The 116,191-nt window shown below is 40.1% G+C and overlaps 7 protein-coding genes across 16 annotated transcripts; all 7 read left to right on the forward strand.

Moving 5' to 3' along the window:
* Positions 1 to 50,358: 50,358 nt before the first annotated feature.
* frmpd3 (FERM and PDZ domain containing 3) lies at positions 50,359 to 64,447 on the forward strand. The gene is made up of 15 exons (XM_026330640.1): positions 50,359 to 50,414; positions 50,546 to 50,697; positions 50,851 to 50,953; positions 51,247 to 51,292; positions 51,958 to 52,062; positions 54,022 to 54,129; positions 56,325 to 56,456; positions 56,818 to 56,937; positions 57,330 to 57,466; positions 58,022 to 58,148; positions 58,559 to 58,648; positions 58,808 to 58,987; positions 59,224 to 59,359; positions 59,984 to 60,874; positions 61,635 to 64,447. Exons 1-15 carry the CDS (start codon positions 50,374 to 50,376, stop codon positions 64,445 to 64,447), a joined length of 5,181 nt encoding a protein of 1,726 aa, XP_026186425.1. The 5' UTR covers positions 50,359 to 50,373.
* Positions 64,448 to 68,595: 4,148 nt separating this feature from the next.
* Positions 68,596 to 73,060, forward strand: prps1b (phosphoribosyl pyrophosphate synthetase 1B). Of its 2 annotated transcripts, none has more exons than XM_026330029.1 (7): positions 68,596 to 68,916; positions 69,347 to 69,536; positions 70,156 to 70,254; positions 70,487 to 70,611; positions 70,818 to 70,991; positions 71,792 to 71,951; positions 72,354 to 73,060. In XM_026330029.1, exons 1-7 carry the CDS (start codon positions 68,795 to 68,797, stop codon positions 72,444 to 72,446), a joined length of 963 nt encoding a protein of 320 aa, XP_026185814.1. In that variant the 5' UTR covers positions 68,596 to 68,794; the 3' UTR covers positions 72,447 to 73,060. The 2 variants fall into 2 exon arrangements, with proteins under 2 accessions (XP_026185814.1, XP_026185815.1); XM_026330030.1 differs by having other exon boundaries at positions 69,347 to 69,530.
* Positions 73,061 to 75,227: 2,167 nt separating this feature from the next.
* Positions 75,228 to 78,268, forward strand: LOC113144187 (solute carrier family 25 member 53-like). Of its 3 annotated transcripts, none has more exons than XM_026330031.1 (2): positions 75,228 to 75,290; positions 76,070 to 78,268. In XM_026330031.1, exon 2 carries the CDS (start codon positions 76,388 to 76,390, stop codon positions 77,285 to 77,287), a length of 900 nt encoding a protein of 299 aa, XP_026185816.1. In that variant the 5' UTR covers positions 75,228 to 75,290; positions 76,070 to 76,387; the 3' UTR covers positions 77,288 to 78,268. The 3 variants fall into 3 exon arrangements, with proteins under 3 accessions (XP_026185816.1, XP_026185817.1, XP_026185818.1); XM_026330032.1 differs by having other exon boundaries at positions 75,237 to 75,290; positions 76,317 to 78,268; XM_026330033.1 differs by having other exon boundaries at positions 75,255 to 75,329; positions 76,317 to 78,268.
* Positions 78,269 to 78,607: 339 nt separating this feature from the next.
* tmsb1 (thymosin beta 1) lies at positions 78,608 to 81,014 on the forward strand. Its single transcript, XM_026330035.1, has 3 exons — positions 78,608 to 78,765; positions 79,732 to 79,846; positions 80,549 to 81,014. The coding sequence occupies exons 2-3, from the start codon at positions 79,744 to 79,746 to the stop codon at positions 80,587 to 80,589; spliced, it is 144 nt and encodes a 47-aa protein (XP_026185820.1). The 5' UTR covers positions 78,608 to 78,765; positions 79,732 to 79,743; the 3' UTR covers positions 80,590 to 81,014.
* A 2,689-nt stretch (positions 81,015 to 83,703) lies between these two features.
* LOC113144519 (SLAIN motif-containing protein-like) lies at positions 83,704 to 94,236 on the forward strand. Of its 5 annotated transcripts, none has more exons than XM_026330634.2 (9): positions 83,704 to 83,993; positions 84,473 to 85,158; positions 87,954 to 88,090; positions 88,973 to 89,104; positions 90,633 to 90,773; positions 91,027 to 91,356; positions 91,469 to 91,612; positions 92,838 to 93,137; positions 93,280 to 94,236. In XM_026330634.2, exons 2-9 carry the CDS (start codon positions 84,482 to 84,484, stop codon positions 93,291 to 93,293), a joined length of 1,875 nt encoding a protein of 624 aa, XP_026186419.1. In that variant the 5' UTR covers positions 83,704 to 83,993; positions 84,473 to 84,481; the 3' UTR covers positions 93,294 to 94,236. The 5 variants fall into 5 exon arrangements, with proteins under 5 accessions (XP_026186419.1, XP_026186418.1, XP_026186420.1 ...); XM_026330633.2 differs by having other exon boundaries at positions 91,027 to 91,350; positions 92,838 to 93,123; XM_026330631.2 differs by having other exon boundaries at positions 83,705 to 83,993; positions 84,470 to 85,158; positions 92,838 to 93,123.
* Positions 94,237 to 94,669: 433 nt separating this feature from the next.
* Positions 94,670 to 101,511, forward strand: znf711 (zinc finger protein 711). 3 transcript variants are annotated; one of them, XM_026330320.2, is made up of 8 exons: positions 94,670 to 94,892; positions 95,902 to 95,983; positions 96,118 to 96,203; positions 96,759 to 97,619; positions 97,733 to 97,879; positions 97,977 to 98,159; positions 98,466 to 98,600; positions 98,693 to 101,511. In XM_026330320.2, the coding sequence occupies exons 3-8, from the start codon at positions 96,125 to 96,127 to the stop codon at positions 99,871 to 99,873; spliced, it is 2,586 nt and encodes an 861-aa protein (XP_026186105.1). In that variant the 5' UTR covers positions 94,670 to 94,892; positions 95,902 to 95,983; positions 96,118 to 96,124; the 3' UTR covers positions 99,874 to 101,511. The 3 variants fall into 3 exon arrangements, with proteins under 3 accessions (XP_026186105.1, XP_026186103.1, XP_033181296.1); XM_026330318.2 differs by having other exon boundaries at positions 94,671 to 94,892; positions 96,101 to 96,203; XM_033325405.1 differs by having other exon boundaries at positions 94,671 to 94,892; positions 95,904 to 95,983; positions 96,123 to 96,203.
* Positions 101,512 to 105,492: 3,981 nt separating this feature from the next.
* kctd12b (potassium channel tetramerisation domain containing 12b) lies at positions 105,493 to 108,795 on the forward strand. The gene has a single exon (XM_026331272.1). It carries the CDS (start codon positions 106,187 to 106,189, stop codon positions 107,036 to 107,038), a length of 852 nt encoding a protein of 283 aa, XP_026187057.1. The 5' UTR covers positions 105,493 to 106,186; the 3' UTR covers positions 107,039 to 108,795.
* The last annotated feature ends 7,396 nt before the right edge of the window (positions 108,796 to 116,191 follow it).

Below are 116,191 nucleotides of genomic sequence, written 5' to 3' on the forward strand. Positions count from 1 at the left end.
CAATAACAGGGGTAGCAGCAACCCCAAAGTGCTTTTCAGAGATTGGCCCAGGGTGGATGTGCTTATTCGGAGGTGCCTGTGGCTGAAAGATGAGCTGTCCAGTGCTGTTGCATGGGGCATACATCATTCAATGCAGCGCTGTTGACCCAGGAGGAATCTAGAGAAAGAAAGCCATTACTTAGATGACCAAGCTCCTCTGATCTCATCATATGGCTGGGCAAGTTATAGAAACAGTGAACAGAGGCACATGGAGAGAAAAAGACAGTCAGAAGAGGAGAGAGCACCATTAATACCATGATTAATTCTGGAGATGGTACATTCAGCATATGCCAAAAAAAATCTATATTTTCCATTATAATTTGTGTTTCAGAGAGGATAGTGGGTGATTCAGCCGATGAAGCCATATTGCAACATCTTTCTATATGCCACTCAGTCAGACACTGGTTAGGCTGCTGTTTGATGGTGTGGATGTCTGATGTTGATGGGTGTTCTTTTGCAGAAAAAGCATTTGTAGATTGATTGTGGTTACACTGGTTTCTTTCTTCTAGAAGTCACATTATCAGATGACTTGTATTGGAAATGATGCTGAATATTGACATTCTAGGTTCTTCTAAAAACATAAAATCTAATCAAAAGCACATTACAGCCTTGTAGCCATTTCAGTGATCTTGCTGTACATTGTACTTTCACTTGCAGCTGCTATTTTATCTTCTGTGTCAACTTCTGCTTAGTCATTAGAGAGCAGAACAGCCCCAAGGTTGTAAGGTAGAACAAATGAGTACAACCTGTGGTACAGCCACAAGTTCTTATAATATACCTTTTTGAGACATCCTGAATAATGGAAGTCCAGCAGACAAATATCAAGCCTGGACATGTGTTGAAACTCCAATCAGCATCAAAGTGGCAAGGTCTGATGCACATGTAAGGAGCGACAGGGCTTGCAGCTTTGCAAAGGAACATAAAACTACATTATGAAAAGAGACTTGGCACTCAATAAAACCTACAGATTATGCCAATTACAGTAGAGGCATTTAAATGAGGGGAAACAATGTGCATTATTTCAGTCTCACAAACATTTTACTGTGGTAGTTAACTACAAGCAGATAGCTCTGAATGATCTCAGTGAAACACATAAATGTATGTACACATTCACAGCACTGTTTTTAAATCTAAATGCCGATTTTGATCTTTGGTCTTTTTAGGCTAAATGACTTTTGTCCGGCTGTTTAATCTCCACAACATCTAAAACACATGATGTGGAGTGGTGTTAAGGAATGAGGCTTTTTATTTTATATTGAATATGTAGGTTTTATTATTACCGACAAATTTGATAAAAAGACCAAAACCATCAGTGAGTGTATTGTACAAACAAGTGCTGAAACTGAAACACAGTTTGACATAGCTTATGTCCTCATACCAATGAACAGTGTTGCATCTGGGTGAATCACGTTTACTGTCATCAGTGTAAAATGGAACCATGTCATGGTGCAGGCTAAATGATGCCTGCAAAGCACAGAGCTGTGCTCCTGAGTTAAAAAATGCAGGTGGTTTATGTTGATGTTAATGAAAAGACCATATATCACCACAGTTATTTGTCACAAATGTTTAAACGTAATCATAAGTTTGCTTTATGGTGGATCCGTTGTATTGGTTTGCATTAAATTGTGTAGCTGTACCAAATAAATTGAACACTTTCAAATGAGGTTCAGATCCATGCATCAATACAGGATACAGAATAGCAACTTGGCACAGATTTTAGCAAACACCTTGATGAAATGTGGAGGATAGATAGATAGATAGATAGATAGATAGATAGATAGATAGATAGATAGATAGATAGATAGATAGATAGATAGATAGATAGATAGACAGATAGACAGATAGATAGATAGATAGATAGATAGATAGATGCATACATACATAGGTCCCTTCTACAGTTTAGCACAACAACACACCATGAGCCAAAGAGTAGCCACTCAGAAATCTGTACAATGCCTCTTGTGGTGTCCCCTGACAACCAGCTGTTTCTGCTGTTCCATCTGAGGCCAATCTGGCCAACCTGGAGGCCAGACCATAGACACACACAAGAAAAAGAAACAAAACAAAAAACAAACAAAAAAACAACAGCAGTAATAAACTGCAGCTGTTACTGGGGCGATAAATATCTGAGTAACAACATGTAGATTAATTGGTCTTTTGTGCCAGCATATTTTTGAGAATCATGCTACTGCTTGGCAGAAGAGCAGTGCAGTGTGAAGTCGTTACTTGGCGGGGATCCCAAACTATCAATTGGGGAAAAAAATTGCTTGCAGTAAATGCAAAAATAAAACTACGCTTTATAAACTGCATTTTAAGATACTGTATGTGCGTGCTATGTCCAATTTCTCTCCCTCAGTGCTTTGAGCATCTTTTCCAGATGTGGGTGTACACTGTGTGGGTCTATGGATGGCAACATTGGTTGGTAAGTCGATTGGCCCAACAGCTAATGGACCTCAGCTGCACTTTGAATTTAGTGCTAATTTGCTAGTGTTAACAGTGAGAACACACTAAGACGCTGTATGTTGTAAACATTATCTCAGGAAACATGGTAGCACCGTGTTGTATACAGAGCAAAACAAGGAGCTGGTGGGGGAATGTTGCTTAAGACCCTTGTGAAATTTGAAATATGATCCACAAAGCCCAGTCCAGCATGGATGTCCAGCAAGGATGTACTATGAGAGCTGGATACTCATCTGTTCACCCAATGTTCCCTAGTGGCCAGATCTGGTATTACAACAAAAAATCCTCCTGTGGACAAAGAAAGATTTTCCTCAATGACTACACTGATAAAAACAGAAGAAAAAACTGTTGTCAGGACACATCAAACAACAAACAATGTTGTTTTTAATCCCTTCTATCATGAATTTTTAAGCAACGAATGTTAAAAAAGTGTGAACGTGAATGTAAATTGATGCCTTTGAATGTCTTTGTACCTTCCCCTGATGTTGTTATCATTTTGGAGCTCTGTATACTGTAGCGCTCCACTTAAACTCTTAACATGTGGAGAGGGAAATCACTGAACAAATTAACATAAAAACTCATGGAACAAAATACCACTCAAGCTTCAAAAGTCCTTAGGCCAAAAATGGAGGCTTTACAGCCACAGTACAGTAACAGCCATAGCTGAAAACACTTGGGGTCATAAATCATTTGGGAGATGCGTGTGGTCTTCAGAGAGAATATCTGTCAGACACACACACACACACAGCGAATTTGCATACACAAATACACAAGTAAAAAGCACAATCATTACTGCTAAGATCATGTTGATGACTTTTTTTGTTGTTTCCAGGGTACAAACATAGCTGAGGGCCATAAAGCTAATTATATTAACTGTGGTTCTGTGTTCCCTTCTCTGTCACAGTGGCACTCCAAAGGCTGCTCCAACATATCCACAGCATTTCATGGTTGGGCATCACAAAAAGCCCATCCAGTCCACCTGCACATATGTGTGTGTTTCCGCAGCCATGCAGAAAACAGATGACTGCAGTGTTTTCTGCAGGTTTTTCTGCAGGTTTCTGCAGGTGTTGTTCTGAGGATATTGTCTTGTTAGGTTTGCTTTTCAACGCTTTACATTAGTTAACAGCAGAAAAAACAAGGATTTTTAATGTGCTATATGTTTGTGTGCTGTAAAGGAAAAACTTAATTTTGCAGGTAAGGGCAGGTCTAAAAGAATAGATGGGGGATAAGTGTGCACACAGGTGGAAGTGATAGGCAGAGACGGTGCTGTAGCAGGAGAGATGAGAAGATCAGTGAGGTAAACTAACATGGAGAGCCATCAGGAGTTTCTCTCACAGTCCACGCTCCATGTCCTCGTGTGGAAATTCAGAATGAACTAAATCTTTCAGCACTTCTTTCTTTGAAAAAGTGGGAGATTTGAAAACAGATAGATATATTTGCTTAATATTTCAAAAGGATTTAATGGATTTTTCTTATGCTCACTCTCTTTTGCTCTCCTTATATCCGATCCCTCCCCTCTCTACTTTTCTAGTACTGTTGTGCTGTTTCTTCTTCTTTGACATCTCTTTGAAATCTGGATGGCATGACATATATGCAAGCTGACATATCTCACAGTAAAACAATATTTATTTTACCATCCTTGACCCATAAAATCCATTAATTACATTTAGAAGTTGTCCTTGGTTTGTGTTTAGTTTATGTGTTGGAGACACAGCTTTTTTTTTTTGTCCAAAATCACAGCATAACCAAGATCTCGTCTGTGACTTATGATTAACTAAGAAAACTGTCAACTTCTTCATTATCAAACGTCCATTAATTTTCCAGTACAATTTGGCTGGCTTTGGAAGCAAGCAATTTGTTTTCTGATAATATGCACAAAATGAAAAAGAGACCAATCAAGAAAAAAAAGAAGCAATATATTCCATGAGCAAATTGGAGAAACAGATGGAGACGAGAAAAGTAATGCACATAAGGATGTGGAGTTGAAGATGATTGATGAATTTTATTTTCAGTCCTGCAGAGGATAAAGCAGTCTGCTAGCAGCGTTAGAAAAGGACATTTTGACAACGTATTTCAAGCATTTTGAGATGCAGTTTAAAACAATAATTTGAATGTATGAATAGCTTTTTAACTGTCATTCAACACCCACAACAATCCTGCCTCACTTTAGGCATGACTCAGGATTTAAGATGACTCTTATGATAATACTTTAATTGTCTCACAGGTGGCAGCTCTGAGGACAGAAATCTCTACTAATGTGGAGCATTTGCTAACAACCTGTCAGAAACTGAACCGCTTCACTCTTAAACCAGATATTGCTCTGTGAAGTGGAACCGCTGTGTCAGCAGAGACTGCTGCTCTTTCAGATTTTTGGAAGTCACAGCCTTCAGTGGCCCTGTTGCATTACTTTAAAGATTTTTTAAGACATCTGGATTAAAACACAAGTATTTTGTCGGGTTTTGCGCAGGAGTACAAAGCTTTGTGTTGTTCAGAAGATAGAGAGTTGTGTTCACAATGTCAGATACAGTATCTGTTACATAAACAGCAACAAGCAGGAAGATGAGCAGAGGAGTTTTACAGCAGATTGTTCTATTTTTAACAATACAACGCACTGCTTAAAACTGAACCATATATAAAGATGAGGCTCATAAACTGATCAGTCCTATTTCACACAATCCTGTGTTTTCCTAGCATTTCTTTTTTTTTTTTTGCGCAGAACAATTGAGCAAGATAATACACTTTGCTATTCTCCAAACCGCGAACCCTTGCAGTAACAATAACTGAGGTGTCACAAAGTCAATGGTACATTTACTATGTATATTTGTACACCGAGTTATATATTCTGCACAGTGATGCACATTCCCCATCATGACTGCCTTACAATTTTGTGGCAATCAGCATGAGAAAGAAAAAAGAAACAAAACAAACCATTTATACCTCTGTGCTGATGCCAGAGGAAAAAAAAACCCATAATGGAACAAAATCAATTTTCCAAGTAACTTAAAGGAAGTTTATTAGTTGTAGTATATTGCAATATTGCACTTGATTTATGAGAGCCTAGGCTTACTGTGTTTGTGTTTCAAGAATAAGTTTGATTCAACAATACTGCAGCCAGACCTACACGCTTCTTTCTTTAGGATGAATTGTTTTCAATTGTCTATATATTTAGCAGTAATTGTTTTACACTGCATTATAATGAAGACTGTGTTTGACCCCAACAACACCAATGTGCTCCAGACTCTAGACTGGCTTCCTCTACCTGTGACCTGCAGAAGGCTTGTATTTAACAACAGGTGTGTGATGGTGATGAAAAATATTATCATGTTTGTTGTAATGACTTTATTATCTGGGATATTGCTTGTCTCAGTGTCCCCCATTTTGACACAGACACTTTTATAAAATGTCATTAAAATAAAACAAATTGCAACAGCATCTACAATAATTAGTTTCCCTCTAGTATTGCTAGTATAATTGGAAATGAAAATGAAATCATTAAAATTCATTCCGCACCTTGCTCATTGTGTCCTCTCCACATTTTCCAAACTTACAAAACAATTGCACATATTTAAAGAGTACCATACACAATAAAACTAAGAAAATATTCCTTTGAAAGTGTTTTTAGAAGTTTTACAATCCATTATCGACTAAACATAATAGTTAAACTTGAATAAATAGAGAGTAAAACCCAAAGTAATCACAGTAAATGGTGCACAACTCTGAAATATTATTTGTACTAGATGATAGGAAACATTGCCGTCTCAAAAGAAAGCAGCTAACGAGAGGAAAAACCAAGGAACTCTCTCTTGGTACACATGATTTGTTGGAGTAAATAACTCTGAGCGCTCATCTCAATCTTTAGTTATATTGTCTTTCTGTGGAGACATGGGAGTGATCTGATGTTCTTTGATGTGCACGCTGTTCCCGCCCTGTAGCAGTACAAACCAAAGATAAAACTTTCCCTTATAATACAGGGCTTCACTTCAAAGGGGTGAAATTACAGTATGTGTGTGTGGGCACGTCTAACACTTCAGCTCAAACAGCACGTGTAATTGTGTTACAGTTTGTCTTTATCACAATTATCATTAAAATGTTACTTCAAAAAGAAGAAACTATATTAAAGTGCCAAACCTGCCAGGTCTGAAGCTCATTCTTAATGTCTGAGTGAGAGCGATGGCAATTTTTGTAAAGGTTTTACTCTGATTCAATATGCTGATGTTCTAGTTATAAAGTATGTGAGACTTAAAACATTCCAGTATATAAAGTACATTGTACAGATGATCCTCCTTAATGACTAATATTTTATTATTAGTATTTTGAAATTAGTCCTGATCTGAGAAAGAGTATTAATGTGGTGTGAAACACTCAGAGGCACAGGTTGACATTACTGTTATAAAACTCACATTTACATGCGCTTCACATGGACGTTTATGCTAAAAGTTGTTTGTGTGTATATGTATGCTGGACTATAATAAGAAATAATCAGATGCCCACACACACTGGATAAAATGCAGAGGTGTATACTTGCGCACTATGTAACTTGAGTCCCAAACACACTTCATACACCCCTACAACTACAGGTTGCATGTTTTGCTGCATTTCACATAAACTAAAAATATGAATTGGTTTTGTTTCATACACAACATGTTGTTTTATGTTTAAGAGAGGTAAATTAGGAGAAGATGAGAAAGAGACTGAGTGAAACTGCTACAGTCCGTCCTGCTGTATTTACGCATTTGTCAGTGGCAGGTCTTGATAACCTTTTTCTACAGGATTTCAGGAGCTTTTCTTTTATCAGCTTCTTACTATGAGGGAGGGTGACCTACAACAACCTTATTTTTTGCCACTGAACCATTTCACGTGAGAGACTTCTGTAAGGTTTTTTTTACCTCACATGGGAATGACTCACTCAGAAAATGGATGATTTTATGTATTGCTATGCACCAAACATAAATGGGATGGATGGATAAAAATATGTTTGTATATCTAATAACATTTAAACTCAAGCCTTTAGGGGCCTCGAGGCTTAAGCTTGTTTATATATATATATATATATGTATATATATATATATATATATATATATACATAATGTACAGTAAGTTCTTGATTTGGGTTTTAGCAGTGGGACCTTTATTCGAGTCATTCTGTCTCGTCCCTATCAGCTGGTGATTGGAAATAACAATAAAATAATGTATTTAATGTGTTGCTTTGTTTGTTCTGATTTAGTAGGTTTACATTATCACAAAGAGCAGATGAGAAAATAGATTCAATTTCCTAATTTTTAGACAGGCAGACAGTGGACTGCTAACTCCCCTGCAGATTATGATGCTTTCTTGCATAAAGTCCTACTGGATTTGGCTGTGAACACAACATATCTATGTACAAGCATCAGCCATGATTTGAACAAAAAGCTCGGATTTGTAGTTGAATGCAACCATGTCGATTTCTGTTTGAATCACCCTGAGTGCTTGTGTAACTGAATTGTTTTGAAAATAACATAGAGGGTTTATTCATCCGCAGACAGGGGTTGTAGCTTTCAGCCCACAGGTCTGTTAGCATGCACACTACAGCCCATGTGCATGCACTCACGCAAGAGTACACACAGCTAGAAAAACCCAGGAGGAATTACTACTGTAAGAGAGAGAGAGAGAGAGACACACACACACACACATACATGTACTATTTTCTTTATGAGGACTCATTGAGATAATACTTTACATAGCCCCATACCTTAGTCTAAACCCAACTCACACCTGGACATTAAAATAACGTCACATTCCTAAAATGTCCTCAGTCTCAAAGTATTAGATAGAAGGAGGTACACACACACACACACACACACACACACACAGACTTACACACAAAGCTGCAGCACTGACACAGTGATTGTGTTGGGGTACAGTGATTCTCTTCAGAGGAGACTGATTTAAATTTTTAATGTATTCAGATTCTTTGAGAAAAACAGAGAAATGGCTTTACTGAATGCTTGTAACCCCCAGCCCCTCCCTCCTTTAAATTTCTATAACCCTGAGGGAAGGATGCAGCCCGGTATGAACATTTAATGTAATTGGACACACTAAATGTGGTATTATGCAGAACATGTTCTTACGGAAATCTGTGATGCATGAATGAAACCTTAGGTAGTTTTAGTTTACTGCACCGCAATCTATCTATTAACAAGAAGTATTTCTCATTTGATGTCTACATAAGAGACATGCCGGGTTTATGCCATCTAATAATTGTGTGAATTACAAACTTCCTATAGTTCTATTGTAATGGGGTACATTATTGATCACTGTCTGGTACCTCGGGTACTTTATAAAAACAATCTGATACAGTTACATTTCTATAAGCAGATTAAGTACTTCTAATGTATTTGATGGGGCTTAGTGATTATTTAGTTGCAAAGGAGAGTGGGAAAATAAAAAGCAAACAATATGGATCATAACCAGCAGAACAGAGCAAGATAAACAGGTGTTTGTACTGTGTGTAAGGTAACATTAAACTCAGAGCTTTTCCCTGAAGTTTAAACAGCTTTATTGTGCTTAGTGTACAGAAGCTGATTCACGCACTCTGTCGTTCCTACTGTTTGTATACACCATTGATTGCTTCCAATTTCCAACAGTAATCTGAAGTTGAAGCAACAAAATGCATGCTCTGAAAATCAAGCTGGTGGTAGCATGAGACTCAAAGCCCTGCACTCCTCCCACCCCCTCCCTCTCCCTGATCCGTTACACTTCAATCAGCCCCTCACCTGCCATACATCCTCATCATGTTTGCTACCTGCAGTGTGAGAGTAGTAGACCAGAAGGGTCTTTCTGTATTGATTGACAGCAGTGAGCTAACTTTGACCTTATCTCCCCAGAAATTTTAGAAGGGAATATATCTGTACTGCTGCTCAGCTGTTCAATCAGTCTGGGCCACAGAAACCCTTGACAGAACCTTTCCATATAAACTTGTGACTTGGAGCGCATATAAAAAAATGTTATCTATCTTTTAAAATCGTATTTATATCTGCTGCCACTGTTTTTGTTTGCCTTTTCTGGTGCCTGGTTATATAGTGCTACTGTTAGTTTAATACCATTAATGTCATGTTTATTCTTAATAATGAACCCTATGTGTGGAGCTAATGGTAAATCCTACAGTAGTGTTATTTACATTTGAAATCCAAACCCTAAAAAAAGCCCAACCCAAAAAGAACTGAACTGACTAACTTGAAGTAGTTCAATATTCTCACTTTTTTCCCTCTGAGGCTCTGCAACAGCACACACACATACACACAAACACACACACTGGGTGAATCATGAAGGAATTAGGGTCATCGTCTTATGATATCTTCTTCCTCCTGACACTAGCTGATGGTTAGTGCCTAGCTGGGCGTTTTTTTTGGTTGATATATAAAAACATAATCGCCATTGATCTTGTCCAGAAATTTTATAGCCTCAGACAGCAGTTTGCACAACTGAGGGTCACTGCTGAGATGAAGCTCTCCTCTGTTTAATTAATGGTCTGCAGGTAATGTGGGCAGCTTGGTCATCGGCAGTAGTGGCGTACAGTCTCTAGAGAAGGATCGACCCATAATGAAGGGCACTTAGACCACCTGCCATGAGACTACGACTATGATTAAAAGTCACCAAGTTTCCTCTGACTAAAAAGAATTAATCATACTGAAATGCACTGCAGTAAATCCACAGACTGCGATACATCCTTCCACTGCATATTCAAGTGGAGTGCAAACAGAAGAAACAGCACAAATGTTGTAAAGGATGTGTTTGCTATAATCTCTGTTGATGATGAAGTATCTTTTTGTGAAAAGTGCCACAGTGATTCATTTGTTTTTTCTAGCATATTTGCATTCAGCGGCTGTCTCCAAGGTGAAAAGTCTGGATTCAGACAAATCCTTTGCTAATGGCCTGTCATTCCTTCTGGGAATACAGTAAACAGTGGCTCCGCAAATGATATTCCAGAGCGCTTGTCTTTCTGACAAATATGCTGACAACAGCCAGCACAACAAATATAGAACATGAATAATGCACTTACTAATGAAAGGGAAAAGTCACAATAAGACAATATTCATGCAAAAGACTGTTGAAATATGTGCATATCAAGGCTAGATTTGAAGAGTAAAGTGTAATCACTTTTTTGAGTTTACTGCAGCAAAGATACTCCATCTAATTTTGGCTGAAGAACTTTTCATCCAGTGGTGTTGCACATTAATAGCTGCTAATCTCTCTTTTTAATAGCTTTTTTTTTTCTTTTTCTATTTTTGCACAATGATTTGGTCAGGAAATAAAACTAAAGAGTCATCCTAGGTGTCAGTAGCAGTGTGTACCTTATTATATTGTTATAGATCAAATGAGAATTATTCATTAATATATACTCAATCCAAATTAACATTCACCTGGGGGAGAAAAAATACCTTTGGCCTAGTGTTTCTAATTGTAAGCTTCTCTATAATGAACATGCTACCAGTCATTGTTATTATAGTCTGCACTAATAAACATCTGATTATATTGTTTTCATATGTTTATTTCACCCCAGTTATTCAGTCTCTGATGGCAGAAAGTGTTAAAAACTTGACTTTGGCTGAAAACATGACCTTTTCCCACAGATCTGATTTTTTTTTCATTTATTCATTACCATATTGGTTTGTTCCCTTGTGAATATTAACTATAATACTAACAATTAGCACACATGCTCTAATCTGGTGTGGAATATCTGCAGACAGATCAGCTTCATTTATTTCCATAACTATATTATAAATTTACATATCAATGCAATCCTAACAATTTGGCCCCTCCATCTAATAATGAATAAGATTAAAGCTTAAAAACTGCGATGAAATGGACAATGCAGTGATTAGATTTTATTTGACCATAAACAGATCATTGACCATTAGGAAAACTGTGGTCTTTTGGTTTGGAGGATTATATTTCACCCTATTCCAATATTTTTATGGATTAATTTGCATGGATTTTTGCAAAACATTTGGTTTTAATGCATGTTATGTAAATCATTATATTATATTCATGTCCGTATATAATCTGTGTTTGACATGGCTGAATGGCATGGAACGTTAAATTTAAAGGTGAAGATGACGCACTGGTTGGCCCACTGTTTTGGTTTGAAACTGGCTATTGGAAAGATAATTTTCAATTTGAAGCAAACCACCTCAACAATTTGCTGAAAACTTGGTGTAATGGTGTGAGGGCAGCTCTGTGACTGGCAAATATAGCTCCGTCCATCTGGTGTTGTCATATCTGCAACAGTTATTTAAAATGGTGAGACTCTAAACAGGCACATTTTATGTTGCTTGAGAAACAAGCCAAATAGGGTGAGGGGAACTTTTTAATCTCCAGTCCAAAATATGGAATTGGATATTTTGTTAACTGCATACTGTTGGCAGTTTTTGTTTTACTGAATGCCATTTATCATTCTGTTTACAGTGAAACAGCTAGATTTCCAACACCATTTACATGTATTCAGAGGTATGGTTTCAGAACATACCTCTCTATCCATAATTTGTCACAGCAGTCGATGACTTCATTTTTTTTTATTGAAGTAGAGCATGTGGCCTGACTCTCTCTGGCCAAACGTCTCACTCGGCAGAGGTGCCGCACTCAGCTAAAGGCTGTAATTGCTCCCACACCTGGCCAGTGTGACCAAGGCCAATAACTGGCTCCCTCTCAGGCTCATCTGTCTGGTAGACAGTAAATCAGCCCAGGTCCCTGCAGGAGCCCTGGAGCTGGGCTGCACGTCACACACACCACTATATATCTAATACCTTCCTGCAGGCTTGCCCATCTCTCAGAGACTTGCTTGCTTTGTGAACATAAGTGTGGATGAAGACAGTTGGGTATATTCTCAAATACACCAATACCAAAAATACCACTATGCCTGGCAAAAAGTCCAAAACGTAATTTTGATCATTTATGATGCAAGAACAGATAACAAGCATACCTTCCATCCAGTGGGAGCGCTTTCAGATTTTCTGAAAAGGCAGCATGATTACTTTGAATGGAGATTCTCTGATCGGCTCTTGTCAGAGCATCAGGGAGAAGCTGACACACATTCCTTGTGTTTCGGTTGCTGCTGGATTCTGATGCGTATTTGTTATCACTTTGTGCCAGCACTTGTGTGTGTGCATGTGTTAAGTGGATTGCTTTCTGAGCCGGATGCAGGAGCCTGGTATGACAAAAGCTTATGACTTCAGACAGACAGATGTTCCTCTTCAGATAGCGATCTCTGCATAGAACATAGAACACGGCTGTGAGAACAAAGCTGTCTCCTGTGATTATGCTCCCTCTGCAGCCCCAACCTGGGGAATACTTTGTGCACGGTACAGTCGAGACCCAGCTGACTGGAGTCACACAGAGTTAAATGATTAATACATTTTCTGTGCTTCATACAGTTTCTATTTTTACATATACCACAGTGGCTATTGATGAAAAAAAAAAATCTGAGCAGATCCACCAGCTTATTTGCCTTGTTTTTGCTGGGAGTTTCAAAGCTCACTGAGATAAGAGAGTGGGGGAGATGGCAGCTGGCAGAGTGGAAGCTGTTTTTGAAAAAGAGAAACTTCAGAGCAACGTTTAATCTCCACCTTCTTACCTAAATTATCCTCGGCAGCTGGGAGAGGAGGACCTATAGTAGGTGATTACCAAAGGCAGGGGCAAGGATGCATTTGAATAATGGCAAAAAGACAAGGTCTTGTTGTCCTAAAATTTAGCTGAGGTGACACCAATTTCAAAGAGTAAACACAGACATACACACACACACACGCACATACACAAAAGCGCATCGTGCAGCATTCATCATTCACTGACTGACAGCTTCAGGGCTTCTGTGAGTGAGAGCTGCTATTCTGATAACTTGAGGGGAAAAGGGTGAGGGCTTTAACGTCTTTTCAAGCTCGAGCAGACAAGCTGGCTGCCACATGATGATGCATGGAGGAGGTAGACTTAATGTTACTAAGGTTTTGCCTTTCAGAGGAGTCCACAAGGTTATACTGTAATGTAAAATGCTGTGAGAACAGAAAATCTCATTGTGGTAAGGCAACCTATTGATCCAAGAATGTACCTCAAAACTAAAGATATGCACTGCTTGAAACTCCAAACGGCGCTTGATCTTATACAGTAATGACTAGAGATCAGTTTACAAGACAAGGTCTAGATGTGTTAATCTATCATGTTAAGAAGCCAGTAAAATATTGTATTTTCTTTACTGAGAATTAAACCTAAAATTTCATTTAAAAACCAAGGTTGTACTCTTCCAAAGCTAGATATTTCAAATGCTGTCCTTTTTTAGAGCAATTACCAAGTACAAGTACCAAGCACAGTGTGCCCAGCCCCACTCATGTCCATTAGAGTAGGCTACAGTGAGGCTACACTGTTTCAGAAATTTTTAGGAGCACTACAGCAGTTTGTAAGCAGCAGACAAACAGGAGATCTATGCTTTCCTCCACACTGATTTTAAATGAAATGATTTTCCTTTATTCCACATTTTTTGTATATCTATCTTGTTTCCTTTACTTATTTTTAAACTATTCAAAGTCTGGTCTCAAAAAATTACTTATTGTATGAGTACATTTACTCAAGTACTGCACTATAGGACAGTTTTACGGTACTTGTATATTACTTGAGCATTTCCATTTTTATTATAGTATAGTATAGTATAGTATAGCAGTATTTTACTACATTTCAGAGAAGAATATTGTCCTGTCCTTCATATGACAAGGTCAGATTAAGATTTTATATAAAAACATATGATGAGTTTACATCTCATTGTAAAAATTAAAAGCCAAGATTTGAACAAATGAGAAAATTATTGTCAGTTACTGTGCAAATTGTGATATGTCACAAGAAATCAAACAAATGAGAAAATAAATGTAACATAGTATATCATCCATCTTTTTTTTTTTGCAAATTTAGTTGTTTAATACTGGAACTACTGAGTATTTTTAGATTGTCATATTAAAATTTTAATTTCCCTCACCACTGGCTTTGTCTCATAATTTTCATCTATCTAGGTCAAACAAAAAGTTTCCTGCATTAAAAAAATGAACACATGAAAACTGAACTACAGCTCTGAGTGACACAAGACAGACATAATGGGATTTAATGTAATGCAGGGGTCGCCATGTTGACATTTTATTGTGTCTGATTACAGCATTGCAGTTACATATTTCTCATGTTAGCATCTGAAAACATAAAGATCACACAATGAGGAGACTATATTTTATCCAGTGGTGATGTGTTTTTAAGCCAAATACCAGAAAAAAAGGAAGAAAAAAAAAAAACAGAAAACATACGTAGATTTGACAACCAAAAATTTGCAGTCACTGCTGGGAATGTACAGAGGAAAAGGGCAACTTTGACGTATTGATGAAGAGTGGGAGCATGACCTGCCGCAAATCAATGCTCACCTCAACCTTCAACATTTCCAGCAGAGCAGAATTCCATGTGTGTTAATGTAATCTGCTGGCTTTCCTGCCTCGTGTGGACACCACGATACTTGAAATGTGTGACTCTGGGGCTGTATTCAAACAGCATGTGAGCCTTTGTGGTCCAATGCAGGTGTTTTTAATGATCTTGGTTTTATGGTGCTATACGTAAAGGATGATGTTAAGATGCGTGACAAGAAAGCTGAGACGGCAAAAGGATACGGTGTGCAGCTTCGACTGAGCACTTCCTTCTTCCCTAATCAAAGCCCTCATTAACTCCTCCCAGTTCTTCATTGCAAATTTATGGTCTCTGCTGAATGCAAGGATGACCAAGGATGAAATTTTGTCTTACTTGACATTACAAAACCTGATCAAAATATAATTTTATTCATGTTGTTGTGTCTCCTTAGCATTAGCTTGATCAGCAGTTTTCAATGCTGAAACTTTTATCCAGCCCTTAAAGAAAATATTTTCCGGAGTCAGGGGCAAAAAGATGCAGCGTATCACCTGATGGGGAATAACATGTGTGTGGTAACAGCCACTAATTAAACACAAACACAGCCAATCCAAGCTAATTAAACTGCTGTTTCATTGCCTGAGTCTTAACCTACACCACTGCCACAGAAACAGCCACAGCAACACGAGGATTAGAAGTTGTTCAGTAGCTTTAAAGTCGGGCTTCTTTCTTTCACTCATCCCAATGGTTAGGCTCCCTCAGCACAAAACCTTTCATTTCAGATGGAGAGCAGTGCTCTTTGAGTCATTAAGTCCTCTTAGTGCGTCAGCATATGAAGATCTCTTCAGCGAGGATACATCATCTTGTTGACTTGAGAACAGTTTCCTAAAATGGAAAGCAAAGGCTTGTCTTTCTCATTACAGTGTTTGACAGTTTTTTGCATCATACCTTATTTATATAACTCTCTCCATATCTACTTACTTACTGTACTCGAATTCAATTTATTCACTCTAAACATAAAGGTGAGCATGAATTGGTCAATGTTATAGAAAGGAAGTGAGTATGCCATGTTACAGTACCTTTTTATTTTGTGTTGTGTTTTTTGTTTTGTTTACTTAAATTTGACTCTGATTTTAATTCTAATTCTGATATTTTACACTAGATAAACATAATGACAGCTGTTATTACATTATAGGGACTGTGTACAATTACTGGGATGAAAAGAGGGGGGGCCGAATCTCTATTTCACACTTCTGAGCATTTTAAATATATTTGTTGCACTCCTTGACCAGACTACCCCTAATACTCTTAAGATATTAATAGTGATCTGAGTATAAACTTAATTCTGCTGTATTAATTAATGGAAGACATTATTCACAACAGTCTATTATATGTGCATTCAACGTGAAATGAAATGTGACTAAAATGCTGCTGTTATGTATATGACAACTTGCAGCTGTATGACGATGTGGGCACTAAAGGTATTGAAGTCATCAATATGAAGGACAGAGATGTCCTGTTTGTACAAATTCAGAAAAGGTTCCAGTTCAGAACCAGCTCTAGTGCTAGAACAACATTGCTTCTTGATTTACAACACATAACGTGTTGTGACAGAATGTCTGCCTTTCTGTTCGTTTCAGTGTGCTCAACATTTACAAAGGTCCTCACACTTTGTTTCTGTGATGCTCTCAGTGTAATAGCTTTCTCTGTATGACTGGTAGACTACAGTACATGGCCTCGAGCTGTTCGGTGTTATGATGCAATGCTTTTACCACTTTCCCTTGAGACTTGACTTTTAAAGAGTTCACAGCAGTGCCCTTTGAAGTATAAAGTATTGTGTTCTAATTTATGTTACAGAGTTATAATTGGATACTCAAGAAAGCACCATGATGCTGCATGGTGTGTCAGTGGACTCATGGTCCCACTGTGCGATGGGCTATGGGAAGGTTTCTGGATATCAGACATAATTTAAAAATATATTGGAGCAGATTCAATGGGAAGAATGGGCTCAGAAACCATCAAATTACATTTGAACATTAGTTCAGAGAGAAACTGAATAGGCTTTAGCTGATCTATGTCAACAATCAGATGCGGAAAAATAAGACACTTACTGCATATAGAGTAAGCCCATTCAACCTTGGCCTCTTTGCTTTATCAGACTCTGATGTTTGTAAGCAGCTGCCTTATTATGTTGTCAGTGGATTATTATTATTATGAAAAATCTCTACACACATAGCTGGTTATACTCTGGTTGTACATAGTTGGGTTTGTGCAGGTTAAACCTGAAAAGAATTTTTCACTTACACTTTGCAATGAGCATTTTCTAACAGCCAGTCTATTGTGGGTACAAAACTCATTAAACACTGAATATTCAATACGTTTCCCACTCCGCTCTGCATGTATCACATAGATCAGTGACATTATTTCAGAGCAGGTAGTGCTTCAAATTAATTAATTCATTTGTAACTGCCCTCTAGAACAACACATGTTTTCTGATTTTGTAATTAGTCTGTACGGTTGTGTCCAAAAACATTATCAGTCACAATTACAGGTTGAAAAATAAATGTGTTTTATCGTCTGACAGCACTACGGTTAAGGTTTTATTAGGTTTAGGGACATATTGTAATTTGGAGTAAAATAAAAATTGGTAAAGTTGGTAAATGTAAAGGATTTTTGTCTGCATGACTGCAATTAGAACCATTTTGTAAGGTTAAGGAAGATTCATAGTCATGCTTGAAAAATTAAGAAACAGAAAATGAATTGTGATCTTTGTTAAAGTCTGATGTAGAAATATGTTGTTTGGGGCACATATTGAATGACTTTTGCTGTCATTCATGCAGGACAGTCAATGGAGATTTGGGTGAAGTCCATGTAAACATAACTATGGTACAAATGTTTTTAAGCTGTCAGATAATTGATATGTGGACTGTGCACATACTCTGCAGCTCGGTACCAAACTTAACTGAACTTTATTGTTGTCAGAGATAGCAAAAGCAATATTCAATCACTACAAGTTATAATTGCAAATCACCAGCAGCCGGATGTTTCTACCTTCTACACCGCAGTGCTTTGTTCTACACCACAGTAAAGTACTGCATGAATAATAGTCATTTTCTCAGCACAGAGTCTCTAAGTGGTGGTGGTGTGGGGGTGTATTTTGGGCACTGTTTGACATTATAAGAGAAAAGGGGAGAGTGCAGTGAAAGACATGATTAGTCACAGGTATTCGTGGCTGCTGACGTATACTCTTCATGCTCGTCACAGATTATGTTCATGTAACAGATGACGGATTTCAGATCTTAGATGAGTGGGCTGTAAAAGAGACCATGGGCTATGCATTTAGGTAATAATGGATTCAAATTAAAGGGTAGAAAACATTAGCAGGTATGTTTACATTAAAACTGAAAGTGACTTTTCTTTTCTTTGTGTTTATACGTTTCCTCTGTATTTAACTACCGAGATGTTTGGTCTGTATGAAACACCATAGTTTTGTATTGGAACATGATTGACATTGCACTGTTCTTGAAGAAAACTATTGATTTCATTGCTTTTCTAAGTGCAATTACCTGCCATTCATTGTGAACAAGCAGAGACAACACAGCACACAGTACATCAACAGTATAAGTCAGTGTTACTTGAGATGTAACGTTGCAGAAAGGGATTAATTTGTTCACAGTTTGTCAATTATCAAGTTCATTATGTGGTACTTTTTTCAAGTATTTTCCCTGATGAAGGTTAAAGGACTGAAAGCTTTTTCATAAAATAAATGCATGGACATTAGTGCGCAGAGGTTTTCATTCTTCAGATTTAAAAATGTACTCCAACAATTTAATATGCCACTTCCACAAGAAACTATTTAAAAAAAAAAAAATACTGGTCACAACCAAAGCAGCAGAAATAGAAATATTCTGACCTTTGACCCACTGTTTGGATGAACCGCCAAAACCACTGGATTGAACAACAGCCATAAATCAAGTACAGTAGGTATTGTTTCTCATGACACCTTCCCTAAATATCCATGATGGTCTTTTGTAATGCAGACTGAACACTGATGTGTCTTAGCATTTTGTCCTAAGTGTATTGAGGCTTTCAATTATATATGTTTCTCAAATAAATGTGAGTTTTCTATTGAATGTGGCCAGTGTCCATATTAGTAGAAAAATATTATTGTATTATATGTGTGTGTAATATATGTCAATATTTACCAATAATATGTACAACTACTACAAGTACTACAAGTGGAAATGGTCTCCCATTTGTGGTCATGGAATTGTGTATGTGTGTACTATATCGATGTGGAAGAGATATTTGGAGCCTTAAGGTTAGATACCACACGGTAAAAAGATATTTAATTATGAGTGATGATGGTCCAGTCCAAATAGCAGTAGGAAAATCTAATCAGTAGTAGCCAGGAAGTAAAATTTTAATTAATGGTGTAACAAGTAATACTGTATCTGTCAAATGTACTAAAAATACAAAATTTTTATTGTAGTTACATGTAACATATGTTTGAGTAAATGTGGCCTCCTGATTTTTTTCTTAAAGTTCTACAATCTGAATATCCAGAGATGAAAAGCTGTTTTACTGCATTGTGTTTAGACACAAAATAGCAAAAGACAAAAGCCTCAGCCCTACTTATAAATTAATTCATTTGTCGTCAACTAAGCCTTGTTTTCGTTTCTTAAAACCTTGATTTGTAGATTTAAAATCCAAGAGATATTAAAGGATATTGACTGTTTGCTTTTTTGTGTGCAAACAATATCCTGCCAATCAGCCAGTAAAACACTGGCATCATTTATAACACATCATTTGCTTTCCTGACCTCCCAACTACTTTCCCTTTGGGCCATATTACAGTGATGCATTTGTTTAGCTCTCTGTGAACTTGAAATACCAACCATAACTGAGCAGAAATTAAAAGCTTGGTCACAAAGAATAATTACATAATGTTGAGAAGTTAGGTACACTGTTGTTGCAGGCCAATCTGATAATAATCTCAGTAATTTAGGTAATTCCTGAGACAAGCAGGTATCCGGTGTCCCACAAGTACAGCCTACTTCACCTCATCCCTGAGATGTGCAGGGAATTAGAAATTGGTAATCATCCAACAACCTCTCATCAGCACTACTACGTAGTTTATCTCACACCTGCACACAAATGAATAATTATTCCTTATGTTACGTTAATTAGTTGCCCACCTTGCTATTCACTGTTGTCCTTTAGGCGCTTTCCCCCTATGTTTTCATTAGGTAATCATGTACAATTGTCCTGGGGGTGTGAACATCAAGCTGCAAAGTAAATCATCATAATGATGAGGTCTGTGCAACAGCCCCTTAGCTTCTGTAGGTTAGTGCTGTGCATTGTTTAAGTTATTCCTAAGTACTGTGGAGTGTGTTTAAAAGGCTAATGGAGCACAGAGAAATAAGAAATGATGCCCAAGCGGCTGCAATACTCAAAGTGGCTTTTAGAAGAGGTTGCTGTGGGCATCATCTGGTTTGTGCTGTTGCTGCAAAATAAAACTTTGTCATCTGACAGGATGTCTGGCATTTTATTTCCACGAGTAAAAGAGATTTACATTTAGAAAAGAGGGTGACACTTAAAGAGTTTCTGACATTGTTTTGACATTGTTAGAAACTTGCATCCCTGTGGGAGTAATGTTCACTACACAGCTGCAGCAGTGGGTGGGAAAAGGATTCCAAGGATAATACATTTTGATTTTATCATGTTTGTTATTTAGCAGCATATCTAAACAGATCTCACTGACATTTGGTTTTTTGTATTTTATTGTATTTCTAAAAAATAGGTATTTTTCTAAGGATTGCATCAGCAATCTTCCTACAGATTTCACTAAATTAATTTCCTTTATATGAGATTTTTTTTAAAAAAGCAGTTCATTTGCATTTGATGCAACACACTGTTTTACTCACAGCTGCAGGTGGAAAGACAGGCAGCGAGCCAAATGGACCCACGCAGGTGGACAGGCAGGTGCAGTGCAGTTACTTTAATAGGTTTCGAGGTAGTACCCTCAGTAGTGAGAAAACTGAAAAGAAAACTGACAATAGGTGTGTGAGTGGGTATAGGGAAGGAGACTGGGAATGGCAGGAGACAGGCAGAATAATCAGGGCTGAGAGGGGAGTCTGAGACTATTATAGCCACTTGTCAACTACTTGTGGTTGTGGCCTTTTTGACATAAACTACCATAAGGCTTTTTAATAAAAAATGATTGAGTAGTGCTTTACGTTTTCTACAAAAGACTTAAAAATCCCAGGACTTTGGGACAATTTACCAGCCTACATGGTCTATTTTATCTGAAGAGCTGAATCAAACTGCAGAGTAAAACTTTAGAAAGAATATATATATTATTAAATCAACAAATCTAGATGATTGTAAAACTAAGGAATGTGGTCTCTGAATGGTTTCTAATTTGTAAGTAAATGTTCTATACTGTTTACAATAAAAACCTTTGAAGCAGGGCTCTGCAAATCTTCTGCAGGTAAAACAGAAGCATAACACATATGGAAAGTTGTAGAATATACTAGAATATGTTAGAATATACTAACTGTGCTGTAATTTGTCAGATACAGTTAATATGGTGTAATGTTAAAATGACAAATTATATTTCAGTGATTTGAGTTTGTTCTTAATACTTCTGCTCTGCTGAATGCACATGCACTTGCATTTGACTCTTTCCCTCATCCTGTAATTTCCATGGACTCTTGTGATGCTTGCAGATGTGTCAGCCCCTCATTCCTACAGTGAGCAAAAACTGGCTGCAGAGAACAACCCCTGGGGACTAACTATCTTAATTAACAAGTATTCCTTATTCTAACGTGAAGCATGTCGCAGCAGAGGGCACAGTGAGAAAAGGCCAACCTGCAGCTTTCCATTAAAAGTTCAACCCAGTTAGGAGCTAGCAGTAACATCTAACAGTGGGGTGATCAAACCAATGTATACATGTGTAAGCAGGTTTACACAGGCAGACACACATACAGAAAAACTGCTGGACCACTGAGATACCACTAAGTCCAGACACTTCAGCAGGTTTATTAGTTTCTGCTTTTTTTTTTCCATTTACATGCATCAGTTCCATCAGTCACAGCTATGTGTTATCTAGCAAAGAAGAAAAAGCCAAAGCACCTGCTCTTATAACCACAGAGCCTTTGAAGGCATTAGGATGCATATTGACAATACAGAACCCTGGGCAATTACAGGCCTTATCTTCCTGCCTGACAAACAGTCCGCTTCATTATGGGCTTTTAGCTGACACCTTACCTTAGCCTTCCCCATTGAATCATCACTGCTAATGCAGAAAATGAAATGGCTAAGAGGTTTGTTAAATATATCTGAATTGTTTAACCATAATTTTCCTACTTAATAATCCTTTTAAAGCTTCCATTAGTGAGCAGATGCAGTGAATGACAACTGAAGAAAGGACACTGGGGCATGCAGAGGAGGAAGAATAGGTAATGCACTAACTTCTGAAATAATGAAGGATGCTTGGTGGTTTGAAATTCTTTCAAGTGTATGACAAGTACTATAAATGGAGTGGGTTCTACTTCCAGCCTAATTGAATAAAAAATAAATATTGTATATTACAGTTTTGGTTATTTATTTGTATATTTATATTATTTTATATAAATTATTCCTCTGTCTAATAATAATTTAACTGCCTGTCTTAGTAAAAGCCATATATGTTTAGTTTATTGGGAAAGCAGAACTTTTTCAAGAGGGTAAGGATGCTTATTTTTCTCCTCAGTGTGTCCTTTATGGGTGATCATGCTTTCTTCCAATGTATTTACATGGTTTGACTGTGGCATACTCAGCATGCTATGAAATATTTTTATTAGGCAGTTGCAGTTTATGGCTCTGAAACCTCTTCAGGATTTAATTTGCTGAAATGATCAATTTGAGACTGCTGATTAAAAGCCCTGACTGTCATTGGTGTGGATGTGCTAATGTGTATATTCTGACAACAACATTTATGGGTTCGTTTTCATATGTGCCTCTACTGTGTCTTCTGTGTGTAATTACATTCCATGTCTGGACATTCTGGTCTGGTCCTACCAATCAACAGTGGTCATTCAGCAAAGTGCATTTTCTTTATATTACTTTTTTTGGCTAAAATTGAGGATCAGGCCCATGGGTCTAATTACTGATGATAGCTAATTGTACCTGGCATCAAATGATGTTACCATAGTAACACAGCAGGCCCCAGACTTGTGGGTGCAGTGTTACATATACAGTTTAGATAGATGGATGGATGGATGGATGGATGGATGGATGGATGGATAGATAGATAGATAGATAGATAGATAGATAGATAGATAGATAGATAGATAGATAGATAGATAGATAGATAGATAGATAGATAGATAGATAGATAGAAAAAGAGAGAGATGGATGGATGGATGGATGGATGGATGGATGGATGGATGGATTGTTTGTGTTATGTGATATGATCAAACTTCTAAAAAGTAAAATGTTCAAAATGTGCCCCAGACGCAGAAATAACCTTAGTAGAGAAATGCTGAGGAGGAGGCAGATAAGAGGGTGCAGACAGAAACAGCTTGAAAATAGAAACAGTAAATAGTATGGATGTGGTGGACAAAAAGGTCTGGCTCTCTTTACTGAATATACAGTATGAGTCAGATGATAGCTGGAGAGCAGAAAGAGATAAAGGAATTAAAGGAAGATAAGTGAGGAAAAACTGGAAAGAGAAATAAGGATACTTTACTTGAATGGAAGAAACCTGGGGTGAAAGAGGGATGAGATGAAAGCACCGAAGGGTAAAGGTACTGATTAGTTCATGGCACCAGTGGGTGGAAGGGCCTCAATATCTGACTCTAAGATTTTAGTAAAGTAAAGCAACATGTAACCTGTCAAGACATAGTGTACAGTGATCAGTTGGCTGAACCTGAACATAATTACAATTCACTTGACTCGATGCAAATGTATTCACAAAAGACAAAAACACAATCAATTTGTTAGGACAACTGAAGAACTTTACCAAAAAATGACACTGAAACACGCTCTGCAGCTTTGGAGGTTGGAGGGAGTGTACAATCACTAATCAATCAATAATCAATAATCAATATAGAATCACTATAGACAGTGATGTGGAAAGGTCTATAAAATCAGCTAATAGCCTATTATTCCATAATGAACAACTATAACCTCAGCAAATATAGTTTTAGACTTTTTTCTCAGTTCTAGACACCAGTGACATTCGTAATGCAACAGTAGTTACTCATCAGTATGCGACAGAAAGTAAAAGTCAAAATGACAATTCTATAATGGGGTTTGGTGAACTGAAAAAATGCAAATATAAACGAATTTCATTTTTTCTGAAATATAAAATGTCATAATTTTAATATGATGCAATCAATCGTCAGACATTTCAGTGTTTCAGTGATACAACGTTGAAAGGTACAGTTCAGTATTCAGTGTTTTATGTGTCAGAAATTTACTTTCCGGGCTCAGTGGAATGATTCATGAGTTTCAGCTCATCTTTTAGCTGTTTGGGCCACAACTTTACTGTTTTGGTTCACTTTCACGGCTATCAGTGTAGCTGTTTTGGGCCAGTTTTCAGTGACAACGCCCTAAAAAAAGTCACTGTACACTTTCTGCTCAGCACCAAACTGCAGACACACACAATGAGCCAATAGCAAACACAACAGACTACATAGCAGCTAAGGAGCTAGTTGGTAGAGACCAAAAACAGAGCTATAAGAAAGTGAATATTGGGCTTACATTCACCAGCTGCACAGATATATAACTTCAGTTAGCAAAATAAAAAAACAAAACAATTATGCACATCTAAGTTTTCAAAAGTATTCTCTCATCAAGCCCTTCGGCCATTCTCTGCTTACATCAGCTTTTAAGGATTAGTGAGTGTGACTGTGAATTGTTAGCCCCTTTGTTTGAAGCATTTCCACCACATCACTCCACTCTTTTGTCCAGCTCTGTGTTGTATAACTGCTATTTTGACACATGCAGCTAAAAAAAAGCCCCTGTGTCTCTGGACAAACAGATCTTACGTTGTCCAGGGTGGTTAGAGAGACTAATATGGGGCTATAGCATGAGCAGCTGGTCCCTGCTATATGAAAACTAATGAAACATTTGCCCTTACAATTACAAGAACTACCACTGGGCCTTTGTGGTGCTAATTAATATCTCCCTACTTTTATGTCAGATGAGATTCTTATTTTGGATTCTGTATTCAACGTGTAAGAAATCCTCCTGGGTCAGTTGTAGGAAGCAGTGGGAGACTGTTATGTATGAGTTCTCCAGGTTCCAGCGAGTTTCCATCTCTTTCTGCCTCCTGCGATCAAAGCTGCTGGCAGTCTTTGAAACGTGTCATTTGTGTAATTATGAAATGAATGTGGATGTTCTTCAACTGTCTGTTTTTAGAAAGTGTGATGAAATATTACATTTGACCATATTTCCGTGATTGGAGTGTCATTAGTTAGTTCAATATCATATCATCACACCTAGATTTTAAATCAGTTCAGTTTGAGTTTACTTGTATGTCCAAAACAGCACATAATGACTGACAATGAGAAGAATAAAAGAGGTATAAAATAATCTTCAAAAAGGCATCACGAAGAGGGATTCCTCAAACGTGCTGTGACAGTCTGAGATAGGAAGTAGATCCACACAGTGCAGACTAACTCATAAACTAACCTATACATAAACAAGAGACATGCAGCAATAACATCAACGTTTTCAACAGTTTCTTAATTAATTTCATGTAAAACAGAAAACTCAGTGTTTTACTAAATACCATTTACGCTCTACTTTTATTTTGGATTTTAGCAATCATATTAAGAGGGTGTGAAATAAAATGGTATTTCAAATGCCAGTATGAATAAAAGGGAGCACAGTCATTGAACTGTGAATAGGAATTTCAGCAAAACAGCTGAGTAGTGTGGATACTTTTAGTATTACTAATTTCTTTTCCATATTAAGACTACCTCTACATTGCCAGGTGTTCTCTGTGGTGGTGCTGCTCTTATAAATACAGTCATGTTCAGGATATGCTGGATGCTGTACTGGGTCTTCTCACTATTAAATGTCCAGTTCCCATTTCAAATCTGCAGCATCAGAAAGAAGAACATCACACTTGTCACTGCCAGTGATTCATAACACAAACCACTATATGCAGCACACCTTTCACCCCTGTAGTACAGCATTATCAAGATGTTGTTAACAGATTTTCATAAACTTTCATAAACATTATTTGATGAGTTTTTTTTTTTGTTTGTTTTATGGTCATTGACCATCTTGAGCAGTATTTCTACAGGGAAATGGATTTAAAATGCCTCTTAGGAAACAGTGGGGACAGCATCAGAGCATGAACAAGCTAATCTTTGTAGGATTTAACAGTCTCTTGCTGTATTTACATATAAATCTAGTATTCAGATTTGGTCAGTGACAGCTAACACTGAGGCTGAGCATGGTTTGGGCAGGTTATTCAGCATCCTCTGAGTGTGAATATAGATGCATATTTATGGAGTAGTATTTACTGTATTTTGTTGACCTATTAATGAGTAAACATCTTTTGTCTTTTCTATCTCTCAACAGATACACACCAACCAGACACGTGAGTGTTTGTGTGTGTGTGTAAGTGTCTGTGGGAGTTCCCTGCTTAGAAAATAACCTCCTGTCCACCTGTCAGCATTCAGAGATTGTAAGTAACCTTTCTGACTTCCTTCTTTTCCTTATGCTTTTTATGAGCCATCGCTGCACACAGTTCCTGAAGGATCCCTTTGTTAATATCAAGGTGTGATATCGTTTATATTGTACAAGGCTAAATGAACTATTAAAAACATAAATCATTTTAAACGTCTTCCCTACAGTTTGCTCTAACAAAACTATATCAAACCAAATCTTACAAGGATTAAATGCAAAATTCTTTTGTAAGCCAGCTCAGTAGGAGTGATAGGAAAAAGTCATCGACTTTTGCTTAAACGCATAACCTCTTTCTCGCTGACTGATCATTCTACTTTAATAAGCTATTTAAAATGAGTCACACATAATTATTCCCAGTGCATTACCCTCTAACATTTTCAGTCTCCCTGTTATTCTCTTTATAGCTCAACATATATGTACCTATATATATATAATTTATATCCTGTTAGAGGTTATGAACTCAGTCTCTGTCAGAGTGATACACTCTGGTGTCATCATGATATTGCAGTGAAGGTGTAAACACACACATGCACCAGTGGTTTGCGTGTGTGTGTGTGTGTGTGTGTGTGTGTGTGTGTGTGTGTGTGTGTGTGTCCTCTGCAGTTTTTTGCTCGCATCTGCAATACTGCATTGACTCCATGCCAGTGTGCAGAAAGCTAATGCGGAGTGGTGGGTTCTCTGTTAGAGCCAGGTACATCGGCCAGTGGCTATTGCCATAACACAATGAAGGAGCTTAAGCTTAATAATGCTGCAAAGTAAATGACTGCAGCTAATATAAAAATCATATTTGCTGCAGTCATAATCCACTGTGACAGATTGTGCAGCATATACAATGAATTTACTATAGTGATTATAACTGTTGTTGAATTTTGGAATAAAACAATTCATTTTATGATTTAATATAAACTAAAAAAATCTGGTCTTCTTCGCACTATTATAAAAACTGTAATAAACAATGCAATTTTAGAGAAACAAAACCCACAAAATTAAAAGCTTTCCTCAACAAGCATATAAAACACAATGATCACAAACAGAAACATGTTGTTTATCCCCATAGCATTTTAGGATTTAATCAACACACAGGCCCACTTTTTGTCTTGTTAGGACCTCCTTTGTGCTGAATCAGTGCCATGGATGTTTTTTTTTAACAAATTAATATGGGTCAGTATCAGAGAATATCAGAATGAAATGCCTGCCTGTCTTTCATTTCAGCTAAGAGTGAGTATCATTTTAAGCTGATATTCACAACATCTTTGGGAGATTGTAACAGCCCCCAGGACCCATCATAAAACAGTCACATTCCTGGTGCAACGTGGTCGGATTTGTGTGTAAAATTGTAGTTTACAGCCTGTAGTCTACAGCCATGCTAACAGTTCATAGGCACAGAGGTGCTTTGAGCGAAATGTCAGCAGAGAAATAAGCCCATAACGACAATTCCAACATGCTGATGTATGGCAGATGAGGTTTAGCATGTTCACCATCTTAGTTTAGTATGTAGGCATGATAACATTTTATATTTAGCACTAAACACAAAGTACAGCTGAGGTTGATGACAATTAGTTTTGTGGGTATTTACAGTACTAAAACTGAAATGATGATGTTAGATGAAAAGTCAGAGGATCACTTAAGTGTTTAGGATTCGTCAACCAGGCACCACAAATGCACAGTCATCCAGGTGATAGTTGTTGAGATATTTTAGTCTGAGCCACTCGCCACTAGCATGGCCAAAAATCTCAATTCAAATGGGAGGTAAACCACGTTATACTTTTTCCTCTAGTATCACAGCTGCACATTGTCGCATCACACAAACAAGATGCCACTCGTAAATATCTCAGTATTACTGCTGAAGGAGAGAAGCCAGCGTCCTTCACCACTTCACAGAGATTTGAGCAAACTGTGCTGAGCGGAGAGAGCCACAGTGGACCTGGTATGCTGGGGATAGACAACATAGATGCAGAAAAAAAAAACCCTCTGTGATCTGCCAGAGGGGGTATAAACAGCTACTCAGGCATATGGAAGGTTTGCTATCACAGACAAGGAGAGGGGAGTTTGTTTTTCACCTGCATCTCTATGTGTGTGGTATGCATACTGATGTTTTTGCTGGTGAATCTGTACAGATCTGTTGCCCTAACCTTTAATGATTTCCGAGTGCACATCAACGTGAACGTATACTGGTGAAATAGAATACCTCAGGCCCAGAGATCAGGTAGTGATTAGTTGGAGGTACAGATAAGCCATGGTTACACCACCAGAAACACTTCACAGACAGCTAATAGTATAAAAATGTATAAGTTGCAATTCACTGGACCCTTACCTTAGACTTTCTGTGTCTCGTTTCCTCTTAAATGATTCATAGATTGATACAGATTCCTGGATAAATGTGGGATTTATCTGCAAAAATCCCTCTAACATTTTGTAACATCTGAAACTAACAGCAGCTAACCAGGGGACCATAGCGATATTGAACCATCTGAACCACCCAGAGGGAGTTTTGGAGACCACCTCTGAGGCTGTGTCAAATCAAAGGTTTTCATCAAAGATGTACTGTAATACAGAGAAGCCATTTAACACTGAGTCCTGGTCTTAAACAGAAATCCCCTCCAGTTAAGAGGTCTCTTTTTTCCCACTTTTGCTCTGTTAATGATCTGGGAGCTGACCTGATTCATGGGTTGTATTGATCAAATTGGTAAAATATCAGTCTACTATTCCACTTTATACTGTGGGGATCACGCTGCCTGATGAGCAGAGCTCTGCTGCAAAACCTTGATGCATTTCCCCAGTGCACCAACTCCAGACACCTCCTGTTCAAAGTTGTTAGAGCCAACATCAGTCAGACAAACCCATCAAAGGCCAGGCTGAATTTCCTAGTGGGGAGCATTTACCAGGCCAAAAGCAGCAGACTGATCCTCAGCCTCTAGTAGACTCCTCTTATCTAGACACTGTGACCCTACCTCGATTCATCCATGCCCTCTCTCTGCATCTCCTGCACTTGACATTTACTTTTACTCACCTATTCCACCTGTTCACCTATTCCATCTTTACTCCTCCCAGCTCAGTTCCCTGTATACAATGGATCCAACTTTTTTTTTTTCTTGTCCTGCCTCTTATAGATGTCCTGTGATTGTGAGCTTACAGTACAGCAGCCATCAAACGCAGCTGGTTTTTTTATTCCCCCTTCCGCTGGAGCTGAGAGGTTCTGAGGCACCTCAGATGTCTTTTTTTTTTCTCATGTTCACATATAGAGAGTTGCCAGCTTCTTTGGGGTGCTAACACAGCTGAGCATGTGCCAACATGTTGATATCAAGAACGGTGGTAAATATTGTGGCAGAGATTTCTGTTGCTAATAACTGCTGGCAAAACTATAAAATTCCCGTCAGTCGTTCACAGGTAGGTCTGTTGACTGAATCAGGGCCAAGTAGCATTCTGAGATCCCTTTCTTGATCTCAGCGGGATCTTCTCGCTCAGATAAGACGTGATGTGTTGACGTGTGCGACGGTACTGCCTATTTATGTGTGTTTGTCTTACAAGTGTATATCAGAGCAGTGTATGTGATCATCTCCAGACTCATCAACAGGGTACTCGTCTGCTGTCACAACACTGTCTGGCAATGAGTGGCTCTGTCACACTGGGTGACACAGCACTCTAATTAATCACAGACAAGGACCTTTAATGAAGTCATTACGTATTCTGAGAGTTTCATCTTGACATCCACTTTTCGCACTAAAGAAACGACTGATACAGAAATACGCGTAAAAGGCTCAAAGGCATAGTGGTAATTGATTAGTAAAAATTGAGTTTGACAAGTGAAATACAGAGTAACTCTGAGCAGGAGGTGGTTGATGCGATGTATCATCTCTGCATGTTTATGAAATTTCCCTCTTGTTAATTTTGTCATGACCTCTCAATAATATTTCTAATATTTGATTTTTATAGAACCTCTTCTACCCCAGAGAGACTTACATAATAGTTACTGTGATACCGGAATCCAGAGGCTGAACATTCAACACAATCAAAGAATCCAGGCTATCCTGTGAATCTGACACTAGCGTTGTTTGGGTGTAACGCAGCGCATCTACACTATATCTTAATTAGCCATGCTGGACTAAAGTCTTTAATAAGAAATTCTGTTATTTAAACACACGGGGGTACAGGCTGCATCGTACTGATACGTGCTATTGTTGTCTCGTCCCCTCAAACCAATATTATTAACACTGAACTTAAAAAACAAGTTTTGAAAGAGTTGAAAATGTTGTCCCACTAGTAGGATAACAGTAAACAAACTCTTATTACTCTAAAGTTGTTTCTTCAAATCTGGTAGGTTTTGATGTGCCCTTCACAGAAGTCATACCAAAATCCCTCTTTACAAGGTCATTTTGACTGATGAGAAAACATAATTAAGTGGCAGACTTATCAGTAAATTAATTTTCAGCCTGTAATGCTGCCACATATATCAAACTCTCCTGAAATGTGGCACCTCAATAACATGAGCCTGTGATACAATTTAATACAACAGATGCATGTTGGAATAAATAAAACATTTGTGAAACTTGCTGCGTTAAATTTGTTCCATTATATTTTACATTTGATTGTGTTGTACTGTAATAGTTTGTCTGCCCATATAAGGGGAATGCAGGATAAAATGCATGAATTTGTATGAAGTCTTGGTCAACCTGAGTGTATTATATAAATTTTTGTGAGCTCTCACTCTCTCTCTCTCTCTCTCTCTCTCTCTCTCTCTCTCTTTGCTTTTGTCTACCATTAAATTAAAGAAAGAACCCTACTTCAACAATACCTCCCAAAACACCCTTTGAAATATCCATGCAGGTGTCATTTTTGTGGCACAATCTCAAACAAACATAACACAAACATATCAAAAGTTTATGATTACTTTAGAACAAGTGAAGAGACTTTTTGTTTTTATGACCTTTACTTATTATAACTGACTTTATTCACTGATTTAAAGATTGGCCTGGATTTGACAAAGATTGTAACGTAGGTTAAAAAACTCCTGGACACAGAACTCTCTCCTGTGGTAAAGCTCAGAGTTTCTCCTAATATGGAATTTCTGCCTTTACTGTATATCCCCCATTATCAAATTCATTCTGCAGCTTGTGCCATAATAACTACCAGAGGTCACCTACATATAGTATCAGTAATAATGACCTCCTGGCCTCCTGGGAGGTACAGGAGGCCCCTCCTGACCCATATTCATGGCCATGATAACTGATAATGGCCAGTGAATGGTGTGACAACAATTGAATCAGCTGAATATTCAGTGTTCCCAACTGAAGTCATTAAAATGCAATTAAATTTAATCTCTATAAACGATCTCTCTGGTGCAATAATAGGTGTCTGTGTTTTAGCCTGGAATTTATGAGATGAAGAAAAACATCCTCCTTTTGTTTGGTCCAGTTTGATCGTGGTCTTCAGAACTCGCAGTCGGACGTGTGAGGGTGTGATGGAATGAAATATAGCTCTGTTTTTGCAAACTTCTCTAAGACTGTTGATCCAATAATCTCTGAATTTGGCATGCGGTGTGTTTTGAAAATTCAAGACTAAAAGTTTAAAAGACTGTTGGCAGTACTCAGAGTTTAGTTACACAGGCCAATAAAATCAGCTTTAACTTGTGAAAACAAAGTTAAGCCTTCAAAAAACTTGACATGATTGGTCATTTTATAATCCTCCCATATGTCAGCATGCCAATTAAAAAAAAAAGAAAATCCCAGTCTGTTAAGCAAATACCTATAGCTCTTTAATAATTTTCTTATTTTAATATCTTAAAGAAATCTTTTTAAAAGAAAATGCAGCAACATGTAGTTTATATAAAGCACTGTAGTGCTATGTTGATCCACAGGTCCCATGGTTTTCTGATCTGCCAAATACTGTGTCTAGATTTTATTTTACTCCCCCGAAATGAGCAGCTTTACAGCTACACAAACATAATGCACATGCACACAGACACACAGACAGAGACAGAGCGGAGTGATGTGAAGACACAAACAAATAACGAAGCCCAGACAGACGGTTTGCAGCAGAATACAAAGAAGCCAAAGATTAGGAATAAAGCTGTATGCTGACGTGCCAAACTGACTTAAACACGCACACGGACACATGGCTACAGCTTTTGGCATTATGTCTTGAGTGATACTCTGTGACAAGTACTTTGATAAGATGAGGGGAACATTAATAGCCTTGCAAGTGCATCATATCCACTAATGACTGCACCTCAGGAGGGGACCCTCCTGTGGAGCTCCTAAAGCATACAGATGACACCACAGTCATTGGTCAGGACAGTAATAAGTCCACATACAGGCAGGGAGTGGAACAGCTGATCCACTGGTGCTGTCAGAACCATCTGGAGCTGAACCCGCACAAGACTGTGGAGATGATAGTGGATTTCACTAGCAGCAACTGTGTCTACTGTGGAAGAAGGCCCAGCAAAGACTCTACTTCCTGTGGCAGCACGTGAAGTCTAACCTGCCACAGAAGCTGCTGGTCACCTTCTACACCGCCATCATACAGCCTTTCCTCTGCACTTCAATCCCTGTCTGGTTGGATGGTCACCAAACTAGACAGGAACACACTGCAACGGATAATTGTGTCTGAAGAGAGGATCAACGGGGCCGATTTTCCCTCCATCCATGACCTGTACAAGTCCATGGTCAGGAAACAGAAGGAGAAGGAGATCTCTGCAGACCCCTCACACCCTGGACACAAACTGTTCAGACTCCTCCCCTCTGGTATGTGCTACAGAGCACTGTACAACAAAACTGTACAACAAATCTTCCCCCAGGCTGTCACTCTCATGAACTCTAATGTCATAGAGTGGCAAAGATAATAATACGGTATGCATATTTGCACATACGTACTTTCATAGTTAAATCCTTGCAGTCCTACTTCAATAGCTCACACATTGTATATATTATATATTGAGTCAAATTCCTTGTTTTTGTGCACAAGCTTGGCCAATAAAGATGACTGATTCTGATTATATCACTATATCACTCTACCACTATGTGTAGCAGTGCATGCATGTGTTTGTATCTTAAATAAAACCAGATTTATGCAAGCTTTGTACAAATCCTAACTCACTGCATTAAACAGCATTACCAGTGATATGTATAACAGTGTGTTTAATGACATATACTGAACTGACAGGTGTAAGCCGCCAGGTATGTTCAGTTAGGGAGAAAATTATCTTTATTCTGTAAAATTTTTTTTGCAAAATGACTGTGTGCATGAGTGGGAGAGAATGAGAGCTTTTGTTGGATCAGCAAGAGTGCAAGGATAATGTAGCTCTAGCTCTACACATAGATGTAGTAGCAGGGATTTGTATAGCGTATCCACTTACTCATAACCTCCCCTCATTCGCACAGAATAACTGTTTGAAACAATTATGGTTTGTTAAATAAAGGCAGGATAGATCACACAAACTTTCTAACACTCTAATGAAACATCAGTGTGTGACAGCTGTATGTCTGGTAACTTGTGCCATAAGCAAAAAGCTTGTATGTTATTGATAGAGTTCAAAAGATTAATAGATTACAAAGATACAGAAAATGAATTGGCAAGAATATTCATAGTTGATTATTTTATTTATCAAGCAAAAAAAAAAAACAAAAAAAAAAAAACAATGTGGCTCTGATCCCTGATAGTTAAGTGAAACGTTTTGGACCACTGATTGGTGCAGACAAGCAACCTGAAGGTATTTATTTGGACATCCTAAACAAATGTGTTCCAATTATGATCTGATAAAAACTATCTTCCTTTATAATGAAAATAACCGTTACCTGCTAGTGTGCTACCAAAATATTAAGACACTGTAAAGGTTCTGGTTTAGAGTTATTTAACAAACAAGTGTAGACTGCATGAGTGTCTACAAGAGCAATAGTATTGATTAAAACTAATGGAACAATTCATATTTTCAGTGCAACATCCCCAGCATGTCCAAAAGCTTAACACATTTGCACATAGCAATTTTTGTATTTATCACAGAAACACACTTTGTGCTTACATACATTTACTGTACATGCTTAAAGACATTCTGTCTGTGATCTTTATTATTATTCTGTCTGTACATCTCACACACAGACATAGGCACATGCTGACTTTCTGGAGCATGAAATAAGCTTTCCTAGGGAACAGTAAAGAAGAGAGTGGCTGATGTCCCCTACTATTACTTAATTAAGTACAGGCAGCTCTCATCTTCAAATCATAAATGTCACCTCACAGCTTCTGGGGACCGTTCCAGTCCTTCCTTTTGGTTATGGCTCTTAAGTAAAATGCACTCTGGCACACTCTGAGTAATGCAGCACTTGGCCATACTCTTAATAAGATACTGTGAGTGAAGGGCCCTGTAGTTACAGTGGTGGGTCATTCATTATTTTGCAATCCTAAGGATAACCGCAGAAGTGAAATTTTGTTCTTAATGTCAGAGGGAAAAACATATTTCCCCAATAGTTTGGTTTCCAAAAGAGGTAAATAGATTCTCAATTCTTCTCCACTCCCTCTGCTTCCTCTACCTCTAAATTATACCGAAGGATGTGTGATGTTTGCGTGTGAGTGTGTATGAGCGCGTATGAGTGTGCATGTGCGTGATGTGCTATGGACTTTGATGAGCCAAGAAGAGGCAGCTTGACGATAAGAAACGTATCAGTGTTCAGCACCTGCCTGCCTGCCTCCTCAGTGTCTGACTCCATGAGCTGATTGCATGTGGAGTCCCTCTCATTGACAGGGCAAAAAATCCCAAAACTATAATGATGAAACAAAAACAAAAGAAAAAAAAAAATTGAGTGTGTTTGACTTTACAGCAAGGAATGCATTTACTTCCTGCGTGAAAATTAACAACGTCAAACAAACTGAAGTTGTAACTGAATTTTAATCTGCTGTTTAGACTTCAGATGAAACACTTCAGCTTGAAGACGAACCAGCCTTCAGCTTCAAAAATAAACAAACAATTTTGTCTGAGCTTTACAAGCCTGAGTACATTTGTTACTGTAACAAAAAGCAGCAGTGTTACTTTCTGTCAGTACAATTACATCATTCAGCCTGTTTTACTTGTGCTATAACTTTCTCGCCATCTCATACCATTCCGCATATTCCCCGTATAGAGAGATCTTTTTATGTGGACACTGTAAATATCTGTGTCGTTTCTGTTGTACCTAAGCACATAAACTGTCTATCTAACTGCCCTTCTGTCATGGGGCTTTGTTCAAAAGAAGGCTATCGATGTGATACAGAACACAGCATCATAAAGCACAGCTGTTAATTATCTTAATGCAATAAGACATACTGTATGTCTTAAGTTTGGAGAAAAAACCTTGACTATGTGTGTACATGCCTGCAAACATGTCCGGTTACAATGCTACCACTAACACCCGCCACTGTGGCTAATTTTATTCATTGTACTCCATGCATAATCATTTTCTGCCCACAAAACCCACACTCAAGGTCATCTGAGTTGTCCTCACAGTCTTTGACTCCCCTACCCACATCCCAATACATCTAAATAAACACCCAATTGCCCTCAACTCTCAGTGCCCCTGTCACAACACCACCACTTTGCAATGAATTTCATTCTGCTTTCTCACGCTTTGCACACATGGCTGAGCACAAGATTTCAAAATAAACTGATCCTCCATTCACAGAAAGGAATTTTAGGGAGAATGTTAAATGATACATTAACAGTATTTTCTACCATCCCATGAAATCCTTTACACCTAATTATGAAAAGAAAGAAACATTTTAGGATCTATAGTCAATAAGGTAGAATAGGAAAAATAACTACAAAGTGACAAGCTTACACAAAAGAGACTCAAATAAACTCATATTTCTTGATAGCTTGACCATCATGACACAAATGTCCTTAAGTGTTCTGCAGCTGCAGCACTCTTTACGCAATAGAAGGTTTCACTGATTGATCCCTTCAAACAGTCCTGCAAAAAATTCGACATGAGAGAGCACCCAGAGCATCACCTGCAGTCTTGTTGATTATGTGCACGTTCACATCGATTATCACGTGGTCCACTCTCCCCTTATACTCAGCTATCACACTGTGGTTGCTGATACAGAGTTACATAATTGATCACAGTCCATTAACAGGGATAAAAGTGCACTGTTGCAGCCTGATTCATCACAACCCTCGGCAAAGCCATCACTCAGTGGGCCACCTACATGTGCAGCTGGAATAAACATCCTTCTACAGGTTCATTCTACATTGGATTATTTGCACACCAGACTGAAATGCTGCATGCAAAGGTGATGGGGTGTATATCATCCCATGTTTAATTACAAAAAAGCAATGACTGAGTATGTAAAAACTTTGTTGAGTATACCTATTTACTTGAAAATATGGATATGGATATGGATGAATATGGATGTGGATGTAGCTGGGGGTGGGGGACCCAGGGCACAGCACTAATGCTGGTAACTGAACTAGACATGACAGTGACAACCACAACAAGAACTGCATTCAATCAGGGGTTCTGTTCAATCCAATAGTCAAGCTGTTTTAGATATATGCTCCACAGCAGGCTACATATTCCTCTCTCCTCTCCTTTGCCCAGGGTGCATTAAACGGATTAAAGCCCTAAGAGCAGCCAAGCATATATTCATTTCCGGAACACTGAGGGTGAGAGGAGCAGACGGCAGGCGGCATGTTATGGAATATCACAAAATCCCTGGACCTCTTCTCCAAATCAAAGATGGAAGATTAAAATCTTTAGAGTAGATACAATCTTCTTCGTTAAACAGCTTTGTCTGTTTAATGTTCCGTGCTGCAGTGTTTTTCGCCCTATATAAGCAAGTATTACATTTAAATGAGAAACAAAATATGAATATGGCTGTATCACAATATAATGGTTAGGAAATTATACTGAAGTTAGAAAAACTATGGCATTTCACTAAACAGCTTTTGTGATGTTTGTTCCATGACATGGTGTGGCAGCGGTTAGCACAGTCATCGCACAGCAAGAAGGTTGTGGGTTTGGATTTGTGTGATTTCTCCAGATACTCCAGCTTGTCCACACAGTCAAACTCTATACAGATAAGTTAACCTATCAATCTATTATCTACTGCGTGTCCCTCAGGGTTGTGGGAGTTGGGGTCGGGGGGGGCAATCCCAGCTGATGCTGAGCATGAGGCAGGGTACACTGTGGACAGATCGCCAGCCTATCCCAGGGGCAGGTTAGGGTTAATTGGTGAATAATGTGCTCATGTGTGAGCATAAATAGTTGTCTGTCCCTGTGTGTCCTGTAACAGACTGGTGATCTGTCGATGGTGTACCCCCAGCCTCTTGCCCAGTGTCAGCTGGGATTGGTTTCCATCCCACCCACCCTCACCACCTTTGATATAATTAAGCAATATAGATCATGTATGGATTAATGTTTTCATTGGGCTGAATTAAAGTTGAACACAAGATCAGAAGACACTTCTGCTTGACCCATACATGGCAAACAAACAAAACAACAAAGACCCATAAAATAAACCAATAAAGCCAAATAAACAGAAACCCACAAAATACAACTGCGGTCATAATTAGTACAAATGGCAGATAATTTTGACAGACAGGAAGACGTGATGTCAACAATGATGTTGCCAACAAATACAAGAACAGAAACAGCATTATAACAGTGGACTTCGGTCCAAGCTAAAACTTGGGAAGGGTGGGGCCTAGTTGCAGGCAGCGAGAGCATGGCAGCTCAGCAGGCCAGATAATTACACAGCCTGATGGAACAACCACTTGGTATTCTCTGCACACCCACTAAAACATACCAGCACTAGATAAGTCAGTGGTAAGGGAGAGAGAGAGACAGAGAGAAAGAAAGGGAGGGAGAACTGCTACAGAAGATCCCAGACCAGCTAAACCTAGACAGCAGGGAGGTTAGGTTACAAATCAACCCCATGTTGTGGTGTGAACCAGCGGTGTGAAGCCTTTTGACAGACAAAACCTATATGCTATACTGGCACTTCGCTTAAGACAGAGAGAGAGACAGAGGACTTGATATTGGGTGTTGCACAGGTGTGGTCCCACTTTGTCATTATTGCATGTAATTAAAGGTATGTGCATAAGTGTAAGAGCACAGATTACTGATATTCTCTCTTCACCTACTGATGCTGCCGTATGGAAATGAACAAAGTGGGAAAACAGATTCGGGGGGTATAATTTTTTGTGCGGCTAAGCAGAATGCACGATATTACAAAAAGGGGGTGTGTGAAAATGTGTCTGAAAATTTGTTTACACTATGTGAAATGCAAACTGGATATTAGTCAGAGGCACAAATATAGAAAATGGCGAGTGTTAGGGAAATGAACTGCATGCTGCAGACTGCAGGGAGAAGACCACTTTATTGGTAGTCGCAAAAAGGGCGGGGTTGGGAGGTGCGAGTGAGTGATATCTCATGGGTGGCAGCGATAGCAGGGGGAGGATGAGGTGGGGGGGGAGGCAGCCGTGCTGTATTTCGTAGAGAATGAGTGTCACTCTGTGTCGTTCCGCTGTCAGGCGAGCTGCTGAGAGCTGTGTGCTTCACTGAAGGGTGACAGCAAAGAGACAGAGCCGCACTGCTGCTGTCACGGCCACTCTGCTTCTCGGTTTTCAGCTGTGGGCAACTGGCTGCTGTAACTGGCTGCAGGCTGCTGGACCTGAGTGCCTAATCATGTCATTTTCACTATGTATGTGAAAGCTATAGTCAAAGCCAACTGTTAGCTAATGGTCTCATTTACAGCACCTATGCACAAGAAACACAGAGCAGGCGGGAATAGATTTTGTAAAGGTCAGGTGTATTAGCCTTTGGTGGTAGCTTGGCCACACTGCCAACACTTAAAACCTCTGTCTTATTTTTTATATGCCTTGAAAAGTTACACTGGGCAAATAAGAAATAAATCAAGAGTGAAAGTTGAAGTTGGCCCACAGTCTGTACAGTGCACATTCCCGTACATTCCTGACTGGTGAATCAAATGTAGTCAAGTGGAACCAACCCCAACTGAGAACGAAGATCTAAAATAACCAGCCAGGGAAACTGCATCTCCTCACTGTCTAAGGAAGCTTATTGGACTATAACGGCTGATATTTCTTCCAGTGCGGTTATTTCACTTCGTTGCTTATTTCTGTGCTCCGTATTTCATTTCACATGTTTCTGTTTTACTTAATTTAGTTTTTCAACTCATTCGCAATTGCTGGTCTATTTGTCACAACCACCACACAATCATTTAAGAATGTACACACACATAGCACAGATACACATGCTGATTGAGGATTGAGGGATCAGACATTTAAGCTAAATATTTTTAAAAATTCTACCTTTTTTTTTCAATAATTCAGCATTTTTGCCAGATGTTTTTCTTTTCAAATCACTTCAATTCATATACGTTGGACAAACATCTGACTCGGCACATTTCAGGGAGTAATTGGGTAATGGTTCTCCATGTCTGCCTCTCATATGTAATTTACTTTGAGCAAACCAACGAGTGCGCTGTTTTATGGATGAGTTAAGTGAACCTAAATGAAAGGATAAGAAGATTGCCTCTGTGGTATTTTCCAGGCCTCAGTGCTATGGAGATGCAGCTCCACACTTGGCTGCCTCTACCACCTCTCTCAATTTAAAAGCCTATCCTTGCTTCTGAAATTCAGATGGAGCTCATAGTAGACGGGGATTACGGCATTATGTATTGTACCTCAGGCATGCAAAACATTCTGGACTTGATGTTAAATTGGTGAAGTGAATGACCTCTGAAAAATTTAGGAGTAAAAAGTGCAAAGTCTGTAGGGCACAGCATCAGATAACATTATCTGATGATCAAAGGTCAGGTTTCTGTTCTGCATTTAGGGGCTAGAAGGTTATTTCAAGCGTTATATATTTATGCAACGCAGAAGAATAAAAACAAGAAACAAGAATGCCCACATTATTTTGGCTTTCATCAGGCAGTACCATCAACCCTGCCTTAATATTTATGACCTCTACAGGGCCACTGCAGTCTCAGGACAGCATTAAAGTCTGACCCTTGCTCTCTATAAATATTTTCTTTACAGCCAGGGAAGTGAGAAAAAGTCGTAACAAGCCATTACATGGATGAGCTGCATTTCTTAACCTCACCTGCCTTTCATCAACCGAGATCCTACTCAGTGACCTGCAGCAACTGTCAGAGCTGAACATCTGTTTGGCTAAGCTCCTCCACCCATCTCTCCTCCGTGACAGATCGGCTCTTATAACCACCATGCTGATCCATCACCCCTCGCTGTCCCTCCTCTCCATATCAGGTGTGTCAGTGTGCAGAGAGAAGGCCAGACTATTGATCTCAGCTCAATGAAGCAGGCTTAAGGTCTTTACATCAAAGCTATGGTTTAACTGACTCAGGCTAAAGGAGAAACCCACTGTCAGGCACAGTTTTGTCACAGTGTTACAAGGTCCATGCTGAGCTGTGTGGGCCCGACTGTCAGTGTTAATATGGCTGGGTTGTAAAGATGAAATTCACTAGGCTTCATGTTGGATTGATGGTTTATTTTCTGTGCAGAAGCACACACAAATAGAAACCTGCCTATAACTGTCTTCAGGGCCTGTGTCTGTGTTCACAACAAGTGCCTGTGATTAGATGATAATTCAGACCCCAATTAAAACTTATTTTCCTTATTTTTATATCTACCAGGTATTTTCTTGACTAATTAATGTCTCAGTCAGTCTCTCAAATCCAAGAAAATTGATTATTTATTTAAATACTTTTTACAATATGGTGGCCTTTTTATGAGGCTAAACATTATGGAGGTGATAAATAGGTATAGAAAAATCAAAATACAGCACAGTTTCACCTCCTGATTATGAGACATTGGTAGGAATTATGCCTGCAATTATTGATTATTTTGATTAGCAATTTATCTGATAATTGATCTCTTATTTAATCAGTCAATTATTTTGGCTATTAAATTTCAGAAAACAGCAATAATTTAGTCCAAAGTGATGGTTTCAAATTACTTATATATGCTATATACAAATAATCCAAAAGACAGTTCAGGTTACAGTCATATACAGTAGGTTAAAGAAGAAGTTTAAATCTTTACATTATAAAAATAATTGCAGGTTTATTCTCAGTCAATGAACTATTTAATCACCTACTGTGACCAGTGAGAATTGTGTTTTTTGTTTTATAGTGTGTAATCACAACAAAACTATAACAAAATATTCTCATATCCTCAGCAGCCTTCAACAAACAGCACAAAGGACAGAGAGATACAAATCCAGACTGACAGATGAAAAGCAATATAAAATAATCAGAAAAGGGTCTGACATACAAGGCAGGGTGGCAGCACACTAACCTTTGGTCTTGTCAGCATGAACCTCTTGGCTGGCGCCAGCATATCGCTGCTTTTTAGCAGAGAGGTTGTCGGGTTAAGCTGATTTGCAGATTCTGCACCCTGGACGTTGGCATATTAATTTCCACGTTGTGATGAAGGGCATGTGGTGAGATGATCACATTAATAATGTAGGATTGAGTCAGAGAAGCTATATCCAAGACCAACAGGTCAGCCAAGTCTAGTCAAGTGGAGCCAAAAAAAAAAAAAACCAAAAAAAAAAAAAACCCTTCAAACATGTGGTAAGACAGATGTTGCTTTTTTGTTAAAACTTTGACATCAGAATGTGTCAAATGTATTTTTTCTTTTAGCCCTCATGTGACCCCCAGGGAGAGGAACAGAGTGTCAGCTTCAAAGTTTTATCCACTCTCTGCAAGGTCTGGTTATATTTCATATTTTTGGCTTATTCGGTGCATGCAGATCTATCTGAAGCGTACAGAGTAATGTGTGTGAATAAAAAAAAAGAAAAAGACAAGGCACAATCTCCAGTCTTTGGCTCAACAGAGAAATAAAACTTTTATCACACACACTGGTGGGTACATTATGCAATTAATTGCTGATGTGTGACATTTGCAATACAACTGTTTATACTGTTCAGACAACACTACGGGACAAAGCATGATAAAACCTGCCCACTATCATTCATCTTCATTTATCTTGGTCAAGGTGCTAACGAAAACACAGCGATTCAGAGGGGAGGAGAGAGAGATGTAGGGGGAATTAAGTCCAGATAAGAATAAGATGTCAGTGAGAAGACTGTCCACCTCTAAAAAAACAACCCAATAAGTCATTTGTGCAAGCAGCTTATTACAAACAACACTTAGGTTTTATTTTTACGCAAAATCTAGCAATCATGTGAGACAACGTCAGCCTCTTCAGCAAAAGCCCCAAAACAACATGTTTACATTCATGTGACAAAGTTCTCTAGAGGCTGTAATTATGACAGGAGAAAACGTGAAAGCCAAGTGACATTCTTATAAAATAATAAAATCGGAGTAGGGACGTCAGGGTGGTTAAACCAAACACTCCACTAATAGTGTTCATTTATGTTTTCACGCTGACAGTTAATATTGTTTCCTTTACTCATGGCCATGGTTGTTCACTAAAACCTGCACAGTTTATTATTGTAACCTTAAAGTACTTCTTTATCCCAAGCCATGATCCTTACCTAAACCCAAATGTTTATCATGTTATCTATAACGCATGGGGTTGATTATTTTTTCCTGTTAGTCAAATTTCCCCTATGGGTCGCATCAGAGGTTAGAGACAAGCAGCATATATGGTTGCATAGGTTGAAGGACTCGTAACAACACTACAACTCCACTCAAATAACACAAATCTTATTTCTGAAGTGGGACTTGTTTTTTTCCATTTCTTGCTTAATGGAATTCATGAAATTATGTGCTATATTCTCCTCAAGGTTGTGAACTTCATTGTGAAAGTGCATTCAATCCAAAACCCATTCATTTTTGGGGGGATCCTTCTTAACCCTCTACCATCTTTTACAATAACACCTTCTAGAGATATATAATGAACAAAAACATATTTGAGCAAAGCATATAGCATTCTCTTGTGATTGTGTCTTTCCCCCAGATAGATACTCATTTATTTTCACACGGAAGCTTTGTCTCATCGTTATTTTTCTGTTTTTCTGTCTTAGGCTTACTTTTATACTACTATCTAGTACCAGATAACTGCTTCCTTGCTAACTACTGTCAGTCACAGCACGTTGCTTTAAGGTGTTAGAACTTGTTTAGATTCGTGAGAAGCATGTCTTGTGCAAACAACTTATCATAGTTAGAAGTAAATTGGTTATTGTGACAATAAATATTCTATTATACTAAATATAATGAGATCCCTCCTACACCAATCCTTCTAATCCTTTTTATTTATTCATTTACTGTATCTCCAAACACAAATATTTGAACATGCTCCAGTTTTCCCACATAAACTCAGAGACAGGCACAGATGTAGAACATCTGCTCGGAGAAATCCATAACTGCTGAACTATACACACATAAGCACAGATCCTAAGGAGGTGTATCCATGTGTTCACAGCCACAAGGCTAAACTTTTTGTGCAACTAAAACACAACATATGCACATCTTTTATAATGGCCTTTCTTAACTAAGTCATGACTTAATTAAACTTCCTAAACTTTTCATTCACTAGGTCCAATACTGATCAGTTCAAATGAAAACACTGTATACTATTTGGCAAGACAAAAAAGTTGAACAAATCAACAACTCAATCGACTGCCTGTAAATGGTCAGTAGACATTTTCCTCACAAATTACAGCCTGAAGAGCCTGTTTCTCCATCACCACACAATCACCACTCAAGTCGTTGCTCTGGCCCACAGCTACAGTCCATTGTGAAATACGCAGTCAGCTTTGGGTGTTAGAGGAGAGACTGGGTGGGGAGCGACAGACGGAGAGGCAGACACTTACGGGGTTGGGGGATTAACAAGAAAAAAAATTGAGAAACAGCATAGGTGGGCAGCTTTCAAAAAGTGAGAAACCTGTCAGCAGGACTCACTAAAGGGATGCCATCTGGCCCTACCAGGGAGGCCATTTGTGTAAAGAGAGGCAGAAAAGCAGCCATGTTGGTAGGCAGGCCAGCAGGTGAACACAGTCAGAGGCAGACAGATGGATGGATGGCTCTGGCAACTGCACAAATCTTTTTGTCTGTATCCTTATTTGACAGGAATGAGAATGGCGTGGATGTGCAGCCAGTGTGTCAAGTGAGGTTTACAGTGGAGGAGTTCTTATTGTTTACCTGACAGGACGAAAAAGACAGACAGGCTTGGGGAATCAACCTGTAAGAGGGGAAAACAAGGGAAAGCACATTAGATGTAAGACACAAGAGGAAAAACATAAAGGTATTGTAAGCAACTCCTTTGAAAAGCATTATTTTGCATGTCTCTTTTCATCGCAATAAAAACAAAAAAATTAAATGCACTGACAGCATAAAGAAAAAAATAATCCATCATCTTTGGCAGCAGCAGAGCTCAAAAAAGTCTGACCAAACATTTTACTTGGTCCAAACAAAACCACTGGACAGCTGCCCTGCCTACTTTCATGAGGCCAGAGTCTCCTGCTCTGTGTTTATAACTATCTCTAGCAAACTATGACAGAGAAGGTTCCCACTGCAGCTTTTGTTCATAAACAGAAGACTGCATTCGAGAAAGATCCAACTAAAAAGACATTGGAGGCTTCAAGATCTAAAACCAGAATTATTAACAGCCAGGTAGTGTGTGTTCATGTGTTGTGGAGAAGTGGCGTTGGAGCGTCCCAGTAAATGTAATTAAAAAAGGATGTCTGTGTTTATTCATGGGTGGTACAAGCTGCACTGCATAGGTACATGACTGAGAGTGGCTGAATGAAGAGAAGGAGTGAAGTTGTTTGCGGAGGAAAAGGAATTTGAGTTGCTTCAGGCATGAGTCGAGGAAGAGAGTTTTTAAATGATCCAATCCTGCAGATAAAAATTTATCAGTAAGAAAGTGTCCGGGACTGACTTTCACATATCTGCCTTCACTTTGCCCACAGAATGAAATGGTTGTGTTGTCCTGGGGGGTTTCTACAGGACTGGCCAGGGCAGCCAGCAGTGACACAAAGGATTAGGCCTAGTGCCGATGGCTTCATTTGATTGGCTCTCTCAGTGCAAAGGCCTGTCTAGCACCACAAGTGACAAACCTCAAATCCTATTCGAAAAAACATTATAAATATTTAGCAGAGGATTTATCACAGCTAGCAACTGAAAACAGATTGACAGTGGCTACCATGCCGCCAGTATGACATTAATGTTCGTGGCTTCTAAGAGGCCAGAAATGTGACAGGCAGAGTATCTTTTGTCCAGAAAGGCTCATTTCACACTACACTGGGGAGCTTATAGTCGCCACTTTCATAATCCTAACAGGATTTGGCAGGATTTGCTATATTTAATATAAAATGTTGTAACTATGCGCTCTAGACTGAAAAGTGATTTCATATGAGGATGCAACATGACTTAAAACACATACATAGGTCAAATTAGATATATTAGCAAATGATTAGCATCTAGTATGTTTACACTACATTACTGTTATGGTGTTTTAGATTAGATAAATTACAGCACAGCATCTAAAAAGTTTCTTTTATTTAAGTTTTAAAGTTTCCTCTGGAAGAAAATGAATCTATTGTGGACAGATGTCTAATAAATGTGTGTTTTAAATGAGAAGGATATGATGTGTCACTCTCTGTCATCACTAATATACAGTGAGAGTAATTTTAGGCCCAGATAGTTTGTCTCTTGAACCACAGCTTAAGAAAAAATTCTCCTGTGAGGAGGCATGCTCACCTTAGGATCACGTTCTAAGATGAGTTATTCATATGGCAGAATTGTGAAATGTGTATTAGGTTTATTATTTTACTTACACTGTAGGCTACACGACACCCACCACTTATACTGTCCTTTTTTACTGTCTGGCTACATTCCAGTACAACATAAAGATATTGCTCTGCTTCATTTCAGTTCAAAATTATACTTTTAATACTTTGATGTAGTGAACTTTCGGGTGATTTTTAGGTACAAATTAAATTGACGAACACAAATAAGTTGGTGCCACTGTTAAACAACAATCAAAATCATTTATATAAAGCTGATTTTATTTACACCAGTGCTAGGACCTTTGACTTTGACACTGACTTATATTATCCCTGCGGCCATCATACATAACCAAAATTAAGCTCACTGAGACCAGTTTTCTAATATGGTACCTGAGCAGCAAATAGAGCAGTACACAACTATGTAGTGAAACTTCTCATAAGAGAAAACAAATCACTCTGCACTGATATCTGTCATTCTTAGGTCCATGAATTATTTAGTTAGTTATGAAATTGCCTGTTCATATGTCTGTCAGCCATAATTGCTGCAGTAGTAGTCACCTGTTTGTCTGGTTTCTCAAGGCAATGAGTCAGTAACATAGAGACACTCATGACCAATGTCCAATTAGCGCTGCACAAATCCCATGTTTCTGCAGTTGATTCTACGTCTGATCCAAATCATAATTTATAATTCTGGCATTTACCAGATGCCGTTAATAAGAGAACTTAACAATTAGTGCGACAGTAAAATAAGTGGAAATTCTTTAGCATCAACACAGTAAGAAGCCAGATAATTCAGAGTGCCATGCGCAAGTGCCATGCTAATTGTCACCAGAATGAACTCTGTAATTCCTATTAAATCATAATTAACAATCTACATTTGAGACACAACATCCAAAAGGCTAAGCTGAAACGCTTCTGTGTGGGAATAGCCTAAAATAATTAACATTGAATAATGTTGCATGAGCAGAAATAATGTTGCATTATTTACTCTAAATGCATAAGTCAGTGTTGTCAAGCTGAATATCCTCTATATTAGTATGTCTCATGACATGTTAGCTATTATGTTAGATAGGCTTAGAAATAGGCTGTGATATAAGCCACCATGCTTCACATTCTTCTTATTTCTGCTTAATCTACCTAATTTGAGCGTTTAGCTTCAAGGACAGAGAATGATTTTTAAGAGGGTTTTTTTTTTTTATTTATATCACTTTGCGAAGATATTATTCTCTGTGGTTGATATAGTTTTAAGATAAATGTACAATGACGTAAGGCTGCTCATTTGCATCTGCATCATTTTCTATAAACCAAGGATAATACAAACTATTTTAACAAGACAATTTCCAAAGAAAATGGCTAATGCAATCCAGATGACGAATCGAACTGAAAATTAAGCTTAACTAACAGAATAAATGCATATGAGGAATTGCTGTTTGTCTGTTACAGTTTCAGACCAGTAAAGAAAACAGAAGGTTTAGTTGCATTCTTTTTATGAAAGAAAGAAGCAATTCAACTTGGTGTTTGTTTAGTTTTAATAATCTTATATGATTCAATTATTACTTAATGTAGTTGCCCAGTGAAAACCAATAAATAAGCAAACAATCTTTATGAAATGTTATTGTCTTATTTAATTCTTCCTATGTATTGATTATTAATGTTAATAAACCCCAAACAACATTGTGCTATACAGTTCAACATAAGCAAAGACCACAGCCTTCACCATCAGCACCGCTCTGATGACACATTAACCCCAACTGAGATTTTATTGGATTGTATGCAATGTAGGCGAACCCAATAAACAGGTAGCTGCTTATAATAATGTAATAATTTGATTAATTATTCGACTGATTGATTGACTGGTTCGTTTGTTGGTTAGTTGAGCCATTCAACACATAGTGAACCAAACTGAAGCTGCTGCTGTTTGAAGCTAATGATATATGTATTACAACGCAGGGCTGGGGTGGGCCATATGTAAAAGGTCATTGTTCTCAGCCCCTGAGGCCTGGTGAGCTGCTGCAGAGCAGGTATCTGCTGTCCTGACCTCCAGTGCCAGAGGAAACGTTGGCAACTATCCACAGCGGCCGCCACGTTATCAAAGAGCATCTGGCTCGTCCTCTCTCCCTCTTCGTGGCTACATCGCTATTCTCATCCACCCACTATCCCTCCGTCCACCCGAGCATCGGCAAGCTACCAAGAGCTGTAGTCATAGCAACGGGCAGACCTGCCGATGCCCTTGGGGATCATTTCTTGACAGAATTCCTCTGTGTCCTCTCTCAGTAAAAGGTCGAAGCCTCTGCTGAATGGCTGTTTATCTTTGCAGACGGGTAAACTTCAATGTCCCCCAGCTACCTTTCTTGCTCTCCCTTCTGTTAAATTCTTCCTCACCACTTATTTTAAATACAAAAACTCATCTATAAACGAAGTGAGAAATTTAAAACTCTAAACTCTATGAGGTGTCCACAAACACAGAGGACATGTTTCCCTTTCTGATTCAGCAACAGTTGTCTAATGATGTATGGCAATTTCAGCTATATTTCTTTTCTTTTTTATTTCACGTTGATATGCACAAAGTTTTTCATGTACAGCGTTCATCAGGCTACACTAGCCCTGTGAGCAAGGTATGAGTGCAGGCTATTTATATTTACCATGATTACTTGCTGAGGTCACAAATCCTGGCTCCTCCGCAGTGGAGCAGAGGTGCTGAGGAGTTACTGACATTCATAATGGCACAGAGTAATCACACACACCTGATGAAGAGCCAGTCACTGTCACCTCCCAGCTAATCCAACTGAATGGGAGTGCTTCTAGCAACTAGAGAGAGGGGACAGATGGTGGGAAGAGGAAAAAATCTAAGGGACAGGAAGGACAATAAATGGGGGGAGAAGTGCACTGTCAGAATCCACTTTGTCAGAATCAAGGGAAAAAATAACTCTCCATCAAAAATATTTAATCCTTTTTAGAACCAGAAGCAGGTGGTATGGCATCATTTGTCACCCCACCCCCCAGAGAAAAATGATCAAATGATCATCAAATATTTTTAAACAATAGTACACATGTAATTTAATAGATATTTAGTTTGACTGAGGTATCCACAATACATCAACCCTCACATGATATTATGACACAGGGTAGAGATAATGCATTACTGGAATTGTAAATGAGCCATGGTGCCCTATAAGCCACTGTTGTCAGAAACAACAAGTGACAAGAATATGAATCTGAAGTATTTACTAATGTGAGTCAGCCTCTTGCTACTGATAGTTCTCTGACTGTGGCACTCAGAAAGGTATTTGTTCTCAACAGTGTATGCCATCATAATAAGCCCAAGCACTGCTGTTGTGCTCTTTATCGGTTTCTTTCTGTTTTAGCCCATCTGTGCCATTAACATCACAATCAGTGTCTCATCTTTGGTCAGCAATCAGCAGAGTCCTAGATGACTGATACGAGCATAAATATCTGGCTCTCTTTTCTTTACACAGTCATTTCCATCCATTTTTTTTCATCCATCAATTCTCTGCCACAAACAGAAACCCACGTGCCACATACACACTCACACACAGTCTTTCAGTAATCTTGCTTTCACTGCCTCCCACACAATAAAAATCTGTAAAAGAGCATGTGTGGTTCACAGCAGTAGCTTGGTAGAAACGGGCAGATTCAGAGACCTGTCTGTATGCATTACTTTAGGTCCTTAATGCAATTTTTCTAAAGGCAGACTTCAAATATCAGGTGCTTTTAACAAAAATGTCTATATATTTTTCTTTCCATCCGGTGCAATCTTTCATTACAATGCAGAACAGAAAAATGCAACTTCTATGAAGTGGAAGACTTTGAATGTTTTCAACAATTTTCAGCTTCACTTTTAACATTTTTTTAGTAGTGTCCCAAGCTGTGTGTAGACAAATCTTTTACAGACAAAGTAATTGCCAGGACAACTACAAACCAGTATTTTTCTGTGGAGTGAACAATCTCTTTCCTGTCTTTGTTTGAATCCCCCTGTCGCCTCTGGGCAGGTGAATGATTGCGAAACAGAGAGCAGCCTTTGCAGTGCAACCCTGTCCCATGCTGCTCCCTCCTGTCAGGGGATGGCCAAGGTCCAGGATGGACACACGAACTCATATGACAGGTACAGGGTGCTACTCAGTCATTTGTTTTCCCTGCACAAGCACCACAATCGTTTTGGGGGGTTTTAACAATGAATGTGAACATTTATTAATCCATGTAAACACAAACATTGTGTCTGTGTGTACTCTGCAGCTCTGCAATGTTAGAGAGCCAAGATGGTATGGACAGTGGTACCCTAAGTCCTGCCTCAGCTCGACAGGTCATCATCCAGCGCCACCCAACTCAAGGCTTCGGCTTCATTGCAGGCAGCCAGAGGCCTGTCATTGTACGCTCCGTCTCAGCTGGTGAGTTTGTTTCTGTGTATGTGTCAGGAAAAGGTATAGAATAAACCGAAAATAAAGATTGATGCTACTTTAAACAGTATCAGGCTTCGATGTAACTTTCCTTTTAAATGTATGTATTTGACTGCATGCTACCTGTGTCTCCCACCTCACCAGACGGCCCCTCCTTTGGCAAGCTTCTCCCTGGAGACCAGATTTTGGCCATTAACGAGGAGACGGTGAGCGACGCGCCCCGAGAGAGAGTCATAGACCTTGTAAGGTAACATCCTTTACTGTCCCAGGAGGGAGGGAGGAGGTGTGGGAGGGTATGGGCCAGGGGACCAGCAGGAGGGAGTAAGCATAACGCAGGTAAAGAGGGTGCATCAAAAGGGTGGAAACAAAATGTTTCTTATATCTGGTGATGCCTTATCAACACAAACCTGTGGATGAGTCAGTCCTTGTGCAGCTGAAGGACAGTGAGGAAATGGCAGATATAAACTGGAGAAGCTCTCTAAGTACCATGCTGCTCGTGGCATTATCTAACCCACTCCACTCTCTTCTGTCTCTCCACAGACGCTGCAAAGACACTATACTTCTCACTGTGCTGCAGCCCCATCAGGTAGTATAATGGGACACTCATTCTCTTTCATGTTCCCCTCCCTCAGGATTTCTCTTACTCTTCATCAGCCCTAACACTTTTCCTTTCACTCTGAATCATACAGAAACACTGCACTGTATTCTCTTCCAACAATGCGCTCTAATGCTGTGCAGACATATATTGGTATTCATGGCCATGCCTACACATTAGAGTAATTTCTTTTCCTGGTAACCCCTTTCAGAACAGCTCTATGTGGGCATATCAACACCTACACAAGACCTTATTAACTAAACCTAAATAGATAAAAAGATTATACCTCTGTCATTTTTTTAAATATATTTTTAGAGGAAAACACTGATATGAAAAATCATTTTTTTCTTTGTTTTTTTTTTTGAAACCCAAGTATGCACGTATTCTGCAGGGAATTGTCTCTGTGTTAAAGTAACGTCTTCAATGTGCTCAAACCAACAAGCACAACAATTTCAACATACTTAAATGATTTGCAGTTGGGTTTCATGTTTTAGGCAAGTTTGCAGTTGTCGCATTGCAGCAGCATTAGCTTCCTCTCCTACACACGTCTCTTTAGTGCTGGCAATCACAGGGGCTTTTCTCTCATTTACGTCTCTTCTTTCAAGCTGATTCAAGAGTTCCTCTCTCTCTTTCTCTCTCTCTCTTCTTATCCTCAGTCACCTAAGTCTGCCTTTATAAGTGCAGCCAAAAAGGCCCGCCTGCGAACTAACCCGCCTAAAGTGCGCTTTTCAGAGGAAGTGTCCATCAGCGACCCAGACTCAGTGAGTTCTACTTTACATGTCTTCCTGTCACATGTGCAAGCAGACACATGCTGCTGCCATTTCTTTTGTTTGATCAACAAAAGCTTCAAGCATTTTTCCAATTTATTTCAGTGTGAGCTTCTCTACTGTGTATGTATATGTGAGCCTCTGGTCCAGCAGTTTAACCTTGCATACATTGTTTTCCTTACTGATTTGAATTCTCAGAGGAGCAACTCAAACGTCTTTTCAGGTGCATTCAAACACACTGGAAACAGTCAAAATATCACTAGAAATGGGGTTTAGCCATTAGTGCCCAATCTTGCTTCACTGTTGCACATTGCAGAGTTCATCATTTTCCCCACTTTTATTTTTTGTACAAGCTACATATAGCAATAGTAGTTGCTATATGTAGTAGTAGCAACATCATGTGAACACCAGAGTGTTTTCCTTCTAGATCTAAATGAAGCCAGAAAAAGCCAAAAGGCTGAATTTCCTGTCTTTCTCAGTCTTCCTCACTGTTTTTTCTCTTACAAATGTAAAGCTGATTGATCAGGTCTTAAAATACAGAACCCAAGGCACTGTTGATGAGCGCGGGATGAATGGTAATCAGCACATGTTTCAGCCAGCAACCCCAACCCATGGCAAGACATTTTTTAATCACTGTCTCTAATGATCAGGAGCCACAGGCGGCTATTGAATATTAGAAGGCTTATCAGTATTGGCACACCTAATCTGGTGATTATTGAAAGAAAGAGAGAAAGGGAAGGCAATGAGGGCACAGTGTTGAGCTGCGATCTGACTCTCATTTCACTTTCTCTGCATGTGACAAATCAGCTCCATCTCACCCTCACTAACAATAACAAAACTAGTAGCTAGCTGTGGGAAGTGATAGACTTGTTTGTGGCATCTCTTAACTCGTGCACCCTCGCTTTAATGCCGCAGTATGAAGAAAGAGCAATTCACTCATAACTTCGGTTTTAGTTGCTTCCAATCTGCACAGGAGAACAGCTTGTTGAGCCTTCTGACTACTTAAGTTCTCCAGAAACAGACTGCTGGGCATCTGTTGTGGACAAAGCTTTCCATTTCAGCTAAACTCACTTTCTGAGATATTTTGTTGCAATAAATACCCATCCCTTTAGTGTCATGAGTAATGTCTGCCTACTTACAGACTACATACAAATCTCAGTATCAGATAAAGAAGGAAGAAATACAGGAAAAGATAAGGATTGACTTGTTTTAAATCATGTGGGATTTGATTTGGACTGCAAGTCTGTTTTTCCTCCTTGCCACAGGCAAGTCCTTTTGCACATGTCAAATTAAACCCTTTGGTTTATTACATTAAGGTAAGTTTTCCTCTGATCACAACTGTGGTTCTGTGCAACTATATAATGAGAACAGTCATTTTCTTAGAAAACCTGACCAAAATTTTAAAAAAAGGACACAACAACAGACAAGGGAGTGTCCGTCATGTCACATCCTAGCAAGAATTAACTGAATATCATTACTTTTCTTCCAAAGTGCACTTTGAGTAAAAGCAGTAACCTTGAATTGGGGTTCTCTTCTTATGCCTCCACTCACGCAACTCTGTGGTGAATGCTTTGAATTCCACCATCCAATTTTTTTTTTTTTTTACATGGCATACATATTGAGTGGATAAACTGGAGAAATTGAATAAGCCCTTCTTTGATCCTGATACAATGCATGTGGTGGGCATCCTGAGGCAGAGTTTTGTTCCTTCACAGACTGTCCAGAGTTCAGTTAAAGTATTTCTGTATTGTTCACAAAAAAAAAAACATGTTTCTTAACTCTCCTCACTATTTTCTATTACTTTGCACTCAATAGCAAAGTACAAACCAACTATTACTGCTGCTTGTTTTTGTATCATGCAAATAATTGTTGATTATTGATTAGCACTTTTTCACAAAGAGCATCTTTTTTTTTTTTTTTTAATCAATGTGTTTTCTCCTCACCCTCTTTCAGACCATGCTCAAGGACGACTCCTTGCTGCTCATACCAAATGTGTTGAAGGTGTTCTTGGAGAATGGACAGATTAAGTCTTTCACATTTGATAGCCGTACGACTGTTAGGGTATGTATTTACTGTAACTATGCACAAGGCAACTGAAATTGGACTGGAAATGTTTAGATTTTTATCTTGTTTTGAATTATAGTGGTGATAATATATAATATAACATGTTGGCAGGGGGGTTGAAAATAGTGATAAACCATAGACAGACGGGGAAGTCACTACTTCCTGCCACTACGGTAATGTGAAGTCAGAATATTTTGAACATGTAGACAATCATCTTGTTTTTGTGCTGCATGTTGCAACCAGACTGTGCAGTAGTTACCAGAGAGGAAACCACAGTATCAAAGCCGTCAATCATCCAAAATACATCAACTGTTAAATCATCAAAGAACTGATTAGAAAAATTACCACTTGTACAAACGTCACTGGGATAATATCTACCTAACAGAAATCACCCTTTTGAAAAAAAAAAGATCTGATTTGTACTTTTAACTTTTAGTTTGCCTCATTTGTCCCCGCTCTTCCTGCTAACATGGAGGGGGTGGAGTTTATGACCTATACTGTAATCAGCCACTAGGGGGTATGGGATTCTACCACAGACCCTGCTTACTGTGAGGCAACAGTGCTAACCACTCCTGTAACAAATTGACCTAATCATTAGCATATTCACTTTATGTTGCTTTTTCATGATATAATGTTTGATTTTTAATAATGGATGAAAGAACTTGTCAATATGGAGCTTCATGGATTGACCAAAGATACAATCCAGTCACAATCCTTTCCCATATATGACTTGCTACACATCAACAAGGTCTGCCATGCATAGATGAACAATTTAATACAAAAATGACTTAATTGCCCTCATTATCAAGTTTAGAGCTAATAAGCAATGGTTTTGCTAAAATGAAAGAAAAAGTGCTGTTTTGTGAAACTTCAACCCAACCCTTTTTTTATTTAAAATCTCATTAATGTGATTATGGTTGTAAAGCAACAAATGAATTCAGTCAGACAGAGGTAATTTCTGTCAGCCTCTAAGATGAATCTGACATCTCCAAGCAGACTCATTAGGCAGACTCTATTAGATTTCACAAATCTGGCCTCTGCTTATAGCAGGAGGATGAGGGGAGGAAAGGAGAAACAGAGCAGCACTTTAAAGTAGAGATTGAGGAAGCTCTCTTTAGTCAGCAAAATTAAATGGAATTTCAGCATAAGAAGGCTTGGATCAATAAAACAATGCCACAGATTAAATCAGTGACATAGATTAAATCAATAGGATGCCCAATTGTATATTAATTACACTGTAAGATAAAGAAGCTTTCCTACAGAATTCAAGGCTAAAATAAACAGCATTCTGTCGTCCTTGACTCAAGGCATCCTCAGTGTCATTTAATGCAAAATATACAGGTTGATACTGTTAAAAGTAGGGCAGCATGGTGGATGGGTGGTTAGCACTGTTGCCTCACAGTAAGAAGGTTCCTGGTTTGAAACCCATCAGGGGCCTTTCTGTGTGGAGTTTGCATGTTCTCCCTGTGCTTGTGTGGGTTTTCTCCAGGTACTCTGGTTTCCTCCCACAGTCCAAAAACATGTATGTCAGGTTGATTGGTGACTCTAAATTGCCCATAGGAGTGAGTGTGAGTGTGTGAGGTTGTTTGTCTCTATGTGGCCCTGTGATGGACTGGTCACCTGTCCAGGGTGTACCCCTGCCTTTCACCCAAAGAGAGCTGGGATAGGCTCCAGCAGATCCCCGTGACCCTAAATAGGAATAAGCAGGTTTAGATAATAGTTCGATGGATACTGTTAAAACTGCTCCTCTTTGTTTTTCAAAGACAGCTTGGGTTACACATCGGTGAGTGTCAATTAAAGCAAACCATTAGTGCACAAATGTTAAAGCTCTTAATGAGCTTCCACACTGAGACTTGTATCCAAACTACAGTAACTACATATCACTAGAACTGAATCCCTTTCAGTGCCCATGTCTCTGATATATACAGAGGGCAAAGAAATTTGGAAACCTTATCCTCAGGCATAGCTCATAGTAAGATGTGATAAACTGTGATAAACTGTTAGAAAAAAAGATATGAGAAAAGCTTTACATCATTCATAGATAGTGATCTACACAAGAGCATAGGTTTGCCCTGCACACCCAAACACAAAGATGTTTTTTTTTAAAAAAAAAAAGATTCACTCATTGAAAATAGCCCCCACTGTGGGAATGTATTTAAATCTCTAATCTGTTTCCATCTATCTCTTTCCAGGACGTGATCTCATCCCTGCAGGACCGTCTCTCACTACGCTACATTGAGCACTTTGCCTTGGTGCTGGAGGCAGGCGGCCTGGACCAGAATCAGAAGTTGCAATTGCTGCAGGAGAACCAGCCTCTAACACATGTAAGAAGCCCAGAACAGAGGAATGAGTATTAGTCTGCAAGTCTACAGTAATTAGTCTACTGTGCTTTTGTGTGTATTTCTGAGTTTAATCTTGTGTTTATTGGAAAAATGGGGGGAAATTCTGTGTGGCAAAGCTCTGCTGATTTCCTAAATGTCAGATAAACTGACATCATAGTGTAAACACAACAATGTAAAACCACACACACACATAAATCACTGTGACATTGCTAACATAAAAGGTGCATGCAGAATTAAGTACGCCCTGTTTACTTACAGAAAATGACACTGTGATGTGGCACTGTGATGTGACTAATGCCAAAGATGTAGATGTTATGAAGCTGATTCCATTGTTTTCCCTCAGGTGGTGCATAGAACCTATTTCCAAGGGATGAAGTGTCTATTCCGCATCTGTTTCTTCCCCAAGGACCCTGCAGACCTGTTAAGAAGGGACCCTGCTGCATTTGAGTACCTCTATATACAGGTAAAGCGATTACAGGAGGATTTAAAAGGATGTCATTCAGTCTCATGACATTTCAGTCTCATAAAAGAGCAGGGGTTGCCAAGGAGGAGCTCATGATTAAAAACTCTTTTAGGTTCTCATTTACCGTTTCATTTAGATTATTTTTATAGTTGCCTTTTTTAACTGACTTTAGAAAGAATACAAATTCCAGAGTCAGGCTTTAGAAATAATGACTGTGTTGCAAGCTCTCCAAACACGCTTTCACAGTTTGCAGATATTGAAAATTCTCATGATTTTGGAAGGTGTTCCTGGCAATTAAACAAATGATATGAAGGATTCCAGTCCTCAACAGTATTGTTTGCAATGAGTGTTGCGAGCTGCATACAAAACAGTGTTTCCTCATGTTGTCACAGAGTCGCAATGATGTCATCAAAGAGCGTTTTGGCATGGACTGGAAATCTGACGTCACGTTACGACTGGCTGCGCTCCATATCTACATCACTGTGTCTTCTGCACGGCCCAATCAGAAGATCTCGCTCAAGCATGTGGAGTAAGTCAAAACAAACTGGTTTTTGAATGAACTTATAGAATCAAATTATAGACAAAAACTGATGTCTTTCTTATTTTTACCTCATTAGCTAGTCTGAGTAGTATATCAGTGAGTCCCACAATGAAGTTTGCTCATTCAGTAAAATCTAAATGATTACCATAATAATTAATCCCAATAGCATTAAAAACTCAAATTTCTCAAGGATCATTTTCCCTGGGTCATTATGAGACAAAGAAATCCACTGCTTTGTGAAATCACATCTCTCCCTCAATTTGCTCATTTATTCTTTAAAACCTCAACCTAGCAAGTAATTAGTTTCAGCCGTCACAAGCACAGAAGCAGAACAGATCCACTGTATTTGTAATAGACTTAGCATGGCCATGTCAAACCAGAAGTCACAGAGAATGTAAGCTCTGCTCACTGTCTTCCCATGGAATGAAAAAAAAAACTCTCTTGTCTCATAAGTTGTAACATCTCTGCTGGACTGTGATTAACTACTCTAATGTAGTTTTTTTCCCCTTAATGTATAATCTTTCCCTTTGCTTTCTAACACAGAAAAGAGTGGGGACTAGAGCCTTTCCTTCCTCTCACTCTGCTTCCCACAGTCAAGGAGAAGAATGTGTGTAAGACCCTGTCTCAGTTGCTGAAGACCTACCAGCATCCACCACCATCGGGCAACAAGGTTTCACTGCATAAAACATTTGGTCACTAATGTTTAAGTGCAACCATTTCTGTGATTAAAATATGTGGATAATTCTTTATGGATGATTTTATTTTGGTAGATTATACTGGTATTATAACACATTTATCAAATATAGCAAATATACAAAGCCCTTATGCCAGATAGCCAACATTCAAACCTCAACAGTTTGATGCATCTTTAGAGGAGATTTTAATGTCTTATATTCTATGACCATGTCTGCCTATTAATCGGTCTCTTATCTTAGGACAAGCCCTGAATCTTTATAGATGTAACTGTTGCATAAGTCTTTATAAGCACATATGTGGCTCAACAGTGACCCCAAGAGGATACTGGGAGTTATGGTGGATAAATCCTATTCAAAGATGAGACTTTTATTATTTTATTGACAGGTTCCTCCTCTCCAAGGAAAACTGCAGTACATGCGGGTACTCAATGATCTCCCACCATTTGGAGGAATATTGTTTCACACTGTTGGACTGGTAACGCATTTTTTTTTTCTTTGTGGGGCTTCCGTTTAAACAAATGTATTTACATTTTTAAATGATTTAATTTTGAAATTAAACCATGGGTTTTAAAAGGTAATATGTGAGTTTTTTTTTAAAGACAAATACTTGTAAACGTTCTCTGTTTTTCTACAGGATGAGAAACAATCAGCTACCACACTCCTGGTGGGTCCTCGACATGGTATTAGTCATGTGATTGACCTCAAAAACAACCTCACAACAGTTTTGGCTGAGTTCAGTAGGGTTGCTAAAATCCAGCTCTACAGAGAAAGCCAAGGAGTGGCTCGTGTGGAGGTGACAATTCATGAGGCCAAGGTATTACACACAGTCTCTAAAGATACATGCTATATTAACACCTGATACTATTAAGACACACCATTATGTAACAGTAAAAAAGTAGAAGGGACAAAAGTAAGAGTGAGAAGAGTTTAGTTGACTACTTAACAGTTTTAAAAATTTTATTTCATCTGGTCATTACAAAATGAGCAGGCAATGCTCATTGCCTGTCCCCTAAATAGTCTCCTAATTCCCCTCCCTACCACCCCTTACAGCCCCTGGTCCTACTCATGGAATGGCCTGATGCCAGTAACTTTGCGTGCCTCATCTCTGGCTACTACAAGCTGTTTGTAGACCCAAAACGGACCATCTACTTCCGAAATCCTGGTCAGTCTCAGCTGACCAAGGCAGGTATGTCAGAAGCCTTCTTGACTTGTGGGGGTTTTGAACACAGCTCTGATTAAAGAATGTGCATCAAATGTAAACTAAATTACTGAAAATAAAACTGCAAATTTAAAAAGCTGAAGATGAAATATTGATTTCACACATTTAGAGTTGTCTGCGTGAAAATGTTTTTATTTCACTGTGCCATTAGTTTGGTTTCTTCATTGACTGAAACCATTACCTGTAGTAACCAGTTTATCCTCAAGCTACCATCCCATGGCGCCCTCTGCTGTCTCTCCACTCATCTCCATTTTGACTCACTGGAATGGGATTCTCCATATCTATTTTTCCCAAGATAACAGTGAGTTGTACTTTTTGCTGTAATCATAAACATTTGCTGTTCAACCATGAACAGATCCTCTGCCATCTGCTGTCTCAACCTGTAATCCACGTAAAAAAGAAGGATCATTATGCCATCACATTTCACCAGAATCTAACCCTCCAACCTCAAATAAACTTCCATCTCTGCAATAACAAATAATCCCCATCTGACCACCAGCTGTTTCCTCTGCATTCCCATCTGGATCTTCTCTATCCCAACTAGTTCTTAACACCTCAAACTTTCCACTGCTCTGACAATTCTATCCTCAGATTACAGAAGCTCCCACCATCCCCACCCACGTTCTGGGGGAACAGGTTTGCCAAGTGGAGGTCGGCGAGTGGTCGAGAGGGAAAGCTTGCACAGGGAGTCAGGGCCTTCAAGGGCCCTAGTTCCAGCGGAGCCTCAGCATCTAGGTCTGTGCCATGTCCACCTTCGAGAACAACAGCAATTTCAAGAGCTGCAAACACACACCGAAACTGAACTTGACATCAATGAGAACTTTATCTCCCAGGAGCCACCTGGGCGGCCCCGCACCAAGTCAGACCCCATCCAGCAGAGTACAGAGGAAATAACTGGGGTTTTAGAGAACCCAGCAGTGGAGAATGCAGGATTTAGAATCCGAGCTCAAACAATGAGTCAATCCCAGAAAACCTCACGATACTTCTGTGACTCCTGCAAAGCCAGGCTTAGGGCAGAAGGTCTTACGGCAGCAGGTAACAGCAGCGGGAGCTCTGGGAAACATTGCTCCAGTGCTTGTGCCTCCCGAGATGCAGGGGCTGTGGACCTCATGGCCCTTCCACCCCCCGGGAATGAATTGGAGGATGAGGAGGAGGCAGATGATGGAGGAGAGAAACTGCAACCACCACCACCTGCTATTGCTGCCCCACCACCTGGATTTAGGGACAACAGTTCAGATGAAGATGACCCAAAGAGAGGAAGAAAGGCACGAAGCAGTGCCAGCCCAGGGGTCACCTCTGGAAAGCTGGCCCAAGCCAAGGAAGATGTGCCTGTGACACTGATTGATAACGTGGCCACAAGAACAGTCCGAGATCATGCCCAAGAGCTCGATGATGCTCTGGTGTCCACCTTACAGGCACTAGAGGCTTTGGCAGCTTCTGAGGACTACCCCCATCATCCTCAACAGCCAACACAGACTGCAGGTCAACAACCTCAGTCATGCCATAGTCAACATCTCACTCAAATTATTAAATAGCACAAATAAAATAAAAAGTTACATGTTTTCTAAATTAATCTACATAATGTTACTAAAGTGAATATATCTGAAAATAAAAGAAAAGACTGTAATCACCTAATTTTATGGTACAAATGTCTGTAAAGTAACTTTAAAGATACAGTTTAGGTAAAGAGTTTAAGACTGCCACATATCTATGGGATGCTGAACAACTTAACCAATAACCTAAACTGGACTAATACAAAAACCAAGCTAAAAATATAATGGATGACAGCAACTTTACATAAATAAAAAAGCAAAAACAATATTAAATAAGATTGTGTGCCTAAAACATATAAAAGCAATTTTCTGTTTTTGAAACAACCATTTTTGTAATTAGAACTTCACTAGCTAAATTTTCTTGATTCACAGATGTAGTCAGGGTTGGAAATTTTTGCATTTCTTAAGCAAATGCATGTGTATAGATGTGCTGTAGTGTAGGTTGTGCTGAGGCAAGTCCCCTGATGCATAGATCAATCTGGAAAGAGATTATAAATCATGAAGGTCTGATTTTTAAATTAATCCAAAATTAATTTTTATTGGTTCATGATCTAAATGAATCTACTCAAATGCAAATGTCTGGTTCAATAATGGCAGTAAAACACTGATATATCACTTAATATTTCTGTTATTAATATTTGACTTTTTGTGATTATTTTAACAATTTGCTGTGTTTCCTTCCTCCTCAGGGCTCATTGTCTTAGCTGCCATTACACCTGAGTCATCATTGGACTCAGGCCATGAGACCAACTCTTCTGAATTGACAGATGTTTCTGAGATGGTGTCAGCTATGAAGCAGAACCAGAACCAGGCCTATCTGCTGGCTCACCATATCAACAAGGAACGTATCCTCTGTCGCCGTGACTTTCCACTGGCTATCCCCGGCTGCACTGCAAAGACCATAGGGACTGGGGCATTCTCTGTGGGTCAGATCCGTGCCGGCTGTCCACCCAAGCAAGTAATCCTCAGCAAGACTGTTCCCTTTAAAGTCAGTCCCAGTCAAGACTCTGCAATACTCAGTGTTGTCACAGAGCAGGGGGGCAATCAAGAAACTACTCAGACTGAACTGAAAGCAGAAATGAAAGCAAACTCTAAATCCACCAAAGCAAACATCCCTGACCCTGTTTCTAAGTCGCCTGAAGAACTTAAAATGTCTGATGCTTCACTGACAGCTCAAGTCAGTAAAGACCAGAAGTTGTCAAATTCTACTGGGGAGACACTGTGTCAAAACCTTTCTGAGACTATAAAGGGGAAGACAGCAGCACCTTTAAATACAGACCCTAGCAACAAAGCCTTACCAGTCCTCTTACCTGTGGACAGAATTGCTTCTGCCAAGATTTCCCCCACTAATATGTGCCAAGATGCCGAGACTGCCTCTAGCGAGACCATAAAGCCTTCAAGCTCTACAGAACTTCTGCCAGTTGATGACCTTTTCTGCACATGCCCAGTGCAACAGGAGCCTGGGCCTCAATTAAGACTAAAAGACCCACAGGTTCAGAAGATAGTTGTCTTTCAATCCTCCTCCCCCACAGATGATGAGCGTCTTAGGGCCAAAGGCCTCCAGCTTGCTAGCAGCAAAGAAAACGCAGTTAGAGCAGGAGTAGATCCTAGTTTAGCAAAACCCAGCCCTCAAATACAAACCAAGTACTCTCCTCGTTTGCCTGTAAAGGAAGAGAGAAAAGAAGCAGCTGAAAGCAAAACTGAGAGTGCTCAGGGCAAATCCCACCCTGAGTCACAGAAATGCTCCATAAAATCCTTACCTATTTTAGACGATCCAACAACCCCTAGCCCCTCTGTAGATAAGGTATCCACTCTCCCAAGTAGAGACTCAAAGATGCAAGGAAGTAATAAGGGGAAATCCCCACGCAGTGCCCCTTTCTTGAGCTTCAGAAACCTCCTTTCATCTACCTTCCCAGCAAGAATGCGAAGAGAAACAGATGAGCGAAGAGCACAGTTGCAGAAAGTTCGTCAGTATGAGCTAGAGTTCTTAGAGGAGCTGCTGAAACCCAAGTCATCCCAGGGAGAATTTTTGCCCCAAGGATCATCACCTGTGCCCTCAGGCACTCCTTGTGCCTGCCAGCTCCGAACCAGCCCTGTCCTGAAAGCACCAGGTATTTCCAGGGAACAGCGACGCAGTTGTGACTGTAAGCGGATGTGCAGGGGAATGCGACTACCTGACACACCAGTTGGCTCCACAACAGAGACACAACACAGGGGCAGAGAGAGAACATCCTCCAAGACCCCTACGGTAGTCTCCAAAGCACCTCACAACCAAGGTGCTTCAAGGAGACCTCAAACCTTAGAAATCAAGACCACACGAATTCGCTCTACCAGCCTTGAGTCAAGAGAGCCAAGGGGAGAGCACGGCTCTTGTTTGCCCACCTGTACTTCTCAAACTGATTGCATGGGAGCTCCTCAATATAAGAAGCTTCAGAGGCGATACAGCATTGGAGAACTAGATAACAGTACTAGCACACCTGTGTATGCTGAGGTGAAGCCCAAAGCCAAGAGTCTAGAGAAAGAGATGGAGAGAGTTAGGGCCACAGGCCTAAGGCTCCCCACCCCAGTAGAACCAGTCCATACTCAGTCTCATCAGGCAGAAGGGAAGGGTAAAAAGGGTGTGTTTTTTATTCAAGGAGAAGACCCACTGCATGAAAGTAAAGAAGGGACTGGTGAGATGCTGCTGACACTGCCCAGTGAAGACAGTGATGACAAGGATAAATGCTGCTCATTCTGTTTCTGCTATAGGAAGTGTGAGGCGGCAGATGAAAGTAGTGAGAAAGATGAGCTCTCATACTCAATACCACTTCAGGTTCTTCCAGGCATGGAGCTGGATTCACACACATTTCCTGTAGTAAGCAAAACACTCCAGGTTCTTAATGCAGAGGACTGTAGTGGTGAGGAAGAGGAGATGGAAGAGGAGGAACCACAGACACAGGAGATTGACTTAAGGGCCTGTGGTACACTAGAGGGGAGTCTGGCACGAGTACAGGCTCTACAGGGGAAAACTTTCACCTTGCCCGATGGTTTCCTAAATGCCCAGTTGGATGCTAATGAGTTGCTAGCTATCCTGCGTCAGTGTGCTAACAGCCCACAAGCTGAGGGTGAGACTCGTCTTCAGCCCTCACGGATTGCAGAGTACAAGCAGGAGCTGGCAGTGCGCTTCAAAGAATTCAGAGCATCTTGTCGACAAGTGGCAAGTGTAGAAAAAAGCCCAACTCGGATGCTTGCTGTTGTCTCGGCTAGCTTTCAAGTGCTGTGTGAACTAACTCAGACCTTCATTAAATTAGTCAGAGGGGTTCGTTCAGAAACCCAACGGCTGCAGCTGTTAAGAAAAGTTGAGGAAGTAGCTATCAACTACACTTTGCTTCTGCGTGCAGCAGAAGAATCAATGGGACACTCAAGCAGCTTGCCATCAAAGACCGTGAGCCCTCAAGTTTCCGGCATCAACAATAACATGAACTCACTCACTCGACCCATCAAAACTCTGCCTGCCCAGTAAATATAAATCTGGCAGACATGTCACCAGAACAGTCCAGTGGGTGGCTACTTTATTCAAATTCATTATTTATTTATTGTTTACATTTTTTTTACAAAACATGCAATGAATCATCCTCAGTATAAATTGCAATGCAGCTGTTCCATCCCATGTTTACAGGCCCTAAGGTAGCCTTGTGGATCTTGTTTGAAAAACATAAAGATACACCAAACTAATGCACAATGGAATAAGAACCCTATAACAGACTGGGTGATACAGGGCTAATCACCTGATATAAATATTCACAATAAACATGAATCATTATAGTATAAGATTTTGTATGTACTATATATTTGAGTTGTGTCTACTTAGCAAATAATATAAAGTTTGTGAAGAAAAAAGGTGAAGAATATATTTGAAATGTGCTGACTTAAGAGAAATATAAAAATTATAATAAACAGAAATATATGTATGCTCTGGACAAAAATATTTCAGAGATCTCATCAAGTAGCGACTTCTGTAAATTGCATAGTCCAAAGCGTTGGTTGGTTAGATGGTGATGTATTTGTTTGTTGAAATTTTTAACTGTTTTAAAGCAAAATGGAGATCTGTTGACAATGTCTGATGTGTGTAAGTTCCAGTGTTGGTAAATGAAAACCACTGAAACACAAGTATGACATATTAAACTATATTGATTGACAGAGGCCCATTCTCTTACTATAACAGTGCAGGTATGAAACACACCTGCTCAGGGCAGACGATGTAGCAGAGACCTAAGTCATAGTCTAATCCACTGTACAGCCATGAGTGTTGGCACCTCGCTCAGCTGTAGAGAAACAACACCCGCAATGTAACCATTAAACGCACAAAGTGTATTTTAAACCCTTGCTGATCCATGGCTCAATTACATCTTACTTGTGGTGAATCATAGTTTTAAATATAGCCATCCACTTGCAAGTAAGCTTTTCACTAGGATTTTGCACAACCTCTGAAATTAGCTCTGAAGTTGAAATGTGTCCTTTAATGTATGATTCAGTGTTTTTATTCACTTTGCTGCTGAAACCACTCACTTGAGTCAGCACCATCAGTTTTACATCTTTCATCTCCTGAAAGCTAAGGTTTACCTGTTCCTTTGTTTTTAATCCAGATTTTCAGATACAATATAAACAAATTTGCTTTCTATGTGCTGTTACACATTGTGCAATCTAGCAAGTATATACGAAACACACAAAGTAGTTTTCTATGTATTTTAATAAAACTAACACATTTCCTGTCTGAAATCTCCTTTGTGTCTCATCCTCTTGTTATTCCTGGAAATGCATCACAGAGGGTTGATAGTTATGCTAATCTTACATGTATATTGGACATACTGTTAAAAGAAAATGTTGTGAATAAGAAACGAAATGCAATATTCTCACGGTACTCCAGTGAACCTTGATTTAAGGTATTTAACTAAACTACTTTTAGAATACTAAATGCCACATAGTGCATAAACTGTAGTTTAGAAGAAACTTGCAAATGTTAAATATTTCCCAAACAATTAAGTTATGAATTAATGACGATGCTTATTTAATTGCAGTTAATGCTTTCTATCCAAGTTATGTCTTTTCTGTGTTTAATAAGAAAACTAGTTATTAATGAACAGTAGTGTGATTACACTTTTCTTGGTTTCAAATCAAATCTGTGGGATTTACAAACATTTTCTTTTAACAGTTTTTCCTCCACTGTTGATGTCGCATTTTCCATAACCATATGCATGTTTTCCCTTACGTATTTAGACTTTCAGGGGCAGGTACTTTGATGGTTGAAGGTGATGGTACTGTTTGCACAGATGATTTTCCAGGTTTAAGGTAAAAAACAAAAAAATTTAAAAATCAATAAACAGGCAAAAATGAAAGGCCACTGTGGCAATATGCTAATGTTTTGTAAATGATGGAAATGTACTCTTCTACACTGTTAATGTAAATACCAAGATAAAACATTTGAGAAACACTTTTAAAACATTACTTGTAAAATTAAGGTTTATCCCAACTCTTCACTATTTTGTAAAAAGGAAAAGATAAATCATGTCTGTAAGTTAATTATTTATAGTAGTAATGTAACATAGATAATAGCAAAACATATATTTTAAAGAGTATATTATAAGTATAAAGCATGGGACATGTTTATTTTTATATACAAAAATATTAGACAATGTTCTCTCATCAGCACTTGAACATTTTAACATTATAATAAAAAATTTCTGTGGTTGTCATTGTTTGGTTGCTTTGGTAAAGTGTGGATTTGTCTGTGTTTCATTCACATGATGAGCCCACCATGGCTTAATCCATTGTTTCTTTATGTGCACTTATTTATTTCTGGCTTTATTTACTGTCAATGATCCTGTCGTCACTGTGGTCTTCTGTCTGTGTACAAAATTATCTCATGTTTTAAGAGCAATAAAGTGTATTACATAAACTCTTTCAGAGAATCTGAAGATGACATTGCATGCAGGAAACTTGCAGTAGTGACAGTGTCTATCAGAATGACTTCAAAAAACTGAGTTCATGTGGACGACTAATGAACTGGAATAGTCTCATGCAGCTTCCAGCGGGTTTTTACCGCTGTAGTTGCTTCGTCCATTAGCAGATGAAAGCTGAGGTAACCACCAGTCAGGAGAGCCAAACACATTCCCGTAAGGGTATGGTATATTATTAAACTGGCAACAAGAAACATAATCCAGCAACAGCCATCTGTGGATGTTAGGCATCTACAGTGTACCACTCATAATTTAATACACTCTTTTATCATCAGCATACAGTAATATACCGCTGTCACAGTTAATAGGTTTTATTCACAGTAGGCATTTTGTCATGTTACAGTAGAAAAAGCACAGGTCTTAATATTAACATTAATGATTAATGATTTAGTTACGTCTGTTTCAGGGTCCTGAGATTGTACATTCTGACACGAAAACCTGAATAAAACAGAGCCATTAGTAACAGTAATAGTAACAATGAAGTAATAATTTTATCAATAACACTACATAGTCAAAATACACGAAAAAGAACTTCACTATTAAACTAACTGTGCTCTTACCTTAACGTTATGTCATTCTTACCTTCTCCGTCAGCTGCATTCATGGTGAAGCACACATTATATTCCTTAGGGTTGTCATGCTGGGTCCTGATGGGAGAGCCAGGCACTTGCCAAGTGTCTCTGCCAAAACTTTTTAAACTGATTCAGTATTAATGATGGTACAAAGGGATTTTTTTAGCTTCTGAATCTAGAGTGTCAACAGGCCAAATAAAATTCTGTATCATATCCAACATCAGAAGTCTTAAATAGGCCTAATATAGACATTACTGAAGCCTTCATAAGCACTGGGGTGTCCTCCACATGCCAGGAAAGTAAACAACACTATAACGAATTTTTAAATGTCATCATTATTGGATGCTTATAATATTCTTAATGGTCAATTTTAAAGTTTCGTATCGATTCAGATAGGAAAATCACATATTATTCAAAAGCTATTGAAATACTGTAGCTCTCTTTCAGTAAGCTCAATTCAGAGCAACAAATAACTAAAAATATCAAATCAATTAAAAACTTGGTCTAATTCAAAATATAAAATCATGCTGAGAACATCAGGGACATAAAGGAAAAAAATCTATCAAGCTGTCGAGCCTTTCAGGGGGCCCACCGGCTAAATACGAATGTCCATCGTCCAGATGTATGTCCAAAAACCTCATGTGTTGCATGTCATTTCCTGTGTTTGGTATGTGCAGGTCTACTACATGAAAAGCTCTCATAATTACACCTGACAGCCCAACCACCGTGGGATTAACACCGGCAAGTCTGCGAGTCTGCAAGTCCGGTGAAAGCCTGACATTTGGATTCATCCGCGCTCACTAGTGAAGTTTCCGTGTAAATCAAGGACATTGATTTACATGAAAAATAAACTCACATTTTTTTAATGTGTTATAAAGAATAAAATGAAAAATCCTTATAGATAGCTGAAGCCCGGTTTTCATGCCCTACAATGTTGCATCTGACTTCTGCGCTCAGTTAAACTGCTTTACTTTGCAGATGTAATCGCTGACTGTCGGGAAGACTTTCCATCACCTCGCTCGCTCATGTGAGCCTCTGTATGACGTCATGTCGGCAGTACGTAAGTAAATGCGTGCGCGCCGCCTCGGGGGGAAGAGTCGTACGCGTGATGAGTGGGACATAATGGTGGATAGGTAGGGAGCACACGTTAGCTCGGCAAGAGTCTTATCAACTGTTGATCAATATCCGCTCGTTGCTTTGGCTTCTTCGACCGCTTCTGACTCGACAGCTGCTCGCTGCCGTTGCACGATCGGACTGAACGACGCCCTGGACCGCGGGAAAATGCCGAATATAAAGATATTCAGCGGTAGCTCACATCCGGATCTGTCACAGAAAATAGCAGACCGTCTCGGTCTGGAGCTGGGAAAGGTTGTTACGAAAAAATTTAGCAACCAGGAAACATGGTGAGTTGTTGTGGAGCTGATGGGGCTTGGAATCAAAGCTGGTGTAAATACGCAAATGTTGTAGCCTAGCGACATGTACTTAATTAGAAACGTGGTGTCATGGTAAAATTGCCGCGCAATGTTGTTGGGAATTTGTAGTCCATGCTAACTTACAACGTGCTAAGTCTGAGCAACAAAAAAATAGTGAATAAAAATAATAAATAGTTGGCTCAATAAATTGACATCAAAATGTCATATGATCCTGAGCTTTTTTCTGCTTCTCTATTGTGTGTGTGTGTGTGTGTGTTTTTTTTTTTAAACATTTGTTCAGATCACTTCACACATTACCTTAGACACAAGCCATTGTTTACTCTGTCTCTTCTATCCCCTGCTTGTCATGGTGTGTTAGCTCCAATGTACAAAGTGCTGTTTGTCTTGTCACCTCTGGCAGTGTGGAGATCGGGGAGAGTGTTCGTGGGGAAGATGTCTACATTGTGCAAAGTGGCTGTGGGGAGATCAATGACAATCTGATGGAGCTGCTGATTATGATCAACGCCTGCAAGATTGCCTCGGCCTCCAGGGTCACCGCTGTCATCCCCTGCTTCCCGTATGCCCGGCAAGACAAGAAGGACAAGGTGGGGGTGAGGGATAACTGTCTAATTACTTCTGTCATGCCATTTGCCATTCAGCATCATGACAAGAAGCCTGCAGCCACATCAGTCCTCAGCCTCTCGACAAGGCATATTTGCTTCATTTATTTCTCTATCCCTCATTTTGTATGCTTTGCTCAATATCATTGCTCCTTGTGTAGTTATTTGCCTATTTCCTCTCATCTCAACATTTGAAAATGTGTAGCAATGGTGAAATGCTTTGCAGCTATAATTATTGAATATAAACTTGTATTAATAAAAAGAACTTGGCGATCTTTTGATATTGTAATGCATGTGTTTGTTTATATAGTGTATTTTTCTTGTATTAATAGCCATGTAACAAATGTTAATTTTGTGTGCTATGTCTTTAGCATCCATATATACACCTAGTGGTGATTTTTGCATCTTCCCTACACAAGTATATGTTAAATACTAAGCGAAAGTATGGTTCATCATAAAAAATAAATTAATTTATGTCTGAAGTGTAGAAGATTTCACAGATGTAATTTTACTGAATACTAAGCTCTCAGTCAAGTGTTATTTTTAGAAACAGGCCATGCTTTCCATTGCACTTATTCCATGTGACTAATGGGATCTGTTTTCATTGCAGAGCCGTGCCCCTATCTCTGCCAAGTTGGTGGCCAACATGCTGTCCGTGTCAGGCGCAGATCATATCATCACTATGGACTTGCACGCCTCACAGATACAGGTGACACACAAGAAAACCAGGGCTGAACAAATGTGCATTATCTTCTCTCCTGCCATTATTTATTCTTTATATACTTTTATATATTCTAAATGTATGTGGCAGATTTTGGCAAACATGCCTGTCATAGCTTTATGTTTACACAGAGGTCAGCAAAATTAGACATGATCTATTGGTTGTTCCACAGGTATTATATGTTTTCAGCTTCATATATGCCTGTGTTATCATTTTCTAGGGATTCTTTGATATTCCCGTTGATAACTTGTATGCAGAGCCGGCTGTGCTGAAATGGATCAAGGAGAACATCCTTGAATGGAAAAACTGCATCATTGTCTCACCTGACGCAGGAGGAGCCAAGAGGTATGCTGAGTGCACTTCCCTTAGGTGTTCTGCCTTTGAGCATACCTTAACTTTGCTCTACCTACTGTAGAATTTACTTGAGAATAAACTTTCTTTATTATTGGTTTAACTTATCACTAACTCTAATTTCTTGTGTACGATTACAATTTAATACACTATGATGTGCACCAGCTCCAGCTAATTGACATTGTACTTTGCCTTTACAGGGTCACCTCAATAGCAGACAGGTTGAATGTGGACTTTGCTCTTATCCATAAGGAGAGGAAAAAGGCAAACGAGGTGGACCGCATGGTTCTCGTCGGAGATGTGACTGATCGAGTTGCCATTCTAGTCGATGATATGGCTGACACATGTGGTACAATCTGCCATGCTGCTGACAAGTAAGCCTCCTTACCTACCTTTCTGTTACTGGCATAAATTGACCTTTGACCTCAGACAACAAACACGGTATTTCTAAGCTGATAAAACAAACAGTCATTGTCTTTATTTAACACACCCATTAAACATACAAAGTGAACGTGCAAAAAGTGAAGGGAACAATGTTTTAATAACTGGTCTAACCGCCTTTGACAGCAATAACCTCAAGCAAACACTTCTTTTAGCTGTGGCTAAGACCCGCACAACATTCTGGAGCACTTTTGGACCATTCTTTACAGATTTACTTCAGCTCTTAGGATGTCTGCTGTGAACAGCTCTCTCAAGGACATTTCACAGCATCTCTATTACCTTAAGATTTAGGCTACTCCAGTAGGCAGGTTTTGCACCTCCGAAGCCATTCTGTAGTAGAATTACTTCAATGTTTAGGATCATTGTCCTGCTGCATCACCCAGTTTCTTCTGAACTGCAGTTTGTGGACAGTCACCCTGATATTATCATGTTGGATGTCTTGATAAATTTAGGAATTCATTCAATCAAGCAGTCCAGGTCCAGAGGCAGCAAAGCATCCCCATATTACACTGACTGTTTTTATAGGTTAAGGTAATTCTAAACTACACCTTCATTAGTAACTAAACATTTAGTAACATCAGAAGCCCATTACTTTTTATACCATCACTTTTTATGTTTAATGGCTGTGTTGAATAAAGACATTAATGATCATAACTGTTTGTGTTGTATCAGCTTCATTATGAGCTTCAACATCCGTATATGTGTAATGCATTATACTGTTTCTGTCCCTCAGACTAATTTCTGCTGGTGCCACTAAGGTGTATGCCATCCTAACCCATGGCATCTTCTCTGGCCCAGCTATCTCACGCATCAACAACGCCTGCTTTGAAGCTGTTGTCGTCACCAATACAATCCCTCAGGAAGAGAAGATGAAACATTGTCCCAAAATACAGGTGAGGATACAGCATTTGCTTTGGTTTTATTAAGGTTGCAATTGATTATGATTTTATTTTTTTTCAAAACATGAAAATTTTCAGTAGTGTTGGTATTGAATGTCAAGCAGAAAATGACATCACTATAGCAAACATGAGCAGGCTTATGTTACTGCAGTGTTCCTACTGGCGATGTGATTACAAACAGAAAAAAGGCTCTTAGTTCTCAGGTCAGTTCCTCGGTGGGGTAATTCAGAGAACTAAGTTCTTAGAACTCTTTGGTTCGAAAGCACCTAAATTCTCTGGATGAGAAGCTAGTGTGTTTAAAAACTTGTATTTTTACTTGCAAATGGTCATTAATATTCTGTCAGCAAACAAATCAGTCAGGTTTTCTTCACAACGTCTCATTTTCTCTGCCTCCAGGTTATTGACATCTCCATGATCCTTGCAGAGGCCATCCGTAGAACTCACAACGGCGAGTCTGTGTCATACCTGTTCAGTCATGTCCCCTTGTAACAAATGGTGTCTACCATCATTTGTGTGCCGTTCCACCATATAAGAGGGAATTCCTGAACCCAAACACAGCCATTAGCCAAAATGTTAACTAACTGGGGGGAAAAAAAGAACTGTCATGTCTGTTACTAATACTGACGCCACTCACCAAGTCCCTTCGCTCTTGAGCAGTGTCCTTTCATAGGGCACCAAAGCAATTGCAAGCAACAACTTTAGGCCAGCGTATATATTGTACATGGATAAATAAGTGTTTATCCACTGTGAATTTTGTGTCCAGATCATAACATTTAGATACAGAGTTTCCCCTGACCATTTCTTCACTAATCATTTCAATCCATCATCAAGGAGCTTATATAAATATCTCTGGCAGAATCCGCTGGTCAGGAGAAGCATCTGGCATATAAAGCTGTTACAGTGTTTGTTTTTGTTTTTGTTTTGTTTTTTTTTGTTTAAAATGAATGACTGTAGTTTTTCATGTTGCTCTTATATCCTCTGCTGTTTGAAAGATTATAATTAATGAAGTGAATGTGCATTGAACTAGTTTACAGTGCCACTAAAGCTCCACTCAACCAAGTGTGCCTCAACAGTCTGAAATAAAATTACTTTTTTCTTCAGTCTTATCCCCTCCCCTTCATGTTTTGCTGTTTATTTACTCACTTTATGAAGAGCTTTAACGTGTTTTATCAGGCCACAGAAGATGTTTTAGGATCTTTCAACTCTTGAGGTGCCCTCATTGAGTGGGGTTTGCCTGGTTCCCAGGGGTTTTCTTGTAAGGTTCTGTGTTGAAGATATTTCTATAGAGATGCTGATGGGTTTTTAGCTTGGGGTCTCTGCAGGCTGGAGCTTCCATCAGAAATGTTGACCCGCTTTGTTTTGTTTTTGTATGTCTGGAGGAAGGATTGTCATCAATGTGCATATCCTAAACTTCTATGTTTACTTTTTCAGTAGGGGAATGCACCACTTACCTGAAGATGCATTCTTAAGAAAATTAAATACACATAAAATCTTAAAAATGGCATTTGTTTTTATTGTCTATGCATTACTTGTTCTGTCCTATTCCATGATTAGCAGCAAGTACGTGAATTTTAAGTGAATACACATAGAGTATAAAGAATAAGTTACATACAGTTATCCGTAGTCTCAGATAGTAGAGATGCCATCTTCACCAGGGTGTTGATGTGACAGGTTCTGGAAGGTACTAGGAAACTCCACTCTCTCCACTGGGCTCCTGTTGATTGTGAGTGGCTGGTATTTCCTTTCCTGCTTCATACTGAACTCCACTACCAACTCCTTTGACTTTCTAACATTCAAGAGGAGATTATTGCTCTGGCACCATGTCTCCAGGTTCTTGATCTCCTCTAGGTAGGCCATTTCATTGTCAAAGATCAGGCCACCACAGCAGTGTCATCAGCAAACTTAATGGAGGTGGATCTGTAAGTGGCCATACAGTCATAAGTGTACAAGTGCAGCAGGAGGCTCAGAACACAACCCTGGGGGACTCCAGTGCTAAGGGTGAGGGAGGATAAGATGTGTGTGCCCACTCGTACTGCTTGTGGTCTGTCCATCAGGAAGTTGCGGACCCACTGACAGAGACAAGGTTCTCCAACCAACTGACCAGTCTCTCAACCTGGAATCAATCGGACATCTGATGGTGTTGTGTGATAAGAATCTAAAACATCTAAAGTGCCTAAAACCTCTCCACAGTATTGTATATTTTGGTTAATGTGTTTTCTTACATTTTGTTTGGTGCTAGTAAATTTTGTAATAAAAGTGCTACTACATAAAAAAGTTCATTTCTAGCCCTGTATGGCATTATACATTGGTATTGTATCATACCACACTATATTGTGGTACGTATCGTTTCTTGAATTCCTTAATGATACCCATCCCTACATCAATGTCTTTTATTGTCCAAAGTTGCATGTGCTAGCCAGCATCCTCGGATCCATGATATATTTATCCATGCTTTCTCCTGGAGCCTGATTTCGTGCTAAAGATCGATACCTTTCCACTGTCTCATTCACCATGGAGTTACAGTGTTCATCAAATTTTGCCATCGTGTCTCTTACTGTCTGTGCTCGTTGGTGTTGGTGTCTCTGCCTCGCTCCTCAATGAGGTAGTACAAGAGCTTCACTTCTGCTTTTTCCACCGCGTCCGGCATCACTAATTCAATGTAGAGTAAAAATTCATCCTTCGATGTTTTCCATGACTTGGGAAATTAGTGGAATCCATACACACTGTGGTGGCAGCTTTAATCCTCCAATTGGTGTCGCTGCACAATGTTGACATTTAAGATATCTGTGATGTATTTATGACTAGTCCCAACTGTAATTTAAGATATCTACAATGACATTTTGACTATCCATGATGTGAATTTTTAGCTATCTACAATTACATTTTGATTAGTCAAAAGTTGAATTACAGATATCTTTAATGGACTTTTGACTAGTCATAATTCCAATTAAATATATGTGTAATTTAACCCATGTATGAGATATCTTAAATATATTTTTCATCACTATAAGAGGATGAAAATAGGTAGAAAGACTCAATCTTAACATGAGATACTGATCAACTTCTAAAAACTAAACATTTACTAACAACAAATCTCTAGAAAATTACAAGTGCTTGCAAAAGTCAAACCAAACACAATATTAGGAATACTGTAAAGGACAAAGCTGTAAAGGACAGATCTAACAATGAATACTGAACATGTCTGGCCTCTAAGAATATACCACCCTCTCTTCTGGTCACGTGATGAGCTGACAAGTTCATGTGACCATGCTTGGATCTACTGTGCATAACGCTGAAGCTGCCCGTTTCCTGAGAGACTGATGTGATATATATGTAAGACGTTTGTCTTTAAAGATTATTTTATACTATGTGGTGAGTGAAGATATTTGAATAGGATATTTGTGCATGTATGGAATTGTTTTCAAACAATATTTCACCTGTAGGCCTACATATATTTAGGCAATATTTTCAAATTTTAACCAACCAGGAAGAACACCAGGGCAGCGAATTCCTCTCTTTGTTTTCTTGAAATGTGTCGGGTTTTGTGAAGTGGGGGAGTCAACATAATATTCTATATCGTATAGGCGTATTTGGACTAAATATTTTGGTCAATAATTGAAACATTTTCTTAAAGAAAAGCTTGATCTTTAACCTTCAACCTGACAAATAAATAATGAAGAAGGTTTACGTGACTAGACTGCCCTGACATTAATTATTCAAATAATTAAGTTTGTATTTGGTGTTTTCAGTGACTTATGATCCCAAAATGTCTAAAAACCTGGCAACAATCGTGATGACAATGTAAGTAAAAGGAAAATCACAGGAGAAGGGAAAGTAAAAGGAAAGTTAGCTTGTGAATTACTAAGTATGTATATAAACTGGTGAATTTACTCATTAACCTATGTACCGTTTTTTTTTTTGATTGATGGGAGAAGCAACCAATCACCGAGCACGTAGTGACGTAGCCCGCTTTGACCAATAGTTATTCCAGAAGAGGCGGGCCAATAACGGACACCGGCAGATTAGCGGTTAGCGCTTTGTTGTGTTGCTGCCGATGCACATCCTCCTGACAGCATATGACAGCCGTATGTTTTTATGTCTTATATGAATAGAAACCAGAAGATAACCCGTTGCCATCGTTACTGGACGAAGTATCATAAATTTGCACTCTCCACGTGCTGGACACCTGTGCTGCCTTCAGTTTCAAACAGTGAATGGAGGAAAATTAAATTAGATACTATAGTTTACATTGTCTGTTTTTGCTGCCTTTTGAAACCGTACTGGCTAAGTAAATGTTTGTGTGATTTTTCACCGACTGATCTTTTCTAATTATTTATTTTTTTATTTCTTGATTTCCAGTATCGGGGTAATTGTCCTGGATCAATCCAAGCCAGAAGGGAGTTTTAATTTCATTTTTGCTGAGCTCAGTAATGGCAGGAAGTACTAATGGCAAGCAAGATGAACAGGCTCTTAGGGATCCAGTGGTTCATTTCCGAAGCTACTTGTACGGAGGAACCTCCGGCTTACTGTCCACCATCCCCACCCTTATCGTCTTCCCTGTTTACAAGACTGTTTTTCGTCAACAAATCCACAACACCACAGTTCACCAGGCAGTGGGACAGCTCTACAGAGAGGGATTTGTAAAGCTCTACAGGGGTGTGGCCCCACCGTTACTGATGAGGACACTAAATGGTACACTGCTCTTTGGCATGCAGGACACCCTTCTCTGCCAGCTCTCCCTGTCATCCCAGAATGTCATCCCCATCTCTGCTCTACCTGCCCTGGCTGGGATGGGTGCAGGTGTTGTAGAAGCTCTGGTGTTTACCCCATTTGAACGTGTCCAAAATGTGTTGCAGAATGGTCAGAATGACCGACATCTACCTACCTTGAAAAGTGTTCTCATCAGGCTGAAGTCACAGGGAGCGGTCTCAGGGTACTACAGAGGCTTCCTGCCTATCACAGCCCGCAACACATTAGGCAGCGCCCTCTACTTTGGGTTAAAGGGGCCCATGTGTTCTTTTGTGGCAGGACAGGGACTCTCTCCAGTGGCCTCCTCCTTCGTCTCAGGGACGCTGACCTCCATGGCGATCAGCTTGACTCTCTACCCTCTATCTGTGCTAGTGGCAAACATGCAGACCCAGGTGGGAGGTGAGGTGAAAGGAGTAATGGCCTGTTGGAGAATGCTGTGGAAATCTCGTCAGCAGAGTGTGGCTCTGCTATACAGAGGAGGATCACTGGTTATTCTGAGATCATGTATCACATGGGGAATCACAACTGCTATCTATGACAAGCATGTGAGACCTTCAGAGAAACTGGACAATAAAAAATAGAGACAGAATCCATTCCCACTTTGTGCAGCTGCCTAAACCAATCAACAGCCAGTGAAGCAACTATAAGGACATGATCCATCACCTGGTTCTAACCAATAAATACTGTAAATGTTGTGTGTCAGGATACATAGACAAGAGGCAGTGCCAGGATGTGAACCTCCGTCTCTGAGGTGCTGGGCAGATATTTATTAAGAACCAAACTTGTTTGTGCACTAGTCATAATAATATGGTGCTGGTGAATCACAGGTGCTTCTAATTTTGTAGTCTTCACCTTTTTTATTTATCAAAGTTAATTTGAAAAGTTCTAGGTTTGTAAAAACAGTTGTCTAAAATCTGCTGCAGCTTGGGAGGAGCCATTTCCTCTTTTTTTAATATTTCTGAGCTTGTTTTTGTCTTTAATAACACAATAAAAAGTAGAAATGACTTGATTATCCTGGCAGGGCTGTCTCAACTTTTATGACATAAACCCTGTGTTACACACTGGGGACATAGATTTTGGAAGACCTGGATATTTACCACACATAGAGGATGTAACAAAACATGTAGGGAAATAGGATCCATCATTTTCAGAGTTTGAGCCATATTAGTGACTTAAAGTCAGGATGTTTAAGGTGAATTGTCAACATGTTATTTAATGACAGGTATTTTATCAAATAAAACACTGGAGCAAAGAATTTAATAGTCAGTGACTGAGGGGTTAGCAGCGGTTAGAATCTGCTGGCTACCTGGGACCTTTGTGTGGGAAGATTGCATGTTCTTCCCCTGGCTGCATGGGTATCTGTTGACATGCAGGTTAGCTCAGTTGGAAAATGAAATTGCACTATGAAACTGTGTCAAGAATGAATAAATACATCTATCCTTCACAATGTAGTTGTTTAAGTAAAGTATGAGTTTTAATGTGAATGTAAAATGCCAAATTTCTTGCCTTTAATCCCAACACATACATTGAAATATGATACAGAATAAGGTATTAATAACTATGGTAGAATACAGTCTGCAAACATGTATTAATAAACGTATCTCATCAGACATGCATTGGAGTTGTTTCTGTTATGTATTTGCTCTTCATACGCAGTACTTGTTTTTTTTCTCCTGTCTAACCGTGTCATGTCCACTAGAGGGCGCTGTGTCATACGTGTTCAACATGAAATCAGCCACATCAAGTGTAATGGCAGCTGTTCGTTCGTGCATGCAGGTGCAGGGAGAAATAACGAATTCAGATGATTACAGCATTTTTCATGTATGGGCAACGATGGCCAAGGAGCAGCCTGAAATATTTCAGGGAAATCAGGAACGTCAAGCGTGTCCAATTAAAATTCTTCCTGTGAGCAGTGGGAGCCAATGAGAGTCGGGGCATCGGTGTCCATGTTGACGTGCACAAGGGCGTGTTGTGTCTATTTAAACCGCTGGCTTTGCACGGATTACACAGACGTTTCTTACCTGAGAAGGATATTTTCACTGCGCGCCTCCTGTGTCAGGTAAAGCTCTTTTGAACTGTCTTTGTTTTTCAAAAAGTGCGCAATTCCATTGTAACGCAAACATCGCGATTGATTTTTAAATGTATTTATTTATTTTTTCTATGTAGCAAAAGCTTATTGGTTTGCAACATTTTATACTGTAGGCCATACAGGCGTGCAAACACAGCGCTGATTACTCTGGTGATGTGCACACCGTTCATGGCGGTACTGCATTCCTCCGCAGGCTACCTGTGTAACTGTGGGACATTTTTATTTAACACTGCGTTTGGTAACGTTAGCAGGCCTGTGACGAGCGTTTTCACCTGCCAAGTCCGAGCTGTGATGTTTAATATAAAGTGCAGTCTCTAGAAAGCCGTGCAACCCTTCAACGCAGGTCGTGCAGTCTGTAGGTGTGGACGGCGTTTTCAGGGAACGTGTTTTAGCTTTCGTGTTAAGTTGTAGGCAAAATGGTATGTCACCGTCAAAACCTTACAAAAAAAAAAGAAACCCACGCGGAAGCACTCGACGCTTTTATCTCCCAGGTTTGTTCTTACTTCCTTGCTGTTTGTTTGTTGGACCCAGGTGTCCACTTCAGGTTTTTCCTGAGCTCTGTTAATGACCTCACTCGACTCCAAATGATTGCATCCAACGTGTTTCCTTTTTAACACGGTCTCTATTGTGCAAACAAACACCTCTAAATAACGGTAGAGTTACATGACATTAAAATAGTTTTCTCATTGTGGGAAGGCAAAGGTACATGTTATTTCATGCGACTGGCTTACATAACTCCAGGGTTCAGCCCCGTACTGTCTTTCTTAACTTAGGTGTGGCTGGACCTTGTATGTACCTGTATGGGCATGCACCACAAACAGCTGAAGGATGAAATAATGGAGTTATGTGCTCATGTTTTCTCATGCAGTCTCTTCACATTCTCATTGCTTAATTTTGAAATTTCTTTTTTTTTTTTCCCTCCTGTTTTTCTGAAAGAACACTTCCAAAATGAGTGATAGCAATCCAATCAATCAGGAGGTGGAGCAGTTCAACAAGCAAAAGCTAAAGAAGACCAACACCCAGGAAAAAAATCCTCTTCCAACCAAGCAGGGTAGGTTTTTTTTTTTTTTTTTTTTTTTTTTTAAAATGTCCTTTTTAAAATGTTTTTCATCCACCTTTGATTTAAGGTTCACATTTTCCTTAGCTTCTTGTTCTGCAGTTCAGCTCCTCCCTGATTATGAACATTAACTGCACACTGCATTACTGATTAACTGCAGGTACACACCCAGTTACCTGAGAGGTCATCCTTGTTCTGCCCCACCTCCATCTTTGTGGAACAAATGGAGCTTAATGCTTGTTGAGGAGGAAAATGCAAGTTGTAGTCCTTTAGCTGACTAACTCCTGCTCTTTCTCAATCTGTACACAGGCCTGACTGGTATATCAGTAGGGAGGCACCCTCTGTATTAGCACAGCACATGTCTAACAGCTTTCTCAAGGGGGTGTTGTGACAGAGGCGGTGAACGTTAAGCGCAATGTAGGACCTGAATTCCAAGCACTGAAACTTTTGAAAGACATGGCGCGCGCACATGCCCTTGGTCAATTACACTTAGAGATATTGCTGCATGATTAACAGCGCTGAGTTAACTGACATAAGTCGTCTTTGTGAGCTGCCTCTGACCTGTTTCATCTTTAGCATTATCATGTGAAATCTTATTTTTCAGCTGATTTTAAAAATGTATAATCAAACTTGTCAGGACTATTTATCTTGTATTCCAAATAATCACCTTTCCTTGTCTGTCTTCTGATAATTCAGAAATTGAAGAAGAGAAGAAAGCCATGAAAGAGGGGAAATAACTGAGATGTGCCTGCCATGATCCCCTCCTTTATTCCTGCCCTGTTTGCTGTTCTTCCTCCAATTAAGAATCTTGTCAATCAGCCGCACCTTTTTTTTGGTTCTGCCATGTTTGATTAGAAATGGTGTCTGTGGTGATGCTGTGGGGCAAGATCCATCTGTAATCCCAAGTAAAGCAATGCAGTGGATGCATTTTATTATGCTTCTTTTCCTTGCAGTTTAGAAAAGGTTGATTGGAGCAAGATAAAGATTTCAAATGGGTCTAGGTTTTAAGAACATCGAGGGATTAAAATCATGAATTGTATTAATGGAAATCAAAGATCATGCATTGTTTAACAATACCATAAGTATGCCTGTGAATGGTGCCATTCAGGAAATGTTCTGAAAAATTATTTTTGTTGTAATAAATCAATGTCAAAAAATTTTCTGACTTGTCTCTTCAAACTGTCTTGTCAAACCATGTATAAAGTACAGATATACTTAAACATATCATGGGTGGGGAAACAAATGAATGTTGCATTTAAACTTCTGTCATGGCCAGTTTTTGCATGTTTCCCTTTCTACTATGCAGCTCTCAGGCTAGTTTTAACATTACCCCCAGAAATATAAAATTGCAAAATATGACTTACAGAGAAGAGAATGCTTTCTTAGTTTAATTCAATCTGTAAAATAATTTTTTAAGTGTTTCACTTAACATATTAATAGTATGCCCTTATAAAGGAGGTTGCTTGATGCTTGAAGAAAAAATTTACACAAACAAATGGGTATTAAAGACAGTATAGTAGTAGACCCTTTGTGTAGTTTACTACTGTAAGCGAAGGTGAGATAAAGATGACTAAATATCTAGTCAGAGGATTGAGTCGCATGTTAGAATGCTTACAAATTAGAATGTGATCGAAAAAGGAAATTTATGAGCATGCATAATTATTGCTCATAACATCTGTACATTTGACTTCATTTTTGACAGGCTGATGGAATAATGCTCACTCAATGAAAACTTTTTCTGTCTACACTTACTACAGGTCTAAGCTTGCTGAAGAAAGGGAAGTTTTGTGTTTCACATTCCACACTGCCAACCTGAAATGTGGTTTGTGATGGAACAGTGATATATTTTCAAAATGTACTTGCCAAGGACATGACATTAACAGTTTTTATGTAGATAATGACTTTATGTTCTGGGTCTTTGCGGTATGGATGTGCTTTGGAAAGCCCATAATAAACAAGAAATGCAGCAGTATATCACTGAGAGAGGTTTTTTTTTTCTGCAGGCTATGAGCATAGATTGCTTAAGATAGTGCTGGTTGTGTTTTTCCATAACAAGCTTGTTAAAACATGCTCATACACCAGTATGCAAGCACTTGGGAAGAAAGGTATGTAGCAGCTAAGAATTGGGTGAAATGTACTTACTTATCAAGAATTGTAAAGAATCCTGTCAAAGCATATGAAAAGTAAATGACTTTTGGGATTTTCATTTAACCTCTGTACTTGGGAGTACAGCTTTTATGACTCTGCAAAAAGTATCCACAGTTTTCCACGGATTGTTCATAGCTCAGGTTTGTGCACTGAGACTGCAACGCAAGAAAAAGATTTCACATGTGATTTATACTGTAGCACTGTATTACAGGACTGCTACTACTTCTATCATCTAATATATTCATTCTGTTTGTTAGATAAACATGTGCTGTCTCTTGCGAAACAAATTATACAGGTAGCATCACTACTTCCTTAAATGTACCTGTCCAACAAAAAATAGACTGTGTATCTGCCCACCTCCTATACAGGTTAAGAGCAATAAAGACAACTATTAGAAAACTGCTACTGCATATATTTCTGTCTTCGTGACCTTAGGATGCATTTTTTAAATGCTGGTAAGAAATGTATTTCCTTTTCTTCAAAATTCTCACTATCCTGCATTTTTGTATGCTTCAGATAAAGTGAAGTCCAGCAATGGTAAAAATCTACAGGAGAGGCTTATATTCTAAAAGGCTTGTATTTCTGGGCCCTCAGATCTAAATCATCTGTGAACTCCTGGAATCAACACTACCCTCCAATGCCTGATACAGTTTGAAATTTGAATGACAAAAAACACAGAGAGGATTATTCTTATTATGTTACAATACAGATTAAGAATCCTTTCACTTTTGATATTGTTTGTGGTGTTTAAAGAGTACCTATATTTTCAGTTTGGCAAAGGCTCTGTATTATTTGCTGATGAGGCATTTATCTTTACTCTAGTATAATAGGCTGAATGAAATATCAGTAATAGGACTCAAAGTATGAAAAATGTCCCAACCCCCTCTAATTTCTAGTGAACAATCTGTCACTCTTCACTGTCATCATGGAATTATATCTACAGCATCCAACTGCATTCTGATAGGTTTTGAGATATTAACCTTCAAAAATGTCAAACCTTACATAACAAAAGTAAAATACAAAGAATATTTTGGGGGACCCTAAAGTTACTGTAAATATGCTAAATCAATATGCTGACACACTTTTAAATTGTATGTGTCTTCCCTTCTGGAGACTCCCTAACTCTTAAATGTCATCTCTAGACCTCTTGTTCTAACAAACATTAGAATGAGCTGTGTAATTGAGTTAACAAGCTTTCACACATAAGCTTATGGCTGATGTTAAAAATCAAGTTAAAACATTTTTTAAAAAGAGTTGCAACATGTGGAATTTGTAATGATGCCATTTACAATGGCTATAATAAAAGATGTGAGCTTTCATTAAAACAGATGGTACAATCTTTTTAGCTCCTATGACCTTAGCAGAGTAGTAGAGTCACAAACTGAAGATAAGTAGCGTCATTGGTCCTTCTCTTAACATCCTGATCACTGATTGGAGCGTTGCAGATCATGCCTCACAGGGCAAAGTTAGAGTTTGGAGATACAACCCTTTCATTTTTTAAATTAAAGGCTCTATACAAAATGCTAAAAACGTTTCCATTGCAGATAAAATATTTAGCTCTTGGGACCGTGATTCTTAATTTTCATACAGATGCGCGTTGCAACATTGTGTAAACAGTGACACTAAATGGCTACGAAATGTTTATATTAACAAACAAATGCTGTTGCAGTAGCACATCATCTCCACAGGGGGCGCCAGTTGACAACGAAAGCCCACGGGGGGAGGGGCGAGCGAACAGGTCTGTTCACGGGCTAACTAAAGTCTGCCGACAAGCTAGTTAGCGCGGTGGACGGTGCCATGAGGGGGATGCTGGAGGAGCAAGAGAGCATGGACTAGCTAACTGGGAGTCGTCCCGTCGCCTCGACTATCACTACCAGGCTGTGGACGGTGTCGGCTGGTTGTAATTAGCTGCTTCATTCATGCTGTCGCTGCTGCACAGACGAGGCTGAGCTCTCGGTCAACGGCTCGCTGGGACAACACGGCTCGCTCTCAGGTAACCTACGACTGTTTTGTTGGTAGCATGCTAGCCAGGCTAACATTAACCAGTCTTCAAGTAACGTTATACAAGTGAGACCATACACAGAGCTACTGTACCTTAACAGCCGCAGTCTTAGAGCTCGGGGGTAAATGTAATGGTTCAGAGCATTATGCTCCTTGCAGGGTAATTACAGCAGCAGGGTTCGCGATTAAACCACGGTTGGAAAGTGATCAGCTTTAGCAGTGGTTGTTCGCTGAAACTGGCTAGTTAACGCACCAGTAGAGCGTTGATACCATCAATAAGCTTTGTATGTGCCTGAAGTAGATAAACAATCCTAACATCCGTGTTCACTGTTGAATTGTTGTATCGCTTCTCCACTCAGCAGCCTAGTGTCGCGTGGAACATACACGTAGCCGAATCAGACTCGGTCCAATCCGTTTGTATGAGTATTGTCTTTATTGTCATCGTGCTGAAGTTATTTGTTCTCCCAGCAGAGTAGGAGGATGGTGGTTCCAGACAGTGCCAGCATGGTCCACCAGCCTCACAATGGCAGTCCTCCTGGCCTCACGGACAGCTCTAAGTCCGGGTTCCACCAGGATGAAGAGGAGGGGGGTCAAGACCTGGCAGAGGTGGAGCTGGAGGAGGTCCGAAAGCTGCAGGAGCTTGTTCGTAGGTTGGAAGTCCAGAATGAGACTCTACGCAACAGAGGGAGCAAGACAGTCATCCACAGAGGAGCCAGCACCAACAGCAACCTCACAGCCACTGTCAATATCAATGAGAGGCTGACTTGTGAAGATGTGACTGACTCCCGCCTCCGGTTGGAGCACAGTGACAAGCTGGGCAGCACAGACTTTGAATTCTCTCCCCAACAGGACAGCAGCAGCAGTGAAGATATGTCCCCTCTGCCTGCGGCCAACAGGTTGGAGGAAGAGGATGAAGAAGAGGAGGAGGTAGAGGATGAGGATCGGGGTCCATGTGGAGGCTTTCTCACCTTGACCTGCAGCAACGAAGCGGGAGAGACCCAGGGGCAAAGCCAGACACCAGAGAGCCCTTCTCAGGAAAGTTACGAGTCAGAGACACTTGCAGAGAGCGACTCTGGGGTGGACCAAACTGCACTGGATGAGGTGGATGTCCTAGATTTGGAGGATGAGTGTGGAGTAGCAGAGGAAGAGGACAGCTGGTATGTTTCATCACCTCTGTTGTGCATTACTTTTTATGTTTGTAACACCTAACTTACAATTTATAAGAGATGGTTAGTGCAAATGCTGCATTGAAGCCCATGCAGGTATGAATCATGATTTCCTTTGACAGGACTTTGCAGGGGTGGCGCATAAAGCTTTCGGTTATTCTTTTCCAGTTTATATGTAGAGGAGCCCCTTTAGACACATGAGTCACTTGTGGATTTTCATTTAACCTCTGATTTTAAAGTTTGTTACTCCCCCATGGGCAGTGACTATGTACTCTAGCATTTATTTGGTTTAAAATTAGACTTAATTCTGAGCTGACACAGAAACAAGGTAGCTTTTTTTTTTTCTATACTGTGAAACTCTGCGTAACAATGGATAAACATTTTGGTCAGCATCTCTAAGTATTTACTGTAACTACAAAGAAATATGAAGTAATAAAGAAAAGAGAGAAGAAATTTAAAGAAAAATTTAAAAGAGTCATGAAAATTTCAAAAGCTGTTGATGTGAATACTGGAGTGAGAAACAGTTTCTTCTCTCTTAAACTTGACTGAGATCTGCAGCCTAAGTAAACATCAGGTGCATGACCTGTCTGCTACCTGTTTGACAGGTTATGATGAACAGGAAGGACACACTTTTATATTCATTGCATAAATAAAAATGTACTAGTCATTAAAAGTTATATCAAGATGGAGAGAAGCAGGTTCAGGAAATGGCAATAATGATACTAATTGTTATTGTTGACTTGACCTGACTTAGATCTGTATTCCCTAAGACTTGTTATACAATGTGGCATAAGGCTTACAAAAACCCTGGTGTTTTGAAACAAGATGAACTTTGCACATTTCCTCCTGTTTATTGACTGAGTATAGTTACCTAAGAGGAGCAGTAATAGAATGTTGTTCACTAATAATCCATGTTTAGTTTATCCCAGACATCAGTCTAGACACGTTGATTTATGCTATGCTTGTGGAGTTGTCAAAAACAGGTACTGTATTATGTTCGTCTTGGCTGCTTTAGCAGCTCAGCCATGGGGCTTAACATCCAGACCATTCATGACTAATTTTTCAAATCATTAGCCTTACTCCATGTTGTCTGTGATGTTATCGTGGCACAAACCTTCAGTAATCTTAACAGCGACATAATCTGATCTCCTCTGGGTTGAATGCTGCCACATGGCTAAACTGCTTTGAGTGGGATTCATGTGATCTATGCCCCTCCCCGGGCAGCAAGATGATTTGCCATTTTGTTTTATTTTTTTGTGTGTTTAATCAGTATTATACAAAAGGGATAATTAGGGTAGACTGGAAAAAGCTAACCATATTCTCACATTGGATCCCAGTTTTATTAGACTGGAGAGGCATTTTCATCCTTACTGATTCTATTCAAAATTGCCATGTCCAATTCCACACATGGGCCTGAACTTTAAAGAGCTAATTTTAAACGCCTCACCCTGGCACTGTTGAACATTTTAGTGATCTCATTACATTGTGAATACTAAGTCAACACTGCTCGGATAACCATCAGTAATCTTCACTGTTGACTCCCCGCTGTTAACTTTCAAATTCATCCTCTTATGTGGATTTCAACAATGTCAGGTATACTTTTATGATGTAAAAGTAATACTTTTGAAACTATAGTAAAGTTTTATCTTGCATGAAAAGCAACAACCCAATATTAACCTGTAATGAAAACTCTGGTGTAAATGGATCCAGTGCAAGCAGAGCATGTGTTATTATTCTGTGTCATACACACGGTTTGTGTATTATGAAAGAAACCGCTCCCAGTCCCCCACAAGAAGAAGCTGTTCTTTCTGGCAGGATGCGTGACCCGAATATTACTGTATGTATTGTTGCTTATTCCACTGGGAAATTGGTGCTTTTGTGTTTGCCCAATGGGAAGATGATTTGTAGTTGACTGGTGCAGAACCAGTTGGTCCAGACCTTTTGTGTATCCAACTCAAAAGATTAGCCCATGTGACCGCCACTTGAAAGCCTGTGGGGGAACTAACGACTGTTTGCTCTCACTGGGGCAACACTGGACACTGCAGAGGAAGGATCAAACACACAAAGTCAAGTGTTGGTTTCAGATGATGATATTGTGGCTTTGTAAAAAAAACAAACTGGCTGGCAAATTGGTCCTTTTTTCTTGAAATGGGATGTAATGCACAACAATAGCATTTAAGACATTGCATTTTATTGTACATGTTCGGTTATCTTGCTCCATCCCTAGTAGGCCACATAATTTGGACTAGGACAAATTATGTTTTCCAACAGAAAAAGCATTTTACACAGGCTAGAATGAGGCTGTTATTAGGATCTTTTAAAGATTCTTTACTTAACAAATTTGCTTTCTCATTCCTTGATCTGATTATATCATTAACCTTAAAGAAAACTGCTTGGTTGTTTGTTTCATGTGATATTTGCAGCTGTAGTGTCCTTTTTCCAGGAAAACCATTCAGTGGTTGGGCTTTAATTTCTGCCTTTGCTCAGGCATGCTTTTCTTATACACAGTGAAAAACATTCTCACTCTCAATGGCATGTTCAGTACTATTACATGTGTACCTTGCACTCCAGTGGTTCATACTAATCTGTAGGTTTTTCTTATTCAAATCATCTGCACTGGCAAACATATTTGATAAGCAGGTTTAATAAAAAGTAGGTTAGACTTATTTTTTCAGCCATTTCCCTGCCTCATTTTCCTATCTCTGGATTACTCTCACTACCCTTTACTCCTTGCTGTTGCTCTTATTTCTCAATAATTTTTCTTATTGTCTGCCCCTCCAACTCAGGTTATATGTGTCTCCTAAAAAGCAAGTAGCAGATCCAGGCCCAGAGTCTCCACTGAAATGGTGTCGTCAGGCTCTTGACCACCGCAGCCCAGAAACAGAAATGGCTTGCCGGACCCTAATCAGCCGTTTGGATCAGAGTAAGCATTTAGCAATATGTATGTATGTGTATTTGTGTGAGTGTATATGCAAAATGCAAAATGATGCATTAGTATATAATGCACACACACACACACACACACATATATATATATATATATGTATATATATATGTGTGTGTGTATATGTGTGTGTGTGTGTGTGTGTGTGTGTATATATATACACACACACACACACACATTATAATCTCTCTGAAATGCCTGAGCTGCAGCATATATTTTTCTGCAAACCCTAAGAAGAACAGTCACTCTGTCACGTTACACAATTTGCAAATGAATAAACAAACTTCTGTGCCTGAAGGTCTTTGAGTCTCATGTTGCTGCCTAAATAAGCACAAAGAGACTGTTTCCCTCTTTTCTGAATGTGTTACATTAGTATTTACTGCTCACCTACACTGCGTATATGAATGCATCTGGGTGTTTATAATATCCCAAAGCCAATGAGCACTCAATCCAACAGACCCCATCCATCATTTATCCTGCTTCCAGCTCCTACTTCCAGCGCACAGCAGAACCTGCACAACAAAGCTATTTACACCAGGCATGACTGACTAAATGAAGTATTGGGCTGGCTTATGTTACCTTCGCCTTGGGTCAGCTCTCCGTTTTGAATGGTAGCGCCAGGCCATGAAACTGCCATTTTTTTGGCCAAAGCATAAACATCGTCTTGATTGAACCCTTTTTTTGCCACATACAGTAGGTGAAAAAATGTTCTTGCAACTCTTCTTTACACTCACTGTTACCCCATACATTCAAATCCATTACACTGATCCAAACCACATTTATTGTAGTTTTTCTTTCTCTTTTGAAGAGTGTGTATTATTCTCAGAAAATATTTAATCTCTGCTTTCCTGTCCTCTGCAGCATCTCGATGGAGGAACATGTACAGCAGCCCATCAGCTGAGGCAGGCTCAGCAGGCTCAGCAGCCTCAGGCCTGATCTCTCCTGGGTACCACAAATCAACTAACAAATCCCTACTAACCTGTGGCAGCTCAGGTATGGCATGACATTAACACACTCTGCTCCTCAGTTTCTGCTCAACACGACACTGGGATTGACATCAGTTGTTGTAAAGATGTAGGTCAGTTAATATGTGTGTGCTCTAATGCATCAACAATGTGTCCCCTCAGGGATTTCATTGGTTATATTTAAGGCATTTTGCATGTTTTATTCAGTTTTCTATCACAGACACTGTATATTACTACTAACCATTTTCAAAACATACATATGTTTTCTAGATTGACTTGACCTCTACTGGGCAGCTGTTGTTTACCATTCATTTTATTAGTGTATTATAATCAACAAAGGATTTAAACTTGTTTGGAAAAGCAATTACAAGTACAGATGTCCTGAAAAGAAAAATGTGTTTGGTAGGTACTTGCTTTAAAAATGTGGCTGATTGTCAGCAAACGCTTAAGTGCCAGATGTTGGATTTTTCACCCACCACATCATCTCCTGACAAATAGATCCAACCTTTCAGCTACATCGCTGCACAACAGATTATTTTAAACATATATGATATAACCTAACATGAAATGCTCTCTCAAGCCTGTAACTTCTTTGATTTCATCATCATGTTGTGTTGAAATGAATGGAAACGAGTGTTTGCCTGGCAGATACTTGGTGAGATGGTCAGCAATTGTGTATTTATGGTTTAAACTTTGGGGGATTAAAAACACTGGAATATTAAACCTGTGTGGCAGTGCTAACCTGTGTGGAATATGCTCTATAATCTGGTTTTTCTGGTGGCAGTTGTTAAGAGTGAAATGTGTTTTCTTTACTCCTTGCATTGTCTCACAATACCTGGCTTCACTATGTGAAGTACAGCAAAGCCGACGTTAAAAACTCTAATACCAAATCTTTGCATGTACTTGTAAATGTTTGGCTTGTGGGTGGTGACCTTATCTAATCCCAGACTTTGCATAACCAGATGCCCCTGGATTATGCTGTTCCCCGTTTGTCTGAGCCTGAGCCTGAGTGTCGGACAGACATGCCCAGCAGGGCAACTTTGCATACAGTTTTCCTGAGCATCAGCAGCAGTCAATTGTTTCCAGACTAATGCTACTGGACATAGGGGGAGGGAAGACAGGGTGGAGAAATATGTGCATTTAAATGTGCCTTCTCTTCTTAAATAATTTTAGAAATCTTACAATTCTGTATTCTTGATCAGAGAGCCCCTGTGACTTGCTAAGCAGAGTCTGTTTAATCCTGCTGGCATCTAAACTTTTGTGATCAATTCAGTAACCATATAGGTGATTTGTCATACTCATGATGTGAAGGTTCACGTTAATCAAAAAAGTACTTGAGATTAAGCTTTTTTCATTGACCTTTGTTTGTTTAAATAAACCAGATTACCAGTATTTGAATTGGAAATGTATGTAAATTCTCATTCTTACTAAAGGGGGTTTAAATAAATTATTTCTTACCAACAGATGTGGAAATCAATTGCCGAAAGCTGTTAATGTTGTAGATATTTATGTATTAATATAGGTTTCTTGTAACAGTTCTTCCACTGTGCTTCCAGGTGTCACTAGCATGAACTCAGCCCTGAGCTCACAGTCCTCCATAGACAGCGAACTCAGCACATCAGATGACTCAATTTCCATGGGCTACAAGCTGCAGGACCTCACTGATGTCCAGATTATGGCTCGCCTACAGGAAGAGAGTAAGTAGATGTGTTACATGGTGTGTAGAACCCACCTGTAATTGCGATTCTAAGTTTTTTAAGTTGAGACCTTTGCATCGTGGTTTAACACACTAAAGTAGCACAGTTAATCTTAAGCAAACATTTTCTTGTGCTTGAGGCGATTAGAAATTTTGACTTTTAAGGTTCTGCCCAGTTTTAGCATTTTTATGCGTGTATTTTTGTACATCTGTGGATGCAGTTTCCTTTTTTGACATTTTATTTTTGGTGACAGGTCTGAGGCAGGATTATGCCTCCAGCTCAGCATCTGCATCACGCCGCAGTTCCACAGCCTCTTTGCAATCCCTGCGCCGGGGTGGCACGTACAGCGACCAGGAATTTGACAGTTATAGCCTGGAAGATGAAGAGGACGAGTCCTCCTCAATGCCTCAGCGACGACATCGCTTTACCCCTTCACCATTAGGTTCACCCCGGTGCTTGTCTCCCTCCACCCCCAACCACAGTCAAGAACACATCAGCCGACTTGCAGCTCCACGCACGAGAACACCTCGACGATCCCTCCAGGGCCCCAGTGCAGAGCTGCTCAAATTTGCCAAGAGTGAGGGTGGGTTATAATTAGTACCATCGGAGTATTTGTACCATAGGTTGAGAAGAGTAGAGTGACCATCAGATGTTGTTGTTTGTTTTTGTATACACGTGTGTGTGTGTGGTTCCAGAGGAGTTGAGGCACAGCATGCCTAATCTGGCCCCCCGCACCAGCCTGCGTTCCCTGGAGGCAGTCAGAAACAGCCGCAGCATGGAGGCTAACCTCCAGAGCTCTGGCAACCGCATGTCTCACCTTTCTCACTCCCACTCCACAGGTAACCCTGCCCTCTTCACCCTGTCCACATCACTCCTCTATTATAATGGCATCTCCATGTGTCTTGCACATAGCCCTATGTATATTGTCACTTTTCTACCGCCTTACTTCCTCTTAACCTCTGCATGACCTTACATAGGGTTCAGCAACAATACAGGAAGACTGTCCTTGAATATTTGACCTCTGATATTGCTGTAGAGCAATTTTTTTTTTTTTTTTTTTTTTTTTTTTTTTTTTTACAAGTACCCACCCATTTTACATATATAGTGTGAGTACCCTAGGGTGCACTTGCACACACTTGGGTGACACAATACACAGTCTTGGACATGGTTTCATAGTCTGGACAGCCAGACCCGTTCCTTTCTTAGCGAAAGAATGTGGGTCTGGAACCCCTGCCATAGATGGGCTTTTCCTCCAGCCTCAAATAAGCTGGGCCAATCATACCCATTTATCTGCAATGGGATCAGCTCTATGCTCCAGTCGTCCAGTCAGATTTGAACAAGCCTTCCACATATGCACTAACTCATTTGTATCGTTTCTCAATGCAAGTCCCAAGTCCACAAATCTTTCTACAACTGGCGTCCATTGGCCCGCCCCGTGGAAATCCAAAGAGATTCTAGACTAATTCTTTGTATAGAATAGGAAAAGAGTTAGTCTGGCTGACCAGGCTAATGGTTTCATACTCTTCTACTGATGCCAGTAATGCATCAGGAATCACAAGACTGTACCAGTAATACAGGTTTCAAAATGTTCAGTAAATCGCAAATGTTTTGTGACAAAGGCATGTATTCAGCAGGTTTGGGGTACTTTAATGAGTTTTGATGAGTAACACTGAGTAGTAAACAAACAAGTAAACAAGTTTTGCTTGTTTACAAGGAAAATCCACAGGGTACTTGTTTAACTGAATAACCTTTTGCTGATTTTTTTTTTTTTTTTTTTTTTTTTTTTTTTTTTAAATTAGGACATGGTATGAATAAAGGTAAATATAAGGTGTTAGTAAGACTGTATCTCAACTTCTCCATGATAATTCCACATCATTGCTCCAAACCTATCCTAGGTAAATCCAGTACTGCTCCTTCAGGCTTGCCTACAACTCCTATGTACCACACATGGGCTGTGGGTGTGTCTGTGTGTTTGATTTTCCAGGTTATTTTAAATAATACCTGGGTGAGATTTTTTTTTTTTTTTTTTTTTTTTTTAATGCCACTGCCTTTCCTCCACTCAAGGTATGGCTAGTAGCCGGCTGCGTAGCAATGGCCAGTCTCCTCTCTCACTGCGGACTCCAGTTAAAGCTGTCACTCCAGTAGGCTCCATGGCAGCTGCTCGTCAGCCTTCCAGAGGTCTGCCTGTCATCCAAACATCAGGGGGCCGCAGGGTCCAGTGCCCCAGTTCTGCCAATGGTACAGCCTATATACCCAGTAGAGCCTCAACTGGGGCAGGGAGGCCTGTGGTGGGTCGCGAAGCAGGTGTTCCATCAGCATCGACCAGGAGTAAACTGTCACAGCCCAAGAGGTCAGAGAAAAGCTGTAAGGCTATTGAATGATCTAGAAAAGCAGACATGTCTTTTATGCACTTTTATCATTATAGTTTGATCATTTTAGTACTATTGAGCAATGATTATCTTGGTGACTCTGATCTCTGAATAAAGACTTTCTATTTTATTGACAGGTCTTTGGGCATGACTAAAATCTCTGATGAATCCTGGAAAGATGGCTGTTACTGAATGTCATGAAGGATGTTCACTGCTGCAGCCCTCACCTGACTTCTCCCATTCTCTCTGAGTAAACAAACACACTGTCACTGTGTGCACAAATGTACAGCTGTACAACCTTTTAATCCCCCATTCAGACTGGAGTGCTGGGCTACACTGGATTCATAGTTAAGACTTGTCTCTTTCCTCTTTGCATGAAAAGTTGTCAACCCACACACAGAGGATGTGTAGGCGAGACAAGTAGGCACTGTCCAATTGTTATATGGACCAACTCGGAGCTTCCAGAAGATTCGTTCATGTCAACCTTTACTTATTTTCCTTTGGTAGTCGGGAGAAACTGCTGGAATATTCATGGTTGTAATTACTATTGATGTAGTTGATATGAAGACGTTTTAAATGAAGATATTATTGAACTGTTCATTTTCTGTGAATTCATACTAGATGAAGGTGCCAAGTGTTGCATGCTTGGTTTTGTTTTTCTTTTCCCTACAGCCAGTTTATCATTATGTAACTGCACTATGACAGATATTCCACGTGTCCCGCAGTGATCTGTGTGAATTTATGAATGTTTGGGTGGTTCATAGTGAAATTGTCTTAGATTTGTGTTGTTTTGCTCTTTGCTTCCACCATCAATGCAACCCATGTAAACCACACTGCCCTTACATAAATATTTTAAAAAAGAAAGGTTTGTGCCAAGGTGCATTTCAGCTGCAACACTTTCTAATTCCAGAAATAATCTTGAATCATTAACAGTACTGTTAAGGTACTGTGTTTTCCAGGCATTTTTACTGCATTTCTAGAGGTGCAATTGAGTGGTTTGCTACTGTCAAAAATGTAAAAAAAAAAAAAAGTTTATGCTTGAAGGCTTTGTGCCTTAGACAGCGATGCACCCTCATGCAGAGTCCCTCTGAAAATTAGGAGCTGCAATGCAAATAAATAATAATAAAGTTCACCCTGAACCTCTAATTGTATTGCTGTTTTGTTTTTGTTTGTTTGTTTGTTTTTTAATCGACGCATTCCACGTGTAGGTTTGTGCATCATAGGCTAATTAGTCATACAATGCAGTCCATCCGCAGCTCTACCGTCATCACCTCCCGGATATTTCCTGGGCGCATGACCAAACGCTTTACAAATGAGTGCTCGACGCTCTACGCGCGCCACCCACCCCTTGTGCTAAAATGGCCTACAGGCCTCATCTGCGCACACAAACTGTCTACAAATCACATTAAAACTCTTTTTCGTTGCGTGATAACCTTTCAACGTGATGTTGAGGTGCAGCCGCACAAACATGTCCCCATAGTGTGAATGACTGCGTTAATGTAACTCTGCTCTCTTATGCATGACGCAAATAGCAAAGGATCAGCGGTAAACGAGGCCACGCATCGTCTGCCCCCCGCCCTCCCTCTGCTTGTCAGGAAGCAAGCTGATTGGCCGAGGCCTAGCAAAGAGTGCCCGGGGATCCAAAAGTGCAGGCCGCACTTAGCTTACCGTCAAAAATAAAACAAAACAATAACAGACTAAACTGAGAAGGGAACGAAACACCGATAGAGTCGGAAGACGACGTTATCAGGTAAAATTATTTTGACTCGATTAAAAAGGTGCGTGGAATAAGACGCAAGGGCCCAGTCGGCCGCAGCGGGCCTGTTTCAGCCTCTTGGAAAAACAACATGGAAGATAATGCGGCACCAGCTGCGCCGCCTAGCTTAGCAAGCTAGCTAGCCGGACGCACGGCTGTCGCAGCGCAGGTTACGGCGACATGCAAACAAATAAACTCCTGATGCGTCTTGGTTTGATGCTTGTGCCAGTGGCTTTATTAACATTGCAATATTGGGTGTAATTGATGCTTCAATGGCCACAGCGATCGGTTACCGCATTCTTTGAATTAGCCATGATGCTAAAACAAAATGGCGCCCTGAGGAACAGCTCTAGCTCGCTTGCTAGTTAGCTCTGGTGGGTGGAGGGCGTTAGCATTGCACAACGTCTGCGGTACTTTCACTGGCGGCCATAAACTCAGGGCATGTGTGCTTTTGTGCAGAGAGTCCAAAGTACGAGATATTTATTTTTTCCCATTTTTTAATGAAACGTGTGGCAGCACATTGATAGGTTAAATTAACATTGCTATCCGTGGGAATCAGGCACCCTTCACGTCACTATGGAGCAATGCAGACACTACACATTTGACTTATTTTGAACAGTCATGAGACGACACTTTATGTCCTGCCACAAAAACAAGTATGATTCATCTTCCAACAACATCCAGCGCCTCTGCCTGTGAGCTCATCCCCCTGCATACTGAGCGAGACAGCCCTTTGTCTCAGCTAGGCTCTAGGTGTATGAATGTATATCCTCAGGTCCAGACTGCCTGTAGTACTCTGGAGAGGCAGTGGATGGAGCCAGTGGTCAACAGCATAAATACCAAAGTTGAAGCTTACTATTTGTGGTGGCACCAGGGTCCATATTATAAATCAGAACCAGTGAGAGAGGTTTGCTTTTTAAACACTGACAGTTAGACTTTGATGAATTGACTGATGTTATCAGCATGTTTATAAGCACCTGTTGTTTGTTTGTTTTTTTGTCAGAGGGGTTGTTTACCTTGATGGAAGGAAGCACATCATATACCCTCTTGGTTTTATTCTGAGGTTTTTGTCGTCCAATGTGAAGGTATGTAATTAAATGCAGGCCACTGTGACATTGCAGATTGCATTCACTTTCACTTTTGTAATGCACACCAACAAAGTGGAAGGGAACAGCTAACACAGTGTACACTGACATTTTCAGTCTTTTTTTTCCCTGAGTGAAGACATGGATCAAGGAGGAGGGGTGTTGGAACTACACGCTCAGGAGCTAAAGATGCCCCACGCTATGATCATGCAAGACTTTGGTAGGTTGTCAGTTAGGACTGCCATTATATTGTAAACAGCCCTTACTTTCAACATGCAACATGTAATCCAAGACAAATTTCCCCAAAGGTGGAAATTAAAACTAAAACTTATAAATACTAATTATGTATCTACAGACCTGCTGACTAGGAATGACAATATTTGTCCACCCCCCACCCCTTTTTTTTTGCACATAACTGTCTTGTCTACTTTACTCTGTGTGTTTGCATGTGAGAAGCATAGATAAGCCACACCCTTGGTATAGACATAAGAAAATAGTAGTCATGGTGCAGGACAGTGAAATGCATATAAGATGTGCATGCTTTGTCCCTTTCTTCTTGCAGGCGTGGGAGGTTGTGTAGGGTGAAATGTTGTTCTCTATACATTTGTTAATAAGCTTTATTGGGTCACACCCCTCAAAGTCACAGTAACATTACATGACCAGTCTTACAGCTCTTTGCTGCAGCTTGTAGTGCTAAGAGCTGCCCCTTGTGGCCTTGTCATTTAGTTGTTTGAAACTTTTTGTCATGTGTCCCTCTCTGTTTTTGTGTTTTCAGTTGCAGGCATGGGGGGTCTGGCTCACATTGATGGGGAGCATATTGTGGTGTCTGTGCCTGAGGGTATGCTTCTCTCTGATGTGATGACAGACGAGGGCATCCTCCTGGAGCATGGCCTTGAAGTGGAAGGTTTGGAGACTCAGGTGGTTCAAGGCCTAGAGACTGAGGTAGTTGAAGGTCTGGAGACCGAAGTGGTGGAGAGCTTACATGCAGATGTCGAGGGCTTAGAGGCAGAAGTGGCTGAAGGGCTACAGACACAGGTGGTTGAGCTGGAGGCTCAGGTTGTCGAAGGCCTAGAGGGGGAGGTCGAAGTGGAGGGTCTTGAGGCACAAGTGGTAGAAAGCCTGGAGACTGAGGTGGATGTTGAGGGCCTAGAAGCTCATGTTGTTGAGGGCCTTGAGGAGGAGGTGGAAGTAGAGGGTTTAGAAGCTGAGGTTGTTGAAGGGCTGGAGGTAGATGTGGAAGGTTTACAGTCTCAAGGGGTACAGGCTCATGAAATGACTACTGAAGATATAGTGCCCTCAGAACACAGTGTGATCATGCCTGAGAACATCTTGGGGACTGAGGTTGCAATAGAAGAAGCTCTGGACCCCCACCACCACCATGTCCTAACCTCAGACCTCATCCAAGACTCAAACCACCACCATGATGACATGTCAGACCAGGTGTTTGTGGCAGAGCTGCTGTCTGAGCACCCAGAGAACACCCTGGACCACCAGCTTGTGTCAGAAGGCCTGATGGTGACAGAGGGCAACTCTGAGACCATAATCCATGAGCAGCTGCCAGCTGAGGCTGTTCCCCTGCAGACAGATGAGGATGATGATGCAAGAAGCAGCTCTGAGGATTATTTAATGATCTCCTGTAAGACTGCTTCCCATATGAAAACACAACTCAGATCAATAAACACTGTTCTTACGCAATGTGGTGCATATTGTTGCGAGTTTACATAACCCGTGATATTTGTGTTGTTATAGTGGATGAGGTGGGAGAGAAGTTGGACATAGGAGACACTCCCCTTGAGATTAGCACTGAGGTAATGGAAAACAGGGAATCCAAAGAGGAGGATGGCTCTGAGGTCATCAAAGTCTACATCTTTAAAGCCGAAGCAGATGACGATTTAGGCAAGTGACTTTTAAATTTGCTTAACATCTGGATTTGTTTTGTACAGAAGAATGTGGATCCTAGCATTTATTAAATTATTATTCCTTCCATTGCCAGGTGGAACGGAGGTCATAACAGAAGATGATTACCAGAATGGCCATCCCGATTTGGAAGCAGTGTCATCGGGCAGACTGGGAGTTGGTCGTGACAAGATGGTCTACATGGCAGTCAAGAACCATCCAAAAGAAGAAGAGGATGATGACGATGATAGTGATGATGATGACGATGATGATGGCATCAGTATGCTCCTTTGTGAAACAGCTTTCCATCCAGTTTGTGTGGTTGTAAATCAGTAAAAGGTGTCTTTGAATGTCGAAAGTACATCAGTAAGAGGACACCGCAGTGTGTCAGCATTACTTTTTAGATGACTCATTCAACAAGGTGTTTGTACAACAATTTTCCAGACTTGGATCAATACATACATTAATACATATTTTAAGCATGACAGTTTTATCAAGCAAGAACAGGTCTTGTAAAGTAAGGTAAAATAAAATATTGTTGATCAATCCTATTCATAATGCAATGTCAACTGTCATATCTGTACAGGTAACACCACTGATCAGGTGAAGAATGGAACAGCTACACCATTTCTGCAAATCCGAGAGGGGCTGGGTGCCAACCGTGTCCTGAAACCCAAAGCTAAGAAAAAGAAGAAAGGAGAGACACGGCAGTGTCAGACTGGTATGATCAGTATATGATACTGATGAGCCATCAGATAATAAAATACGACTTAATTCAAACTGCAGTTTTTAATTGTTTTCAAATTTTCCTAGCTGTTATCATTGGACCTGATGGCATGCCTTTGACTGTATACCCCTGCCACATCTGTGGAAAGAAGTTCCGCTCACGAGGCTTCCTCAAATGCCATATGAAGAACCACCCAGACCACCTGCTCAAAAAGAAGTACCAGTGTACAGACTGTGACTTTACGACCAACAAGAAGATCAGTTTCCACAACCACTTGGAAAGTCATAAGCTGCTGAGTCACAACAGTGAGCGATCTCCTGAGTATACTGAGTATGCACGACGCTACCACGAGTCAAGCCCCTTGGGGTCTGACAAACTCATTGTCAAGGACCGGGAGCCCAAACTGCATCACTGCAAGTACTGTGAGTATGAGACAGCCGAACAGGGCCTGCTCAACCGCCACCTGCTGGCTGTGCACAGTAAGAACTTTGCACACGTGTGTGTTGAGTGTGCCAAAGGCTTCCGCCACCCGTCAGAGCTGAAGAAACACATGAGAACCCACACAGGTGAGAAGCCCTACCACTGCCCACATTGCGAGTTCCGCTGTGCTGATCAGTCTAACCTAAAGACTCACATCAAGAGCAAGCATGGCGCAGATCTGCCATTCAAGTGCAGCCACTGTCCCCAAGCGTACGCTGATGCACGGGAGCTCCAGCGTCATATAGAGATGGTGCAAGGCCACAAGACGCACCAATGCCCACACTGTGAGCACAAGAGCACCAACTCCAGTGATCTGAAACGACACATTATTTCTGTTCACACAAAGGACTTTCCCCATCAGTGTGACGTGTGTGAGAAAGGCTTTCACAGGCCCTCGGAGTTGAAGAAACATGCAGAGACACACAAGGGCAACAAGGTGCACCAGTGCAGGCATTGTAACTTCAACGCTCCCGACACCTTCACCCTGAGTCGCCATATCTTGTCCTTACATACAAAGGACCTCCCCTTCAAGTGCAAGCGATGTCGGCGAGGCTTCCGGCAGCCCGCTGAGCTGAAGAAGCACATGAAGACACACAGTGGTAGAAAGGTTTATCAGTGCCAGTATTGTGAATATAACAGTACAGACGCTTCTGGCTTCAAACGTCATGTCATCTCCATACACACAAAGGACTATCCCCACCGCTGCGACTACTGCACCAAGGGCTTTAGGAGGCCTTCGGAGAAGAGCCAGCACATAGCCAGGCATCACAAAGACATGTTGATGTAATGCCATTGCACACACAAACACACTCCTTTTTCCTGAGTAAATCTGTGTCACACACCAAGAGGTAATTTTAGTGTATTAACAAAGAAATGACGGATGTAGACTGAAGGCTTTAATTGCCCTTCTGTGTTCAATGTTGTAATGGGTGTAAACCTCTGCCCCCAGCAGTAATGCAACTACATGTTTTAGATGGGGGTGAAGTCTAAAAAAAAGACTTGTGTGTACACTGAGTGGGACAGCTGTAAATTTTTTTCTTTTGTTGCAGAAAAATCACATATGAACATATATTCAGGGTTTCAAATGTCTATATTTTTATACCCACTCAGCTGAAATGCTGCAAGCTGATGACTGTGTCCTGTAAAAGAGAAAGCGGTGCTTTGTGAACATCATGCCAGTTCTTCAGATGATGTGGAATGAGTATTGGAGACATTTGCCTCCATAATACCACCAAGTATCTTATTTCCTCCAGCTTTTGCCATGACATTTAGTTTCAGTGTCATCTGATATTTTAAGAGGTTCATAAATGGTTTTGAGTGTGACGTTGACACACATTCCGCACCTTAAGAAGATATTTCATTAAGTCTAACAGATGGACTTCCGTCATTTTGGATTTTCCTCCCAGGTCTGAACATTTGCAGTTCCATTAAATGAATCATGTAAAATATAGCCTTTATTCTGTTAAATATGTCTTAAAGTTGAGTCAGAAATTTTCTTGTCAGATGATCAGTGTCTAGCAAGGAGGAAAAAGGTGCAATGGGTATATTAGTAGACTATCCCTTTAGTGTACACAACACATTTTTGAAATTTGATATAAGATCTATCATAGTGCCGATAATTAACAAATGAGTTATTATATGACCATGACAGATGTTTGAATAGCTTCACATTTGATAACTCTGAAGTGGTTATATCTGACTGCCACTGTAAGTTGCACATGTGTGATATTACCTATGACGCAGTTTAGCTCCCAGATCTCAGCTAACCATGATTGCAATCATGCCTTACATCTGTTGTCTTTATCCCTTAAGCACTGGTGAATCAAAAAAAAAAGTGATTTTTAACTCTCAAACATACTGTATCAATACCATTCTCTCTGAGATTGTGTGTTTGAGTCAGTAGAAAGCACTTTAATAACATTTTTTTTGTATTTTAATTACATTTAATTACATGCATGGGGATATATATATGTATATCCCTGTGGAATAAACAAGGAGAGAGCTTTGTGGGTGGGTAAAGTTCAAGATTGTTTTGAGTGTTACTTCTAGCAAGTGGGCATGATCCATGACTGCATCAAAAGTGAATTGTCATTGAAAGTGGTGGGTGAAACCATTTGTTTTGTTCTATGGATAAGTGATTGGGTTTCGTGTTTTGTTTGTGCTCACTAACAACTTCCCCAGACCCTAGTCCTACAGTCCTCAATAACCCAACCCGGTCCCAAGCATGGGATTATTCCCTTGGATTCAGTGGTCATCATATTGGCATTAGTCTTTTAAAATATGCACATATGCTGTCTCCATTAAATTAATTGTGGTATATATTAAAAATCCTTGCATTACGTGTAACTTAGTCTATATTTTCTTTCAGTCAGATTGTGGATAAACTACTGGTGGGGAAGAACCAAAATAAACAATTATCTTTTTATGCTTTTTGTCTTTTCTGTCCTGCAATAAGGAATCACATGGCATCTTAAAGGTCCAATTGTCCTTATTTAACCTGGGCATACAATATGCATGTACATAATTAAAGAGGCAAATCCTTTTTCTTTTGAACTGGTGTCAACAGTTGATTCACAGTACATTTCAGAAATCCTTCCTTTAATATATTGGTGGACCTGGTTCTAGGAGGACATTTTGCAGGAAGGTAGATTTGACCGAGATAAAAATGATTCTTCACTCTGCCCTCCTGTTTTGATCTCACAGTTTTAAAATCTGTAGTGATTGTATGACTTCAGTCAACTATTGAGAAGTGATGAAATATGCAGGTAATCCTTAGTAACTGTGGTTCTGGCGGCCAACAAGACATCAGCTAGTAAGTAGAAGGAAATTCAAAGTTTCATTTGATCGGCAGCTCATTGTTCAGCACATCTGGGCACACATGGAGGATTTAGTGTATGAAGAGGCTGAGCTCTAAGTGCTACCCAGGCAGACACCACTGCTGGAAGATGAAATTGATCATTAAATCTCTGGATTTGAAATCCAGAGACACCAAAACCTGAGCCTCCGGAGTTTTGCACTTTTGAATTGAACTTGTGTGCGTGCTGGTTTACTAAGAATGTTTTTTTCCTAAATGTTATGATACAGTCCTACCGCATGATGAGCCTCTCCATCTCTACATCTAGGTCCAACAAAAACTGTTAACACTGGGGTTTCCAAGTGCTTCAAGGAGAAATCAGATCCTCACAGGCTTTTTCAGAAAGTTCAAACAATAATCAGAGGAAAATCGCTACAATCTGCCAGGTTGGAAATAGCTGAGCTGGAGCTGATGCAGTTGCACAGATAAAGCCTGAATTATTAATCAGCTAAACTCAATAACCTAAATGACCTTGAAATTGAACAAGCTGCATGCACTTCGACAATCATGAAATAGATTATTTACACCTGTGCTACTCTTGCTGTGATACATTATAAATGTCTTCCGTGAAAAAGTCAGTTGCTGAGTCATTTTCCACCTTCCTAATGTCGCAACAAACCAAAAGCTTTCACCAACTTCAAACTGAACTGCAAATGTGTCCTGTGAGACACTTTACAGCAGCCAGTGATTCTGAAACTGAATTGTACTTTAGTTAAACCTTTTTTTTTTTTTTTAAATTTTCCCATTTTCAAACAATCAATATCAGCAATGCGCTTAAACATAGTCAAACCCCAAACTTCAGGATTAGACAAGAAGGATCAATAGGAGAGATAGTGATAAATGTAGAACCACATTTGTCAAAGCTGTGTACATTATATATTTCATAGGGAGAATGAATGTGATTAGTCTGGAAGTGGCCACGGAGAAGGAGGAAACAAACAGAACGATTAAATGATTTGGGTGTAAATATAGAAAGAGAGGGGGAAGTGGTAAATGAGTCAAGAAGAAAGTGATTTGATTAAAAATGCTGCTGTAATAACAGGGGCGTGTGTAGGTTGCTTAGGCAGGGCAGCCTCCTTGGGTCAATGTCAGCTTTAATTTCATTAATGTGCTGTACATCTATTATAGCGACTGACTCACACGGTCTCATTATTTACTAACTGCATCTGCCGCCTGACTTCCAGGCGGTACGACTCTTTCCTGACAGCCTCACTGAGACGTGCTGCAGACACTTGTGCGTCTTCTGTCATGAAAGATGTACGATGGGCCCGTCCTGAAGGAAATGAGGGCGCGCTGATGGGTTCACATGGGCACTGCGAAAACACCTGTGAAAATAGGTGTAACAGTTCATTTTCGTTGATCCCACATAAAATCTCATAAATCACTTACTGCTGCAGGTGTCAGCAGAATTGCTGAGGACACAGAGATCAATATGGAGGCATATTTATGAAATCCTCCCTAAGTTACTTTGTTTTGCTACCCACACTGGATAAGAATTCGATGTAAGTAGCATGTCTACTTTTTTCTGGATACATGCAGATTTAGCAGCTGTAAGTACATTTTCTTATTTCCTGCCTGAGTATGCTGATCCACTATCAGTCTCCCATCATCTTTGCCAACACATACGCAGTACGACAGCCTCTGAGGGCCATCACCGTGATGGGAGCTGACAGATGTACACAGATAATCCAGTCATAGCAGAAGGTCAAACAAATTTATCTGATGTAGTCATTTTGTCCATATTTCCGAGGATCAATGGGCTGTGCCGTGGATGTGATTAGAATGATGAAACTGCCAGTAAACATCCAGGGCCACATGCTGTGGAGTCAGTGTGTGAAAAGGTGATGATTCATATACAACAATTAAAGAAATGGAATCACTTCAAATCTGTGGCATGAGTTAAAAGTTGACAATGAGCCCAAAATATTTAGATATGACTCTCTCCGCATTAGAGTATGTTATTTTTAATGTTTACATATGGCCTTGTGTTACAGCAAGTGGAACTGAGACTGTATCAGTGACTCACTGACAGACAAAGCTGCCATATTACCTCCAGATCCTGCAGTTGCCTACATAACCAGAGTCATCCGATCCAGATTGTCGGTGTCAAGGCTGCGTGGCACTGCAAGCCAGCTGGAGACTGCGGGACCCTCAGGGGAAATCACCGCCAGATTGCTTGGAGACAGGCAAAATTGGCCTGCTGATTAGTCAGAGAAAGGACCGTGTACTTTATGATACATGACAGAGAGAAAAGAAACAGCGAGGGGGTAAACCCCCCCCACCCCCCACCCCCGATAAATACAAGGCAGCCTGGGCTCTGTCTCACATGCTCCTATAGGTTGTGTCATCTGACTTACTTCAGTGTGGAAAAAAAAAAATCAGAGTTGAGATCGTTTCGTCAAATTCAAGGTCCTAAACAGTTTCAATTGTAACAGCCACAGAGCTCACACGGTAACAACAGACAACATTCAAGAATCCAGAGAAAGCTCCAAAGTGGATCATGAGTTAACTCTCCGGCCAGTGCACCAAATTAAAGGTCAGTGCTGTAAACTAAAATGACTCCCACTCCCACAGTATGATGTAATACTTCTTGGCACATACACTTTCATTACTAAGAGTTGATACTGTCAGTGCGCACTGTATTTCAACAATTATCAGTTCTATGAAAACTGTTTCATGTCTTTACTTCTCCTAATTAGAGGAGTGTTGCCATTCATTCTTTATATACAACAACCTTCACTCAAGGGGCCTTTACATGAAATATGATTGAACTAGATTATAGTGTGTTCAACCTTTTCATATGATGCTTAATGCTGCTACATAGGCTGCTGGAAAGTGCTATCAATAATACAATATCCCACTCTGTTCTTCCATCTCTGGCCACTATAGGCTATATCTGATCAGAAGGACATGTTATTCATTTGAATAACTGAATTAAGAGGAAACATTTCCACTTGAGTGCGCACTAGGTGGCACTGTTATCCTATCCCTGTTCAGGCACTAATCATCGTGCATGCTCCTAAAAATAAAAGCATGAAAATTAAGTGCACGCTCATTTCCAAGTCAGTGGCTGGGTTTTAATGGGTCTCCAGTAAATGAGAACTGGCAAGTGCTATTGTTTTACTGTTTATTTGAACAAGTAAGCACACTGACAAAATAAATAAATGAATAAACAAACAAAATAAATACTTACTTACTGGATGACTGTTGGGGACGACCGGTTTGGTCGATTTTATCATCTCATTTCTGTAAGGTCTGTTTATCTAAAATGTGTGAATAAAAAGAAAAACTCCAAGAAGGAGCCCTCCTTTAGATGGATACTGTGGCATTTGTGTGGTGCAGTTAAGATTTAAATCAAACTTTGAAGACTTTAAACTAATAATTAAGAATACACAGCGAACAAGCTGCCGTGCGGTTCCCTCGGGTCTCAGGGGTGCAGGATATTTTGACCTGGATCACAGCAGAGGCGCGTCACCGCGGGTGGGCGTGGTTAACCGGGATGAATAACGCTGTATCCTCCTTTACGTTGCAGCAGAGTTACAGTCTGACAGGAGAGAGGAGCAGAGGGACCGAACAGCTGACCAGCTCGCGTAAATTTGAACCGTCAGTGATGGAAAAGACTGAGATCTTTTTATTCACCTTCATCATCTCCCACTACATCTGGAACATCGTCTTTGTCTCCTGGCTGTTTGGCTGGGCACCTACAGATATCACTAACTATGGATTGCTTAATTGAAGTTGGCCCACCTTATCCTGTTTGCGCAGGGGTAGGCGACCTATATTAGAGGAAGAGAAGTCGTTATGGACAGTTGTGCAGATCGTGTGTTCCCTGCTCAAACTGGTGCGAAAAGCAGAGTTTCATCCTAAGGAAACCAAGTCATTTTGTGCGTAAAGGACATGGACACGACGGTTACATTAAACGCAGCCTGAACCACTTTGCGCTATGTTTTAGTAGTCTAGTTATGGGGAAACACTGTAGTTAGAATAGAGAGCGTGCTTGTGTGACTGTTGTGCTTCTCTGGCTGCTGTGAGAGTGGCAGCCAGCTTTTATTGCGCGCTTATCAATTGTGCGCTGTAGTTTAGCCGCTCGCTGCGATCCGCCGCAGCTTTGACAGGCCTCCTCATCCACTGTGAACGGTGTTGCTGCTGAAAGTGTTGCGCCAAGGGCCTGCGATTGCAACTTTCACTGCTACCAAGAGACTTTTTAAAGCTGCAGCCAAGTGCACCTGTGTGGCAGGAGTCAGCCATGGCTTTACCAGATAGTGGCATATCTGGGGACGAAGTACCCTTCCCAGAAATCATAGAGCTCAATGTTGGTGGTCAGGTGTATTTAACCCGCTACTCTACTCTAACAAGTGTGCCAGACTCTCTGCTATGGGAGATGTTCAGCCGAAAGTCAACCAAAGGACTGGCCAGAGACACAAAGGGGCGCTTCTTTGTGGACCGTGATGGTTTCCTGTTCCGTTACATCCTGGACTACATGCGGGACCAGCAGCTGGTTCTTCCAGACCACTTTCCTGAGCGTGGGCGTCTTCAGAGGGAGGCTGAGTTTTTCAACCTGCCAGAGCTTGTCAAGCTCCTGGCACCCAAAATCAGCAAGCAGAACTCCCTGGGCGACGAGGGATGTCAGAGTGACCCAGAGGACTCCTCACCTGGGATTGACACTGCTCGTAACCTTGGCTCACTGGGTGCTGCTGCTGCTGCCTGTGCCAGCCTGGTGCCCGGTGCCATGGACGGCAAACGGTCTGGGTTCATCACAATTGGCTACCGAGGCTCGTACACCCTGGGCCGCGACAGCCACACTGATGCCAAATTTCGCCGGGTGGCACGGATCATGGTGTGTGGGAAGACCTCCCTGGCCAAAGAGGTGTTCGGGGAGACACTGAACGAGAGCCGTGACCCTGACCGCCCCCCTGAGCGCTATACATCCCGCTACTATCTCAAGTTCACCTTTCTGGAGCAGGCCTTTGACAAGCTGGCTGATGCAGGCTTCCACATGGTGGCCTGTAATTCCACAGGAACCTGCGCCTTTGCCCACGAGCAGACGGACGACAAGATCTGGACCAGCTACACTGAATATGTGTTCTACCGTGAGTGAGACTATCGGCTTTGTTCCCCTCGTTCCCCATCCTGTTTCCAAGTACCCCCCTTCCAGTCTCCAGCCATCCTGTCTTTCTCTCTCTCTGAAGGCTCCTGCAGCAGTAGATGTACCGTAGATGTTGTGCCCTTCCATCTCTCTCTGCAGCCTCCAGCTTTTATCCTATGAACAGTGCCCAGCAGCTGCTCTGACTCTTCATACCTTCTCTGCAGGTTGAATCTGCAGTCCTCCCCCTCAACCCTAAATCCATCACTCCTCATCTTCAAGCCCTCGCTTAAACCGCCGTTTCATTTAGTTGTAGTCCCCAGTCCTCCACCGCAGCAATCCCCTCAGCCTCCTTTCCTGCAGAGACTGATACCTTCTATGTACTATTTCCATTTTGTACTCTACATATTGCATCTGCCTTGGTGAAGCACAATACTGTATCCAAGAGCTAATTTTGTTAAATAAGCGCCCTGGTGTCTCTGTATGGCTATTGAACCAGTCATAAGGGCATAAGGGAAAGGGCTTCAAAGATTGGCCATCATGTACAGTGCTATACTTTGCCTGCTTACTCGAGCAGATCGAACTCTCTCCTGCTCCTCTGAATTAAATTACCAAATAATTGGACATCTTATCAGCCTTGAGGAATACGAGCAGCCCCAGCACACGAGAAACGTATAACACAAAAATCTGATTTTCTTCAGTGTTTATTAAATGTGTCCAGTATCATGTGGTTTCAAAATGTGCCATACAGTCGTTTCAGAAAAGCTCAAATATCAAGAAGTCTTGTAGACAGAAAAAAAAACCAAAAAAAAAAGGTTGCTGGATGAAGTGTGTGTATTGATTGTGCAATGGAGCTTTCAGTATTTTAATCACCCACGCTGGGAGGGCAGAGGAGGTGGGAGGTGTTACATCACTTGCAGCCCACTGCTCTATTTTTTCACCTAGTGTGCTTCTTTGACATTTCTCTGCTCGATTACATATTTAAGAATAATTATCCAGTGAAGCACTTCTTGGGACAGACTTCACATCATGACTACATGTTGTTTACTCCCCCAAAAAACGTGTTGGTCACCTTAGGGGATAATGTTTTGAGTGTTCTGTAAACAATAACGTTATTCTTAATATTCAGTTCAGTATTAGTTGAAGCTGTTGCATATTTTGATGATAGCTTTTTACTTATTGTAAATGAATACCCGTGTAACAGGGTAGGATTACGCTGTAGCCAGCCAAAGCCCAATGTACACCACTGTAGCAAGGGCACTCTGAGGGCAGTTTATAGTTAGTGAGTATAACTGAAGTTGAGAAAGATGGTGGTTTTCAGATATAGCCTCAGGACAGGTCTGCACATCATATACCTCAGACTAAAACACACACTGAAGGCACTTAAAATCCAACAAAAGTTCCAGCTAATGACAAGAAAATGCCGATATAGTGAAACAAATGTAGTTACTTTAATCGGATTATAAGAAAGTTTCATTTAAAGTGAATTTTGAGTTGAGAAAAGGTGGGCAAGGAAGTGTAGTGCAGGATTTCACCTGAGCTAGAAGGGTTCAGGTTGTATTTCTGGCAGAATGTCTGACAGTGACAATAAATGTGTTTGAAATGTCTAGGAACCGCAATGTTGTGTTTCAGTGTGACGAAGTGCTGCTGACATCTGAGTCAGTATGTTAGACCTGCTGCAGTGTGTCGCTGCAAGAGTAGACAACACTGAAATTTAAAGTGTTCAGCAAAAAGCAAATTGATTTGTCAAATAAAAAAAGGTTTTCTTTCTATTTGAGTTGTATTTTCCGTTCATGTCAAAATGTTTTCTCAGTCTCGGATGACATTCATGCGAGGAAACTGTGAGGAAAAGGGTACGTGCCCTCCTATTATTGCGGAGTAAAATGTTAATTTTCAGTGACAATACAACAGTCAAAAGAAAACCAATCTCTTCATTTCCTATTACAAGAAATGTCAATGAAAAAAAACAAACAAAAAAAACTGCATTTCATATTAAATGTTCACTGCTCTACCTTCAGGCACCAAATCCCTCATTCTCCCATCTGCTTTTCAGCTTTTTTTCCTCCACATTTTTTTTTTCTCTCCATTTTCAAAGCTTGGTCTTGTATCAAGCAGTGGACCAGAGAGCAGAGCCAGGATAGAAATGAGGACATGCATAGATAACAAGCTCTGTTAAAGCTGATTACCAAACTCTTATTTTGTTGCCAATAATTGACCTAATTACTTTGTGGAGTAAAAAGCCTTGAAGCAGACTTGACATAAACTCCAGGACTGTGAATTAATGTAGCTGTTAAGGTTTCATGCAGAGCAACGATTTCCCCAGACTAGAAATTATTTGGGTTTATTTTCAATAAAACTCCCCCAAGAGAGAAAAGTGGACATAATTTACACTGGAATAACAAGCAGGGTTATATTTATGTAGGTGATTCAGTCACATGTTGTTTCATAAACTCTGACTCATATAAGTTTTTACCTAGAGATTATCACATGCTAATTACCTTAGTATAAGACCTCTAATCCTGATTTCAGTCTGGCCTAGATAAAAGCATAGCTGATGAGCTTCACAAAAACTGTTAAATTTATGTGGCTCCTTTCCTGGAAAACAGATGATTTTTTGTTGCGGCCTGGAATGCATGACGAATCCTCAGAGACCAGAACAATACAGTGCCTGCGGTGCTTCTCCAGCCTAAACAAACACAGTCACAGGCAGCATTCCTCTGTCGCTGTCCTCTGGCACTCTGCTGTAACTCGGCTGTGCCAAGGTCAGTCATTAGCACAGGCATGGAGAGACGCGCCTCATGTGTGAAATTTCAGGCATCGGTGTCCTAAACCAATCTCCGTCTTTACCTCCACGAGTCGCCTTCAGACTCTACATTCAACAGTAGATGATGTGTGAGAAGTGTTGACATGCAGACGCTGAACAGCAGCAGCAGTGAGGTCCACAGGCCAGGCCGTGATTTTTTTTTTTTTTTTTTTCAATGCGCTGGTGTGAAACTTGTGGTTGAAAAATGTAGCATGCCTGCTTATGTGCTACACAAGAAGCAGGCTCTGGATGTATCATTATAGTGGTCTGCTTGTTTTATCCAGAGTGTTACAATAAAGATATTTTACCATGAAATTTTGCTTCCCTGTCTTTTGGAAAAAATCCAAATAGATTGCATTTGTTGGACAATTCCTGCACAGCACACAATAAACTTCATTGATTTATACATACATTTTTTTTCATACCACAAGGTTTGATTTGAGCACAATTTCTCAGTAAGTAAGTAAGCTTGTGTGATTTCTTTATTAAACTTCTAAAACAAAAGCACAAGACTGAGAGTACAAGACTGTTTTCTCTTTGAGCGCTCTACCTTGAGGCAGTGATTTGACCCATGTCATGTTCCTGTGGTGCTTTTGTCACTTTAGGCGATGCCGATGCCACATGGCAACATGACTTGGCCCAATCTGTTTTCCTCTCTTAGAATGATCCACTTGTCTCATAGCCAGCTGGGTCAACGCTTCCTCTATTTGGAAAAAGAAAGCAGGGGTGAACAAACGTCAAAAGGAAAAAGGAATTTGAAAATGGGGCAAGGAAACAAGGAGAGACAGTGACAGCTAACCTGATAGAAGCAAGATGAGACTGGAAGGGTATTTAAACGGGAAAGGATTTGGTGTTCCCATTTTCCCTCTCTTCCTGAGCTGTTCCAGCATGACATGTCCTGTTATTGGGAGAGGTGCTGGATCGTCCTGACAAACAAAGCTCTCACTGGGCCGTGCTGTAACGTAACGTGTTCCTCAGTGGCCTGTCAGCTCCGGCAACACTCACACGGCGATTCCGTTACAGCAGATAGACAGAGATCCACGGGGTTAGTCAGAGTGGTTTAATATTGATTCATAGCATAATTACTCAGAGAAAAAGATGGAGAACGGATGGATATCTTCCACCAGAAAACAACGGCATGTTCTGCCTCATCCGTTTGTGAATCATGGCCTGCACCTTTCAGTGCACTACAACCAGCTCAGGTCCCCAGACTGCATTTTCTTTTATGTATAGATATACTGCATGCATTAGAATAACAACACAATGAGTCATTGTCTCTGTATATGAGACTACTATCAGATGGTGCATGCATTCACCGTGTTTGTATTTGGAGAGCAGGCTGGATGTGTATTCAGGTCTTTGATGGGTGCGCCAGGGCTGGGCTGCTGTGGGGGGCCACTCAGGGGCGATGAACTAGGTGCAGTCCCTGTCTCACAAATCTGCTGAGCAGGCAGCTGGCATTGCTAAACGCTCATTGACACAAACACAGATGCACACATGCACAAAGGGAGGAAAGTTGCTAGGAGAAGATGGGTAACAATCCTCCTGTGTGAAGCTAATGACTCAGAGCCGTGATCTAATTGGCTGCCTACTTTTCACTCTTTGTGATCAGTTAAATGCATTAGCAGGCAAACAAGCCATTTGCCTCCTTCGTCCTCTCTTGACGACAATAAACAGGGGAAGTTCATGCTAATATACAAAGGAATCATTGCTACTAATTACCTGGGAGTAATGTTGGCCAGTGTCTGTAGTGGTTGGAGAGAGCATGGAGTAGCCATAAATCTGCTTTCTCCATTAATACGATGCTACATATGTGTGTGAAGTGAGTGTGTGCAGGTTGTGTATGAATTGTCAAACAAGAGCTTTGTTCATTTGGACACATAATGTATATATAAATGAGCTCAGTCAGAGTGTGTTTGTCCTTGATGACAACATGGTTCGCCCACAGCCCCCACATGCACAGCAGCGTTGGCTCGGGGCATCTTAATCTCACTGTGTGTTGGGTTATTTTACAGTGAGCCAGACACTGTGCCAGATGTGTACCTTCACTGCACTGCTCCATCTGCCAACATGGGTACACATGCTCCACTGCCCCTCTCTTCCTCATCTTCACACACATCTCCTGCAGAGAGCAGCTGTCACAAAACATATTGTCCCTGAAACTCCACAGGGACTCCGTCATGAAGGTCAGGGGGTAGTCATACCCAAGAGGGAGACAGTGGGTGGAGCTGACATGGGACATGATCTACCAGCCACAAAGAGCAGAATAGGTCACTAGAGATGTACAGCATTTTTCTCATCTCTCTTTCAATATTGTCTCTTTATGATTCTCTTTGATTTCACAGTTGTTTCTTTCACACTGCATGGTTTCATGGTTTCATGTCTTCATGTGCTTTTATGTATGTTTGCCTAGTGGCCCATTGTTTCATCATCACTCTGTAATTGATGCTCATCAGCTGATATCTGCAAAATGTTCAACTATTGAGCTTCTAGTTTCTAAAGCTTCTGTGCAAACAAATGTCTCAAACGTACTGCAGTCTGAGTTGTTATTGGATGCAATCCATCACTGACAGGGTTGTAAATACAATTCAGAATGGAAAGTTGTGTATGTACTACACATGTGCCCAATCTATGCATTTTATATTAGGTTGAAGGTAGAACTTTATTATGTAACATGTCCCCTATGAATCAACTGTGAAGCCAGTGTGAAAGGACTGTGACTAGTTACTGTGTTTCTGCTGACCTAAAGTACCTTGCTTTAAGCAGCAAGCTGTAAATGGGTCTGACAGTACTGCTGCTCCAATGGGATTCACCTCAGCCATCTGGAGACTTGGGCTCTAATCTGCCCCTGTAACTATCAGTAATCTGAGCAGTTTTATCCTTGGTGTTGCAGTCCTCAGCATGGTTGAACCCTGGCTGAAACCAGGCTGGAGAGGAGAAGCAGGTGGCAGGGGGGCTGCAGGCTCTGCAGGGGCTATAGGGTGCCAGGATGGGCTTTAGGTTGCTTAGGCAGGCTGTTTATAGGCTGTGGGAGCCAGGCAGCAGCTCAGGGTGCTTAAAGCAGGGGAAGATAATGAGAAGGCACATGGAGCAGGTGAATCAGCAGGACACTTGTATCCAACGTCGATTTGTGCAAGTCTGCAAAACCACTCAAAAACCTTATCTGTGCGTGAAGTAGTGATGAATGTTTCGAACACCTCCCCCCCTCCCTGCTTTTAACCCTTTTACTCCTTCTTTGCTTTTATTACTTGGCAGTCTCAAGCTGTTTACATCACGCATTTCCTCTACATTATGTAGATTGACAGATTTGTAATTGCTGAGAGACTTGTGAGTACACTCCAGTGATTTTGATATGGGAGACTGTGTTTACACCCAGCATGTAAAGTTAGTCAGAAGAATATAGTATTACCATGTCTGATTACACCCCCGTATGTATTAGTTCCGATGGCAATCAGAGAGGAAAGACAATGAAGGCTGTAGGTGGTGAGGCCAAATCTGTCATTAGCGACATACAGATCATTTCACAAAGCAGATGTTAGATATCTGAGCTGAATACAAGGTAATTAGATAGACAACATGCTGTAATTGCCAGAACTGTGTAGCATGAGCTCCCTTTAGAACAGCACAATACAGCCATATGTACCACTTCACACTCTGGATAAAGGCTGTTCTCAGTTTGAGAGACATTACTATGCATTTGTGCAGCTCTGGCTCCTGCACATCATTGTGATGTTACCATGGCGATGAGGCTGTCCTCTTGTTTGCCACTCTCTCCATCCTTGGGTCACAACACCTGTCAGCGGCCACTGTGAATTTTAAAAAGTACACACAGGCTGATTGACCAGGCTATACTCAAGCTAATTCAGAAGCCTCTGGTACATTTATTTTTAAACAGCTTTGTACCAGCAACAGCAGGCATTACCACTGAACTGAGATTATACTGTTTTCCTAGAAAATGGAAACTATAAATAAACTGAGATGATACTGATGCTAACTTAAACCATTTTGGACATATTTGTGTAAACATCCCTGGGACTGAGACTGGATAGTGTTAGCTGTCTTGCTTTAATCTGTCCAGATGTGGAGACAGCTGTCACAACTCACAGCAATGGGTTGACCTGTTCCCTCTGCACTCTGTACATTAGTCCAGATGAGTCAAATCGTGACAGATTGCAACCGAAATGTAAAGTTAGAGAAATGAAATATAGTATTCATAAATATGTTGTCATTAGTGTGTAATCATTGGAAAATACCAAGTGTTGCATTTTCCTAATTGTAAAATGAGATTTTTGAGTCTGCATAGGCAGCGGGTCTCCTTTCACAGAAGCAGCTATGTTGCGCTGCAATGTTCTCCAGAACAGGCTCTAGGCAAGAAATCACGTTTTGTTTTTAAAGTGACGGCCATTGTACCCTCCCTTGCTCCTGGAAACAGTTGGGTAGGGTGTGAGTGGTGCTCAGGAGGTTGCATTGTGCAGTCTCACCACTAGATGCTAGTAAATCTTTCACATTTTACACATTGCACCTTTAAAATAAACACACAAGTCAAAGGCAGACATGAATGATACACAGTATATATTCCTTTATTTTAACAAAAAATTCAGTTTAATTCCAATATGAATCGCATTTTCATATGTTTACATTAGGTTTAGTTGATAATACTAACTGTCAATGTCAGTGCTGTGTGAGAGAATTTATAATGTGCTATGCTTGAAGATTATAGTTCAGGTGAAAGTAACATTAAAAACCACGAAGGAGACATTTTGTGACAGAGAGGTGCTAAACCCTGGCAGCAGAGACACATCAGAGTTGCTAATAGCAGTAATGATGGCAATGGAAGGATGTGTCACACTGAACAGATGGGAGAGACTGACAGAGTGGCAGAGAGAGAGGACAGGATGTGTGAGAAAGTGCACTGGTTTTTCATATATCCCTGGAGAAGTGGCCAAAGGAAAAGGGTTGAGTGCACTCTTATGCTGTTTTCCTCCATAGGGCTTAGTGGTGGAGGAAAGCATGGAGCCCATCCCCCAGTGGATTACTCCTCCAACACTGCTAAGCCCCCATACTCCCACATCCAGGCAGCCCTCAAACACATGTATTCATTATGAGACACACTGAATGCACTGAACACAAGTACACACACACAGAAATACATGCTTCTACCAACCCTTGCTTCCCTTTTACCTTCTTTCTTGCTGTCTTTCTTTCAAACGCCAATGCACGAACACAAACATCTGCCCACACACATGCATGCACACAAGATGACATTCAGTTGCTCTAACAAAAGGGTTGTATGTGTTCTGTCACATGCTCACACACACACACACACACACACAAGCTCGTATTCAGGTACTCAGAAAGCTACGGTGCTGGGAGAATATCCTGAGCAGCTTCCACTTGACACAATCAGCTTTCCCTGTTATATAAGTTGGTTTACTGTGATGATGAGCCTTGGTGAAGGAAAGCATGCAGGCCCTTGTGCGTCTTCGCATGTCTGTGCGTATGCATGTGAGTTTGGGGTGTGTCTCTGTGTGTGGCATATCGTTCCTGCATGAGAGCTTGTGAGAACTAATCGCTGCTCGTATGTATTTTCAAGTATTGCAGCTGCATGTACTGTCTGTGGCTTTGTTCCTCTGTGAGATTGAGCATGTCTGTGATTTAATTTTGTGTGACTGTGATTCTATTAGATGATGCAGTGCATGAGCAATATGCATGCACGGCTGTCATTACAGTTTAACATGGTCCATGACCATGTCCAAACTCATGTGGACAAATTAGAAAATGTTTATGCATGCAGTTTTGTTTTTTTTTTCTCTCCGTGGAGCATTTTCTGATCGCTGTCTGCAAATTTGGCATTTACACCAACATACCACAACAACAAGATGTTCAGATCTCTTGTTCTGGGCATTTTCAGCCAGCAGCTTTGCACCATTTCCTCCAGAGCTCTTTGTGAAATGCTGTGTATTGTTTACAGACTCAACATGAATGATGGAGCAAGTCAGGATTCTTCACAGTGGATCATGTGACAAGAGAGCCTGAGAATTTATAACAATAATAAAATACAATAAGATGTCGAAATGGCAGTGTTTTCCCAGTACACCATATAACACAAAAAGGGCAATGAATTCCCTCAGAGTGTGGAGTGTCTTCTGTGGTCAAAAACCAAAGATTAGTGCAAAATGAAAGACCAGAAAGGAAAGGAAAAACATTTTGAAATTTATTTGCTTTCCCATGGACGTGGACTAAGTTTACTGTGACTTTTCGAGCAAATCTGATGCTGTACCACCATCTAGACAGTGAAGATTAAAGAGAGATGGATTACATGCTCACTAAAAAGAGACTGTTTGCAAAGAGAGAGGGACCAATTT

Source organism: Mastacembelus armatus, chromosome 10, assembly GCF_900324485.2.
Source record: "Mastacembelus armatus chromosome 10, fMasArm1.2, whole genome shotgun sequence".
Classification (NCBI taxonomy): Eukaryota; Metazoa; Chordata; class Actinopteri; order Synbranchiformes; family Mastacembelidae; genus Mastacembelus; species Mastacembelus armatus.

What these genes read in the sequence shown, in the direction of transcription:
- frmpd3 (XM_026330640.1), top strand. Translation starts at nt 50,374, where the DNA reads ATGGCCAAGGTCCAGGATGGACACACGAACTCATATGACAG. An exon ending in CACACGAACTCATATGACAG is followed by an intron (nt 50,415 to 50,545) that starts GTACAGGGTGCT and finishes TGTACTCTGCAG; the next exon opens with CTCTGCAATGTTAGAGAGCC. An exon ending in CCATCAGCGACCCAGACTCA is followed by an intron (nt 52,063 to 54,021) that starts GTGAGTTCTACT and finishes ACCCTCTTTCAG; the next exon opens with ACCATGCTCAAGGACGACTC.
- prps1b (XM_026330029.1), top strand. Translation starts at nt 68,795, where the DNA reads ATGCCGAATATAAAGATATTCAGCGGTAGCTCACATCCGGATCTGTCA. An exon ending in TTTAGCAACCAGGAAACATG is followed by an intron (nt 68,917 to 69,346) that starts GTGAGTTGTTGT and finishes CACCTCTGGCAG; the next exon opens with TGTGGAGATCGGGGAGAGTG. An exon ending in ATCTGCCATGCTGCTGACAA is followed by an intron (nt 70,992 to 71,791) that starts GTAAGCCTCCTT and finishes TCTGTCCCTCAG; the next exon opens with ACTAATTTCTGCTGGTGCCA.
- LOC113144187 (XM_026330031.1), top strand. Translation starts at nt 76,388, where the DNA reads ATGGCAGGAAGTACTAATGGCAAGCAAGATGAACAGGCTCTTAGGGAT.
- tmsb1 (XM_026330035.1), top strand. Translation starts at nt 79,744, where the DNA reads ATGAGTGATAGCAATCCAATCAATCAGGAGGTGGAGCAGTTCAACAAG. An exon ending in TCCTCTTCCAACCAAGCAGG is followed by an intron (nt 79,847 to 80,548) that starts GTAGGTTTTTTT and finishes CTGATAATTCAG; the next exon opens with AAATTGAAGAAGAGAAGAAA.
- LOC113144519 (XM_026330631.2), top strand. Translation starts at nt 84,482, where the DNA reads ATGGTGGTTCCAGACAGTGCCAGCATGGTCCACCAGCCTCACAATGGC. An exon ending in AATCAGCCGTTTGGATCAGA is followed by an intron (nt 88,091 to 88,972) that starts GTAAGCATTTAG and finishes TGTCCTCTGCAG; the next exon opens with CATCTCGATGGAGGAACATG. An exon ending in GGCTCGCCTACAGGAAGAGA is followed by an intron (nt 90,774 to 91,026) that starts GTAAGTAGATGT and finishes TTTTGGTGACAG; the next exon opens with GTCTGAGGCAGGATTATGCC.
- znf711 (XM_026330320.2), top strand. Translation starts at nt 96,125, where the DNA reads ATGGATCAAGGAGGAGGGGTGTTGGAACTACACGCTCAGGAGCTAAAG. An exon ending in TGACGATGATGATGGCATCA is followed by an intron (nt 98,160 to 98,465) that starts GTATGCTCCTTT and finishes ATATCTGTACAG; the next exon opens with GTAACACCACTGATCAGGTG. An exon ending in GACACGGCAGTGTCAGACTG is followed by an intron (nt 98,601 to 98,692) that starts GTATGATCAGTA and finishes AAATTTTCCTAG; the next exon opens with CTGTTATCATTGGACCTGAT.
- kctd12b (XM_026331272.1), top strand. Translation starts at nt 106,187, where the DNA reads ATGGCTTTACCAGATAGTGGCATATCTGGGGACGAAGTACCCTTCCCA.